The sequence below is a fragment of the Saccostrea echinata genome, unplaced genomic scaffold, assembly GCF_033153115.1.
Source record: "Saccostrea echinata isolate AGI-Se365-2 ecotype Australia unplaced genomic scaffold, CSIRO_AGI_Sech_v1 ptg000011l, whole genome shotgun sequence".
NCBI lineage: Eukaryota > Metazoa > Mollusca > Bivalvia > Ostreida > Ostreidae > Saccostrea > Saccostrea echinata.
Window position 1 is genome coordinate 2,631,745 of NW_026889760.1, and position 113,072 is coordinate 2,744,816.

The 113,072-nt window shown below is 31.7% G+C and overlaps 3 protein-coding genes and 1 long non-coding RNA gene across 6 annotated transcripts; 2 read left to right on the forward strand and 2 right to left on the reverse strand.

Moving 5' to 3' along the window:
* Positions 1–919: 919 nt before the first annotated feature.
* Positions 920–14,138, reverse strand: LOC133184811 (mesoderm-specific transcript homolog protein-like). 2 transcript variants are annotated; one of them, XM_061319888.1, is made up of 12 exons: positions 14,122–14,138; positions 12,885–13,052; positions 12,479–12,558; positions 11,770–11,847; positions 11,196–11,326; positions 9,126–9,181; positions 7,283–7,323; positions 6,923–6,990; positions 3,085–3,186; positions 2,895–2,971; positions 2,501–2,561; positions 920–1,336 (listed from the first exon to the last, which is right to left on the reverse strand). In XM_061319888.1, the coding sequence occupies exons 2-12, from the start codon at positions 13,027–13,029 to the stop codon at positions 1,204–1,206; spliced, it is 972 nt and encodes a 323-aa protein (XP_061175872.1). In that variant the 5' UTR covers positions 13,030–13,052; positions 14,122–14,138; the 3' UTR covers positions 920–1,203. The 2 variants fall into 2 exon arrangements, with proteins under 2 accessions (XP_061175872.1, XP_061175871.1); XM_061319887.1 differs by having other exon boundaries at positions 14,003–14,136.
* A 109-nt stretch (positions 14,139–14,247) lies between these two features.
* LOC133184924 (centrosomal protein of 41 kDa-like) lies at positions 14,248–64,525 on the forward strand. 2 transcript variants are annotated; one of them, XM_061319991.1, is made up of 12 exons: positions 14,248–14,339; positions 14,468–14,531; positions 17,301–17,348; positions 56,885–56,946; positions 57,144–57,195; positions 58,710–58,854; positions 59,855–59,991; positions 61,006–61,073; positions 61,380–61,494; positions 61,943–62,128; positions 63,281–63,432; positions 63,769–64,525. In XM_061319991.1, the coding sequence occupies exons 1-11, from the start codon at positions 14,301–14,303 to the stop codon at positions 63,394–63,396; spliced, it is 1,032 nt and encodes a 343-aa protein (XP_061175975.1). In that variant the 5' UTR covers positions 14,248–14,300; the 3' UTR covers positions 63,397–63,432; positions 63,769–64,525. The 2 variants fall into 2 exon arrangements, with proteins under 2 accessions (XP_061175975.1, XP_061175977.1); XM_061319993.1 differs by lacking the exons at positions 14,248–14,339; positions 14,468–14,531; positions 17,301–17,348 and adding an exon at positions 53,611–54,093.
* On the forward strand, positions 27,733–40,576 carry LOC133184923 (uncharacterized). The gene is made up of 3 exons (XR_009720869.1): positions 27,733–27,821; positions 28,041–28,137; positions 40,246–40,576. It is a non-coding gene; the product is annotated as an uncharacterized LOC133184923 (long non-coding RNA).
* A 27,308-nt stretch (positions 64,526–91,833) lies between the features above and the next one.
* On the reverse strand, positions 91,834–108,528 carry LOC133184925 (uncharacterized). The gene is made up of 16 exons (XM_061319994.1): positions 108,040–108,528; positions 101,720–101,799; positions 100,815–100,929; positions 100,475–100,549; positions 100,217–100,305; positions 100,007–100,080; positions 97,286–97,362; positions 96,449–96,603; positions 95,819–95,896; positions 95,389–95,449; positions 95,033–95,093; positions 94,411–94,869; positions 94,165–94,262; positions 92,723–92,800; positions 92,476–92,610; positions 91,834–91,977 (listed from the first exon to the last, which is right to left on the reverse strand). Exons 1-16 carry the CDS (start codon positions 108,526–108,528, stop codon positions 91,834–91,836), a joined length of 2,268 nt encoding a protein of 755 aa, XP_061175978.1.
* Between the last annotated feature and the right edge of the window lie 4,544 nt (positions 108,529–113,072).

The window sequence follows — 113,072 nt, forward strand, 5'->3', positions numbered from 1 at the left end:
GAATGGAAACTGTTGGTGGATCAATCTTCTTCAAAGCGGGGCATAATAAAATCTTAATATGATTAATAGCTTATTGTATACATAGAAAAAATGATGCTAACAAAATGAGTAAAAATTCATTGATGTATCTCAAGTGGTTTTCAGTTTATGTCGATAGTCCATGAACTTTCTGATAACCCTTGTACATTTGTATGTCAAAGATCAAGCTGTTAAAAAGTTGGTTTATTTAAATCAATTTTTGAAAAAGGTTTACGGGCCACAATGCCCACCTGAGTCACCTTGGTCCTGCTTTTCTTCAGCAGCAGATTTTTTTTTAAAGATATTTGACCACAGTCTAGCCCATATTGTTATGATTTAACCAGACTTGAATCCACAAAACACTGGGAGGCTTCAATATCAATGAATTGCATGGTCCTACTGTTCTGGAAAAATACATTCAAAATTTGGTTCCCAATTTCAACCCCAACCTAACCTCCGTGTCCATGATTTGAACAAAATTTGACCCACTCAAGAATGTCAGTATAAACATGTACATGTGATTTGATAGGAAAAGGAATTAGCTTTTCATTTGAACAATCACCCAGAGCTACTTTATGCCAAGTTTGATTGAACTTGGGCTGGTGGTTCTGGAGAAAAAGATAAAAATGTGAATTTTTATGTGGACAATAAAACCAAAACTGAGAACAGACAAATTTTGATCAGAATAGCTCACCAGGTTGAACATTTTGCTCAGGAGAGCTAAAAAGCAAACACCATGACATCTCATACATATTTATCAAAACTATTAATGGAGGAATGGCACTCTGTTGGGAAATATAGCTCTGAAAGCTTAATTGATTTATCATTAATACATGTGCATCCTCTTTGTTAAATTTTCATTTACGTGTACTACAATGGTTTTTCTAAAATTACAATGTACTACAATAAACTTACTTTAATTATAATTTTACATGTATCTCTATTTTGTTTACAAAAATTATCATTATGGAGAAAATAGAGAGCAAAGAGTTGTCCTTCTTTACAGGAGCTTGGTATGTATTGCTGATTCATACATGTAACAATATACAAGCAAACCCTGTCTGTCAGTGAGTCCTTTATGAATTACATACAAACACAATAATTAACATTTTTTTATCATCTTATCATGTATTTTTGTTGATTTTTGTGAAATAATAAAACCTTCTATATTTATATTGCCTAGTTTCATTTTCCCTTTCCTGACAGTCTTTGATGGAATTCCCTGTATGCCTTAGCAAACTGCTCTGGTGCCTCCCACTGGGGGTAGTGTGAGATGTCAGAGGGCAGCACTGTAATACTGTGTCTGGAGACAGTCTTCCTACAAGGGAAGTTAGGAGAATGAAAGTCAGTTTCAGCCCTAATACACATACTAAATTAATATATAACAATAAATGTGATAAGTCATATTCTTCAACTATGATGGAGAAACAGTCTTCATATTAATCAATAGCATAACGAGCTTGGTGTTACCGTTCATGCAGAAAAGTTCTTGAAGAACCATGGTCATTCTAAAGGAACTTCAAAATTTTCTGGACCACCATGACAATTTAAGTTTCACTGACTCATTAACTTACATCATCTTCACTAGCCAAGTGTCTCTAATCTATTCAACTCCTTACAAACCCTTGGCCTATCAAGCTTTCAATAGTTGGGATAGTTTATATTACATGATCTCAAATCTTACCTTCATTGTCATGCACATAAATGTAGGTTATGTTACAAAAATAAGTAAAAGACAGTTTCCATACTGAACTCTGAGAACTAATTTAAAAGTCTATTAACAGGATATTCACCAATGAAGGATTGACTTAGTTAAAACTATACATCAGTAAAACAAGTTAAACGATGCCACTGTTATTAATAGAATCACCCATCCAGTTATCTTATGGATCATTTTTTATATGCGTATAGAAATCCCCTTAAGCATACAGTAAAACTTGTTTAGTAAAAACACTGATATAGCAGATTTACAGATATGGCGAAGTTTTTCCTGATTTCTGGCAAAATTCTTAATAATTATTTGTAAAAATGTACAGTTAAAATGAACTCCGATATAACGAATTTGCAGATATAGTAATCTTTAACTTTGATTCCCATAGAGTTGAAATAACATATTTTATATGTTATATGTTATATACGGTATTTAATACTTCCCGGAACATACTGAAGGAAAATATGTATATTACGAATTTGTAAATCTCCAGGACTTTGCTATAACTGAGTTTTACTGTTATGTCAAAAACATCCTGTAGGGATATATTGCCAATGACTTCAACTTTGCAAAACATTAATATTCTGCTGAGTTGAACTGCAGCAAGAAAGCCCAATCAAACCCTTTCGGAAAAAAAATGCTGACTTTTGATAGCATGATAGGCCAAGGGTTTGTAAGGAATGAAGTGTATCAGAAACACTAAGCCAGTTTAGGTGAAATTACATGAACATCAAAAGTAATCTGAGAGAAGGAAAGATACTAATTACTTACTTGTAGTGGTCAATAAAAACAGGGGGATTTACTGGATCTGAAGGACCATAAATCATATGGACTGAAAGATGATATATACTAAAACATAACATTATAGAACTGCTGCCATACATAAAAATTGATTTTCATCAGTTATTACTATGTATGTCCAAAGCTGTCTGTGTTTTGTAGTGTATATTTTACAAAGCATAGATCAAGGCAAACGCATATAATTTATGAAATACATGTATTGCCTGTTTTAATGAGTTTTACCTCATTTCTATCTTTTCTTCTTACCAATATTTTATTTAAAGGGAAATAACTCTAAACTTACAGGTACATGTATTAGATATTTATACGGTAGTCAATGTTATTTTTTCATATTGAACAATTCATTAAAAACAACTGCTTTTACCAGGAATAGTTGCTTCCTGTAGACCTCCTACCCATCTGTTTTTGTGTTGGCTTCTCTCTGCAATGTATCCTAAAAGTCTGTATAGAAAACATAAATAAAAACAGCTTTTTTATTTCACAGGGATAAGGAAGGAAAAAAATCACCAAGAAATCTTTCATTGAGAAAAAAATGAAAGTAGGAAAATACTTACTTATAATTTATTCTGTAACCATGGTTATTAGCAATAGCTGCATAAAAATCTCTGAACTCAGATTCTGTGGGTTGTGTATTGACTCCAAATACCTCTCCAAACCTACAAAAGCCATCTTCTTGAAGAAGAATCTTGACAGAATGCAATGTTATATCAACAAAATTATAAAATGTTCTCTCATTTCTCCCTCTCATAACAACCAAATACTCGACCCCGAGATGCATGTAATAAGCAGTCTTAAAATTTCAGTCATTCATAAAATGAATACAGTCAAACCTCTTTATCCAAAACTGGGGCAGAGAAAAAAAAACCTTTGCCATATCCAAAGACTCTAGATAAAGAAAAATAGTTTGGAATTCCAATTCACTTAGACATATCCATCATATTTGTGATATCAATGTTCAAGGTACTGAAGTTCAACTGTATACAGTATGTACTATGACCACTTGAATATTAAAATTAAGAACATGAAAAGGAAAGAAATTTTAATGGCATTTCAAATTCTATGTGTTTTATATATAAATATTCAGAAAACTTTTAGCCAGTGTATAAACTCTGGCCTTTATCAAAAACTGCTTCATGATCCTAGGGCCTAGTGATACATGGTGTGTAAAGGCAACTTCTATAAGCTGATCTTCAAAAAGGAGTGGCCAAATTCCATGTACAAGTAATATACAGCTGAACTTCATATCTCAAACACGGATACCTTGAATACCATGGATTTGTCAAAGTGATTTTGAATTCCGAAGCACTTTTTCCTTACGTACATGTATTTTACCCTCAATATCTCTAACCCTTATATATCTCAAAGTTCCATCAAGTTTCAGATAACATGACTGTACATGTAAAACAATTCAATAAGATACAAAGCTCATCTATTAAGTCACCTTTCAATTTTTTGACAAATGAATTTATGCTATTTAAAGGAAACTAGAAATCTGACCTGTCAGCAAGGGCCCAGCCGAGGGTTAGAAATATAAGGGTGCAGATTAGGGGATGAGAATTTTACTTGATTCCAAAAAATTTCAAAATATATAAAGAATAAGCAACAGCAACTGCTAAATATCCAACAATCTGTAAATAGTATCCTTGTATTTACATAAGGCAGTAAAAAACATCATATCTATAATAACTCAATTAAATGTATATTTAAAGAAGAATGAAGCATGTGTTTTCTAAAATGCCAGCCTTCAGTGAATGCAAATATCACCCAGGCTTGACCTTAACTCCAAAACAAATATCAGTTGCAGACAAACGTGTTAATTAATCTTAAAGTGACAGAAAGATAACCCTCTAAAATATTCTGCAAACCAGCAAGATAATCAAACCCATGGGATTAATTATACTGCTCTCTCAACCTTTTCTTCTTACAATAAGAACTTTTTCAGCAATGATAGAATGAGGTTATTATCTGGATACCTGTTAAAATAATTAGAATTCTTGAATTTACATAAGGCAGAAAAAAAGAAAAAAAAAAGAAAAAAGAAAATAATAATAAAAATGTTATCTTTATCTATATCTTGTTTTTAGAATTCAATGAAATCATAACTCATTGTTAATTTTACCAAAATAAAATATGAACATTATTTAAATCCACATTTCAGAGAATGTAAACATCATTCAGAATTGACCTTAACTTCAAAACAAACTTCATTTGCAGACAGAGGTGTTAATTAATCTCAATGTGGCAGATAAAGATAAATGCTTTGGATTTTCTTCAAGAGGAAAGTTAATTAATCCCAAGAGACTCATTGCAGCCTTTCATAGTTTACAATAGGAACATTCTCAGCAGTTATCTCTCTTTGCCCATTCACTCTTATATAGAGTTAAGGAATACACCCCACCACCCCAGCTCCAAACCGGATGACATAGAAAACCAAACTTAGCATCAAAATATGTCTTACTGCCATTCAACCAACATACCAAATTTGAACTTAATTGGTCAACCCTAAAAAAAGTTATTAGAAAAAAACAGAAAATTTGTGGACGGAAGAATGACAGACGGACAGACAGACAGACAGACAGACAGAGTGATTACTATAGGGCACCCGCATATCCTTGTGGGGCCCTAATTAATTTCAATTCATATTTACTTTTATGCCTCTTTCCCCTCTCTCCCCTTGTTGTTAGTGGATGAATTCAACATGGGGTAAATTGAGCACAGACAAAGTTATCTCCCTTTTAACACACCCTGTGTCTGAGCATCGTCTCAAACCACGGTCCGGAGTCCGCATATAGCTCTCTCCTACCTGTGGCTGCTTGATCACAAAAAGAGTCGTATTCTTGAATATTTATGCCTCTATATTGTGACGTCATGTTCAGCCAATGACAGATTTGTTTCCATCGCAATTGAAATCAACAATTGACATCAACAGTATACAAGAAATGTTTCGTATACTGTGATTGGGTATTGAAAGGTCGCATCAAAGTTCATTATCCGACTATGCTTTACTCACATTGGTCAATATTTTAATGAGCTACAAAATACATGTATTCTCTTCTCATTCAACAACGGCCAGAATGGGAGAGGGTCGTACATTTTGGCCGTGGTTTGCGGCGATGGTGTCTGAGCAGATTTAAAATTGCTTGCAAGTGTGATATATATAAAAAAAAAAACTGAGACCCATATTGTAATGATCAGCTTAAGGAGGTTGGATCCTGCCATCAAAAGTAATGAGAATTTTTTATCAAGTATATTTTTAGAATTTATACACATAGTTGAATTAAAAATCAAAACAAAAAATGGAGGTCAATGCACTTCTTTTGGCGCTACAGAGCATTTAGTTTGACCTTTTTGCACTGTAAAAACGTCTTACACATAATTAAATTCTTAAAGTTTTTCCTCCAATAAATTTATTTAATTCAAACAAATTATGGGAACAAACACCGTCTTTTTTCATCTTGAATAGACACATTAAAATTTATGACAGCGAAAAATTTTTTCAAATTATTCCGCATGTTCAACCTTTTTGCACTCAAAAAATTCATTTTTCTGGCATTAAAAATTTAACAAGCAAAATATTCATTTGAAAGTAATGACATTTTACTGAATTTAAGAAGAATGGTTAAAAGTATCTTATATATTCGGAAGGTAAATTAAAAGTGGGGGTCTGTGATGTTAATTTTTAGATATTACTAAAACAGTGCCAATTTTAAGCTTAAATTAGGACTATTTTTTTTTCTTGATTTTCACAATATATTTGCTATATTTATCAAATATTCTGATAGAATTCATGGCAGTTTATTTAATATATAATTTAGGACCAGTATAAAACAGTTCACTGCACAAAATAACTCTGTGTGCAGACTGCATGTAAAAATAGGAATCCAAACTTATCATGCTTTAAATACTTATAAAGAGAAAAAATGATCATTTTCTTCTAAAAAAAAACCTTCCGCCACAAAATATAGTTCCTCAGGTAATGCTTTTGGTATGGATTTAATCATGGAGTTTTAACTGAATATAGTTGAATTGGCCTTGTAGAATCCAAAATTATTGCAAGAATTAAAACATTAATATGCAGAATTTTTGAAATATAGGTTAAGATAGAAATCTGCTCAAAAGCTCAGGAGTGAACCTCGTTAATTTATATGCTTTCAAGAATATGGGGTTAGAAACTATTGATGTTGCATTTTTTCAGTACCATGGACTTGTTCCTACATGTATTTCTGGATAAAACTTTATTCCCTTCTTGTGGACCCCCAGCCTATGAGTAGTTGCCACATACTGGGTGAAATTAGTTCAATGGCTCAAGAGAAGTCATAAATGTTTACAGATAAGGTAACAGTCAAGCTTTGATCAGGAAAGTTTACTTGAGCTTTAAACAATATATTTTACCCTTTTCTGAAAATTCCATAGAAGGACAGTCTACTTAAGATAGCCCCAAGGTAAGGAACTGTTAGCAACTGAAATGAAATAAAACTACATTTATATGTACTAAGTAAAAATAAGAAAATCTTTTTTATAGATTTAAAAGGACAAGAGCACATGAATAAAATGGTACAGAAAACTCCACAAGAATACAAAACTAAAACAATTTTCTATCACTTGATCATTTAACATTTAACCCATTTTTTCATGTTCTTTACATAATCAGATACACATGTACCTGTTTAATGGGGAATTTAATTGAATCATATTCACTACATGTACAATTCTGCAGCTGATTACATATTTTTTACTGTAAAAAAAACTCACTTTTTGTAAAGGTCTTGGAAAATTTGTTTCTGGGAAAACGCCTAAAATTTGAATTACAATGTAATTTAAATATTAAATAAAACTATGTGGTCTTACAAATTTAAACACATATGAGGGCTGATCAAAAAGTTCGCAAACTAATCTCTATATTTACTAAACCACAATTCAGATCAGAATGAAATTTGGCACACATATACCGTAAATCTGGAAATTTTTACTGTAGATAAATTTTTAGCAAATTTGTGTGTGCATTGCATTCGCAAAAATATTTTTCTTAAAAATAAATCAACAACAATAAATGTAAACAAAAAGTTTGCTGGTATCTTTTAAATTATTTCTCCAAGAAAGAGAGGCCACTTTTATATATATTACATAATTCAATATTAATTAGACGTTTTTCTCTTCTTATACCCGGTAGAGAATGTTTTTATTTGAAGGTTAGTTAAAGCTGACATCGTTTTATGTACATGCGTGATTTAATAAAATGTTATGACAACTTTAAACAGTTTAGATGTTTTATTGCTTTTAATACTTTTATCTGATTATTGAACGTTGCAATCGTTTAATATTGTATGTACATGCGTAATTTATTGTATGGATATATGCGTAATTTATAATCTGATTATTAAACGTTGGCATCGCTTATTATTGTATACGTACGAGTACATGCGTGATTTATTGTATGTACCTGCATTACATATAGACTGTTTTGAAAATTTTAAGCACTTTTCAATTGAACACCAATGGCAATTCGCAAAATTTTGAAACGTAAAAATTAATCAACAGCTTTTTGACCCAGATTCACAAAAATAAATTGACATAAAAATTTCCAGATTTACGGTAGTCATTCACATGTTCTAAAAATAGCAGATGTTATATAATGTTTTGCTTCATTTTTGTGACGTCACAATGTGAAATTGACCTCAATATGTAGGTGACTTGTGACAAAAAATGGTTGACTCAGTCGTACTCGAGCAACGAAAGGCTGTAAAGTTTAATGTATATCTCGGAATTTTCTTTGCAGTAGAATATGATAATTTTTACAAGGTTTATGAAGACAAAAGACTTACCAGAAGTTCAATCATTGACTGGATTGATTGTTTTAGTGAAGGCAGGAAGATGGTTAGAAATGATGTTTGTTCTGTTGCCCAATGAAAGCAAGCCAGTAAAAAGATGTGTCCTTAGTTGAGTAACTTGTTTTGAAAGATCGCCAAGTTACAATTAGAAAAATAGTGAAATATCTGAACAATAATATAATTATTAAATCCCTAAGATATTGTTTACTTTAGACTTTAAACATATGAGACAGGGAAAAAAGAAGGCGCCTATACTTTTTCCACATTGGATAAATGATGCTCCCAAGACAGAGGACTCACGTTGTGATGGTCACCATGCTAATTCTGGGAAAGGATATCCATATCCACCCATCCTGTTGCCGAGATTTGGCCATTTCTGACAGATGTTCTGTTCTTGTTATAAAGAATAACTTGCATGGTAAGAAATATAAGACTCGGAAAAAACTTTTAGCTTCTGTGAACAGACCACTAGGGAGAATGTCATGTGACCGCCTGGATCACGTGATTCGTACATGGGCAGAACAATGGCAGATGTGCATTAAAATCGGAGAGGACTACTTTAAAAAATAATGAACACTGAAACCTCATTTTATTTCTTTTAAGGAAGCAATTCAATTAATTTGCGAACTTTTTGATTACCCCTTGTAGTTTTAAAATCTTTTTCTTTTGAGAAAAAAGACAAATGAATGTGCACAAACATTATCTTGAAATATAGAAGTAAATTACCATTTAATTTTTGACAATTCATCTTTAACCTTCAATCTTACCTCCATTACTTAAACAAAGGGAGAGAACTTTCAAATCAGTCTTTTTCATATTAAATCTGCAAAGAAGGAACATTAAATTAAGTCATTACATGTAAGTAATTACTTTTACTTTTCTCTGATTTATTTTGTATCTTAGAAACATTAATAATGAATAATCCTCATTAAAAATAACAAGAGGCCCAAGGGCCTTATCGGTCACCTGAGTATAATACAACAATTTAGAAGTTAAATACACTGATAGATGAAGCTTTGTTGCCCTAAAGCAAGAGAAGTAGGAAGATCAGGATCAACAAAATAATTAGTCTAGTATTCAGTATCAAGTCATAAATTAAGTTCTAATCTGTCCCCCACTTAACACTATCACCATGCAGACTATTAAAAAACTATTAGTAAGACCTCTAGCATTGACCTCTCTTATGGTCTTTGAGGAACTTTTAATAAGATAAGTTATTTTTGTCTCATTTTTATTTATCTATTACTTACAGGTCTACCTGATTATTAAAACTAAGAAAGTACTTTTTGAATTATACGATAAACATTCTTGCATAATTATCTTATTCTATTAACCTTTCAAATACATTATTTACAGTGATTAATTATCAAAGGTGAATGGAAAGGGGGGGATAACTTCTCTCAATAGAATACAAATTAATAGAGCCCTGCCCAGGACCAGAATGCTTAGACAAATGGTCCAGATGTTCAAAAATCTGGTAGAAATAAGCTTACTTATATCATTTAAACTATTACTCAGTTTGCTTCTGATATGCCTAGAAGCAGAGAAGAATTTCACAGGTACAATGCATTTTCACTACAGATTCAACAAAGCCTTACCCTAACACCAGAACCCATGACCAAGGGTCAAGAAATTTACAAATTTGGAAGAGTTACCCGCATCATCATAACTATGGACTTCAAAGAATTAACACTTTTCCACTATATTATCAAAAGCCCCCCCCCCCCTTCTCGTTATGCCAGAACCCCTGACCCTAGGACCACAAGATTTAAAAATTCTGTTCAAAGCTCCCATTTTCATCATAGCTAGGCAATTTATTTATCAGCTCAACACTAAGGAGCAGACAGGATTAATTAATGATTAATTAATAGAATTAATGCTTTTCACTACATAATCAATAGAGCCCCCCCCCCCCCCCCTTCCTCAAGAACCCCAAAAACTGAGGCCATATGTTTAAAAATTTTGGAAGAGGCATCCTTGCCTATCATAATCATGCACTTAGTTTGTTTAAATAATCTCCAGTAGCAGACAAGAAGATTTTCAAAGAATCAATGCATTTTCACTATATAATCAATAGAGCCCCGTCCTAACACCAGAACCCCTGACCCTGGGGCCATGAAATTCACAATTTTGGAAGAGGTACTCTTGCTCATCACAACTATGTACTTAGTTACTTTATTAAATATCCAGGAGCAGAGAAGAAGATTTTCAAAGAATTAATGCATTTTCACTATATAATCAATAGAGCCCCGTCCTAACACCAGAACCCCTGACCCTTGGGCCATGAATTTCACAATTTTGGAAGAGGCACTCTTGCTCTTCATAACTATGTACTTAGTTACTTTATTTAATACCCAGGAGCAGAGAAGAAGATTTTCAAAGAAATAATGCACTTTCACTATATGATCTATATAGCCCCACCCTGGGGCCAGAACCCCTGACCCTGGGGCCATGAATTTCACAATTTTGGTAGAGGGCTCAATGCTTATTACAATCATGCCAACAGTTTGACTGCTTGATGTCCAGGAGTAAAGAAGAAGATTTTTAAAGATTGCATTATTTTTGGTGGTTTTAGCCCCACCCCTCAGGCCCCAGGGGGGCAGGGACCATGAAATTCAAAATGTTTGTTCCCCTTCACCCATAGATGCTATATGCCAAATTTGGTTGAAATTGGTTAAGCGGTTTCAGAGAAGAAGCTAAAAATGTTCAAATGTTAATGCACGACGCACGCTGACGGACAAGAACGGATAGCAATAGGTCACCTGAGTGACTCAGGTGACCTAAAAATAGATGATCACAAAAGCTTTTATGATAGCAAATTTAGAAATAAATAGGACCTTGCTAGCAACTCCAAGGCCACTGTGTCCCCATAGTCATGTGACAAAAGATGAATCTGTGTTATTTTCAGCTTTTTCAGTAAAGCCTCTGCAATATCAGCTTGTTCCATGATAGAGTAGTCATGATCTGACTGCAAAATAAAGAAAACTGAGTACATACCAACAAAAAACGCACAGGCATGAACTTTGTTTACTAGTTTGTTCTTTTTCTGAAAAGTTATTTTTCCAGCACCACTATTTATTGAGGATCACTGGATGCTGTTTTGATGGCTTTTATCATATTTTGTTCAACTTGACTGTGTGTCAGAAGGATTGGACACACATTTCATTAAGTAGTTCTGTTGCATGGGAAGTGTGGACAAATAGTATAGAGAGGCGAATGTCACCCGCCTTACAAGCAGTAGTAAATCCAAGGTTCTGTACATGTACAAGTATTCTTTGTAATTATGGTCTAGACTAATATGTATCTATAATCAGAAACCAAATCAATCATCTTACTTTACTATATTACTCCTAGCTATGTAAAATGACATTTTTTTCACCTATTGGTAATTTTTCTATAGGTAGACTTTACCGGTTTATCACTGAGTCCAAATCCAATCATATCAAACAGAATCACTTCACTGTGTTGTTTCTTTAAGTCTGGAAGCACCTGCAAAATGTAAAAACTCTTCTTGTACATTTAAATATTGAAAAAGAATTGTGATTGAATTGTAATTCAGCTTCTCTACAATATTGTAGCAGGATATTGTAAAGCAGGAGAATAACTGGTCTTATTTTAATTTTATAGACATGTGTACACATCAACAAACGTTAGACAGTAACGAATAGTCAATGGATGTTATGTTATATTCGGAGTGAAATAATATGCCTCCTTCAGGATATGTATCATATAGTTTTGTAATGATATGGATATTTTTGATATGAATGTAAGAAATCCATGGATTGTCATATGTTATGGAAAAACATGAATGTACAAAATGTATCATTACATGTAATTTACATGTACCTTATTTAATGACAAAGACCAACCTTAATCCAGTTGGGAATGTAAGTAGGAAATCCATGTGATGTCACACTGATGTAATAGTTAATTAAATTGACAGACAAACCTTGATCAAGGTGTGACTGTACGTATGAAATCCATGTGATATATCATACTGATATAATAGTTAAAGTGACAGACAAATCTTGATCCAGTCATGACTGGATGTAGATAATCCATGGATTGTCATGTAATGGAAGTACATTTATTACCTTAGCTCACAGACAGACAGACAAACCTTGATCCAGTCATGACTGGATGTAGGAAATCCATGGATTGTCAGAAGCACTCTGCCATCTTTATTACTCCCTTTTTCCACTGAAATGAAAACAATAAAAAACAATAATTTAATTTGCATGTTTTATAAACTCTAACAGTGTTCTGTCCTGGTCTCTGTCAGACCTACTAAAGAAAAATGTCATGTTAACATTAAGGTAATCTGTTTCAAACAATTAATTGTAGGTCTTCCTTTACTAAAAAGAGAGAGACAGTATTTATAATACTGTTACATCCTTGATATCATACCAATGCACACAACCTTGTTTAAGCAATTAACCTAAAAATGTTTCAGGAGTATAATCTCAGTAGTGACCAGTAAAGTTATGATTTATTTTATATATTGCTATGTAAAAATCAAGACAAACCCCTGTAGAAGATTTTGAATGTCCGGAATTTGAAGAAGTTGCCTCCATTTTTCCAGGATGTCAGGGCTGGGGTAAGAGGAGGGATAGGATAATTTACATACACAACAGCCAAGATACACACACCAACAGCTATGTACACCCACATACCTCCGGTCTATATATAACCACCTACAATTTCAAAACTAAAATTTTTCATTAACATTTTAAAGTGAATTTCTCAAAGAAATAGGCAGGTCACTTTATATAAGAGTATATGTAATCTAACTGTTGAGATTTTCTCATTGTTTCACATCTTTTACTCAAGCATTGCATTTCTTTATGTTGATTCATTTGAACTACAGCATCATATGCCATGGAATTAGTTTATAAATAGATTTCAAATGCTGAAAAGGGGAAAACATCATGTACTGCTTAATTAAAGTCTGCTGGGTAATAATTAATTAACAGCTTCACCTGGATGACACCACCATCATCTCAAAGCTATAATGGTGAAAACAAAAGACTGTACATTTCCTGATACATGTAGCTGCCGTACCGTATGATGTTAAAGCAATTTTCATTTAATTATCTGTCAACAAAAGCTTTGCCAAACGTTATTAATTTGCCCTGCAAAAGATAGTACCACAGTTATCGTGAAAGGGCTAAATGCAGGATATAAAGGGAGAAGAATACATTCAACTTTCAATAAGGGCCTACGTACTGATAATTATTATGTTACTAATAGCATATACTTTGTTAATTATTATGATCATGAACACAAATAAAATATCTTGTAAAGTCTTCTAAAACTTCTATATAAAAGCTAAAACTTAATTTAATGTTAACATTAACATTATTAATTTTCATTTTAGAATTACATGATTGTATCGAATAACAGCTACTCACCCAGGTTACCATTTTATCATGCTCTGTGCAATAGACTTTTTAATTTAACAAAATTGAAAGACCCCTCCCCCTTTTAAAAAACAACAACAGAACCCCCTGTGAAAATAATTGCATTAACGTTCTGCATCTGAAAAATACCGTTATTCTTTAAGACAATTTTAAGTAAAATATATTACAATATTTAGGCCTATACAGAGCTATATACACAAAAATTTTACATTTGTAAGTTTTACCTCAAACCTTTCAAATCTGCATCAATATTCATGCAATGTATTTGGGAAATCAACACGTCGTTCATAGACGCATGACATATATGCATCTACTATGATGTAATAGAATGTATAGGCTCTACCCTTGATGATCATTCTAGTTCTTCACCCAATCTTGGCCAATGATCAGCCTAGTTTGTCACACCTCCAAAATGTAAACAAATCCCATACTGCAATTCACCGGATTTAAAGATCCCGCGAACCTGTTGACGCAAGCTCAAACAGCAATCTCGCGGGGTGACGGAAGCAAACAATTTTCAAGATGTCAGCCGTCAGCACAGCGAAGCCGAAGAAAGCTGATGTTTGTATTATAATCTTCTTTGCCAAAAACTCTTTCTCGTATTTGGAAAATTGGCGTTGAAGGAGCATAAAAACAGAATATATTTTGCCCGTATTTATGTCTAAAAACTGTTTTCTATTGTATTTCAGCCACTTTCAAAGAAAACACCAGAAAACCCAAAATATGCCCACATTAGGCATACAATCGACACAGGTCAGAATCTATTTTTAAAAATCACGCAGAAGTTTAAGATTTTTGCTTGAAATTGCTGTTAACACGTCTGAAAGAAAGGAAATTGTTATTGGTAAATAATGGACTTCCGAATTTCCTCAGCTAATTCAAGCTATATAGCTGAATCAATAGATCGTGCTGGACCTGAATAATATGAATGTGAATACCTTAATGTTCCCTGGCCAGTGTTGCATAATATACTTTCTGATCTTTTGATTGCTTCAGTTATGAGTATTAAGTTAAACATTAAAAACAATAAAAGGAAAAGCTAAGATATGCGTATGAACTTAAATTCTCTGGTGTTATATCAGTTGTTATGCTCATAAAGACAGGACTGTCAAATGTCATTGCTACTCCTACAAGTAAGAGCCTCGGTTAACGTCCCTACGCTCCTTATATACCTCATACTCTTATATCCGAAGGCCATTTTCTAACGAGCTCGTTCCCCCTGAGATTTTGGGTGGAACATATTATGTGTGAAATAAACTGTAAATAAGTAATTCTCAGGAACCTACATGTTTGCATGAGGTATAAGAGTCACAAGAAATCTTAAAATCCACATTATTCAGTATGCATCATTGTTCCTTAATCAAAATTGTCAATATTTCAATTTGTCACCAGAATTACTTTCGATTTGACTTCATGTTAATTTTGTGGATTGCTAGACAGAAAACAAAAATTTCAGTTATGTCATAGCGGAAAACTAATTTCATTTCGTCAGATTTTCTGCATTATTTCCTTTCCCGAATTTCAAACAGATGACTTGTTTTAATTTCTGCCTTGATTTTAAAAATAATGGATTTAACGCTAATATGAGAGATAAACATTGTTTTATGTGTAAGTTTCAATCGCAAATAGTGAATATTTTATTGTTTGTGTCATTCTTTAATGTTTAAAGCCTGAATTTTTAATTAAACAATATATTTCCACTTGGAAAGAATTTTTACAATGGATGCTAGAGGTTACGCGGCGCCAAGTCAAAAGTATCTCGCTATGAACCTCTAGCATGCTGGAGTAATGTCTTTGCCTAAGTTACATGTAATCATGCCTCCAGTGAAAATAACAATGACTTTGATTTCATTCAGCAGGGAACTACCTAAGGAGTTGACAACTAAAATCTCTAATCATACATAAACTAAACAAAATGATAAATGATCGTAGGGAAGATAGGGTTTTATGGCTTAATAATTGTATAGTGAATAAAATGTATGTCTGACATGTCAACTAAAACTTCTTGAGAAAGGAGCAGTGATACAATAAACCACATTATTTATCGCAATATGCCATTAAATATTGCATGTATCCCAATATAATTTTTTGGGTGATATTCACCCATATTATTTTATAATTTTAACCCAAATCTTAAGTTAAACAAAGAAAAAATAAGTCCTTTTTTTTTTGCTGTACTTGTTTTAATATTACTACACATGTGTCAATTTGCATATTGTCATCACATAAAATTGATATTTTTGATATTTCAATATATCGTCCCAGCCCTATCAAATACGTTGAATCAGAAGGATTCTTTCAAATTGTTATTTTGCTATATGTTTAAAAAAACATATATCACTATGTTTCTTAGCAATTAAATTGTTGCTGTTAGGTATGTATATGTGCATGTGGGATATCTAAAATGTACAGTATTATAGACCTGCTTGACATTGTATAAATCCTGCTCTAATGAGATTAGTTTTGATTATCACTGTTAAAAAAAAAATATATATATATATATATATTAATTATAATAACAAATGTTTTTTAATTTATATTACTAAACATTTAAGGGGTAAGTGTATGTCTGGAACTGATATTATGGCCTGAACCAAACTATTTACCGGTACATAGGCCAGAACCTTAAGTTTATTATAGTCTGAAACCAATATTTTTAGCATTCAGACCAGACATTAAATTACTCAGATACAAAATTATGCAACACTGGCACATTAGCTCAGTCAGTACAGCACTTGCTCTGTAGTCAGAAGGTTTGTGGTTCAGGACCAGACTGCAACACACCTAAGGTGAGAAAAGATTGGTAGTAACTGTTTTTTTTTCCCCCAAGTGCTTGGCATTATTGAAGTGAAAGTTCGGGTCTTTTGTTTAGGATGAGACCTTTTAAAAAAAACTGAGACCCCATGACGGGACAGGTGTAATTGGCATGCTAAATTTCCTCCACTGTTCAATGCAACTGTGTGCCAAGAAAAATTTCTTGATTTGAAGCCATGCATTTTCAACATGAGGAAGAATTTTTTTTCATTGACATTTTAAGTTTCCTCACCATGCCACACTTTATGCCATATGTGCAGTAATTTGTAGATTTCTTACAAGAAATTATGTTTTACAGATTTTTTTTTTTTTTTGGAGGGGGGTGGGGGTGGGATGGGGGTCAGAAAATACCAATGAAACGTTTTCCTGTAGCTGCTACTAAAAGTAAGATATATATTTTTGAAGGAAAGTTGGTGCGCTGACTAGCTTTCAAGAAAGAATTGCCATATACTGTATATTTGTTGTAGAAACACTGACATGTAAGGTACCCGAGACAGGAAGATAAAAATAAATTGAAGAGAAGGAAGTCATATTTTTAGTCATCAAATCAAATGTCTGAATAATTTTATTTTCAACCATGACTGTAAAACTTTAACATAAGCAAGGCTTCCAAGCCTTTCATTTACATCTTAAAGAAGGAGAAATAATGTGTCTTTCAAGTGGATATTAGTTCATTATGACAGTTCAAGTATTGTTTTTGTTTTACAGGTTCAAGTGTCACAAGGTATATGGAGAAAATAGAAGATATTAGAAAAAGTAAGTAAACTGAATAAGCAGGGGGTGTAGTATTTTCATATTCTGGAAGGTGCTTCATTTTAATCATGTCTTGTAATAAAATTAGCATTTTAATAAACCATGCCCCTGCATGGTTATATGTTACCACATTCTGTGATAGCAAGATGTGCAAGAGAGACAATTTATGTCACAACATATTAATTACCGTATACGCAATCAAAATTATACAGGCACATCCATCATGTCCATATTTATAAAGATAATGTTAAGCAATTAAAATTACATAAATGCTTACATGGGTAAATATACATGTATGAAGAAAAACAGAAAGAATTAACAAGAGGTGGTGCTAAAGGGCATTAATTAATTGTTCCACTTTTCTTGTAATGTAGCAATATTCCAATGTTACATACCAGCATATATATGTATATATATATATATATATATCAGGGATGGGGTAATCGTAATCGAGTAATCGTAATCGATTGTAATCATTACTTTTTTTCAAGTAATCGACAGTAATCTGTAATTGAAGAGATTTTCGATTACTTGTAATCGTAATATAATCAATCACAGCTAAAATATTCAATGTAATTATGATTACTTTTTCAGTTACTTTCGATTATTTTATACATAAATGGATGTTATTTTGGCGAATTATTTCCATTCAGTCACACATAAATATCAAATATAAACCACCTAGTGTAATGTTTGGATTTCCTAACTTTTATTATAACCATAAGTTTAAAAATGTTCTCAATAAAATTTGCATTATAGACCTATTGGTCTAGTATTAAATAATTCAGAAGTGTATTTCAACAAAATTATTAATAAAATACACAGATTTTTCGTGTGCATTTTACATTTGACCCACTGTCCTCTTGCTGCATGTCCTTTTTCATATTTCAGATGTTGAAAAAAATTGGTCTTGTAATAGAAAATTATAAATAGCAAAAACAGATTTAAGTGCTGTATTAAATATAAATAATTTGGTAAATAAAATACATTTTCTTGAAAAAAAAAAAAATGGAAATACTTATTCATATCTGAAAATGTTTAAATAACTTCAAACTTGTGTTTTAGTAACTTTAAAATTTGCAAAATCATTCTCATGTTTTCAATCAAAATTGTAAGGTTGCTTTCATATCAGTGAGAGGTTATAAGTGTCTGTAAGAGAGGGAGTAAGTGTCACTGTGTTTGCTTATCTTGATTGGCTAATTAATTAACCAAGACATCCCTGATTTGCAGATAATGAGTTGTGAACTGTGAACTATCTTTAAACAATTTTAAATAGCTATCAAAACACTTATTTCAATACAGAATAATATGTGCTATTAGTTAAATTACTTAAAGACACATTTAATTTACATTTTTATTACTAAGAGATCTAATTTACTTATTTTTTTGGAAAAAGACACGTACAGGAATGTTTAATGTGTACTGTCAACATACAGGCAGCCAAAATACTTCTAATGAAGTAAATCACAATAAATATCAAATAATTTTTGCAACAAGTCAATAAATATGGAGGACTGGTTCAGATCCAAGGTTGAAAGGAATAATCAATTCCTTGGCATATTTTATTGTAGGAATCACATCTCCACTTCCCATGGTAGAGAGAATCCCTCATTTGGGCATTTAGTGAGAATGTTACTTATGTTAGCCAGAATAAAACCTTAAAAGAATCTGCACTGAAACTGCAGGAACACATTCAAACTTCAGTAGATAAAATCAACATTTACCATTTAAATATTGCTTGATATTTGAAGGGATAAAAAGTTGAAAGTAATCGATTATTAATTGATTACATCTTCCAAAGTAATCGATTACAGGACAAAAATTAGTGTAATCGATTACTAATCGATTACACAAAATTCCTCTAAGTAATCGATTATTAATCGATTACATTTTTCAGTAATCATGCCCATCCCTGATATATATATATATATATATATATATATATATATATATATATATATATATATATGACATATGGCTTTAGGAGACCAAGGAGGATATATTTTCTGGCTTAGGGAGACCACTGGATTAAGGCGACCTTTTTCGGTCTCCCTATTATTTTGACCTCATCAGTATTGCAAATTTCTTTTTATAGATAAATAAACAGTCTGCCATTAAATATTATTAATCTTTAACTCTGTTATTTAACATTCAAAAGTTGTCTAATTTCTATCATCTTCCCTAAAAAAGAAAAGAATTTATAACCTACGTATAATTTCAAAGGATAATTTTTCTGCATTTTGGAGACCATGAAAAACATGCAATTAAACAAAAAATCTAGCATATATATTTTTTCCGCTTTTGATTTGTTCAAATGAGTGTTTCTTTAACTTAGTTTTCCATGTTTTATGTTAAAAACCTAAAAAGGAAAAATATTGTAAATTTATGAACCATGTTTTGAATTCTTAGCAAGTGCTTTCCGTCATTTGTTCCGAATGCCATCGGAATGCCCCTTCAGTTTTCAGAAAATGACCTCTGAACACCATGGATGTTGAGAAATTTGGGTAAGTAACTAAAATGATACAGTAATAAGTTGTAATTAAGAATACACAAGACAAACATTCGTTTGGTTTTTTTGTTGTTTTTTTTTTTTTTTTTTGCCTAGTAATTTAGCTTTCAAGAGAAAAAGTATGATTTTAAATAATCGTTAGACTATAGTTCGGTATATAAAATCCTGAAGGAAATTCGAAATAAAGTTAAATGATAGGCCCCTATATTTTTTTAATTCTTTTATGCAAGTCCACAAACAAATTAAATATTTAAAGATTAGGCCGAACGTTGAAAAAATAGTCTCGCAAGTTGACGCAGCTATTTCGAGCTTAAAAATTTAAATTAAACTTTCTGTAAACATCATGCAGGACATGTTCATCATGATATAGTATAAATGAAACAGACCCTGTAAGAAAAAAATAGCTGTAATTTAATAATTGTTTATTAATATAATGTGGTCCTCTGCTAATAGAATATATATGCTGTAAAAAAAATCTGAATCAGGGTGAAGCAGATTTGATACAATACATGGCTGAAGGAAGGGGGGGGGGCAGGCCCCCTGTAATTTTGCTGAAATTTAGGTATACTATAGAAAACATTGCTCCTTTATGCTTGGGCCCCCTCAATAATAACCTCTGATGATCTATTTTTCTTTTGCTTTTGGGCCCCCTCAATAATAACCTCTGATAATGTATTTTTCTTTTGCTTATTAAAATTTTTTTTGGTTTGTAGCCTCCCCCAACCTGAAACTGAAAAATGTTGTTTGGTTGTGCTCACCCCCCCCCCCTCCAACTAAATTACGTACGGGCCTATTCTCCATCCCTGAGGTTTTCTTTCACCAAAGAAAGATGAATTGGTAACAGTTCAGATATATATAGCAATATTTACGGAAGGGAATATTCTCGTTTAATTATGAAGATGTGACAGTAACTCAGTCAAAGCCACAGTGAGTGTAACATTTATTTAATATTATTGTTAATGTTTACAAATAGTGAAATACTGATACTGTGAAATTTTAATGGATATATAGAAAATATAAAAGTACAAACATTTATTGTAAATCACATACATGAAAAGCTTCTTTTTTTAAGCAATTGGAAATTCTTCATTTTTTCATGAAATTATTTTATTTCGTATGTATGATAATTTATTTCGTATTTTAATTCTGTCAACAAATCATTGTCGCAGCCTAGTTCCCTTCATTATTTTCAGCAGTTCAGTGACAGAGATAAAATAATCATTTGAGGTTTATATCCCCCCCCCCCTCCCCACCAAATGAAACTGAAAAATGTTTGGTTTTGGTCCCCTTCAACTGAAATTGATTCCTACTTACCATGCTTACAGGCTTAACTATGAAGATGTGACAGGGAGTGTAATAACAATAATTTTTCAGACGGATACATATTAAGCTGATATACGTATCAAATTTTAATGGATAGATAGAAATTAATAAACAATTACAACCATTTATTATAAACTACATAAAGATAATTTTTCAAGCAATTTGAAATTCTTCATTTTTTATGATAATATTTTATTTCGTATATATGTTTATAGGTTTATTCGTATCAACAAATCTGTGTACGAGTTAATAACGCAGCCTGGTTCCCTGCATTTTCAGTGAACCACAGAGAACCAGAATAAGATTGTAGGGAAACAAGCCTTGTTGTTACAAGGTTTGAGGTTTGTTTATTTTATATTTTAATTTACACTTTTAAAAATTATTATTATTATGCAAAAATCTGTGTGCAGATGAATATTTACATTTTAATGTTATAAGTCGTTTTGTGGTTCATATTTGCGGTGACTGTCCCACGTGTGTTTACCTGTTTACATTCACCTACTGACCTAGAGTCTTCAAAATATACCTTCTGTAATCATGACTGTTGTAATCTTGTTTTTATGTTAGTTTACCATATGTAACTTGACTGTTGTATAGATTTATAGCGATCACAGCAAGCTTTTAATATTTAGGTGAAGAGAAATTTCAGACTATCAATCACAGGCACTTGTTTCATATACGGTGCACCCCTACTTATTTTTACCACAAGGTATCTAACTCAATTTCAGGCACCCCCGCTTCAAGCTCGTATTTTGTTCATGTATCATTATCAATCATTAACCTACTTTAAAATGACATCGTTCGCTTCAAGAGACTTTTTTCTTGTCAAATAAATCGTTTCAGACATCTCTGGTCGAGTCTCTTTATTGTAAAGCACTCATTTATTCCACGAAAATTACCTCGATACATTTTAAGACTTTAGATTGGATACAACTTCCAGTTGGGGGTAGAATAAAACCAGAGACTTCAGAGTATTCCATTCCGAGGTCTCTGGTTTTATCCTTCATTTATAACCCCAACCGCATTTTTGTATCGAAAATTACCTTGATACATTTTAAGACTTTAGATGGGATACAAATTTCATTTTTTTTCACAGGTCACGAGGTTTCAACTTAAAAAATAAAAATTCTCACCGTTAAGATATGTTGGAAATTTTAGCTTGATGTGTTGATAATTTGCCAAATTATTATGTAATATAGGGGACTTTATATGATCACCCGGCGCTGTCGCTTTAGTTCAGTCTTCACAACAATTCTTTTTCAGCACATGCCCTTCGGGCATGTAGACCTATCATTTTTACCCAGCCCATTCAAATTTGTACATGTCCTACTCAAAATTCTTACATTTACCAGTATTGTGCAACAAAAAAAACCCATTAGGTATAAAGGTTTTATATTAATTTTTTCAGCGTCGTAAACCAACCATGGCCTGTGATTGCCATTTTCTAAAGCGTTTTTGTTCATAAATAACTTTTGAGTTGCATGCTGGTCATTTGTTGGCCGGTTTAGCTGAACTGAATTTCAGAAATGGGATCATGACTGTAGTGCCACAGTATGTGGCATGGATGAACATCTCGTAATTTAGCAAGCAACTTCGAGAAAACAAATAGGTTAAACTAAACACTTCAATGATTAGATTGACAATCATTTGACAGGTCGTATCGAGAATGTAGACAGGCAATCCATCGACATTACATATAGCAACGTTTAAGCGAATAATGGGGGTAGGACAGAGTAAATGGCAAGTAAAGATCGTACAATGAAAGAAGATTCACATATGCCCTCTTCGGACATGTAATTTGGCAATTTTTACATGCCCGGCTGCAAATTTAACAGGTCCCTGGCATTGGACTCCCGGGTTATTTGGAAGACTGTTAGTTTAGTTTCATGAGGTCCGACAACATTGATTCTCAATGTCTGCTCCCTCTACCCCATACACTTATCTTGATAAAATTACATAAATTATATTATTAATTATATAAATTGATATAAATTATATAAACAGGTCTTGTTTATATAATTTTACAATGTCATAAACAGCTGCTTAAGTGCATATAATATTGTACTAAATGGATTTATATATAGGATTAGGGAAAGATCCTCACTTGATTATGGCAGCATATTTAGCCCGTAGGAGTTTATTATCTACCACACATGATCAATGTCACTTTTGGATGTGAATGACTTTTGACACCCTAACTTCAGTTCAAATCAACGTTAACTTTATGTGACGTCTCTCTGAATCTTTTTTGGCATGTAACTTGGGTAAAAACAATTAAGTACTCTTGATGCATTTGATTTCTCTTAGCCCGTTTAAACATATCCAAGGTCTATACCAGTTTTTGCAGGGGCGAAACTATGTAGGAGTTGGAGAAACCCATCCCCTTTTTGACGTATTTGGTTTTCGAGGGGTGAAAATTTTCAATATTACACTCAACTACATGCAATATTGATTATATTATACTGAATGTTTTATACAAATACAAATAATAGTGAACCTTGAGCGCATAAATCTGCGCAGTCACTATTTTTTGGAATATCACCCGTCGTCAAGCAATGTTGACTGTTGTGACACTGGGCGTGGCTTCATTATTCAGCGGATAATAGTGCTTTTTAACAAATGTTTCTTGACGAATCAGATTAATTCATCTAATATACCTGAAAGTACAATATTAATTAATTGTCATCATTTTCCTATATTAGCATTTTTACTGGTAATGGTTTTGAAATGATAGGAACATGCACTGTTCAAAAAGTCTTAAAATGTTGTTTTGGATCAATTTCTTTGTTAAATTACTGTGTTGAACTAAGGCAGGTCAATTAAAGTAACATGATCCTATAGATTCCATGTACATTTAGTACTGTAAAGTAGACAAATTTATTGTTCTCACAAGTAGTTCTCAAACATTGATTTAAGTTGGTCTCCTGAAGGATGTAATAATGCAATTGGTCTGCTTAAGGTATAGTGTATAATATAGACATGCATATTTTATTTTGAATTTGTATTATGTCAATCATTAGAAATATATGGATCTTAATTAAAAAACATTGTTTTCATTAGAATTTAAGATATGTATAATAGGCATATATTCTTCATGCTTTTCCATAGTTAAGTCCTTTTTTACAGGGTCTCTGCTAGTATCATGTGGACCCCAGTGTAACAAATCTATGGAAAGAGAGAAAATCTCAGCTCATTAGGGTCAACATGTCTTTATTCCAAGAAAGGTAAATTGATAATTTTTTCTGCTAAAATACTCTTTTATGAAATTATAATATCAATGCAAAAGAGTGAACAAACAATGTACCTAACAACATTTTGAAAATGAAAGTGCAATAACAGTTAATAATCATGATAATTATGATCAATCGAATGAATGTTAATAATCCAATCAAAGTCCTTGTTGTATATCATTTTTGCTAGGGCTGTGTATTGAGCAAAAAAAAAAAAAAAAAAAAAAAAAAAAAGAAAGACATTTTTTAATGCGATATGCAATATATTGAATTCTTTAACAATTCTATCAAAAAAGTCTTATAAATCATTATGCATGAATTTTATAAAAATAATAATTGTTTTTTTCTCATTTTTAATTTTTTGTCTCACCGTCTTTAAAAATTACACTTCAAATTCAAACTTTTCTTGACTGTAAAATCAACATGTTAAGTAAAGTTGTCTATGTATTTTTATGATTTTGTAATAATCATTTAAGATGTGCTACCTCCTTAATGATTATATCATTTTTGATCAGTTTTAATTCAAAACAATTACCGGTAAATATAATCTTTGGTGATTGAAATTCCCAAGTTTTTCACAGAATTACATAAAAAAAACTGCCTGCCCAAAATGTATTGGAATTAAGTTATTTTTAGCTCACCTGAGCCAAAGGCTCAAGTGAGCTTTTCTGATCAAAATTTGTCCGTTGTCTGTCGTCGTTGTCGTAAACTTTTCACATTTTCATCTTCTTCTCAAGAACCACTGGGCCAATTTCAACCAAACTTGTCACAAAGCATCCTTGGGTAAAGGGGATTCAAGTTTGTTCAAATGAAGGGCCACACCCTCTTTCAAGGGGAGATAATTAAGAATTAGTGAAAATTTAGTGGTATCTTTTAAAAATCTTCTTCTCAAGAACCACTGGGCTGTAAAGTTGAAACTTAGGTGAGACCTTCATTACATAGTGTAGATTCAAATTTGTTCAAATCATGACCCCCTGGGGTAGGGTGGAGCCACAATGGGGGATCAAAGTTTTACATAGGAATATATAGGAATAAATCTTTAAAAATCTTCTTCTCAAGAACAACAAAGCCACGATTAGTCATATTGATATGGAATCATCCTCAGGTAGTGCAGATTCAAGTTTGTTCAAATCATGACCCCTCGGGGTAGGGTGGGGCCACAAGGGGCGATCAAAGTTTTACATAGGAATATACAGAAAAAAAAATTGAAAAATCTTCTTCTCAAGAACAGCAAAGCCTTGTTAAGTCATATTGATATGGAAGCATTCTCAGATAGTGTAGATTTAACTTTGTTCAAATCATGACCCCCAGGGTTAGGGTGGTGCCACAATTGAGGATCAAAAACTTCAAATATCTTCTTCTCAAGAACAGCAAAGTCATGTTTTGTCATACTGATATGGAAGCTTCCTCAGGTAATGTAGATTCAAGTTTTTTCAAATCATGACCCCTGGGGGGTAGGGTGGGGCCACAATGGGGGATCATAGTTTTACATAAGAATATATAGGGAAAAAAAACTTGAAAAATCTTCTTCTCAGGAACAGCAAAGCCATGTTTTGTCATATTGATATGGAAGCTTCCTCAGGTAGTGTAGATTCAAGTTTGTTCAAATCATGACCCCTGGGGGTAGGGTGGGACCACAATGGGGGATCATAGTTTTCCATAGGAATACATAGGAAAAAACTTCAAAAATCTTCTTCTCAAGAACAGCAAAGTCATGTTTTGTCATACTGATATGGAAGCATCTTCAGGTAGTGTAGATTCAAGTTTGTTCAAATCATAAACCCCAGGGGTAGGGTGGGGCCACAATGTGGGATCAAATTTTTACCTAGGAATATATAGGAAAAAATCTTTTCATCAACAGAAAAGCCATGTTTAGTCATATTGATATGGAAGCATCCTCAGGTAGTGTAGATTCAATTTAATCTAGATACGTATCAATATACAGGTAAACTTCGGTATCTCGAACACCGGTATGTCGAATACCACGGATATCTTGAAGTGAATCAACGGTCCCAGCCGTTTTTATTATATTTATGATTTTAAAAAACCCCGGTATCTCGAACATGGAAATCTCGAATACCTCGCTTATCTTGAAGTAGATTTACGGTCCCAAGTGCTATAAACACATGCGTTATCTCGAAGTCCAACAAATTCTCGCTCCACTGAATTCACACCTTAGTACACAATAATCCCATTATGCTAATTTTACGGTCTGTTGAACGTTTCCGTTAGGTCTAGCACAGGCTTCATGGGACCATTGCTGATAATCACACCTTATTAGTCCCAAGCTGTTGTTTTTGGTAGTTAAATTTAATTACGCAGGCCAGGTGATTTGGAGGTGTTAATAAAATGCACTCTCAGAGATACTATGACACGATAATGAAACAGCAGCTTGGGGACGATTACTGTACTAGAAATTTAAATTATCGAAAATACACGCTTATACACATCATTACATATCAAAGTAAACACTGAACACATCAAAGTGATATTGACCTCAAGAAATTAAACAATTAAAGACATTATTTTGAGTATAAAAGTCAGTACCAAAAATCAAATCTTCAGTAAATATCATGTCCGATAAGGCAGTCTAACGAAGGACCCGGTAGCCAACCAGGGGGGATAGTTAGATTATCTGACCGTAGTGGAAAAAGAAAACTTAAAGTTCATACAATCGAAACAAAGTTTGCTTTTGTTTATTCATATTGGCAATTTCAATAAATTATTGTAGAACGATAATTCCTGTTGTTACATTTAGGCATGTGGGTATATGTACATATCCTGTTAAAGTCTTTGTGTATCACATTATATCATGATATACTTCAGACAAATTAGTACACCCGTAGTTTTGAATACAATTCATACATTGATTTCATTTGCCATAATGGTCTCTTTAATATTGCAATAATGCATTTGGTCTTCCTAATGCATGTATAATGCAGGTACTGTATATATTCTATGTCCGGCTTATAGGTGAGTCATAAAAAGATTAGTATTTTGAAACCAGGTTAAAACATCAGAGCATTGATTTGAAATTGTCAATTGATTCTGGCAAAAAGTTGTACCAATTTATAAGCGGGTCAATAGCAAATCCCTCCAAAATAACCTCAAAAAATACAACTGACTTATAGGTGGACCACCTTATAGGCAAGTATATATACGGTATAGTTTTTGTTGAATTTTGCTAACAGCAAAACACTATGAATAATGAATTTTGGAAAAAAAAGATTATTAAGTTTAATGATGCATGTATGTAGTATAGAAATATTGTTCATATGCCTGTACATGGTACAAATATGCATTTTACAGAGTGTACTTATGCCAGAATCATATGGACCGCAGACTGGCCCTGGTGATTCCATTAAAAAAAAAGAGGAAAAATCAGTGCTTGTGCTCATTGGTCATTGGACAAAGGTAACTAGATTTATTTCATGAAACTAAACATGTAAATTACTAGGATATTAAAATATCACAATTAAAATACATGTACTGATTTATATATATATATATATGGATATCAGTTGGTCTCCTTGATGGAGTTAAATGCATTTGTTATCCCTTTTAAGTGGATCATTTAAATATTATGCAGTTTATTTAGAAGCTCTTTATTATCTGCACTCTTCACTTTTACAGGGTGAATGCCAGAATTTTTTCAAGAACAGTCTGAATCTGACATGGAAAAATGAAGAAAAACAGCCTTCCTGTTTATAAATATACATTCTGACAAAGGGTAATTTTGTTTAGTTCAATCAGAAGTGCACATTTAATTTCAGTTGCTTTCCTTAATGATATATTATAGCATTTTTATTCCCTTATGAACAATATGTATACTTGTAAAGCATGTATCACAAAATCTTCTGCAAACAAAGTTTTGGGTGTAGAGTGTTTGTTGTTTAACGTCCCTCTTGAGAATTTTTCACTCATATGGAGACGCCACCACTTGTCAGTGGAGAGCTGCAAATTTTTGTCCTATACTCAGCACTTACGGCCATTGAGCATTGAGGGATCTTTATCGAGCCAGCACCTACTGTGACATGGGACCTCGGTTAATACCTCTGTCTCATCTGAAGAACGGGTCTCCACGTCCCACAGTGGGATTCAAACTCGCGATGTAAGGATCAGCTTCTTTCTCCGCAACTCTAGAGTAGACGCTCTAACCACTGCATCTGCTCTACTTTGGCAACTTTGGGAGTATATAAGCATAGGAATCATCATGTCCATCTGTCTGTTCATGTGTTTGGCCACTTTTATGATTAGTTTTTTTGTTCCAATTCTGGCTGAGATAAATTGATTTAAGTCATCTAAATACAAACAAATTAAGGGAAATTACTATGGTATTGGAATGAACTTTTTGGAATACTGTCTAATTGTTCCATTGTAGTTGGTTTCTTTAATGTTGAAGTAATGCATCTGGTCTTCCTAATGCATGGCATACACTGTATGCATGTGTAATGTTAAAGTTGGCTGAATGTAAAACAGTTCTTGCGTTATGACAAAGGTAAATAGATTTAGTTCATGTAACTAAACATGTAAATTATTAGGGTATTAAAATCTCAAGTTTTGAATACTGATTTACATGTGGAGAGTAGTTGGTCTCCTTAATGCAGTAATAATACATTTGGTCTCCCTTATGCATACTTTATATTATATAAAGGGGGAGTTTCGATAAGGTCGCTCAGCGGCCCACTTTTTTTCATAAAAATAAATTTCAATTTATTTTTTCAAAACTAGTTTAGAATTCAAGAAAAATATATTAACTTTTGTTATTTACATTTCAGAGGTTAATATGAGATGAATTCACAACGTAGCTGATACATACTTAGATGTACCCTCAGATCCGTTAACATTAGGCTTATGGGAAAATATAAGAGGGTGGCATTTAAAAATCGATGTTTAGAATATGAAGTGCATGAGGGACACTCACCTAATTTTTTTCAGTAATTAGATATACTCTGCACACTAATTTCTTGAAATATGATGAGTGTCGCGTGTGCACTTCATATCCAAAAAAATGAAAATTGCATAAAATTTGCATATCTAAAATTAGAAGCTCCTGGTTTCTTGATCTGACTCTGTGTTAAAATACTAGGCCAAAAGTAGCATTTTTTTTTTAAATCAAAGAAGATTCTCGATTATATTAACAGTAGAAAACATTATCGTATCCTATCTTCATTTCGACAGTTTTTTTTTGTTGCCAACATATAACGTTAACGTCACATTTTTAGCTCACCTCCTTGAAGTTGGGGGAGCTTTCGTAATACCGTCGGCATCGGTGTTTCAGGTAAAAGTTTTTGAAGCAGATTTTTTTTTCAAGTATATCTATGCCCTATATTAATCAGAGTCACATGATCCAGCGTGTTTCCTTGTCACCAGTCAGGTTTCAGATGCTGGATTTTTAGTCAAAGAATGTCCAAGTAAATGTTTTAAAAGCAGGTTTAAGTTTTTGGAGCAGAGCAGCTGAAAGCACTTGTTGACCAGACTTGCTTTATGATGCACACTACTATATTGCTTCAGATGCTGGATATGACCTACATTTCATTAATAAGTGAGCAGGTTAAAGATTTTGAAGCTGGTCTCATTTTTATATAACTATAAGCCCCATCGTGACCAAACTTGCATTGATGATGCATCTAGGATTGCACATTACCAGACATGGTTCAGATGCTGCATCTTTCTTACATTTTCCTACTGACTGAACAAAAAATAAGTTTTCGAGCAAGTCCATTCCTTAACGTTATTCATCATGCATAGTTATATTTTTGACTTTCTTGTAAATAGAAATCCACGCTCCGACATGCTAGAGAGGCTCCCATGTATTTATGTGTGGTTGATATAGGAAACGTGGCTTGTTTTAAGTCTGGATGTCTAGGGGCATATGTCTGCTTGATTACGGATTAAACACATATCTTTGGCGTTTTCACATGTATTTCGAACTGCGCTCTGTTCTAGCAAATCATATATAATGAATTCTAGAACTCTCTAAATGAGAAGTGACTAGAAATGGTGTAAAAACTTAAGTATCTCTGGAGATTTGAGAAGCAAGAGGAAATAAGTCCTGGCTGGGATTCTCTCAGTTACGCTGAAAACATAATGCAGATCTATGTGGGCAAATACTTATAAGTTTCATAATGAGAAGGAAAATTTAATGCATTATAGATTTTTCCATCATATTACATATCATGATAAAATACTTTTGACTGTAATCAATATCATTCATATTATCAAATACATTGCAATATACAGAAGCCAGTAGGTGCAAGGTAAAAAAATATGTTATCTGTCAGCCGCCAGATAAGTTTCTGCCATTGAAATATCTGGCGGCCGCCAGATAAAATTGTAGTGTTTTTGCCAATCAAATTGTAGCACCCAATGATATACCTCAATGCACTTGATTGACAGAGGTACACAGACCAGGTATTTTCGAAGGCGGTGCTTAAAATCTCTGCCTTTAAGGAGGCTGGGAGGTCAACAAATTAACCATCAGATATAACTTAATTTTTTAGATATGATATCTTAAGCTGTCAACTATTATTTGGCAAAGAAAAATTTCATACATTTTTGTTTTAAAATTTGATCATTTTTGTATATCTTTATATGGAGCTCTTCTTCTGAAGGAGATCAATATAGTCTGAAAATGGCCACAACCCCCCAGCCATCTTAACGACATCTACAACTTCTCTTTGAAGTCAAATCTTGGAGTTTCATGCCTTATTAGCAAAGATAAAATCTACACTTCATACAAAAATTCACTTCATAAGGTTTTCACCTCATAACTTTAGATTTATGTTTTATTAGATTACATGTCTACACCGCAAGGAACTTATTTGTCGGATTCTAGTTATTTATGTTGCGGCCAACAGATAAGTTTCTGGTCGCCGCCAGTCATTTATGTGGTGGCCGCAGGAAAACTATTTAGCCGCCGCCAATTTTTCTAGCGGCCGCCGAATAATTATGTGGCGAACGCCAGATAAAATATTTTTCTTACCTTGCACCTACAATGTACTGGCTTACCTAGCAATATGATGCTTTTAAGTAAACTTTTTATTCATGTATGTATTTAAAATATTTTTTAATCTTTTTATTTCAAAACATGTTATTTAATTTCAATTTTATGATACTAAGGTATATTTTTATAAAACATGTAGTTGTATAACCTTATTGATGAAAATGTAGTGCATATACCTGTATATGACGTTTTTACATTCACCTATCTCATGTCTACATATCTTTTCATTTGCATTTTTCGTATGGGAAAATGTTAAATATTGATTATATAGTTTATGTATAAATTGTCGATTAATTATGATGTTAAATCTTTCTATATATTTTATGTTTCATAAGTTAAATCCATCTTCTTTTAAAGAAAAGTAACATTTGACACACCAGAAAAATATCGCACCTTAAAAAAACATTCGCATAAGATAAACACCATTTTCCGTAAAAAATTGTTGAGATTGGTTAATTTATGTCTTTATTCATATTTATCCTATTTGATTTACGATTTTGACGGTTAAAAAATCCACTTTCCCCCTATGAAAATGTCTACTCCCAAAATATACGAAATGGGGGTATACTTAAATTTTCAATTATCACGTGACCGGAAAATGCGTAACATAAATTATTTTCATATTTTTAGGAAGTTTAGTAGTTTTTCTACAAAATATCAAAATTTCATAAAATTTCGTGAGGGGCCGAAAAACGGCCTTATCGAAACTCCCCCTTTAATGACTGACATGTACGAGGGTTGATCCAAAAGTTCATGGAATTTCTTCATATTTTATTTATTTATTAGTGAAAGTGGTTGAATACTGATTTACATGTGGATAGTAGTTGGTCTCTTTAATGCAGTAATAATACATTTGGTCTCCCTTATGCATACTGTATATTATATAAATTTAATGACTGACATGTACGAGGGTTGATCCAAAAGTTCGTGGAATTTCTTCTAGTGTTGTACCGATAATCAGAATACATCGATTGTCGACAAAAAAAATGCTACTGATTCCGATGATCGATTATAGTTTTTCATAATCGATCATCGGAAACATACTTCTAATACAATACATTCCGGAATTATCCATTTCTGGTTTAAAATTTATTTCTTCTTAATGAAAGAAAATGGCATCTGCATCTGATACTAGCCAACTAGCACGAAGCAGAGGTGATTAAGAACCGAAGATGCATATATAGGGCCTAAAAAAAATTATTTTTGTTTCCTGTAATAACCCGACCGACCCATTCAATTTACCCCGGGTGAATTTTTTTTCTGCCAAATCTGTGTTTGCTCTTTGGTTTGATCAATCAGCTGATTCTTTTTATTCAAAAAATATTAATTGTATCTTTTATTTGAGATATAAAATATGCAACTTAGTCAACATTTACCTTAAATATAGAGTGATCAATTCCCCCCACAGCTTTTTGAAGTTCGTTTTCTGCCGCTAGGCAGCCATGTTGGGTGTCCACTGTAAATATTTTTAGGTCTAGAAAGTGTAAAAGAAGCAAAACAACAAAGAAAATAATATATTATGTATTTTATATATTCATGTTAAAGAAATAAATGAAATTATTGTAATAGTCTGCTTTTTGTATACAAAACTATGAAGAAATCCGATTATAATCGGTGAAATCGCATCAGAAGCAGTATACAAATCCAACCGATGATCGATTATGAAAATTAACCGATGTCTCATCACTAATTTCTTCATATTTTTTTTTATTTATTAGTGAAAGCGGTTGAATACTGATTTACATGTGGAGAGTAGTTGGTCACCTTAATGCAGTAATAATACATTTGGTCTCCCTTATGCGTACTGTATATTATATAAATTTAATGACTGACATGTACGAGGGTTGATCCAAATGCTGATGGAATTTCTTCATATTTTATTTTTTTATTAAGTGAAAGTGGTTGAATACTGATTTACATATGGATAGTGGTTGGTCTCCTTAATGCAGTAATAATACATTTGGTCTCCCTTATGCATACTGTATATTATATAAATTTAATGACTGACATGTACGAGGATTGATCCGAAAGTTCATGGAATTTCTTCTTATTTTATTTATTTATTAGTGAAAGTGGTTGAAAATTACAAATAAAAATATAGACACTTGTTGAATTTTTTTAATAAAAAAATATTTTAAATATTAATGATAGTAACTCTATGGCAGTTGCCATAGCAAAGGATGTTTTAAAATGCAGGGGAGACATTTACTCGTTCATTATCATTTTAATTCTTAATACGTGATATAAGAAAAAACCTGCGCTAAGTGGCAAATAAAATGAGAATTTTGTCATTATTACGATTGCTTGACCACTAATATATCTGTCTGTGAGAGTTTTACTGATTTAACTTGATATTTAGATTATTAGTTGATGATTTCTTGTTCATCTTTTAATTGTTAGAGAACGTCACATTTCAGTCAAGGTATAAGTTTTGTTAAAATCTTAGGAACACTCTGACTTAAAGGGGTATACTACTGATACAGGCTGGAGAAAAATGCATTTAGCAACTGATTTTCCAGTGGCGTGAGAAATTTAAGAACAATAGAACTTCCATGGAGGTTGATTAAAGGTGTGGCTGCTTTTGGAGGGTCTGTTTTTCTCGTAGACAAATTAAGCGTTGATGGATGTTGACCACTGACGTACTGTGCTTGACTTTGCTACTGAAATTGGAACATCATATGGAAAGATGGGGAGTATTTTTGAAATATGAGTGTAATATAAAGATAAGTCGATTGGTGGATACCCAGGCTTTTCTTGAGAGAAAAAAAGAGAAAAAGGCAGAATATTCTGTAGAATTACTTAGTTGAATTGAACATGAGGGTGAGATGCTCCTATAACATGACATGACATACTTAACTTGACGTTACGTCGAAGTCTCCCCCGGATTTTACAACTATCAGTGTTCAGAAAGCTCATGTGACCTTATTGGTAATTGGAACGTGGTGAAATTTTCCAGTATTGTTGCATAATGACTCTATATTATAAATATGCCTATTGTTTGCTTTCATCAAATCACAATAAAATTTTAGAAATAATTAAATCCCATGAACTTTTGGATCAACCCTCGTATTAGAAAAAAGATGGATCTAAGATTGAACAGGTTATAATTCACCTGAGTCATTCAAATTACTTATTGCTATCTGTTCTTGTTCAGTCATCATGTGTCAAGTATTGTCTGTAAACTATTGAACATTTTCAGCTTCTTTTCTGGAACCAGTTTCAACTAATTTCTCGGTTGAAGTACTGTATAGGGGATTAATTTCAGGGGTTGTAATTTTCATGTTTTTCTCTCCTCTGACACGATCGCGGTTGTTGAATTCGCAGAATCGGTATATAACTAAGGTTACATGTACCTCCCTTCAATGTCTATATCTGTTTAATCCATAGCATAGCTAGAAGGCATTAATCAGCGTTATGTATTCACTTCACGAACAACAGGGTAGATTTATATATACATCAGCAAGTTCAATAGTTATTTGAATGATTTTTTAAAACCAAAATGTCGATAAAAACATGATAATGCAGGTATCAAATACACATCGTAACATAGTTACGTACGGGTATTCAAAACCCATGACCCTAGTGTTTTGATTGATGAAACATGTAGCGTTGGCTATTAAAACAGTTTTTTTTTTAAACAAATACAGGTTATTATCTGCTGGGTTATCTAAATTAATGTCAAGCATTTTAATTAAAATAATTGAATGACAAGTACGATTCGTAATTACTGAAATGACCATGCACTGCACATATATTTACCTATGATATCGTAGTCTATTCTCAAATTTCCAAATATAACATGTAGGTTATTGAAAACTTATTCACTGTTTCTTGAATTCACAGATTTATTCACACCATGAATATAGCGAATATTAACACCGCGAGTTATTTTCCCCCTATACAGTATACAGACTTAATATAGAAATGATTTTATCGACTTTCTCAATCTATCATGAATTTAAAAATGTAAATATAAGCATTTAATTGTAAATATTAAACATTTAGCATCTCATAACCAGAGTTGGAAATTACTGACTGCCCGAGGCAGTCCGTTTTTCAGGTAGGCAGGGACAAACTTTAGATTAACCTCGGTGGTCGGGGTCATTTAAACAGGTAGTTCCTGTTTTCCTCCTTTTTTTTTCAGGGTATAGTAAGTCTATAGAAATTAAGTAAAATATAGTATATCAAAGGAACACTTCTAGTTAAAAATATGAGATGACCTATAGGACCAATATTGGTTTCTGTCTTTAGAAAAAGCTTACCGATATATGTTCCGGTCACTGACTTTAGGCCACATGTGTGTAGTTTCTTGTTTCTCATGTATTGCTTTAGTTCTACATTAATGGTAATCTAACAACCAAGCTTTAAGATAAACGTGATGACTTTAACTTTTCAATCGTCAACTTCCATTACTTATTCAGCAATATACCTTCATCACCTGCATACGGGGTTTATATCTCTCAGTTGATTCGATACACAAGAGCATCCACTTTTGCCGAATGATACTTCTTGTGCTATTTTACCCGAGAAAAAAATCGAATGAAGTTGTATAGATACCTATATCCATAGTGATCAAACTAAGAAATTTGCATGCTTGCGTTTGAAATAATACAATAACTATTAACATTAGTTCCTTTAAATTTTAAAATGAAAAAAAGTGTATTTAGGTGGCTTTCAATACCAGTACCATTGTCTTGCATGAATGTTAAAAGTGTTTGACACTTTTATTTATGATGACATTTTAACGACACTAAACTCTCCTAACCATCCTGTGTTCCTAAAACCAAATACATACAAACTTCTCTATGTGGCTTGACTTCGATATAATGATACAAAACGTGGTTATGTTTTACAGTGAACATCTTTGAGGAATGTTTACCTGGTTAGAACTCACGTGACTACCAGTATTTTAAATAATTTATTCCACGGGTGGGTTCAACATAGGTCATACAGGTAAATAGCTCTTGCTTGTTATAGGAAAAACATTGAACTTTTCATACATTTTTAATATTTTAAGTACAAGCCTAATCATGTACAAATTTCCTACTTTCACACAAGTTTTATAAATGTATAATGCATTTTTTGTCAATCGCACAAGTTTGTACAATGTTAGGCCGACAATAAACAAAAGCTTTGAAATGAATGACCGTCCTCGATTTACTATAAAAAATCACGAATGTCGGCTGACCCCTACCACATTGTATGGCTTTGCTCTTTGTATATTCATGAATTTCAGTGATAAAATTTGTTGAATCTTATGGTTTAGATATCAATTAATGATCTGAGATGGAAAATTATGCTTAATTTAATTCTTCATTTTGTCACATTTTACCGGGGCCCATAAGTGCACTCGTTCTTTAGTGTTTATACAGGTAAAAAGTTTGAAAAAATAAAAATGTGCCAACAAATGGTTTCGAACCAGGACACTAAAAATGTTCATGGTGAGAGTCTGCGGTCTATCGTTCTGGGCTATGCTGACTATGAGGACATTTGTAATAAATATAAACCAGTATGATTGAAATAGGTTTTCACGTTTTTTGTAGTTTTTTTTTCTATGAATTTCGACCCTAGGCACCTCTAAAAGAACCTTGTTTTAAATAATTGCTTACTAGATCAAAATCTATCAAAATTTCATAATTTAATTTAGGGGCAGGCAAAGGGTGATTATATTGCATCCATCGGGTATTATTTTCTTATCAGAAAATTGTAGAGATATGCAAGGTTAATTAATGACAACATTTATTTTTCCTTTTTGCCTAATACTTTTATGATTTTCACTAATAAATTGATTATTGAAAAAAAGCCTTTAATATGACTGCTGATTTTATCTCCATCTGTTAATTTTCAACACCTTTTCTCATGATTATAGTAGATAGAGAACAGATTACGATTTCTAACATTTACTAGCTTTTACAGATCATTTCCTTGAGATAGGTGGAACCAACAGTCAAATACAGACACTTTTTAGAAAAGTAAAAATCTGGCTCAGGTTAAAAAAAAAATCATTTACAGTTTTAACAATTAGTAATTTTACCTTAATTAACTGGAAAAATCTTATTTGACGAAATACAGGTCAAGAATGAAGAGTTTAAAGCCTAGTAGGGATTTTGGTCACGCAGGTAGGTTAGGCTTCCCGTAGAATATCACAGTGCACTCTGTGCCTTCACATCTCGGAACTACCAAAATATGACGTCATAATGGAAAATGACGTCAAGTCACTGAAATCTTGAGGTGTTATGACGGGGAGAGTGTCATGAACTTTACACTTTATTTGAAACTGCATGTAAAATGCTAGGTAGCTATTGCAAAATTCACGGGTCGTTAAAGGTTTTTTTAAGTCGTATATGTCAGAATATTTTAAAAATACACCGCTTACCTACCCTTGATTGAAATTCAGCATGTTCAAAATGCTTATGAAAAATATACTTTTGAAATGTACTCTGTTTTATACCCGTGGTTGGAGGTAGAATTTATTTAGTGTGTATAAAAGAGTCTGGCGCAGGTGAAGAATGAGGATTAATCTGAGAATTTTTGTTGAAATCTGTAAGAAGAGGTTGTTCTCTAACTGAATCTTGCTTGGGAAAAATGTGTGTTGGCTTTGTTTTAATACAGATTACGATATTGTGTGGAAAATACCCTCAAATTTGTAGGTAAGTTGAATTTCTCTGGAAATATTTTGTATCTAAGTAATACTATGACTTTTCCCAAGCACATTTCGGATACACAAGGATACGATGAGCTTATTTTTATAACAAAATGTTAATAATTATTGTGTAAATCAACTGCGCCGAAGCGATTTATATGAAACACTTCAAAAAATTATAAATAACCGTCACGTGATCAGCAAAGTCATGTGATATCATAACAAATATGTTAATACATAGCCGAGGAAATCCTCTATATAAATTGGAAGTACTTAAGTTCAATACTTTTAAATTAAAACTAAAACCAACCTCGCAATGACATATTATGTTTTGAGCCCATTTTAAAGCTTCGGGAAGCCTAAACATAGCTGCGCAATCATTACAGGTAATCTGCAGGCCCTCTCGAGAATTTTACACTCATATGGAGACGCCACCACTTGCCAACGGAAAGCTGCAAATTCTGTCCTATACTCTGCACTCATGGCCATTGAGCAGTGAGGGGTCTTTTCATGCCAGCACCTACTGTGACACGGGACCTTGGTTTATAAGGTCTCATCCAAAGGACTGGTCTCCATGTCTCACAGTGGGATTCAAACCTGCGACATAAGGATCAACTCCTTACTTCGCGACTCTAGAGCAGACGCTCTAACCATGGCGCCACGCTTGTGACTAGCTCAGTTTTAAAGAAATCATTCAAGATATTTTTTATCAAACTTAATATGCTGATACATATATAATTAGTAAGACCTATTCAACTTTTTCAAAAACTTTTGACCTTTCCTGTGACCTTGACCTCACTTTCCTTCAATTTGCATTTTGCATGGTTTTAAAACCATTTAAAATATTGATATCTAAGGCTATGCATCTATACATAATTTGGTGAGAATTTATCATCTATATCCATTTTTTTTAGATTTCAATTTCAATTTTAAAGAAACTTTTCAAGATATTCTCATCAAACTTCATACACTAACACAAAATTTCATGTTGCATTACTATACACTCGGCAGGCATACATGTCCTATGGACATATTTCTAGTGTATTGCTATTTCTGTTGTTTGTTTACTTCCGGTCAGTAAGTGCCCTCTAGGGGCAAGCCCCAGTCCTGTTTTCTTTTCCAGAGTTGCAACAGCGCCCCCTAGAAAAACAAGTTGCACCATCCAATCAAATCGTGTTTTGTGCTGCTTTATGCCAATGAAATTAAGGCTGGACAGCATATGTATTATATTCTGACCAATGGGGTTGCCGTATTTTCAAATAATTAGGATAGACTTACCACTTCAGCATTCCTTTCATCACTGAAGTGATATACATGGTCAAAAATTGACTAACTTTCATTTTTGTGTCAACTGCAGAGCAGAACGACACTTAGAGATCACTTTACCTGGTGTCTGTCTGTCCGTCTGTCACACCTTATATCTCCAAAATTTTGAGAGGCAGGGTTTTGATAATTAGCATTTATATATGTTTTTGAGCTCATGATACTATACTTTGAAACTGTATGAAATTCAGTTACCACACAAACTTATATTTAAATACTATGAAAATACATTGGGATCAGTATTCCACAATGAATCGTGTTGACTGACAAAGTGACAATTAAAGTAAAGACAGTCTGAAATTCCTTTCCTCCGAGGATTGTTGGAAGCACCTACATGTGTATTAATAAAATGATAAATAGTTATTCATCATAATTTCAATTAAATTATTCATTTGAGGACTGGGGAACCATATTTTCTTTGATTGCCAGATTCTATCCCAGTCTTTTACTTGTGGATCCTTTTTTTTCCTTGCAGGCAAATGCATGAACCTCCATGCTAATATTAAATTAATAGCTGACCACTCTTAGATTTATTTACCTCTTTAATGACGATACCTAGCAGGTGACATATACATTCCTTGAAACACTCTAGTTCCTATTTGATTTTCACTAATATAAAGATTATTGAAAATTAAGACTAAGGTGCTCTATAGTGATCAGTCTATTCATTCATCTGTCTGTCAAATACATATATCCCATGTTCAGAGTACAGGTGACTCTAAATACTTCAAACTTTATATTTTTTAATTAGATACATGTAGCTGCTTTGGAACATCTGAAAGGTCTACTACATTATCACTAGTTTTACTAGTTTTCTTCATGTAAGTTGAATATATTTTAAACTTTTAAATTTTTATTTTTTCCAGGTAAGAAAGAAATTCAGGAGTTCTTAAATTGCCCTTGGAGTTCTTGGATTGCATCAGACTGCTAAAAGACCTCAACAAAAACAGCGTCTTGAAAATAAAAATGAAAATATTCAGTGAAAAAAAAATGATGAAAGAGCCACTAAAAATCTTCAAGCCTTTGAGCTGAAATCTGGAAGTCAATCTGTGGACTTCACTAGTATGTCATAATTACTAAGTCATCATTTGTGTATAATAAATACACTAAACTGTAAACACTTGTTAAAATGTGTATAATTTTTAGATATAATTTGTAGCTCACAGACTTCAATAGTTTCATGTAATGTAAGTAATAATGAAAATGTCCTGTTGTCTAGCTAGATTAGAAACTATTATTGTCCAATTTTGGATATTGTGAAATAATTCATCTAGTATGCATACATGTGTGTACACTTACGTGTAAATTAATTGTTATAGCAAATTCAATCGATCATTAAGTTGAATGTTGACTAATGTTTTTCATCAAAATTGTTTACACTGAATTGTTTGTGGATTTTTCCATTTGCCCAGTCATGTCAAGGAGCACATGGCAGGAAATGCTTTCTCCTCCATTGCACCTGGTGTTTTTAGAGGTCTGTGTTTGCTCTGCTCTAATTATGTATTGTTTCAATGGACTTTAAAGCTTGATCACTGTTGGTAATCTTCATATTTCATATACTATTAGAGTACTTGAAGAAAACTGTAAAGATTTAACATACAGTATAATGCATGTATATTGCACTTTAAGTACAGTGTATGTGGTTAAGAAATGTTAAATCGTCTCATAGTGCATTGAATTTGTTGAAAATTAGAAAATGTGTTGAATTTTTTTTTAAATAATGTTAGATTGCAGATTTTTTTAAATCATGCAAGTAAGAAATTGCTAAATATTTATTAGCTTTTCTGGACAGTCTAGATGAGTTCTTATGATATACCTAGCATTGTCATCCCAGTTAAAATTTAAGGAGCAAGGTTCATTCCTAAGCTCTACCTGGACAAACTTGCATGGATTAAAGCACATTAACAGATTTACTTCAGATGCTTGACCTGATCTACATTTTCCTCATGTGTTTTTTTTTGTTTTTGTTTGTTTGTTGTTTAACATCCCTCTCAAGAATTTTTCATCCATATGGAGATGCCACTACTTGCTGGTGGAGAGCTGCAAAATTTGACCTATACTTTGCACTCAGGGCCTTGAGCAGTAAGGGATCTTTTTTGTGCCCACATCAACTGCTAGGCGGGACCTCAGTTTATATGGTCTAATCTGGTCCCCACAACCCCAGTGGATTTGAACCTGAGACTTAAGGATTAAATCCTTACTCGCAACTCTAGATTACAAACTCTCTCCTTTGCGCCACATGGGGGACTCCACAAGATTAAGTGTTTTGAGCAGTCCTATTCTCATGTAATTATAAACTCTATGTTGAACAAACCTGCAAAGATGATGTATGTACATGTAAATGTTTCAGAGTACCAATCCTTGATTTGACTTAGATTTTCTGGATTAATGACCAGTTTTTTAGAGAAGGTTCATTCAATGTAACAATATACTCTTTGGTGATCAGTAAACATAGATGATGTATCCTGCTTCTGATGCTGGATGTAACATACATTTTCAGGGTTATTGAGCAGTTAAATCTAACCCAGACCAACTTGCATAGATTTTGGATCCAGGTGATATACATTACCAGAGTGTTTGTTGAGTGAGACTTTGCCTTACTAGTAGATAACATTTATAGAAGTGAGCTTTGTATTCTTTGATTAGGTATGTTTTTTCTTTGCTCAGGATATATATACCATCAGTGCCAACTACCATACATTTTATATAATAGATGTAGCTGTTGTTCAACTGAATATGATAAAACTGTGGATGAAAATAATTTGATTTTTGTACCTTTGAATGTATTGAATTCATTTGTAAAAGCTGTTATGATACAATGTTTGATATTTTATAAAAGTTTTTAGCATATGCAATCAATAAATGTATCAACATTTTTATTTTATTATACTTTTTACCCTGCAAACTTCTTAAAAACAGAATAGTAATGATCCATTTAGCTGATACTAGGTTAGTGTCACATTGTACTGGTATAACATGTATACTGAACTGTAAATAAGAAACATCTAAATAGGTAAAATCACAGCATGAATCATTGGATTATGTAAGAAGTGCACTATCTTGTGCTTTGGTATGGTATTAATAATAAATGTTAAACTATCATTTTTTTTTTCAAATTAACAAAGGATATGCTTGAGTGACTGTATTTTGACTAGCAGTAAAAATAAAATGATTTTTAAGCATTTGAATTATTTTGATTCATGGTCTCTGCAAGTTTAATGATAGCAAATATGTATATTGAACATGGCATCCACATATTGCTATACTGGATGGGGCATAACTTTTACTGAATCTTAATCACAACCTTGAAATTTTATGTAGTACATGTACTCTTGGTTTCAACTGGTCAAATGTATTCTTAAATCAGAAAGAATTTAAACAAATATAGGCATAGGTCAGAACTTCATCAATTAGTTGGAAAGCGAATGCACTCAGTGACTATATGGTTTAAAAGAAGCTTGGTATAAATAGCAGGAAAAACTACTTGAAGTCCACTGTGAACTTTGTGTCCTCAACAAAACAATATGGAGTACACTATACTTGGTTTAAAGAATAATCTATGTCTGCATTCACTTTTAGGTTAAACTGTTTTGGGCATTGAGAGTTTGTTTGTTGTTTAACGTCCCTCTGGAGAATTTTTCACTCATATGGAGATGCCAACACTTGCTGATGGAGAGCTGCAAATGAGCTATGCTCGGCACTCAGGGCCAATGGGCAGTGAGGGATCTTTTTCATGCCAGCATCTACTGCGACACTGGACCTCTGTTTGTACGAAGGACCGGTCTCTACATCCCAAAGTGGGATTCAAACATGTGAGAAAAGGATCAACTAACTCCACGACTCTAGAACATTGGCTCTTTCCACTGCACCACGTGGGCGACAGCATTGAGAGTTAAATGTGGATATCAGAACAAGCTACTCTGGGCTTATACTCTCTATATATTGATTGATTGTATGTTGTTTAACATTCCTCTCAAGATTTTTTCACTCAAATGGAGACACCACCACATGCCGGTGGAGATCTGCAAATTTTGTCCTATATCGGCACTTACGGACATTGAGCATCGAGGGATTTTTTTCGTGCCAGCACCTACTGCGACACAGGACCTCGATTTATACGGTCTCATCTGAAGGACCGGTCTCCCCATCCCACAGTGGGATTTGAACCTGCGACGTAAGGATCAACTCCTTACTTCGCTACTCTAGAGCAGACGCTCTAACCACTGCGCCACTGGGGCAACTACTCTCTATTTAAGTCACTTGTGCAACGATAAACTTTAGTTTAATTCAACGTTTTGTACTGATCATGTTGAGTCACATTAGCACAAATATCTTTCTGCTGACCTTGACTAATGACCATCCGCAACTATTCTGGTTGGAAACAATATGTTAATTAATGCATAATAAGTGAAATTTCTATGAAAGAAAAATGGTCTACTTAAACCACAAGTTATATTTATAAAAAATATACACTGGTCTCCTTAAGTCATATGAGAGAAACATAAAATATTAAGGAGACCATTTTTTTCATATATTTTTAGGAGGCATTTATTATGAAAAAATAAAGCAAGAGTCGACTAAATGGTGTTCTAAAGATCTTTGATCTGGTATTTCTTTTTAGAAAAAAGCAAATTTAAAAAATTTGTATATTGTCTCCTTAAGCCATATATAATGGTCTGGTCTCCCTAGTCCTTAAATCAGAGTTATATATATATATATATATATATATATATATATATATATATATATATATATATATATATATATGTTGTTAGTTCTATTTTGTAATACATGTGATGAAAATCATACCCTTGTTAAGAAATAACAAGATATTACAGGAGTTCATGTTTTGAGTAAGATATTCCACAGATCAGCACATAAATGTATAAATCCTATAAGATTATAGTATGATAACTTTAATTCTATATATGCACACTCTACATGACAAATCTATTTTGAGTCACTTAATTCTTATATTTGATCAATCTTATTATCATGATTATACAATTCAGTCCAATAATGCAAGGGCATGCTTTAGTTTATCAGTATCTCCATACAATTTTTCATTTATTAAGTAGATTGTTTAAATGCATGCAGGTTTTCAATTTGCTGAATTTGAAATACTTAATTTCTTACCTCTCAGACCACCATTTTAAGTGATTTTTTTTTGACAGTTGATTAAAATCAGATTCTCAATCCACCCTATATTTTTTTATGTGTAGGGACAATAAAAAAAAAAAAAGGAGCAGATTGAGGATCTGATTTTAATCAGATTGTTTTGTTTGACGTCTTTGTTTGAATCAGTTGATGCTCTTGATCAGGGAGTTAGCACCTGTTACATGTACTCTGCAAGCTAAATATTAGATTATCAATTTGTTTTTAAATAACTTTGTTGTGAGAAGCTTACAATATTTTCAAAGTTCTTTCTTCAGTGTTTCTGGTGGGGAAATTTGAATTAAAGTACATGTAATCAATTGAATTATGAAACTTGAGAGAAATTTTAAGAGTTGTCCTTCTTCGTAAAATCTCCTAGATAATTGTTTTAATGCAGGAGTTTACCAAGTTTTAGTACATACATGTACAGACATTAATTATCATTTTGATTTGAAAGTCAATTAGTTATTGCCCCATAGAGGAAATTTTGCAAATTTTCAAAATTTTAGGAAATTGTGGAAACAGGACATTGTTGTGTCTCTAACTTTGAAGGTAATGTTTACAATGTATGTATATTTATATTATGTTTATATACTAATAGTATATATATTTTGGTTGCATTTACATTCCAGCACATTACATGCTGCTTAGTGTGTTACTGTTTCATGAATACTACTTATTGATAATTAAAAATATGATTATGCTCCCCTTCGAAGAAGGGAGGGCATATTGCTTTGCTGCTGTCGGTCCACCAACAGTTTCGGTTCGTTTTCTTTGCAGAGGTTGCACATACTGAAATGAAATTTGATATACAGATTTATCATAAAAATATCTAGGTTGAGTTCTGTTTTGGTTACAATTGAGCAATTTTTGACAGAGTTATGCCCCTTGGACTTAGAAAAATTCCAATTATTTGCAGTTTCTGTTCATTTTCTTTGCAGAGGTTGCACATACTGAAATGAAATTTGGTATACAAATTTATCATAAGAATATCTAGGTCAAGTTCTGTTTTGGGTACGATTGAGCAATTTTTTGACAGAGTTATGTCCCTTGGACTTAGAAAAATTCTAATTATTTGCACTTTCCGTTCATTTTCTTTGCAGAGGTTGCACATACTGAAATGAAATTTGATATACAGATTTATCATAAAAATATCTAGGTTAAGTTGTGAAACTTTGAAACTGTTATTTTCACTTAAGCCCCAACATGGGGTATGTTAGTACAATAAGTTTAACAATTGAACAAATCAACATGTGAACAGTTAACATAATGAACTACAAAAAGATCTTTGAAATGGACAGTACTAATGGTTGTATAAAAAAAAATTGTTTAATGTTTACATTGTAGGAAGTTCAGGCATGAAATAATTTAAGAACAGTTTTTCAAAACTTAGCTGTGTTTTGGGTACAATCGAGCAATTTTTGACAGAGTTATGCCCCTTGGACTTAGGAAAATTCCAATTATTTGCAGTTTCTGTTCATTTTCTTTGCAGAGGCTGCACATTCTGAAATGAAATTTGGTATACAGATTTATCATAAGAATATCTAGGTCAGTTAACTTCTGTTTTGGGTATGATCTAACAATTTTTGACATAGTTATGCCCCTTGGACTTAGAAAATTTCAAATTATTTGGGGGGGGGGGGGGGGAGGAGGATGGCATAACCCATACCGAAATAAGTTATAACTAAGTTATAACTTTTCTGTAACTTTTTTGTACCTCAAGAAAAAGTTACATTTTAGTTATAACTTTTCTGTACCTAAAATGGACTTAGCCATTTTTAGATGTAACTAAAATATAACTTTTCTGGACTTTGTCATTTTACTGTATAACTTTTTTGTACCTTTTTGAACTTAGCCATTTTCTGGTGTAACTAAAAGATAACTTTTCTGGACTTTGTCATTTTACTGTATAACTTTTTTGTACCTTTTTGGACTTAGCCATTTTCAGACGTAACTAAAACATAACTTTTCAGGACTTTGTCATTTTTCTGTGTAACTTTTTTGTACCTAATTTGGACTTAGTCATTTTGCAGAATGGCTACTTAGTTAAACTGAATATTTTTTTTTTTTTTTTTTTTTTTTTTTTTACCATACACCTAAATTAAATTTTTTTTATATAACTGTTGAAATTTAATCATATAAAATAATAAATAAGCATAATTATATTAGTATAGTAATACAGTTTTACATACCTGTAATATCTACAGAGGATATGAATAAAAAGATGGGGATGATTAAGGGCTACATAAAGGTACCACTGTTTATATGCAGAATTTTCTTTATCTAAAAATTATTCATATAATGAATTGCATTATATACTGCTATTACTTACACAGACATTTATTTTTCTGTTTTGTTGTGAGTTGAGATTTTTTTTTTTTTTTAAAGAAAAAGGGGGGCTTCTTAGACATCTTTACTACCAATGTTTTTCTCATCCATTACAGTCCACAGCCACATCCACTGTTAAGTTCAACAGAAGAGATGTGAAGTTGAGACTTGTAGTAAATTACATCTGAAGTTGGGAATAAATCTCTCTCTAATTAATCTCTCTCTCTCTCTCTCATTAATAAATGTTGTTTAATTAGTATTTGTCTCGTAAGTACTAGTTTCATCTAAAGTTGGGAATAATCTCTCTCTCTCTCTCTTTCTCTCTCTCTCTCAGAAAATACGTATTATATAGATTTCATGTTTTGTAAATTATATGCATGTACATCTTAAGGTGGAATAATTTCCCTAATTCTGGAGAAATATAAATGTTCAAGAGATATAAACAGTGGTCAAATGTTATAATCTCATGAAGTCATTTAATATTTTGCACAGATTTTTCTTCGTGTGCAAAACAGTGTTAATTTCCCCATTGTTTTCTCGTGACACAGGTGTTTGTACTAGATGACCTTTTTGGCCTACACTTCGTAAATTTCAGCTTGTGTATTACGCAATGGTACAATTTTACAAGGGTTGTTTGAAATCTAAAGTAAATCAATCATAATAAGGGTGGCTAGAAAGATAAACAACAACATACAGTGTGTGTATGTTCATTTATTAACAGATATTACGATGTTGGGAATAAAGACTGCCAGTTATATTAAGATTTTAGCAGAAGACTAGGACATGTGGATTTTATTATTTGCCTGATTAAATAACCCAGTTTTACTAGTTATTTTCATAAATAAATAAAACATTAAATTCAAAATGGCGGCAACGACACAAATATGGCGGCCCCGACGTCCGTTTTGTCCGTTTTGTTGGAACTCTGTTTCAAAATTTTAACACCAACTGGCTTTTTAATATTTAAGATAAGTTTCAAAATACACAATTATGTTTATTTGGATTTAAAATAAATTAATTATGAATTATTTATTTATTTATTTTCAATCACGTGACTTATTCTAAGTCTCTGATTGGTCAACAACAGAGCGCGGATTTTTTCATGGACGATTTGAATGTTGGTGTGTTGAAAGTGTTGATAGAAAAACGATGACAAAATCATTCGGTAAGGCAATATTTATGTTAATATTTTGATGTTTTTGGTAGGAAATGTTTATTACCTCTAGATGGGCATTCAAAAAAGAAGAAATATGTAGAATGAACAAAATTCTAGGCATGTGAATCTCAGATTTCTTGTTTGTTTTGATTGGTATGTCAATGACAAAGACTGAAGTGAAGAAATTGAAAAAAAATATATTTTTTCAGCATTTAGTATAGGAACAAAAAATGTTATTCTTTGTCATATTTAATTCTTTAAATATTCCTATAGATCAGTTTAATTATTAAATGACCTATATTGTGTAATTGTTTAACAGATTCTCTGAACTGTTTTAATATTGTACATATTGTAGCCTTTAAACACCACATGATCATAACATGATATAGTGTACTGAAATGAGTAAAATAAAATTTCTAATTTTTATTTAATTTCAGCAGTATACTGGTACATTATTTCTTTCCATGAGCATCTCATGTCTGTGCCAAGCTGGAGTGAAATCCTTCAAAAATATCACCTGTTTTAGGTAAGTAAATAATCAAATCTTATTTTTATTTCAAATTCGATAAATCTAAAGCTAATTCCTATAAAGCTGTCAGGTTCTATATTGTTCTTTATGTTTAAAATTAATGCATGTTTATGTGATGAGCCTTGAGGTTGAATTTTCTCAATTACACAACACTCTAATTTTTGTTTTCCAAGTTATAGATGCATATGCCTTGAATTTGAATGAATTGATATTAAAGAGTGGTTCCAATCTGATATGCTTTGAGTGCAGAAAACACTTCAACTTTTTTTTAAAAGAAAAAATTAAAATATTTAAAGTTTGAACCTTTTTAATTTTTGCAGAATTGAAGAAAAATGAAGAGAAGGTTGAAATTGCAAGCATATTTCAAATGAAGACTCGGACGACTACCAGTGCAGGCCATTGAGGGGCGCAGACTGTCTGCCGTCCGGCCAAGTCCCTCGACCAGCTCGGCCAAATACCAGTGCAGCCTGTTGAGGGGGACATACTGCTGGCCGGCCAAGTCCCATGACCACTTCAGCCTACTACCAGTACAACCTGTCAAGGGGCGCAGACCGCTGGCCGGATGGCCAAGTCCCTCGACCAGCTCGGCCAACTACTGGTGCAGCCCGTCTTTAAATAATCCAGATAAAAATCACAACTGTACATCCACAAGGATACCTGTGCAAGGACTTGGGTGGTATGCAGCTTAGAACTGTGACCGAAATCACTGCTTAGAACCTTCTTTTTTTTTTTTTGAAGTACAGCTAGATCATGGCGCTTACATGAAAAACTAGAGAGTTAAAATCTAGGCAGTGATTCCTATTTATAAAAGTTCACAAGAGTAGAATGCAGTTTACTAGGTAATTTTACAAAAACTCTTATGACTATATGCTAAAAAAAATGTATTTTAAGAAAACAACCATTCTGAGAAATTTCAATCTGTTATGATGGCTTGATGAAAAATAAGGTAGACTTTAAAACATGAATGTGCATTCATTCAGTTGTATTTGACAATGAACCAAGCTCTCTTAATCATGTTTATAAAATAAAATTGTAAGTGCTTTAATTTTTTTTAAATAATCTTTTTTGTAAAAATTTTAATAATCTTTTTGTAAAAATTTTAATGAGTAGCTTTTTTAAAGCCTATAATTGAGTAATTCCACCACAGGTTAACATGAAGTGTATAATTTTATTGTAACTTTTATTAGGTATAACTTTTTGTAGTTATAACTTTTTTTTAGGTATAACTTTTCTGTAACTTTTTCATAACTTTTTCATAGTTATAACTTTTCTGTAACTTTTTCATAATCTTTTAAGTTATAACTTTTCATGGGTATAACTTTTTTTAGTTATAACTTTTTCATAACTTTTTATTAAGTATAACTTTTTTATAACTTTTTAAATAACTTTTTCCGGGTATAACTTTTTTGTAACTTTTTCCACCGTTTATTTGGGTATAACTAAAGTATAACTTTGTAACTTTTTTATAACTTTTTGTGTAACTTTTAATAATTATAACTTTTTGTAGTTATAACTTTTTTGTAACTTTTTGCACTTGCTGTATTTATGTTGAAATAAAAAATGAAAACTTATACAAAAGTTATAACTTTTTTGTAACTAAGTTATAACTAAATTATACCTCACTTAAAACAGGCGGTTCCAAACTCCGATAACTTAGTTATAACTTTTTTGTACCTTTTTTTAGTTACAAAAGTTATAACTAAGTTATAATTTATTTCGGTATGGGAAATGTTTTACAAATATCTCTTGTTTCATTTAAGTGTGATGAATAACAAACTTCAGATAATTAAAAAAAATGTTGCTGTGCTTATTAGATTATTACAAATAGATGTGGCGCTGAATTTTGAATACACCAAAAATTAAGTATGCACATTATATAATATTCCTTGTCATACTCACTGATATTTGATTTTCCCTTAGAAGACTGAAATTTATTTTATAATAATGAAGAGTAATTTTTATGATTTCATTTTGTAAGATGTGCGTATGACTGGATAATACATAAATACTGAACATAGAAAAACTTGAAATGTAAGTTACTTTAATTGTTTCAATATATTTTCACAATACATAATAATTTATGAACAGGACAATAAATATCTTTGATTTTTATGTTAAACTTTGTAGAGATTTGACTCATGAAATATATTAAATTACTGACAAATCATAGCTCATCTGAAAGCTCAAATGTTTTTTTCTGATCACATTTTCTGTGGCATTTCTCTGTCCATGACCTGTCTGTAAACTTTTAACAATTTTGTCTTCTTCTCCAGAAACACTAACACCAATTTCAACACAAAACGTGACACGTTAAAGGCATTCTTGAACGAAGGAGATTCAAGTTTATTCTAATGAAGAGCTATGTCCTCTTTCAAGGGGAGATAATTAAGAAATAAACAAGCTATGGTGGGGTGATTTAAAAATCTTTTTGCAAAGAACCCATGGGAATATATAGGGAAAAATCTTTAAAAATGTATTTTCTTGAGAACAGCAAGGCAATAGTTACATTGATATGCATGGGTGGCTAACGCCTTCACATAGTGCAGATTCAATTTTTTTTCAAATCATGGCCCCTTGGGGTTGGCTGGAGTCATTGTAAGGGATCAAAGTTTAATATGCAAATATAAAAGAAAAAAGTCTTGAAAAATGTTCTTCTCAAGAATAGCAGGGCCATGATCAGCCATACCCAGTATTCATGTGCAAACATCCTCAGATAGAAAAAATTAAAGTTTGTACAAAACATAACCCTAAGGGGTAGGGTTGGGATACAAGAGAAGAATGAGTCTAACAAGCATCCTTAAGTAGTATAGATTCAAATTTGTTCAAATCCTGGCCTCTAGGCATATAGGGTAGGGCCACAATGGGGGATCAAAGTTTAATGTGGGCATATATGTAGGTACAGTAATGGTCTTTAAAAATCATCTTCTCAGGAACAGTAGGGCAATTTAAGTTATATTCTGACATATACAAGCATACTTAGATTTTCCAGATACAATTTTGTACAAATCAATTGTCTCCAGGAATAGGGTGAGGTCACAATAAGGGATTAAAGCTTTGAATAGAAATTTATAGGAAATAAGGGACACATAAAAACATATTACCGGTATTATGCAAACATTCCTAAGATATGTGGATTAAAGTTTTTGTTGTTGTTGTTTTATAGATTCAAAGGTTAGTGTGAGGCTCTATGTAAATACTGGATACATGCAGGGTTATTTTTGCCCCAATTATTTTCGCACTTGCGAAAAATATTGCCGTTTTAAATTCGCCCAGTCACAGTTTTGTGTAAGAAATTATGCTGTGTTCTTTGAATTCCCCCATTTTAAATTCGTCCACCTGTGATTAGGGCGAAAGGGGCGAAAATTTTCCTGTATACAGTATTGTTAATGATCAAATTTAACCTATTGCAACAACAAGGCAATATTATTAAAGCACCTCTTTGGATTTAAGTTCAGTATAAATGTCATGATTGCTGCTAAGGTGGAGCTGCACTGTGGGGTCAAACTTTTTTTTCATGTGTCTGAATAATGAGGGGAAAAAATCTTTTAAAAATCTGATGAAAAGAGCCAATCTGCAACTCGTGTGAGCATTCACAGTGGTCCATATGGGCCTCTTGTTTTGTGAGTATATGTATGAGGATGATTAGGGAATGGAAGTGTTTTTTAATTATCCCCTAGAAACAAAGTTTGAGGGGATATAGTAACATGATTGTAGTGTATGAGTGGGTTAATTTGTGTGTGTTTTCATGGTTAACAGAAAAAATAATTAATACAAATTGGGATTGATGTCATTTGCTTGGTTGTTCATAACAGGAATGTGCTGCCTTGTTAGGGGATGCTCAGTTTTTCTATGTCACTTTGGGCCGCCAGAGAAACCCAAAAACTTTCAAAACTGGTAATAGAACATTTAATTTTTATAGAGCCGAAAAATGGTTGAAATATTGCAGACTCAACTTAAAACAACATCAATCAATTGTTTTCCTTGTTCTCTTTTTTAAATGCCATTGGCCATGATGCCTTTGAGGCCTTCATTTCTTTTTAGGAATTGATAGATGCTAGGATACTAACCCATACATTAAGATTTTTGAAACATATTTGATGCATGTAGTCATTCCCATGGCTTCATTGACTCTTTTTAGTACAGGATCCTGTAACAGCCCTATCAATTGGGAATTTTGAATTGAAAAAGTGGCAAATTTGGAAGTATTGATGACTTTTATTTTACTGTAGCATAAAGACAATAAGAATGTATGCTTATCCTCTATTCATATGACTGTTTAATTATGAACCATTTTAATCTCAGAATTCAAGATCTAGCTTCTATAAAAAACACTGAAAAATTTAATTTGCTTGTCATTTGGGAATTCTTATACCTAAGAGTAATTTCAATTGGGACAGGGTCCTTTACCAGACCTGCATGCAATGGATATTAAGTCATGATTCCATTACCTGGAAAGAATTTAAATTTACAGATATTTTGATATGCTGACTCGTTTTATGATTAGTAATATTAGATCTAATGAATAATTGTGTGAGAAGCATTAATTATTAATTATAAGTTTTTAATTTGTAACTTGTCAAACTTTTAATAATGATTTTTAAAAATTAATTGTTCATCATATACACTATATTGGAACATTTGAAATTGTAATGTATGCATGTTTTAGAACAGTAAGAATTTAAAGTCAGACTCTAACTTTTGAGTGCTGTCTTTTGTTCAAGCTAAGTAAAAGTGAAACCCTCTATTGTTGGAACTGTCACAGTGAAAACCCTGCTCTAATGGACTGGCTTTGAAAATCTATTCTTTCTGTATTAAATTTTTTTAATCCGAATAATCTTGGCTGTATGTGATTAAAATAAATATCTTCTTAACACCATTGAGATCTGATTAAAGGCCTTGAATATATGTAGCGGTTATGTAAAATATCTACCCACTTAATCAAATGTTTCAGTGGCGTTCAGTGTTTGAGTCGCTAGAATTAACTTGAATGTAAAGCTGAATTTTATTTGATAATACCAAACAGTAGATTAAGAGCTTTATATCTTAACATTACGCTGTGTATTTGAATGTCTTTTGAATGTTTATTCTGGAGAAAATCTTTTATACAGTGGGTAATGAATGTGTCGCCTTCAACTATTGGTTAAAAACTCCACCCTGGTAACTATATTGACATCTGGAAATTGACGTCTGCATGTAGCAATTAAATTTCAATGGAGAGTTGTGGCTAATAGGTTACCTAAATAAATTATTTATAGACATATTGATGTTTTACAACTGAATTTTAGATCACTAGCTAACCAAATGAAAATGGAGATAGACATTTTATGATGCTGTGTTTCGGTAATTAATCTGGGATTAATTACGAACAATAATTAGGTGATCCTCACATTGTTCTAATTGGGAGACTTTGTATCAAAATGCCGAAAAAAGGAAATCCACGTGATTATAATTCCAGCATATTCTCTCCTCGATTGCCACCTCTGAGGCCAAAACTTTTCAAGGAAAATCGTTTACAGTTGTATGAGATTGTAAGGCAGGCTGAGAAAGGTAGGTATGGTGACGATCTGTATTATGCGGAATATGTTTGATTAAACACAAAATTCTGTAGTCAGCTCTGAAACATTTTATTTGTCCTGAAACTACTATGAAGTAGATGTAATGCATTTATACATTATACATTTTTTTTACATAGGTAATGGTTGATTATATCCATATAAATTACCTTTAGTTCTGAGCATTAAAAGTGAAATTCTTGCAGAAACTTTAAATTTTCAGTATATAAGCTGAGAAAGTTAAATGCATTGACTCAATTTAAAAATGATTTTAAATCGGTTACACTCTAATTGTATTTATGCTAAAAAGAAATGTATTGCAGGTGAATTGAAAATCAGACAACAGAAAAACTTCAATTTTTTAATAGAATAAAGAATTTTGAAAAAAAGATTTACTATAAAAAAACTGAAGATGTATTTTAATTTGAAGAGAGAAAAAAACATAAAACAATTTTGTATTGCTAGGTGTTCTTAATTTGTATAAAATTACAAATAAAAATGGTATAACTTTCATATTTTTCCCTTCAGTTATCTGGAAGATGTGAGAAAACAATCAAAACATGTTCATTGATTGCAGTGCTATATTAGGAATTCATATCGGTTAATAAAGTTCTAGCAAATATTTATTGGCTCCAAGAAAAGTTTATTGACTTAAACTTCTCCGTATGTGACAAAGACTTCTCTCTTGATGTAAAGTTTGAACACATAATAGAAACTCATAAAAGTTTAAGACCTTGGGATTAAGGAATTGTTCTCATTGCTGACTGTCTTGTGTCTTTTTTTCTTGATGAACCAGTTATATTTATCTACAGGCATAATATATAAGTAAAGAACAATCTTTCAATACCTTCTTTGAACAATGGGGGATTTTATTGATTGCTTAATTCTTTTGTTACATCTTCATTTTCCTGGTATGAATTCAAAGCATTGATTTAGAATAAAAAGAAATCACAAAGAGATATTGAATTATTCACTTTTCAAATATCTAACATTAAAAAAAATATTTTTTTTTTCTTTTTTATTTTTTTGCAAGCTCAAACCAATTGTTACAATTTTAAACATTGTAAGTTCTGAGGGCTGAAAAATTGTATTGTTCCTGATAAGAGAAGCCTCTGCGCTGATATTTTTCTTCTATAAGTGGCAGAAGTGAAGTACGGTGTACAACTAAGAAATTTGCCCCAGTAAAAGGACAGAGTACTTAGAACAATGAAGAAAGGGGAGTAACTGTGATCTATCAATTGAAATCAAATATTTACAAGTTATATACATTTGAAAGAAAAGCCCTCCTCCCCTCCTTTCATTAATATGTACATTTTTTCCCTCAAGTGGATTAAATTTAATTTATTATATATATTAAACTATTATGAAATGTGATTGTTTTTAAGGATAGGAAGAGGGGTGGGGGGGGGGGGGGGGGGGGAGGGAGTATATAACGAGTAAAGATGCTAATACATGTAGTGCTAAGTGCTTATTGGGATAATTGCAGTCAGAGCTTCCAGAACAATATAAGGGTGAAGTTCATTATAAGTTGTTTGAAAAATATTGAATATTTAGAGAAAAAGTCCTGTGGTGTGTTCTCCACTGGTAACTGAATACACAGAGTAATTGTTTATTTTCTATGTATTTACTAAGCACAGAATCTCTTCTTGTTGCCATATTTTTAGTTTGTCAGGAGATTTAAAACAAAATTCCTTCTATTGTTCCTAAGTCTGAAATTAGAAATGGTGCAAGCAGGTTACGGGTTTCAAGTCGCAGTTTATTTAATATTGCCTTTATCATTAATCTCTCTGTGCAAATTGTGTTTTAAAAGCATGTTTAAGATTTTAATTTATAGGCTTTCTTGTTAATGGATTGTAAATTTACATATCAAAAATACATTTTTTTTCTCTCTGGACTGAATAAATCAATATTACTTAAGTTGTCTTTTATTGAGAGAAATATGGGCTAGAAAATGCAAAAAGAGGAAGTGTAATCTAAACCTATACTTTCCTACAAAAGTTCTTTCTCAATTAAGCTTTATTGAACATTACACAGAATGGTGAGTATTCACATTTTCTCCACCTTAATTTTTCTTTTCTTTCAAAGTACTACTACTTAAGCGGTCATGGCAAAATGCTTAAGAGATATCCCTGTCCTTGAAAACAAGTTGTTTAAGTTATACAGCCCTCAAGAGGACTTGACAGGAATAGGCAGACTTCTTAAAGAATAGCAAGATTATATAATTTGTGAAATTTAAACAGATATGCAATCAGTTATGCAATCATTAATACAAAGAGCCTTTGATTTGGTCCAGGCCACAGGAGGTAATTTAAGAGGAAGAGATAGAGGGAGAGCAACATGAGTATCAGGTGAACTTTATGGCCCATGGGCCTCTTGTCAGAAAAGCATTTTAGTAATCATGGTTATCCAAACATTGCGGTTACCGTAATTGATCAATTCAAGATAAAACTAAATGGATTGAATGAGGATGAATTACTGCACATGATTTTGTGTATGACTGTAATTGGTCAAATTGAGTGGATACTAGAAGTCACATAAATGTGTGCACTGAATATGCATTTTCTTGTGACTCTCTCATATGAAAAAATTTCCCATCAGTGAAAATGGGAGATAACTCTAAATTATTATTAATTGCATGGGATACACACACCCACAAAGAAAAGAAAAGGGGGAAAAAATGCAGTGTTCCTATCTCTGCAAAAATATAAAGTTACACAAAATATAAATGATCCAGGTTTAGTTGTTTAAAAAAAAAACAATAAAGATTTTTTATTTTTATTTTTCAGATTACAAATTTAAGAAAGATGAAGTGTTCAAACGAATGAAAGTCACAACATTTGTACAACTTGTAAGTCTCAATGAAATATCTCTTGCTAAAAACATAATAAATGTTGAATTATATGTAAGCTTAAATTTCATATGCTTTAAATAGTATCTTGGATTTAATTTGTCCCCCCCCCCCCCCCACCACTACCACCACCCTCAAATGAATTATGAATTTCTTTTTTTTCTATGATTGTCATTATTTTTAATTTTCATTTACAGATTGTACAAGTAGCAGAGTATGAAAACAGGCATAGTACACAGTCAACAATAGGTAAATTGACAAATAAAAAAAAGACTATGTTTATATTGAATAACAGAGCTCAAAAGACATGATATAACCCAGCTGTATTGACATTAGCATCTCACAAATACAACATGTAATATTCTACAGTGAATTAGAACACAGCAGGGATATTGTGATTGAAATCAAAGACTAGTTGAGTATATATACAATGTATATGAGTGTATTGATATACACTTCTTTGTGATATGATACAGGAATTGGGATGTTTTTCAAAGTTGAGATTTATTGCAAGTTTTTTTGTCCTCCATTTGTGCAAAAGTGAGGGGACGTTAAATCTCATATGTCTGTCTGATGTCCTTCTGCCGGTCTGTCACAAAAACTTTAACCTTGGTCATACCTTTTGAAAGAGAAGAGATGGGGCTTTCATATTTTATGTATACATTACTTAGATGAGACCTTTCCAAATATACTATCATTTTTCACCCATTGACCTTGGCATTTGACCTACTTTTTAAAAAATATTAACAGTTGTCATAACTTTTTATTGAGAGAAGATAGGGCTTTCATATTATTTATGTGCATTGCCTATGACAAGACCTTTCCAAGCATACTATGATTTTTGACCCTGTCACCTTGACCTTTGAGTTAGACCTATTTTTAAAACATTCAGAATGATTATAACTTTTGAATGAGAGAAGGTAAGGCTTTCGCATTCTTCAAATACATTACTTTGACAAAAGCTTTGCAAATATACTATGATTTTTGATCCCCTGACCTTGACCTTGGATTTTGACTTGCATGTACTTTTAAAAAAATTACTATGGTCATAACTTTTGAATGAGAGAAGATAGCTAGGGCATTAATATTTCACATGTGCATCACATGACCAGACATTTCCAAGTGTTCTAGAAGAGACAGGACATTTTTTTTTTCAGATGTGCATTACATGTAATAGTAACAAGACCTTCAGAATGTTTCATGATAATGTGTTTGACTTCATGACCTTGCCATTTGATGCAGATGTATTTGTCTTCATGACCTTGACATTTGATGCAGATGTATTTGTCTTCATGACCTTGACATTTGATGCAGATGTATTTGTCTTCATGACCTTGACATTTGATGCAGATGTATTTGACTTCATGACCTTGACATTTGATGCAGATGTATTTGTCTTCATGACCTGGACATTTGATGCAGTTTCCTGAAACATTTATCTTAGTCTTAACATTTATTAATTGAAAAAAAAATTCATGTTTGCCTCAATTGTAACTTACAAATGTTTTAATTATGATACTTGACCTTATGACCTTGACCTTGAAGTTTGATAAAATTGTCTTGGTCCTAACTTTATTCAAAAATTGAATTTTTTTCCGATGAAAAGACAAGACCATACAAACAGACATGATAGCTACAGTTTGCCATAATTGCATCCCAACCAGTAAGACCCCAAAAGCAAAGGACCACAATTCTCTGAATTTGCTTGAGATCTATTTCTAAGTTTTTCATGGTGGAGATTATTATAAACCCTGTCTCTTCAGGTAATGGAAACTACACTGACCGGCCAGACACAGCAGATCTGGAGGTTCAACACATACAGAGGGGCAGCCCCGCCCCCTCACTAGCGGTCACAGAGGGGGACTATGGGGAGGGACCCAGAACAGGAGCCAGGTCAACACTTCAGGGGTAAGAAATACTCCAAAGCAAAATGGATCAATCATTTTATCCTTGTGGACTACAGAAGGATAGTGTGTTAAGGAGGGATTCTTCTCATATTTCTTGTATTTAAAAATTAATGAAATTTTCATGGATTGAAGATGACATTATCATTTAGTGATGGTATCAATTAGATTAAATTTGACCGTTTTATTTTAAAAGCAAGGCCAGGTCAAGGTCATTATTTTTTTCCTTGACCTTAAGAATAAAAAAATTACTGATTCCAATCATTCAATGCCTACTTCTATTTCATAATATTAAATGTTTTTCTTTTGCATAAAAAGATATTACCATAATATAGGGTCTATCAGATGATACTACCAAATTGACATAAATAATTTAACTAAAATAGATATTGGCTAATCCGAATTTCCTCTATTTTTCTTAGATTTATAGGATATATTAGTTTATATGCTTCATATATTTAAATTTTTATTATTTTCACATATGGTAAAGTCTTCATACATGTATAAAGATACAAATTGATAGAAAACCAAAAAGGTTTGAACGTTTACTAAGAGAGAAAAAACACTTTTTTGGTATTTTTTGCTCAAATCTGTACTTAGATTGGAAGCCTTTAAAAGTTAACAAAATTAGAGTTTGTTTAGAAAATCATATCTATTTGATATATTTTATAACTTCAGTCCATTGTTATTAATTTTACTTACATTTGAAATTTTCTTTAATTATCTTTGATTGTTTAAAAATCTGAATTAAATTCTTTGTTCTATTGTAATTTTGAGAAGCAGAATAGGAGATAAAATAGTCCCTGCTAAATTTCAAACGCAGTTAACCATTTCTATTTAAAGTTGTACATTTGTGATGGGGGAAAATGTGATCTTTTAAATCTCTTACATCTAAATATATAAGACATATAAGCAAATATACTTTGAATATTTCATCTAGTCAGAAACCAGACAAGAATCCTTTCTTAAGTAAAATTGATAAAAAATGACTTTCTTATTTCCAGAGTTGTGAGGGGTGTAGGTGAGGTGGATACTGCCAGACCTGCCCAGCCCCCAGCTAAAGTGGAGGATTTCTCCTGTCCCTATCTGCTGCTTGACATCAGAGATTCTGATGCCTTTGAGGAGTGTCATATAATCACAGGTTTGTTTGTGATGAATTATAGAATCACTGTCATTTTTGTTGATTATTTATTTATTTTTTTTTTTTTTTAAGATCAACATGTGACATGGCCAGGACATATTATGCCCCTGTAGGCAGAGATTCAGGACACGTAGTTTTTGATTTGACCATCTGTTTGTCTTCTGTTTTTCTATTAATTATGGTTTGTCTGTCTCCAAAAACTTTAACCTTGCCCATAACTTCTGAACGGTTTGTGCTAGGGCTTTCGAATTTCACATTTGTATTTCTTGTAACAAGATCTTTCTTTGGGTACCAACATTTTTGACCTCATGACCTTGACCTTGGAGTTCGACCTACTTTTGATAAACTCTCACCTTGGCTCTGAGCTGCCATAAGGAAGCATCAGTGTTTCACAAACACACCATGTGTTTCGGCCTCTCTATTTTTTTCCACTTTACTTTTCATCATGGTAGAAACATGCAGGGTTAAATTCAAAGTTTTCTGTCATGTCAAGCTTAAAATCGAACTGCAGGAATGTCACAGGTTTTAACATAAAGTTTGATAACTAAAGTGCATTTCTTAGAAGATTCAAATTTTCCTCCTTTTTTCCACTAGTGAAATGAAAATTTCAAAGTAGAATGATAAATTATTATCATGTCAAATTATTATGATATATCAAATTATATATGTTGATTATCCAGATAGAGATAAATTTAATGACTTACACTCAAGGTTCTCATTTTGCTACTTCTCTATTTCTTATTTCTATGAGCAACTGTAAAATGTCAATTCTTGAAAGTAAAATTGCATCGATTATGCAGTTCTGTAACTTACAGTGTATAAGTGTCATGCAGGGTGTTATGATTGTGTTTTAATGAATTTTTTTAATATTTATTCAAGATATGATGTCTTTGCTATGATATCAAACATCAGGGGGGAAAATGCATAAATTAGAAGATTTTTAGGTTTGAAATTTGGTCATTATATAAAGATGTGTGTACATGCATATTCAATATTGAATGTTTTTATTTACAGCAAAGAATTACCCCAAATCCATGTTATCAAGGGCAACAAACTACGAATCTAAAGACATGTTAGCATTTGTATCCTTTTATCACTATGTCGAACCAACTGCAAAATGAACAGTGTCTATATAAAAGTTGTTAAGGTATATTTCTATTTCACTGTCTCACTGTAATGTCTTCAATTGTTGTACATAAAAGAATTATCATAAAGAAAAAGAGAAACCAATGTTCTTTTTATATACATGTTGGAATTATAAATCTTAATATAAAATTGATAAAAAGTAATGGGAGGTACCTTCCAAATTTACAAATAGTTTCTGTTTTAAGTCTTAAGATAATGGTGATTAATAGTCTGTATGTGAAGTTTCACTTAACACTGATTAGAAAAACCAACCAGGAAAGATCATAGTTATATATGATGAAGACGAGAGGTTAGCGCACGAAGCAGCAACAACATTAGTACAGAGAGGATACGATAACTTGTTCTTATTATCTGGAGGTAAGATAGGTGGATTGTGTGGGTGGGTGGGGGGGATGCTAGCTTTGTAAAATGAAATATAAATTTTTGTTTTGACCATTTAATCAACCCTTTATAATGAAATTAAGATAATCGTTTGAAATTTTCAAAAGAAACATTTTTTTTACAAAACAAAGTTTTGAACTCTATGCTAAATACAAATTGACCATGTAATGATTGAACTACATGTACATAGAGAGATGTAAAACAAGTACTTAATTTAAAATGTTCAGTTCTCAAATAAATGATGGATAAAACAACTTGAGTTGTATCCCTTATGGCAAGCTTACATGTCACCTGAATTAATTTAACTTAATGAAAACCTTAAATGACACTTTTTCACATTTGCTAGACATTATCATGTGGATGATACATTGTATACTAGGCTTTTTATCAGTTACAATACATTGTCACCTTTTGCCAAATGTAGGAATGAGGATAGCCTACCGGTATTTCCCAGAGGGTCTGATGACAGGGACTCCAAACCAAAATATCACAGAAAGTACCAAACCCCCCAAAACCAAGGAAAAGGCCTCCCAAAAAACCTTCACGACCTTTGACCTGGAGAAGCTCCACACCCAGTTAGACAATCAACTGTCAGACAGGAGTGTGGGAAGTAAGTACAGGGTAATCTGCCCTTGATAAGAATTTGCTCTGAGGACATCTTGTGTTATCTTCCCTCAATAAACATGTACATATATATGTGAGCGAGGATTACACTCTCTTGATCAAAAACTTATTCAGCATATTAAAATCAAAAGTTTCAAGTATCTACCCTTATCCATATTCATGGTGCATATAAAGAGAAAAAAAATATTGTGAAATCAGAAATAGATTTGATAATTAACATTTCTTTAATTACATTATTTTAGGCAGGGGTAAGTATATTGTCTTGATGCTTAACATTGCATGTATCTGTATTTATTCCTGAAATTGGATGAAAATAGGGTTTAGTAATGTAACTTTGGGAGACGAAATTGGAATCTATAATGCTATAATAAAACTAATACAAATCTTAACGTGTACAGTCAATCATATTTACATGTAATAACAAAGGGAAGGCTTTTCTCTGTAATCTTTATAATATGTATCTCACAACTGAAGAAAAAATGAAATGGTATCTCAGTAGTTCAAATTAAGTTGTGATTTTGTTGATTATATAAAAGACCATTAATATTATGTTTATGCTTTATGTATATTCATAATATTTTATACCAGTATCAAAAACAACATCACAGGTATAGGAATTTTTCAGAGAATGGCATGTGTGTTTTTTACAAGAAGCATGCTCAAATTTTGAACAAACTATTTTGACTGCAGTTGGAATTTTAGCAAATTGAATGTTTATTTCTAAACCCAGACAATGTTTTGTCTCTTTTGTCAGAATAAAGAAAATTTTAGAATGTGTATATCATTAAAGTCTTGGTTTGTTCCCTTCTCTCTAAATGGAGAAAAACTGCCATTATACATGTAGTTAATAATTTGAATTAAAATATTCTTAATCAAGTAGGTCTGATAAAAAATGGTTTTGGATCCTTTCTGTATTGTTTTCTAATGAACGAAATAGAATTGTCAAGGATAATTTTTACAAAGATGTAGCATAATTACTTAGTCTGTTTTGTCACCATTTCCTAAGTTCAAATATAATTTTCTATGATTAAATATTTAATATACATATTATATACTTTTATTTACATCAATTTACTTAGTAACTTTATATTTTGTCTTGGCTTGTAATGATTTCTTCATATAATTTTCTTTTATTTAGGTCGATTGTCTAATGCCAGTACTATGTCAAGTAGAATGGGTCAGACCAGTACGTCCCGGACCACTAGTAGTGTATCCGGGACAGTAACGGGACGTCCACCCTTCAAACCGTGCTAGTCTCCTCAACCAAATCCCAGACTCTGTGCTTGACATGTAGGTTGATTAATAATATCGTCATCAGAAATGAAAGGATAATTTTGTAAGAAGCAGCTACATGTATTTTAATTCATGTTACTATAATTTAGTGGAAATTTATTTGTTGAATTTTGAGAGGAATCATTAATGATTAGGTTGATTGTTCATTAAGTACATAGGGCCTTATAAATTACTATTTTTTTCGTGTGTTTAGTTTCCACCTTGAATTTATTGATATAGTTTATCCACCAGCAAAAAACATTATGTATGAAAAATAAAGAAATTAAAAACAGAAAACATGAAAATAATTTTTTTTGTAATTTCTTTACATTTTTTCTTTTTTTTCCCTTGCAGATGATTACCAAGTTCTACAACTCCATCTTCAACATTTTCTGAGAGAGAGTTGTCTCTCTTTGATTCACAACTTCGGTGTATGGAGTTCTGCCAGCTTTCTTTAATCAATACTGACATTTAAATCCTTTTTACAATGTGTTACCAAGTTTATGGAACAACTATAGGGGTTTCAAATTTATTAATTGAAATGCCTTCTCTGAAATGTGTTCTGTCCCATGAGTGACTAGTATTCCATTATGTTATATTTAATGCAATTGCACATGGAGTTTTTCTGAAAGGTACACTTTGTCACTGGTGCAATAGTTATACGGAATCACACGGAGCATGTGTCTATAGGAATGAAAGAAATGAATTCATTGATTGATGAATTGAGTTGTGAAACTTCATATTTCATTATCCAGATTAATTTTTAATGATTTTTCTTTTGTCAACAAATTATACCTACAAATGTATATTAATCAAAATGTTCCCTTTTTATATATATTATGTATTGTACTTAACATTTATTCTGTGTGTGAACTTGAAAATCTCATGATGCAAATTCATTATATTTATAGTTTTAACTCAGTAGAACACTTGAATTTGAAGTCCGTCCATGCATGCACACCTATGTTTAGTAAGAAAAATATACCTGGCTCCTGGATTCTTAGTTTTGAGAGAGAGACATTCTGGAATAATGAAGTTGTGAAAGAATTGGATGACTGAATGTCATTATTTATTTTTTTGTGAATAAAACATGATATATCAATGTTCACAAGGGTTCTCGTGTGTTTTTATGTTGAGTTGCAAAATTTATTGATTTAAATAACTTCAGTTCCATATTGAATTCTTTGTTAAACCAGACAACAAAACAGCAAGACTTCATTATGTTTTCAGTTTTGTACAGAACTGTACTGAATAATGAGTTTGTGTTCAAAAGTTTGATTCATACCATTTTACTGAGAGAAAAAAAAAGCTGAAATTAATTCTCCTCATTCCCAACCCCACTCTCAGAAATTTCCAAAACTTAGTGTTGAAGGTAATTTTGTGCAGTTATGATTTTTTTCTTTATAAATTATACATACTGTATCCTATTTTACAGTCTTTTAAAGAACGAAATCAGATAAATCTCCTGTTTTCCTCTCACAAAAGTGGCAATTTGGAATCTTGAAAAGTATGTCATAAATTTTCTGTTGATTTGTGATACATGTATTTGCCAGGTTTTGCTCTTTGAAAACCAGGAGATCCATAGGACAAGGCCGCATCTGGTCTCCGGGACTCTCTGCCTTTTAAACTTAGAGAATGTGCTTCACTGCCTAGTTTTAAAAAGGATCTTAAAACACATCTTTTCAAAATAGCTTTTAATTTGTGATTTCTTAATATAAATATGGTTTTAATTTAGATAGTGACATTATGATTAATTTTATTCAAATGTTTTTTTTTTATGTATTTTAAACATTATCTCTTATGATATATTTTAATTGTAAAGCGCTTTAGAGGACTCAAATTGATAAAGCACTATATAAAATATATACTATTTATATTACTATTAATATAGGAAGCAATTTATATGGGGAAGGGGGGGTACAACCAAACATTTGTATTTTGGGGGCACTTCCAAATAAAAATTCCTTGACAAGCAAAACCAGGTCATCAGACGTAATTCGAGAAGGGGCACATCCAAAAAATAGCATTGTTTTCTACAGTAATACTATATGTACTAGGCAATCTTTTTTTGGGGGGGAGGGGGGTCTCCCCCCTTGGTTCATACGGGTAAAGCTTGTGTCAATTACTAACTATACAAGCACGTTGACGGAACTTGATTTGTATTGGAAAAGAAATACTAGAATAATGCCTTAAAGAAACACTATACATGTACATATATGTACGATTTTATTCTTACGCTTTATATTATAGTAACATGCTAATGGTACTCATTGGTTGTCGTAAATATCTTGAACCCGCAAATGTTTTTCAACCTTCTGAAATATATATGTCAGAAGTCAGAACGGGTTTCAATAACGGTTCAAACGGATAAAGCTTGTGTTGTTGACTCTTAGTTCGCAAAGCAGCCAATTCATATGTTTAGAATGGTAATTGATTCTACAAATGATGTACTGAACACACGTAAGGATTTGTAATGTATACATGTTCGTGTACAGGGTTTGTATTATACATTCGTGTGCTTTGTTTCCTCGTTGTAGAGCTTGGACAGAGATGAGTTATCTTCTTTGAAGAATTTGCTTCCTATGATTTTTGTCTTCATCAAAACAAAACAGGAGGACTAATATATATTGGAGTATATTGAGGTTTAGAAATTATTCGTTGTCCAGTGAAAATATGGTCACGGTAAGAAGCTGCCTCAGAGGGTAGATTTTAGTAGGATATAGGAAAGAAGTACTGAGTAGGGTTATTACAATCACTGAATTCTAAATCTTTCAATCTTATGAAAACCATTTCCCTTAATCAATCCATTAACTCTAAACTAGTTAGAACCGGTTTGAAAAGTCACCTGTAATAAAGATTTTTCAGCAGAGGGCTCTTCGATCAATGAAACAATTACATGTACCATGACCTACAGATCAATAGTACAATATTTTATGTACTTAAAGCTACTTTTTACGATTATAGCGTGTATGTTTTACACATTTTATATATAGACATAAATATTAACAGTTAAATGTCTGTTAATGTAGGACTAACATTTTCAACCATTGCAGAAAAAAATACATCCCGCTTGTAAACGTGGTTTATGTATTTTTGCTTCAGTGGTTATAACCGTTACATCGATCTTGAATTAACAAAGAAATCATTTGATTGGTTGAATATTGGCATTCATTGTAATCAACATAAGAGAATTGAATTAAATATTTTTTTTTCATAAATTACAGGAGGTGTGCATACATTTTTTTTTTTTTGAAGTTCATACAAACAAATGTGCAATCGTAAATGAATGCCAGAATAATGTCCTAAAAAGTGATAAAAAATTGTATAGATTTATAAGGATGATTTCAGAAAGGTAGACTTTTGAACACCAAAGTTTATAATATCTTAATATTTTAGAAATTTGATATTTGCATCACATACAATTTGTACAACCAAAATAAGTCCAAAAATGTGTCCAATCCGGACATCCATTTTTTTGTATCACTTTACACTATTGAAAAAATGTTTTTGGAGTTTGAGAAAATTGAATTTCTATTATATAAAGATATAAAAAATGTTGAGTTTACTGTTTCATTTAATTGCGGCATTGGGTACCTTACTTTACATACATCATATGCAGGGAAAAAACAGTGTAAACGCGAATGAGAAAGTCTTTTATCCAAGGTGCATGTATTTTGTGCCAAATTTATTTGGTATAGAATGGCTATAGAAAGAGATCGTAAATAAAAAAAAAACAGATATAGCTAGATGACGGACAAACATCGAAATATTTTTTATCTTTTTTTTACCACACGACATTGTACATATAATACATAGAGAATAATACATGGCAAAATCTGTATCACACCCCATATCAACCCGAGACTCCAATATCAGCCCGAGGGCCGAAGGCCAGAGGGCTGATATTGGTCGAGGGTTGATATTGGGTGTGATACAGATTTTGTCATGTATTGTTGTTTTTATTATATATTTGAAAATAGTGTCAAAAAAATCATATATAAACCTGTAAATTAATTAATTCTTAATAATTGAATATGTTCTTTTTTTTCGTTGAATTTCCTTTCATTATTTTTTTTCCAAAGGCAATGCATACAGCGATAAGAAATGAAATAATTATTAATTAAACAAATAATTATTTTGAATAGCATAAAATATCTGATGAAAATTTACAATTTAAATAAACTTTATAAACAATTAATAGAAAAAGATCCGAGGTACTCCGAATGAAAAATACAGAGATGTTCCGGAAAGGTGTAATAAAGGGTGTGATAAAGGGTAAAATAAAGGGTGCTGATACAGGGTATGTAATACAGGGCGCGTGCCTGTGTTCATATCAGGGATGCAAAAATCCTGTATTATTGAACAAATATATAATAAATGTATTTATCCCATGTTTACCCCTTTATCCCGTGGATATGACTCATTGGATAATTTTTTCATAATCCACAGTTGTGACGTCACAATGGTTTTTGCGTTAGCGCGATGAAGTAAAATAAAGTGGAGTCCTATATAAAACAGTGTAAAACATTGGTTGTGAAGTATTAAACATGGGATAAAAAGAATCTCCCATGATTTGTAGTTGGATATGACTTTTATCCAACTCGTTGTGTGTTTTTATCCCCTCGCCAAGGCTCGGGGATTAAAAAAACACACAACTCGTTGAATAAAAATCATATCCAACTACAAATCATGGGAGATCCTATATATATACATATGTATGTATGTACATGAATAAGCTTAACACTTAGTACTGAAAATATCAGTGCTTTTAATTTTGTACACGAAACTCTCCATACTAGAGCCACTATGCTGTTGAAAGAAATGGCTAGTTTTAAATCAACATCTTGTTTTCAAGAAACTCTCATTGAAACTGAGTTCACATATCATCATACAGTGTAACTGTGCTTCAGTCATGTGTTGGGTTATTCGGGCACTCGTTCTCTGTCATTATGACGGAAACACAGAGTCCATTACTTCTCGAGGATGACACCACTAACATAATTGTGAAAAGACATATTACGTTATAAATATATAGATTCTAAAAAATAAAAAAAATATTATATCATTCAACAACATGAATATTATGATTTATCTAGGCCTCGAGTCTTGGTCTAGTTCGCGCTTGATCTTATGATCTTGTCATATTTTATTTACACATTCCACATACTGTTCAGACTTTCCAGTCCACATCTCATGAATACAACTCAATTACAGTTTTCTTCATTTTGATGGCGGCCCTTGACTTTTAATGAAATATTTATTCAAAAATTTTATTGATGTGGGTGTAAGAGCTTACGCGATGAAGAGTTTAAATTCTGTTTTTTTAAATCACCCAAATCCGCTAACGCCCGAAGTTCGTTCAAGAAAGTGCGTTGACCACGATCAAATTCTCGACTGTCTTTAGGGTTGCTAAGCCGGCTGCAGTGTTTTACGCATACAACCCCAGATCATTTAAAGCTATTGTAACATTTAATAAATGATAAATGAATCTATGACGTCACGGCTTTGAGATTATGCACAAAAGACTGGTTCAATGTCCCTCGTTTTAGTTTGAGTGAAAGGTCTATATTAAGGTTTGCACAATTTATGAATTTTCAATACGTCTTATGTCAAATGGATTTATTACACTAAACTACAGACTATTTACTTTCGAAATATTGACATTAATATTCAATATCCAGAATGCCTCACTCCATGCTGTTACTGGAATTTGGCGGCAAATATCCGGGGTACTCTGAGGACAGGCCACGTGGTGAGAAAGATGGAGGACCAATAATCTAAAGTAAGTAAAAGTGTTTGAATGAGAGAGAGAGAGAGAGTTTAATGGAACACGTGGCATATGATTACTTTTTGAAATAATGATAACCAGTTGACTATGTTGTGTATAAACCGGTTAATAGTTTAATTTTTGTAGACTAAACCCTATAGGTTGCTATTTTGATAATTAAGTTACTTTACTGTAAGGGAATGGACGTTTTTATTCTGTATCTGTTCGATTAATTTGAATATCTAATACTTTAAAACAAAATTCATATAATTTTACAACAAAATGAAATAAGAAATCAGAACCATTTCCTTATCATGACTATAAAACTGAACATCGTGTTTATTTCATCCTCATCAACTGTTCAAAGAGACAAAAAAAAATCTTCATCTCTTTTGTTAGTAACATATTCCCATGGCAACAGAACACAGCCCCTCCCTGAGTTTGGGACATGCTCATCTTCAAGAAAAAGCTGTCCGAACTTGCTGCAGACATCCACGTTTTTCCCTCCCTAATTTAAAAGTGCATTTGAGACTTCAATGTCACACCCACGCATTCGCGTCGCTGGCTAGAGAGCGCTTTATTGGCCTACTTTAAAATCTTTTATTGACATAAAGAACATTTTTCGTTTCTATCCATCATTTTTAGCCTCCTCACAATATTGAGAGCCCTGCTTTTGTAAAGGTGCTAACGTTCCAAATATTCATTTTAAATTACCCATATTAACGACCAGTATTGTAGGTAAATAATTGTGATCCGTTCGGCCGCTAGTGTAATAATGGAGATTATTTGATCTGTGCAACGGTTTTTGTTGAATTAACAGTCCCATCCATTGAATTTTGGAGGATTCTTTCAAACAATCGATTTAGTAAGAACAGGGAAGATTTTTTTTTAGTTTGCCATAGTGGGTCATGACATACAAACAAATTGGATTGTGTTTTATAATGGTTCTTGTACCCCATCGAACACACCGACAGTTTAATTAAAGTTGAGATATTCCTTACAGGTAAGTAAAAGTTTGTTTTTTTTTAAATCTATAGAGAACATGCCAAACCTATATCTTGTTTGAATTGATCACTTTTTATATTTGAAGCCTAATGGTTCTCAACACCCGCATCTATAGAAAGCTTAAGTCTACTAAAATGAATAAAGTTCGTCTAGAAATTTGGCTAAATTACAAGATTACCTTGTTTAGAAAATGTGATAAATTATTTGACAATGGTCGTAAGATAATTTTATCATGTGTCATATTAATTTTGGTAACATTCTTCCATGCCTCATATTGGTCAAGAGGTTATACAAACATTCTGATACTATTAGGCACACATTGGCAATGACGTTAAAAATTATAGCGAGTTTTAGGCATATACGTGGGATTCAGTTCAAATGAATGTCAGAAGTTTAAAAAAATAGATTTACTTTAATGTCAAAAATTATCAATGAAATTCCTAAAGAGTGAACGTCCCATCAAATGCACCCTATTTGTGTTATGTAAGTCATGGTAACTCAATAGGTGGGGCGATTTTTTTCTTTAAACAATCTAATGACACCCACACGCGTACTCCAGGACCCGACACGAACCAGTTTATCAGGTCTTTTTATTTGTATACCCAGCCAAAAAATGGTATTTATGGAGGAGACAAACACAACCTTGAATCTCAGTCCGCAAATGAATTAAAAAAAAAAGTGCGAGATGTTAACGAGAATTTAGACCATCATTGACGTTGATAACGCGTTTTGTTTGCCCTCTCAATTAAAAGTAGAGGAAATAATTGCGTAATAGTATGAACATTCATCATTATGATAGCATCTTCAATAATTTTATAGACCGAACCTTTTGCAATAAATTGGACTCGATTGTGAACGTGACCTTATTGTCAAAAGCGGAATTTATCAAAAGTTTGCATTGAAGAACCTCATGGCTGTATTCATTCAAGATCATCTAAGCGCTTGGGTTCATATCCATAAAGATAACGTACAAGGTGAAAAATTCACAAAGGCTTATTATTATGTGTGTAATAAATCAAATGTTTTATAACAAATTCATTTTGGGAACTCAAAATCATCTCAATTCTCCTTCTGAATGGTGATATTTTCAAACGAGCGTTGTTTCTTAAAGATCAAATTAATTGAAATTTCATATTAATATGTTTTGCTGAAAAATATTTTTTTTTTATGAAAGAGGTACGGACTGTTTTTTTTTTTCTGGGGAGGAGTGATGGGTTATGGTTTATCATATATAGTACAATGTATACCTACATTGATGCACGTGGTATAATATTAGCGTAAACATGGAATTTTTTTTTTTTTTTTTTTTTTTTTTTTTTTTTTTTTTTTTTAAATAAAATTATGATGAAACTGGCATATCGCGGTAGATGATTACTGAGTATCATTAATTAATAACTTATTTTCGACGAAAGAATTGCAATTGCAATTATAATCATTAACTAAAGTGATATTGTTATTAAGACATCGAAAGATTTACTCTCTTTGTTCGATAAACTACTCAACAATTGATACCTCTCTCTCTCTCTCTCTCTCTCTCTCTATGAAAGCAAACCATAGGATGCCAAAAAAAAAGACAAGGAATGTACAGGTTAAACATGTAGTGTAGTAATACTAGTAAGTAGTAATTGTAATTGACATAAAAACTACATAGGTATCGATATATCTGATCCAAATGATACAGTAATGATTCAAAATGCACTGTGTCAAATTTTGTCGTTATGAATAGCAGTGTAATTTACCAGTGATACAATGTTCCGTCCACTAACGATAAAAATGATATATGTACATACATATATCGTGAACGGAAGCACGTTATTCATTAATGCTGTTATATGATATGCGTAATTAACATCATGAGCGATTACCAGAAAGGAGTTAGGTTTTAAAGTTAACTTGAAATCATTTTAAACTTAAAAAGTGATGGGCATTTTATATTTGTATCTAATATCCTTGCAAAAAAAAACTACAAACATAGTTCGTTAGAGGAGACCTAAAGTAATGGTTTGTGGAGATACAACAATATTATTGGCTATTTGTAATAGCTGTATTTAGAAATGTGTATAGAAAAAGAAATAAATAACACGGGAAACAAGTTTTCTAGGAATTAAAACATATTTGAGAATTTTTAAATTCTGAATGAATATAAAATGTGAACATAACAAACAGTGATCAATCTCATAAATCCAGTAAATAAAAGGAATCGTAAACAGGGTATAAAACACGGACCTCTGGAAACACCAGAGGTGGGATCAGGTGCCTAAGAGAAGTAAGCATCCCCTGTTGTCACTCCTGCCGTGAGCCCTATGTATTGATCAGGTATACGGAGTATCCTTAGTCAAATTTATTATAAAAGCAATGGCCTAACAAATGGCATAAAACGTGTCGGCAAAATATGATCCAACAATAGGTTGTATTACCAAACAAGGTCATTGTAACGACATTAGATTTTACAAAAAGTTACTTTAAACAGGGTTTTTGAAATCCTTATAACACCAACTTATTGGTAGTAGCTTATCTTGGTTTAAAGTTTGATAGTATTTAGAGCATGCTCGTGTGTATCGAATCAGTTGGAATACATAAACAGCATATACAGGTGATGTTAGAATATTGCTACATGAATTAGGAAAGTAGCTGAAGACATCCCGTTTGTCATACAGGTTAGTAATTAGTTGGCCATTATCGTTTATAGTCAGTAAAACTTCCAAATATGAAACAGATGTGACAGACATTGTAGAGTCTTTTATTTCTACTTCACTGGGATATATCGAGTCGACATATGAATGACAGTAGCTATTGTTAATTGATAAAACGTCATCAATATATCATTATGTAAATGTTGAGCTGAAGACCACAACCAGTGTTTTCTTCTTCTCATGACGAAGTTTTTAAATAAATTCTGCTTCATAGAAATATGAAAACGGGTTGGCTCATAAAGGAGTACAATTAATTTTCACAGAGCTAGATTTTGGAAAACCTGTATTCAAAGACAACATAGATTTGTCAGTGATGGTCTCCAACATCTTTTAAATATCAAATTCAGAGTACTTATATTTAGAGTCAGAATGATATTTAACGAACTTTTGTAGAAGACCAATTACAAGATTTGAAATGAATTGCATTTCTTGACCAGGGAGTTGTCAGATTCTACGTATTTCTATATACAGGTGGTACAAATTATCAGGTATTTGACGTACATGTATTTCATGTTTTGGAACTTACAGTAGATCTAATGTTGAATAATTATTCGATGAAAAACATGCATATGTATCAATGGTGAATATTTGTTTATTATAAATTTAATAATGTGTTGCTGACAAAGCAAATGTCATCCTTTCAAAGAGACACTATTTTTCCGAAGTCCATTTTTGGATGTTAAATCTTTGACTTGAAGTATGTCTTAGATTTCCACTTTGGATACACATGAACTTAGTTAGCCCCGTATTCATATTTAAATAAAGATAATTACATACACATAAATCTTTGACGTAACAATGTCTCAATGATAAAGCATGTCTGCTTAAGATTACAAGACTGCATGTGGGTGCAATTTCAAAAGATTAACAGGGCAAGACATTTAATAAGGATTATATCTTTCTGAAACATGACATACCAAGATCTTCAACTTTTTAAACCATTTGAAGAATTTCACTAACAGACAGTCTTGATACTAATTTTATTTAACAGAAACAACCAGAAACAGTTTAAATTACGTTAAATATACTTTAAAAAATATACTACTGATCTTGACATTAACAGTTTTGATACGTAAAGTGTTTCCAAAGATCAAATAACCGATAGCCTACTGAAAAACCAAGTACTTTTGTCCATGTGCATTTACTTTAGACTGCTGGAACTGGTATAGTTTCAAAGTCTTATTAAAAGACGATTTATCAGGAAACATAGACTCCTTAACTACGATGTGCCTGGATTACGTAAGTTTTACTGTACCATATTTACTCGGTAATTATGAGTCAAGATTCGCCATATTAATCGAATACCCACTAGTATTCAACAATTGAAAGTATTTTCTTTGAATGTAACTGAAATTTAACATAATTAAAAAGAAATTATGAGTCAGAACTATTCAGTTTGATTGAATGTTCTAAAGATATTTTTAAATTAAATATTAATACTGAGTATATTAAGGATATTCTACTATTGTTTAAAGCATTCATCTGTATTTCTCTTTTTTGTTTTCTTGAGTGCAGACTTGTACTTTCCTCTAAACAAGACTAAAGATTCTACTGGCTTTATTCGTGCACAACTATACCCTTTTTAAAAAATCCTTTTTAATCTCAACTGTTTTTCATGTTACTTTTTCGCCATACATGTCCAGAATACGTATAATTTCTTTGATCTGTATCTACATGTCTTCCTAGATGTTCTTTATTTTATTCATCAGAAATCAAATTTTCCTTTCTAAACATGTACGATATTCACTCACCTTTGTCATGGTGGCGTATTTCATTTGTACTTTCATTGATGCTTGCACTTCATGTACCATTCTGTAAAAATAAATTCTGTCTGTGTAATAAAATTCTTTTTTATGTAATATTTGTAATTTGTTTTAACATTATATTAAAATAATGTATTGTTTCTTTCGTATATTTATCCGTTCATGTAGTCGAATGATACTGATAAAAAATAATATTCAAAACTTCTGGGGTCTGTGTTTTATACCCTGTTTACAGCTTTGTATTGTTTGTAGATGTTTTATAGATCGATCACTTTTCGTTGTCTTCATTTCTCAACGACACATACACATAAATTCACAAAACAACATAATTTGCCTTCAAAATAAGACAGCCTCGGAATTTTTACAGCTGCAACTACATAGTTATCAAAGGCATTCATAAAAATAATTTTATAATTATCTTAAATTATCTCTATTCGCCTTAAATGACCTGTCTCTTCTCGTAAATAAATAAAAAAGAAATACTCCTGCTCGTTATATTAAGTTCTCTTAGTGACCATTGAAGCATAATCTCTGGAGAATATTTTAATACGTTGACTGTTTGATCCTTCGTTTTTTTTTCGTCAGGTAAGGTTCAGATGTGTATGCCTGAATTAGCAGCAGTGAGGGCCGAAGTGTTGAGACGTATTAATTTCCTATTTTTCCTATTCGCATCAATGCCTTGTACAGGGCAGATTTTTATTGGGTTAGACTTTCACTTTTATGACACCTTCATTGTGTTATTGATTTCTATTTCTTCTGATTACCAGCTACTCCAGTCTAGCATGCTCAATTTTTTTTTAAAATCAATAGCTGATTTTCATCTCTGAAATAAGGGTTAATTTACAGATAAAGTCCGTGTAAAAATTTATCAAAAATAGATTATTCATATAACAAGTTTCATTTCCGAACTCAAACCTCTAGTCTTCTCTAAGAAGCATTATTGCATGATTTTCATTGTTCATCAATTAAAGTGTTTGTTTTTTTTTTTTTTTTTTTTTTTTTTTTTTTTTTAAAAAAACACTATTTACCTACCTTTTAGAAAAAAGGAAAACAGACATTTGTCCTATAGTAGACAGAATTATTGTAAGGATATATCAAGAAATCGAATATTCATTTTTATTATGAAGATATTTCATGCAGTTTTTGATTCCAAATAAATAAAAAATAAATCATGATTAGGTTTCTATAAAGCATTAATGAGATGAAATTTTTTTTTGTTTCTAATATATTTATATACGTGGCACGAATGTTTAATGTTGGAATCAATTTTTCATCTTCGTTATTTAATTAACGGGGTCGTTTTTAAAGATATAATACTAAGGACATCATATTTCTAGACATGATGCACATTCCGAGTGCATAAGAGTGAATGGGGGTAAAATTTCTAAAAGACACAATATTTTCAAGAGGATTTGCATTCTTAAACTTCACAGAAACTTGATCCATTTGTTCCATGCTTGATAAAGAACAACTTTTGCTTGTAAAACTGTAATATGTTAATAAAAAATAAAAGTTATAGTTTTCTTTTTACGATTAGGGAAAAAAAAGATCAGTATGAAGATGTATGAGTTAATACCTTTATTACTTAAGATTGATTAAAATATATTTCGAAGTCTGCATATTTGATAAAATAAATAATGTCAAAACAATCTGTGACTGTCTTTCAGTAAAAAACACAAGAAAGATTTAAATCTCAATGTAAGATAGAAAATTTAAAAAAAATAAATGCTCTTGTTTATTTTCAAAGTTGGAACGTTGCAAACAAAACCCTACAAAATTTAATAATTGTATCAATGTCTCAACTACCACTTTGTTTTCGGATAAACTCTTAATATCACATATCCATCTGTTACTAACATTAAAAAAACTATAATACATTAGATTTTTGAAGAAAGAGAGACATGAGCAGAAGTACAACATCAAAAGAAGCTAAATATTGCATTCCTTTAATGGCAAATCATTTTTATCTTGCAAAGAAATTTATAGTTCAAGTTTTGATTTAAAAAAAACGACTGAAGGAAAATGCTGGGAGCCGTACATAATGAAAGAGGGCAGATTTAAAGGGTACTGGCCTGGCCCAATCTGATATTTTAAGATCCTACATAGCATTTCACGTTTAATTATTTCAACCATATATATTTCCTTCATTATTTAACAATTATTTATGTTCCCCTTTTTGGGGTCAGGTTAAATCAGGAAATGCTAATAAAATGAATAAATAGACTTTTGTACAATTATATTCATGCTGACTAAGATGATGTAATGTAAAGTACCTTGCAACAGCATCTTAAATTTCTTTATTGTTACGTTTTATCCTTTTATGGTTAATCCATATAATTTGAATAATTTTATTTTAAATATCAAGGCAGATGATGCAGATACATCTCTTTCATCATCACCTCTATAAGTTTAATCACTCCCACGAAAAAAATGTTTTGGGTTCTCCATCGTCTTAAACTAAAGATAGGGAGACCTTGATTGGTTGCATGAGGCATGAGGTTATAATGACTATATCAAGTATCTCGTATTATGATGTCATGCATATTGCGCATAAATGTATAGAAGTTTTACGAGTTTTGGGTAAGCAAACGGAGAAAAGGGTTCCATAATGTTTGCTTGTATATATATATATATATATATATATATATATATATATATATATATATATATATATATATATATATATATATATATATATATGAAGAATATATGATATTTGGAAAACGAGGGAAAAGTAAACATTCACTTTCTAGTAAGAATTTTTTCAAATATGTTATGCGCTTTATGTTGCTTTTCATACTTTTTTGCCATTCTAAATTTGTTTTTGTTGTTTATGTTACACGTTTACATGTTCATTTATTTACCATAGTAAATATACAATAGTCAACAGTTACTTTATTTTGCTTTAGTAAACTAGAATTTAGTATAATGTAATTAAAGTAACAAATGTTTTGTAGTTCAGAGTCAAAGTTTAGTAGTATTCACCAAGTAAATCAAAGTATTCTGAGAAGTAGCTTAAATTTATTATTGTTAACTCTATTTTATTATAATAAACTAATCTTTACGTAAACCAACTATGCCAAATCAAAGTTCCAAAGTATTTGTCAAATATATAAAAGTATCAGTGTTTTTACTCTAGTAATTATAATGAAGGCTCCATTGTATCATCTCTGTAAGATTACACCAGGCGATGGGCCAGACATTAAAAAGAAGACCTTGACACTTTGTCAGAATGGATTAAATGTATCGGATGTATGTTAAAATCTCGCATTAGGCGATTGAGTGGCAGTATGAAAACCATCTATCCTTCTGTGTTCAATCATTCAGAAGTGAAAAAAGAATTAGATAGACTACACGATCAGTACGTACTGGTCCAAGCTGACAAAGCAGGTAACAACATTGTCTTTGTTTGTAAGGCTTATTATTTTAATTGTATTTTAGAAGAAGTGAGATTTAATTCTACAAGTGGCAACCCAACTTATACCCTTACCTTCTTTTCTAAGGAGGAAATTCTTCAAAATCATATGTCAGTTTTGAATATTTTGAATATTCCCAACAACCAAAATGAATTTGAATTACCGTATTTATACTGGATTCCGAAACTTCATAAAAATCATTACAAACAAAGATACTTAGCGGGTTCCAGTAAATGTTTACCAAGGCTCTTTCATTACTCCTCACTAAAATATTAACAGCAGTGAAGGACAAACTTCAGGAGTACTGTGCAACAATATATTCGAGAAATGGTGTAAATCAGATCTGGATACTTAAAAATTCCAAGGAACTTTTGGAAAATTTGAAATCACAAAATTTTACCAAAATCAATAACACAAGAACTTACGACTTTTCAATTCTGTATACAACCATGCCCCACGATAGATTAAAGTTCACGCTTTTTGACATCATTGACAGCTGCTTTTTCAATTAAAATGGAACTCGTAAATTTACTTACCTTGTCATTGGTCATTTGCAAAATCATTTTGTTAAAAACATTCTGATTGTACACACAAGTACTCTGAAGTTGATATTAAAAAGATGCTTGAGTTTCTGATTGACAATATCTATGTGGTTTTTGGAGACCAGGTCTTCCAACAATCTGTTGGGATTACCATGGGTACCAATTGCGCCCTGTTGTTAGCAGACTTATTTTGTATTCATATGAAGCAGAATTTATTCAAAATCTTATACACGAGAAAAAGAAATTTCTTGCTGTGGCCTTCAACTCGACATTTAGATATATCGACGACGTATTATCAATTTACAATAGGTATTTCAATTCATATATCAATATATCCCAGTGAGCTTGAAAAAGATACCACAGAGTGTGACACATCTGTTTCATATTTGGATATTATACTAGAAAAAGACGTTAATGGTAATCTAACAACAAAGCTTTATGATAAACGTGATAAACGTGATGACTTTAACTTTTCAATCGTCAGCTTCCCCTATTTATGCAGCAATATACCCTTATCACTTGCATATGGGGTGTATATTTATCAGCAAGCTCTACGTATGAACTATTTCTAAAACGAGGTAAGTTATTGACAAACAAGTTGATGAAACAATAATATCAACAGTCTCGTTTAAAGTCATCATTTCATAAGTTCTATGGTCGATACAATGACCTTGTCAGCAGATACACTCTATTATCAAGTCAAATGCTGACTGACGTTTTTCATACTAATTGTTAGGCCATTGTTTACACACTGAATTGTCGACGGATTTTTCCGTTATTTCTCGATCATGACAAGGAGCACACGGCGGGTGTGACCGGTCGGCAGGGGATGCTCACTCCTCCATGGCACCTGATCCCACCTCTGATGTTTTTGGAGGTCGGTGTTTGCTCTGCTCCCGATTTGTCTTGTTTTAATGGACTTTGAGCTTGAATACTGTTCGTTATCTCCATATTTCATCTCTATTAAATCAAATATTTTACCATAGTAAATCAAAGTATTAAAGTTTTTACTATAGTAAATCAATGTTCCATAGTTCTCTTTATAGTAAATCAAAGTATGTACTTTGACATAATAGTAAGCTATAGTGTATTTTTAGTCTTAGGGTTCCTTGTCACCTTGTTCATATAGACACTGAACTTGCTATCCTATCAATTATGTATCAAACTTTTGTTTATTATAATATACTGCAACTGTTCAAGCATTGTTATTAGCATTAATTGCAAAATAGCATACTAAGCTGAGCACTCGTAGTAGAAGGATAGAGAACCCCTTAATTGCATCATGAAGGTTTCCATTTCCTGTATGTTGTTTGCATGGTCTCTCTGTTGATCTAGGGAATGATTTAGAATGTTTTCGCCTGGTCTTCAGCAGTCAGACTAAAAAGAAATACACATATCTTCCTGAATCTCTTAAACTCTCTTGTCCAATCTATGTGTTAAGAGGAGGTGATTGGTAACTTTCATGGCTCGCTGTGTTTTCAAGACTAGTTTAAAAATTGTATTTACTTCCTAAATTTCTGTTGAATGTATAAATACAGGGAAATCCTTGTTGTGAAAATATTGATTAAAATATTGCTCAAGTTCTCATTTATTCAGGGGTCTCATATAAATTATGCAATTATGTCTTAAGTCAGTTATATTAAAAATAAAGAATAGAGAGTTTCTAAGTTCCATGCTGCAAACCATAGCATTGGCATGTGAAACATTTTGAATACCAAAGGACATGTCATTGATTTGGTGTTCATGCAATAAAGACTGAGAGAAAGCTACCTGAATTTTCAAACGTCCTTATGCAGACAGGGAATCAAGAATATATTTAATAGGAAGGAAACTCTGTCTTTGATATTCAAGTATAATCTTAAATATATATAAACACGCTTCAAAGTTACACCCCCTCCAATGAAAAGAAAGATTAATTACAACATAATCTACATATCTGACAGGGCAAACTGTTCATCCACTTTGAAATTGCATGTACACATATCGATAGAGTTTTGACGTAATTAATTACTACACATTATTTATATTTTTTTTTGATTGAATATCATATTTAAAGTACTAAAATTATCGTTAAACAAATAGGCAGAATTACTTATTTTGCCCAGTTTGCCTTTTCATTTATTATCTAATCTCTGTTCTGAAAGAAAAAGAATTCTTTAGAATAATTGAAAATACTATATCTCTACTTTGTAATTTTGATTGTTTTATTAACCTATAAATCTTATTAATATATTTGTGCATTAATTTTCATAAGATTACAAATAAATTTTTTGTGATAACCTGAATTAGTAATTCACATTTGTTCTGGTGAACATGTGTAAAATATGATATTTTTTATTTTGTTATACCTTAGTTCGTAATTTCCGTATACAATAGTCTATTCCCTTCGGATATCTATCAATTCTTGAACACTTTATAAGTTTCTTTTCATTACGAAATTGTTTACCAAAACATTTGTCATGCTGATATTCATTCTCAATTATAACAACCATTAAATTCTTATGATACGCAATATCAACAAATTCGTTAAAAGAACACAATAAAAAGTGTAAAACAAATGTAATCAGTGTACAGTATTTTTTTTTTTTTTTTTTTTTAAAAATAGTTGTTTGTAAATTACACTAGACTAACGACAGTATAATAAGTAAAGATAAAGCTTAATCCAATCCCACAAGAAAAAAAATTAAAAAAAAAATTAGAAATACATTTATTTCCTTTTTATTAGGCAAGTAAAATCTCAGTCTTTGCATTTCTCCCTGTTCACTTGTATCCGAGTTAATTGTATTTTCAGACACAGCTTTACGGATCAGCGCTAGTTCAATATCTGCTGTGGATCGATTCCCCCATCGTAACCGAGTCTGTATGCTATGCATAGCTTTTCGTATCTTTGAGAAGTTCGTTTGAGGGCAAAAATTAACCCTCTCACACTCCCTGTCAATTTTGTGGTCATTCACAGGGAAACATTTCTCAGCCTTTTTACCACCGATTGTAGAGGGAAGAAGGTAAGATGTCTAAAATGATTTGTATAATTTCAAATGTTTGATTCCTCTTGGTCTTTTTGCATGATTTGCAAACTACTGTCGTAAACACTATCTGTGCTTAGCTTGATTCATCTCTATGATTTGTTGCTTAATTGGTGCAGGCAACTTGTGCATTATAGTTTGAAATCATCAATTTGTTGACGCAGTCTCATGCTGAGTCACTGACTTTCACAAAGCTGTGCATATTGGCTTGATAAAAAAAAATTGTGGAAGAAATGAATGAATGAATTTCTTCTTGTCAGAAAAAAAAACATTTAAAGGCAAAAGGCGGAATATGTTTTTATTCAGCTTGTCATCCTGTAATAACCAAGCATTTCAAGTGAAATTAAATTGTAAACAAATCATTAAAGGTCATAAAATCTGATAAACATCTTCATCGTTAAGAACATGCTGAATGGACTTAAGTAGCGGAAATATTAAGATATATCATGATAAAAATGATATTTACTTAGCCATACCATGATAGAAATGATATTTACTTAGCCTGTTTGTTTAAGCTCCTAATTTATAAACAATGCATCAATGTTCATGTATGTAACCAAGTATGTATGTTTATGCTTATCGATTTATAAAATGTATCTGTTTATCAATTTGTATGTTCGACAGTTTTATTTTTATATATAATATAAACTTTTGACGATGATTTCTATAATAATTATCCATTTTTTTTTGATGAAATGATATAAGTGTAATTTGAAGAAGGAGATTTTTTTAAAAGAAGAATGATGAATTGGCTCTAATAATAATTTTTATTTCATTTCTGGATCTTTATAATGTTTTAAGTTATCATGTAAAAACCACAAGTTTTTAATGATTTTATGACGCAGCGGTTGTTTAAATGAATCATAGTTTTTGTTAATTATTGAGGTAAAAATGACATGATTAGGGATTTTGGTAGACTTCGTTATGACGTATCACCTTGTTGGCGCCAGAGGTAATGAGATGCTTTTTATCCAATAGTGAGGGCAACAGATGGAAAAGCAATAGATGTTGCTAACTCTCTGCTATGCAACATTAATTTTTGCAGGAATTGCATAGAAATGTTTCTTCAAAATTCTTGTGATCTTGCTACTTTGTTATTTTTTTTTTTAAATATTTTGATTGCCTTACAATTATAATCTTTGTTTTGTGGCTTACCCCATTTTGAATATATTGATTGAATGTAATTTATCTTATTGTAATTACAAATAATGTATTTAATCGATCAGTTAAAGCATATTTCATAATTTTTTTTTTTTTTCATTAATTTTATGATTGGTTAATTTATAATTTTTTTTTGTTTTTACTTTCATCGAATATATTTCATTTTTGATTATAAATTTACCTGTCTATATAACTGGGGTAAGATTATATATATATATATATATATATATATATATATATATATATATATATATATATATATATATATATATATATATATATATATATATATATATATATATATATATATATATAATACCTTTACATTTATTTCAATAATTTTCAAGTATTTTGGATGACTATGCAATTTAAATGCACCGAAATGTTATGCAAAGATCTGTTTGCAGAAACCAATTTCATGCTTTCAAAGCATTTTAAGTTTTTCTAGGGAGAAATCGAAGACATGTTTTATAATAACGATTGAATTGAACCTCACACCGTTGCTTAAATTTTCAGTCTGAAGTGAATTTTTTTCTATAACGTATTCATTATTAAAGATAATACATTCACGAAAAAAGGCATTGTATTTTAATTATTTGTCTCAATAAAAATTGGTCAACATTCAAATATTATTAAATATTCAATAATCACCTTACAAAATATAAATTACTTCAATACATGATATTCTAGAGGTACATTCTGTTGAAACAAACAGTGAGCTCATGAAAACACATTAAATTATGTAAGTAAGTAAGTAAGTTTATATTTAGATAGTACTAAATGATATCTTCAATGCTAGATACAAAGTTTCTTCTCTTATCTGTGTAATATTAAACCAGCTAAATGCATCCTGTTTGCATTATGTGTAAGACGTGTAATCAAAGACATGGTGTGCAATTATACATGTTTGTTATCATACGTTCTGGTTATTTGTGCCAAACACATTGAACAACTTTTCTTTTTTTAAATCGTTATTAGATTTTTCTACAGTAGAACCCAGATGCCACACGGGTTTGTGAATATTAAGGGATGATCAGATTGTATGCTCTTGTATTCTTTACTTGTTGTCGTCTTTTAAAAACCAAACTATTCATTTGATTTGTTGGTAACATTGTTGATATTGTATTCATGGATTAACACAAACATGGTATGTGCTAAAGTTTTATTTCAACAAATAATTTATGTGGAAAAAGTACAGTAATATCAGAGGACAGTATAGAAATGTGTGACGCAGAGAAGACAACTGAAATTTCTTAATAACAATAATACAGGAAAAACTGTATAATCCGACACCTATGCAATCCTTTTCGACCTTTATTTTCATCATCTCTTTACAATTTTCCATGTTCTTTGCACTGAACAATTCGACACCCTGTCTATTCCGACACAAAGTTTGTCTGTCAGTGCATGTCAAGTTTGACAAGTTTCAGTGTAAATATAAATTTCAGTCTAATGAAAAAAAAAATCTAATGACTAACAAGATTTAACTTATATTGTATATCAGTATCTAGAAACAACCTGCATTATCTATCTTTAACCTTTTAGAACATTTTCCTATCCATATCATTAACTTTTTATATGGCATTCAATACACAGAAAAGGATATTTTTACATTGACCCGGTGACTTGGGGACATATTATAACTGAACCCGAGTACAAATCCGGGGAGCGGAGGGTCTGGATGGCTTGTCGATTACGGAACAACAATAGACGTACGAAGTAATTCCCCAAGGAAGCTAACGTTCGCCGGAATAAACGACAAAAATAATTGGAAATGTTGGACTAAGAGAAAATAAAGCTGGCCACGTCTTTTCTGTGTTTGGAACAGATGAACAAATGCACTGAGCCATGTTTGATCGAACTAATCTCCCTCGGACAAATGCTTAATAGAATCACCGGGGTCTTTACAGGACTTTGCACCGGTGATGGGAACTTTTTTGTATTAATGTATATATCTATCAATAAATTGAGAAACCATACGGCACAATAGTATTCCAAATTAAAGATACCCACTATTAGATATGGTTGTTGATTAAACATAATATTCAAGAAACGGGTTTTTAGTAAGAATTTACTACATAATATGTTATGGATTGTTATTCATTTTTTTTTCCTTCTGCTTTGTAACGTAAGTTTACAATCATTTTTTTTTACATATGTAACATTTGACAAAACTGAGAGGAAAAGATTCTATCGAGTGCCATCCAATCGTGGTTCTTAAAAAAGTTTTAAAAAGTTTAAGGTTCAAGGTAATACCCTTACAAAAGAAAAATTGCTATATGATTAAACCTATGATTTTTATAGTTGTTTCGTAATGTATGCAATGGAATGTCTTTTTTGACAATGCTTTATCAGAACAGTTATTTATTAGGATGACCATCATACAGTGTACGAAAAAAGGATTTATTTATTTGTAGATTCGAGAGATTGATTTTATTAATGCATCAAGAGGTTTATATCTTAATCAATATGGGAATTGACCTCGGAGAAGCAACATTCAAGGGTCCCTACAGGTAGCAGAAGTTCACAAAAGGACAACGATTTTAGAGGATATTGTAACAGTCGAAGCAAGAAAGTATGGTGGATTAAAGAAAATGAATATTCTCCAACTGAAAAGACGTAATCGATCCATATTTTATTCATATGGAAAAAGGCAGCAGGAGAAAATAAGAAAAGGAGGGCCGTAGAAATAAATCTTATTATTGATATACAAAATTCCAGTTGCGACATGTGGCCGTGTCACAAGGCGGGGAGGGAGGACTGCGACCATTGGTTGGACCATAGATTAAGTGGAGGTCTAAGGGAGAAGCTGGAAATGCAGACGTCAGCCAAAGTTCTTTATCAAACACGCACCTGCTTAAAAAGGAACCATCCAGTTCTGCAATGGCTTATGTTAGTATGGGAGTTGATACTCTGATCTGGGGTCCAGAAATTGAATAAGAGGATGCTGCTGTGTGTGAGATGCTAATGAGATTAAGTTTTTATTTTACAATAGTTATCCTATGCTGCACAAACGGTAAGCAAGGACACGGATGGATAACCAGGAGTGCGTAAAGAGTAGTAGTGGGTAGGAGGAAGTGTATGGCGGACATCTAGTTTAAGGAAATTTTCTTTTATATTTACAGTCTTTTTTATCGTAATAATTCAAATTGTATTTATTTAGAAATTTCCTTCTAATCTTACAGTCAAGATACCACAATTTTTTTCACTGTGAGTAATTGTTTGAGCTATGTTTGATCACCACGGAAGTCATTGGATTTTGTCCTTTAAAAAAATTGAAAGCAATAAGCTGAATATAATTCTGATTCTCACAAATGTTTTATCCAGGTGCCCAGGATCACATATTGAACATGTTTCACAAAGAGGATGACAGGATTTTCTTTCAGTTTTTATGGAGCATGGCGTCTGTATGTAAATGAAGATGGCGCGGTTAACAAGCTGTTGCAGGAAAGTTATTGATAGATTAGCTTTCACTGAGAAAATTATTCATATGAGAAAATTAAGTCTTTTGACATTTTTTGAATTCTACTTTTTCAAATTTAATTGGCATATTTCATTTTTTTTCAAATAGCAGAAATTTATGTAAAAAGTTTCATCATTAGCACAAATATTCCTTTCTTTCAGTGAAAACATGTAGAACCAGAATGGTATTGTTTTTAGTCAAGTACCTGACAGAGGAAACAACATCACATAAACATACCTTAGCAGAAAATAATATGTCTCCTCACCTTTTGATTGTTGCTCAGAAAGCCATTGCGTAATAATGTGGCTATCGAGCAACAATCAAAGATTGAAGGAGACTTGTTAACAGCAATGACAGTTATCACATACGACAACTCAGAAATACCGATCCACAAATCTTCGAGAAGAAAGATTCCAGAATTGAAACGAGCATAAAAGGTATGAGTTAATATGTTACCAAAAGAGATAAAATGATATTCTGCTTATTCATTGCACTTTAATTTTTAGTTTTGCAAAGAGTTTAAAAACATGAATTATCCTTATAAGAAATGAGACACGATGGACTGAAAAAATTTAGGCTGATTTGATGTCACAGGATTTAACATATACGCCAAATATATCAAATATATTTTTTTGGAAGGGACGGGATCCTTGATTTCAAGGAATTAATTCCAGATTTCCATTGCCAAACGAGATTATCGTGTTTTGCCGGATGGCATCGTATGGTCGTTATGACAACGCGGTTTATTGAGTGCGGGAAATTTTCAGCCTTACTGATTTTATAGAATGCCTTATTAGATTGCTGCTTTCCTACCAAAAAGAGTTTATTTGAAAGACTTGGCAATGTCATGTAGAGATTTTCATTAGTGTTTGGGCCTCGACAGGTCATTAACTGAGCTAGACCATTAAGAACTTCATTGCCTTGTGTGAAAATTAGTTAATGTTTTGGTCTTTCACACTATGGGGAATTAAGCATGCTTTGCGGGTGTCAATGTGAAAAACGTGAAGTGATTTTTGCAATTAATTTGTAGAATTAGAACTTAATTACAGAGGTAATAAAATTCTAATAAGAAATACAAAAAAGGAAATTTCATACCATTTGATGAACCAAATTTTGATGTTCTCTAAAGAATAAGGGCTTTTTCTCTTTTCATTTTATATATATATATATATATATATATATATATATATATATATATATATATATATATATATATATATATATATATATATATATATATATATATATGACATTATTTGACCTGTGTTTACTGTGTCTGATATTGTTTCACCGCATTCAATATATTTACACTTGCAAATGTTCGCTCCTATATAACATTATTTGAGCAAGGCATATTTAAGGCTCTGTATATACAGGTTCGTAACTTGACCATAAATTCATTGTTTAGTCATAAACGATCGACGTAATTTCATAGTATCGTCATAAGTTGTCGACGTGTTCAAAACATTTAATTTATACCGTTGAGGTTTGAAAAAAAGTATTTCATGGTTATAAAACTAGAGTACACAAATATTTGTTTAAATTCAGCCACAAATTAAAAATAAGTAATAAGGTATCATTTTAAACTTTTATCGGGATGTAAATAGGGTTGGTACATGATCAAAGCTACGATAAAGCCCTTCGGGCTTTGTAGGATTTGATAATATGACCAACCCGTATTTCACTCACTCACTCAATCCTCTATGTGCCATCAGGTGTTTAAGGTGGCTACAAGGGATTTTCATCTGGCTTGGTCTGCAGCTACTCGAGGTGCTGGCTCTTTAGGTCTTTTAGGACAGTTCGTCTCCATGTCTCCTTTGGTCGGCCTCTGTTCCTTTTTTCTTGGGGTGTCCATCTAAGGGCAGCCCTGGGCAGTGAGTTGGGGGCATGAATAGGACATGACCAAGCCATCGCCAGCGTCTTGCTTGGATGGTCTGTGATATTTTTGGCATCCCAGTTCTTTTCAATAGTTCTTCTTTTGAGATGGTTTTCGGCAAATAGATCTTGAGAATACGTCTTAGGGATTTGGTTTGGAAAACTTCGAGTTTTCTTTGAATCGCCAAAGAGGTTTTCCAGCACTCTGATCCATACAGGAAGACATGGAGTACATTGCTGTTTAAGATTTCATAGAGACATCATTAGTTGTCGACGTGTTTAAAACATTTAATTTATACAGTTCAGGTTTGAAAAAATAAATAATTCCATTGTTTTAAAAAATATAGTACCCAAATATTTGTATCAAATCAGTGACAAATCAAAAATAAGTTATAAGTATCATTTTAAAACTTTTATCGGAAGTTAATATGATTTGGTACATGATCAAATCTACGATAAAGCCCTTCGGGCTTTATGAGATTTGAACATATGACCAACCTGTATTTTCATCCCGATAAAAGTTTAAAAATGATGCCTTATTTCTTAAATTAATCAAAATTAAAAACAAAATCACAGCCTTATTATTATTATTATTATTATTATTATTATTATTATTATTAAACATAAAACCACGAAGATTAAGATAATGCAATTGTCATGAAAACTATTTTACAATATTTTTTTTCAGAGTGAAATGTTACATTGGCTTGAAATTTATTTTGGTTAGGAAAAAGGTTTTGAACTGTCTGTTTCATATCCGGATTTGAAAGAAATTAAGTACTTTTTCAGGAATTTATTTAACTATATGCAGTGTCCTTTACCTAAGAACACTAGTGTGACATTTGGAAAAATCATTACATGCATGTATATCTAATTATGTTGTTTGTCAGGAGGGAATGATTTTTTTTCAATTTCATTTGATAAATTTGTAGAGCACTTTCCGTTGAGACATTTCAGATATATGCAGAATCACACATTTAAGACATGTCCGTTGTGCATTCTACAAGTTAATGAAAAGTCCACAAAGAATATTTAGTCATTATGATTTGATAAGATTTAACATTAATTTTAACAATTTTGAGGATGATATTTTTAATGGAAAATGAATCAAATGCATAGAAACTACGATAAATAAAAAACAAAGCAATCAATTCTTTTCTCAGTGTTAAGAAGTAAACGGATTTATAAGGGTTCAAAAATGTTAATTCTAAAACTTTAAGCTTGTAAAACAAGCTTTGCATTTAAGAGTTCAGTTATCGAGAATAAAATTTTACTGAGAACACAAAGAGTAAATTTTCGGTTGTTTTAATCATAGTTTGTTATTTCAATGGTAACTCACAAGGTTCATAATTAATATTTATTAAAATGTAACCGAGGTTTCAACTATCGATGTTCCATAAAGGGTTATCAACCTTTAATTGGTTTTAGTTGCTAAATTAGAAAAAATAATCAGCAATTGTTCAAACCCCCTTTTACATCCGTTTTTTTTAATTTAAAGCATGGGGAATTTCAATTGAAAGGAATACATACCTTGGCTAGGAATCAATATCACCGTACCGAATTACTGCTTCATTCATTTGCATTGCAAGCTTTTGATTTTACAGAATTTCAATCAGAAAATTAACATTCTAGCGTAAATGAAATGAATTTTCCGTTGAACTGGAATGACTAGAGTCTTCGTTCTTAAGAGACTAAGCTCTTTGAAATCTAGGAAAGATAAAAGACTTTGCTGATGAAGGATATATTCGGAGTCAGTTATTATGCTTCACGAATATTCCACTACCCGCTTTTAATCCTTTTCAATATGAAGATCAATATTATGAAAATATATTCAAAGATTTAATAATAAAAAAAAGCCATTGAAATCCATCTCCAGTGATCAGGTATATCCAAATTATACCCATGGTATTTTAGCATTGATTGGTATGGCGAACTTTATTTTACAATTTAGTTTAGAGAGAGAGAAAAAAGATTTTGTTACGTAAACCCAAGAGAAATATGTGTTAAACGATGAACTTTGATTTGACTGGTATTTTGTTACATATGTTCTCATGTGTGAAAAGCTGCAACTATTTTTGTCAATTTCATTTTTCATTATTAATAAATTGTTCCTGTACCAAAATGTGCGATGAAGTGGAAAGTGCCTGAGATTAATGTTGTTTAAACAGACGCATTGGCATAATCAGAATGTACCATGATAAAGTTCATTTTATTAAAATGTGTCTAATTAAATGCGTTACATTAATAACATTTTCCAAGTTATTTATATATCAAATTACTTTGCAGTCCTTCAGAAAAAGCAAATTATAGCATGAAATTATTCTTCTACTAAATAAAAAGCTTTTTCTTTTAACAATAATTATTTGTTCAAATTCTTTACACGAACAGAGTGGCATCAAGAGCGATAACTCAAGTTAAAATAACATGACCATAAATGGTAAGTTGTCATTGGGAAACATTCCGGAGTCTTCTGAGATTTAAATCTACTCCAAGCCTGTTGGTACTTTTTTGCAGTGATATTATAAAATTACACACATAAAACGCGAATTCCTGCTCACAAACATACAAACAAATGAACAACCTGCACGGTGAGGTAATTAATAATTAAGCTCATGTACTGCTCACTAGCATTTGTAAACATTATTTGGATATTAGATTATATCACAGCGTTTTGCAAAATAGATGTCGATTACCTCATCGATATCAATATCTTAACTTTTATTTTTCCAATCTGAGAGATAAAAAAAAATAAATTTTATTCAGGAACAGGCAATGTACATGAGCATTGTGGTATGATTGATATACATATAAAAGTATGGACATAATTTAAGAAATGAATTTTAAAGCATTAATTTCATAAGAAATAATTATTATGTTGTAATTATAAATCAAATCAATAAATATAAATTAATATATATTGTATATGCCTAAACCCAAGGATGGCCCATGAAAGCCAATTTGGCTTATTCCCAATGGAGTCATCTACATTAACATTTTAGTAGGAAAATTCACAATCACAGCTTAATTTGTTTGGCACATGTTGTTATCAAAGACATTAAACTAAAATTTCAGAGAAAATTTATACATTCAGATCATGTAAATAATCTATGAGAATGTTTAAACATTACTATGTCTATGATCTTTGAAAATTTGACATATAAAATCAAGAATTGCATAAAAGAAGGTAGAGAAAAAATAAACCTTAGTTTACTTTTTGAAATGTAAACTCATTAAAGCATCCTCAACAGATAGTAATATTTGTGTGACGCATTTTTCCTCTGAGTTATCCCCTATGTCCACCATGTTGGAAACCAAACTGGTGTAGTTTCTTCTTTGATTAACAAAATTCAAACATAATATGTGCATGGGAAGCAACTTAACAATGAGAACATTATGAATTAAATGAGTCTTTAACAAGAATATGTTCTTCAGAAATTTCTTTTACACCTATAACCAGTATGATAGTTTAAATTTTGTTAAAAAATGAAGGAATCCAAGCTTATAGAATTCCAATATGGCGACCAACGAGAAATAACTCTTGCACAATTCAAGTATATAGAAAATTATCAAAACTTTTTCTTTACGCCATGATTAACATTTGATATCCATGTCATTGTGAGAATGTGATAAATTTCTTGCTTCCATTTTCAAATGTGATGGGCGTAATGTTGCTGCAAGACGTTGGATTATTTTTATATACAACGTCCATCGCTAAACTTTGAGTGAGTGACGTAATTGTCTTCTAGTTTCGAGGTATTTTAAAGTATTAGACATGGTGTCTGTTCTGTACGCGTCCCAGTCAACACTCTGTTGTAGGCGAGTCTGTAGATCTTCATCTGTCGGGTACGGGCATAGCTAGAGAAAGGAAAGGGACAGTAACATTGCAGCAATTTTAAGTGATAATCACCGAATCAGAAGAAATGAATTATTCTACAAGTGAAGCACTTTTAATGATATTCACCCAATCAGTAGAAATAACAACTTATTTCACTATATCCTCAATCATTATATTAAGAATGATGTAGGTGTGTTTGTGGTTCTGGTAAATAGCAGTGAAACACTCTGACTACTGTAAGTGATAACATATCAATCAGTAAAAATTATGTCTTCCTTAAATTTCAAATAGGGCTTTAGCATTAATCATTGCAAACTTTTTTTTACTTCAAGAATACAACTTTTGTTCTTATTTCTATAGTTATAGTCCACACTTTTGTAATATTTATTGAAGGCGAAGGAGATTGATGCCCAGATACGTAAAAAATATTTGTCTTTTGTACAATATCTTTTAGATATAAAATGCTGGGGCTCCTGAGAAGTTCTTTTTTCATTTCAGTGCATAAAAAAAATACTGACCTCTTGCCTCATTTTGGAAAGAAGCTTTTCCGGTGCATGTTTGAGATAAAACTGTTGGTCTATGAGTATGACGTCAGCACCGTTACTAACTATACTAAAATTTGTCTTCTGTTCCAATATAAGATCCGATAACCCCTACACGATTAAAAAAGATCAATTAATATTTACTAATTAACGTTGTTTGTGAACGTTACAATGATTACATATATATAAGAAAGCAGTCTAAAGCAGAGAATATCAAACTTACAAAAACCTGGCCTTTTATTAATGTCTGTACTCGAACAAATTCTGGATTCAAATCTGCTAAAGTTAATTCATCTGGGTCCTTGAAAAATAATTAATGATACATTTATAAGAAATAACTGGATCAAACGGATTCTGAAATTAACAAATTCAAAATTTATAACTACAGTTAAATACGAGGGTCGTTAAAAAAATCTTGTCTTTGGTGCCATAAAAAAATAAGGACATGGTTTTTGTGTATATTTCATTCCTTCGAACTACTCCCGTATAACACTTATATACTCTTTCAGTGTGAAAGCCAATCCTGCAATGTTTTTTCTGTATTTTTGTTTAGGTGCAGCCTTTCTAAACTGATAAATTGCAGATACAACTAAGGTTCTAGAGGTGTAGTGTCATTCACATAACTGTCAAATAAGTTTTGAGGGACAAAAAAGCACAGGGGAAGGATCAAGAGAGTAAGCAAGGTGAGGGATGACAATAACCTTCTTTACTGAGAAAATGGGTACTTGTTTTGACTTGTGGGATAGGGCATTGCTATGGAGTAAAAGATCCATGATTTGAGGGTCTAATTTTATAGTGCTGTTCAAGTTTTAGTTAAATGTTTCATTTGTACATTGTCCAGTCATGCTCTTCTCCTTGTGAACAAAACACCCTCCCTATCAGAGAAAATAGCCCAGAGAATATTTTTTTTCTGCCCTGCAAGCGTTTGGCAATCACTTGACCTTTTCACTGTTTTGTCATCCATTCTTTATAATTAAACTTTCTTTGCGGCTGAAAGTGATGCACCTACGGTTCATATCCTGTTGCAATGTCTGAAAATAATCGATTTTCCTTTTTTTAAAGTAGTTTTTCGCACATGAAACACGATTAGCTTTCTCATTCCGTAAATGGGATATCCAACTTGCGGAAAACTTTCTGTATCCAAGGCATCTTTTAAGAATTTTATGAATTTCTCCCATTGATATCACTACTCCACTTTTAGTCTTTTACAGTGTACCTTCCCTCTTTTTCTACACAATCCTTTACTTCAGCTTGATTGGCACTGCTAACGATTTTCTATATCCCAGATCTTGCATCATTTTAAAAACGTTTTGTGCAATCTTGGAAATTTTGTTTAACCGTTGTTAGTTTCCATATACATTGGGTATTTCTTTAAAAAAAATTCTTTCGCTGATTTTGAGTTTAGCACAGTCTTTTTGTATGTTCTTATTTCAACAGCTGACTTACTTTAATTCTTCCCATGATAAAACAGCCAAGTATTGCGAGTAAGGTATTTTCAAAAATTCATAAAATTTCAGAAGCTGAAACGACTCTTTACGATGCAGTAATTAAAGAATTCTTTTCACCATTACAAGTGTGCTTGAAGTGATCTACAGTTAATATTTAATGGTTGACTGGAGAGGACGTTTTGAATAAATACAAACAAAAAATATTCAAAAATATTACCTTAACAACATTATCAAGGTCATCTTGAACAGTGCGAGTTTTCTCCTCGAATCCCATCATTTCCCTTTCTTTCTCTAATATACTTTCTCTCCGATTTGCTGTAAAACGATTTATAAAAGCCATATTTGGATCAAACTGTGTTGAAAGTAGCAATTTCCATGTAACATTTCAAATACAAATTTGAATTCAAATGAAGTATGACAAAGAACAGAATAAAACATAGTTTGCAAGAAAAAAATTTCTTACATTGTCTTTCTTGCAATTTCTTTTTTGATGGCAGTGGTGCTAAAATATCAAAAGAGGTCTCTTCCCTTTGTATTCCAAACACGGGATGTCTTTCTGATTTATTCATATTAGAAAACAAAGGATTGTCTTCCTCATTCTCCTCCCTAGAAGTCTCTGATAATTTTGGTAGAAGTCTTCTCTGAATATTTTGAAAAGATGATTTCTTTGAGTTATTTTCTTTGATATCTGGCAAACCATCAACAAGTGGTGTTGTTGTCTCAGAACTCTCAACATTTGGCCCCTCTCCTGGGTGGATAAATATTTTGTATTTTCCAGGAAAGTCTTCAAACTGATTATCTTCATCATCCACCGAGTTTCCTTTGAGGGGGATTTTCAATTCCGAGAGGATATGACGTCTGAGCACGAGACGCTTGGCGTAGTTATCCCGCTTTTCTTTCTCCGTCACAAACTTGATCTCTTCTGTTTGATAAATGGATTGATATATGAACATTTAAGAAGACTTTTCTTGAATGTTCAAGTATGCTTTTGTTTGTCGATTTCCATTTATAGAGAAATACAATAGTAATCAAAAGGGAAAAAGTAATTTACTTTTAACAAATTTTTAATGTCAGAAATTACTTACTCTTTTGTTTCCATTCAAATGGCACCACTCTTTTTAATCTCTTGAGTATACTAATGCTTCCCTAATTAGTAATGAACAAGAACTTAAATCAGTCTATTAATGATATTATTTTACAAATGACACATAAAGGCCAAGTCAATCTTATTCGGAAATTATTTTTTTTTAAATTCTTCTTGAAATAAATGCTACTAATACTATTTCAACTTTCCAAGGGTATACATTGCAATAATATAATGATCTTTAAATGTATTCAACAAACCCCTCAGGTAAGAGAATTTTATGTAGCCCATTGTTAACACAAACACACACACACCCTCCCCCATACAAAAATATATATCAAATCTTAAGATAAATACCGATTTAACGATGACAATCCATTGTGAGAGGTTTGTTTCCTTTACAATTGTGGCACCACGTCTGAAGCAAGAGAAAAAAGTGTTATATCAATTACATGAAGAAAAAAAATTGTTTCATTCTAGATTTTGCAATTTATTTTCCTAATCTTGCATATAAAATTAGAAATGTCTAATTTATTGGGATTGAATTTCATTAAAAGAAAGAATAAAATTTGACACAAATTTTCTTCAATTATGAATTCATTGTCCTTTAACCTCGTTTATCAGAATATCTCGGGGAAGAAAGGGGGTAAATTACTTGCTATATTTTTGTTCTTAAAACTATGCGAATTTCAAAAAAAAAATTGCGTAATCTAAAAAGCGGCCACCTCGTACCGGCATAGTACAATATTTGTTTTATATTTATGTAGCATTTAAGTAGTAACTTTACTTGAAAAACAGAAAATGTGTTTTGTCTCCTGCATCTGGTAACAAGTGTATTGGCCAGTTATGGAGGAATGGTAAATGTCTGAAACAGAATATGATAGAACATCTAACATAATTAATATATCAATAAAACGGTATGATTTACAAGAAAAATACATGTACTTCCTTAATTCCAAGCTTTTAAAAAATAAAATTTAGATTATGTGGAACAATTCACTTATGTTTAACAAAGTAAATCTTTTTATAGTATAATTATGTAATTATTTTCTAACCAATGTTTGAAGCATTTTGAAGGCAAATGTTACCTTTAAAGTTTATAACGCAAGCAAACTACTTGAGTATAATTTTCTTTATAACTCCATCAATAAAGAAAAAGGAGTTTAAACACATTGAAAAATTACGGCCATATAAGAAACATTATTAAACCCTTTTCTCTTTAATACCATTGGACAAAAAGCAAACGTACTTAAATAAACTTCACCGTATCAAAACTAAGTATTTTGATACCCCAGATACTCAAAGGAAACGCTGTAAATTGCACACACTCTTATTTAAATATCTCCGTGTATTTTTAGATCCCCTTGAAGGTACATCTAATGCGGGTCAAATTTAATCCCAAGTGTCAACACTGTACCTTAGGAATTTCTCCTGGTCGGGATCTTGAATACTGCGAACACCTCCCGCCATGAATATCCGCTGATAGTCTCTCCTGCCTATGCTCATCAGTTCACAGGGCTCTTTTGTAATGATAGTCCCCTGTCGCCTGATGTTTAAGGTCAAGGCAATTTCCTATACAAAAGGGGAATATTGAAGATAGATTATTGTCATCATTATCATAGTTAAATCTTTAAAAATAGAATGATTAAATTAATACTAAAAATAGTTACGAGTCATATGAGAAGGAACAGGAATAAGTTATTGGAAATAACATTTGAGGATTTTTGTAAATGAGAAAGAATTGTGGTATTTTATTGAAATCTCTTCATCATTATAATAACAAAATTACGGTTTCATTTCTCATTTCATAATTCCTCTTAATCATATATTAGTATATGTCCTAATTGTAGAGTTTTAGTCATATATATATATATATATATATATATATATATATATATATATATATATATATATATATATATATATATATATATATATATATATATATGACATAAATTATTTCATCAAAATAATTCTTTATAACAATATTATAGTATCCATGTTCTGAAAATATATAAAATGTGAAAATAACAAACAGTGATCAATCTCATAAATCCAGGAATCAAAATGAATCGTGAACAGAGATGGGATTAGGTGCGTACGACGGTGGAATATTCACACATTATAGCATATGATTTACAATTTTTCTTTCTTAAACTATTGTAAGTAGCACACGTGTGTAGAAAGGTTAATCTTAAAATGCATAGCTAAATATATCGCCGATGATATTCCAATTTGAGCTGGGACTACTTACACCAAAGTCCATTCCTTTCTCTAGATGCTTGATGGGACGGGCGTATGAATTTGGATCTTCCATTACCATGACAACAGCTGAAAAAATGCAATTATTTCAGCCTTTTTCTGCATGCCTTTCTATGACACCAAAGAATAGTTTAAAAATATCACATTGTTTACAATAAATTCAGTGCTTATTTACATCTTTTGATGCATTTTAATAATACTGGACATTTGAAAGTTTTCTCACAATAAAAAGATGAAAAAATTAAGTCTCATTGAAACATATTATTGTTGAAAGTATATATTCCGTAGGAATTTTACAATATACGAGGGTTGTCTATAATGTTCCTGGTCATTGACTTCTTTGTCAAACCGAATGGTCATAGATATAATACTTACTGTATACCAAACTATTTGTTATAAAAATTAAAATGGTTTGGTTTTGATTTGATTGTTTGAACTTAATATTTTTTTTTGTAAAAAACACAGCCTTTAAAAGTTGCAAATTTTAGCACAGCCTTGGGATAAAATCCAATAATCTTTGAAATAAAGTTTTCGGATTATGATTATTTTCTTTCTAAACAAATCAAAGCTTAATTAAAAAAAATAAATAAAAGTGTCGCATATAAAGCGGCAATCATCATTTTCTGATATGTTAAGTATCGCTCACTGGACAAATAGTGAAAATAAAAATAAAAAAAAAAACAACAAAAAACAAAAAAAAGCACGATTTTTTTTCTTCAAAAATTGACTGAAAATTTGATTTGGCAATCCGAATGGAACAGGTCCAATCATAAAACTAAGTTTTAATATGCTTGAAACGACACCAGAGACAAAATGATTATTCAAACAACTGAAGATTATTGGAATATATTTAGTTCATCGATTTGGTATATAGGATTTTTCAACGGTTTGCATAATTTGGGAGACACAGCAATAAGTAGAAAATCACTGTTATTTGATGGAAATGGGATATCCCTATTCACGACGTTGTTATAAATCTAGCGCACCGTCGGACTAGGCTAAGCATTCAGTGTACACAAAGTGTTTATATACTGATGATGCTAGTAAATTAACATATATTATTTTGAATTTTTAAATTTTTACTCAGTTATGCTCTGTTTATACGAGGGCTGTTCAATAAATTATGTCCTGAACTCTATAACGTACAACATAGAAAATATTTTACATTATCCTTGGCTTTCTCTCATGATTGAATCTTTAATAAATTGATAACCGTTTATGTGACCACATTTCATCATATAGTTTCATTGTGAAAGGAAGAGCTATTCGAGACACTCCATTAAAAATGAATGATAAAGAATCAGTTAACGAGAGTGAAGTTATACGCTTCATGTAAAGCTGTTGTAAACTTGTTAAGAATGCGAAAGAAATATTAACTGAAATACATGATGTTTACAGCAACCAATATTTGTTTTATAGACACTTGAGTGGGTAGATTTCAATAATCAAAAATGATAAAAATGGGCATACAAAATGGGTACCATCCTTGGCGACAAGGACTAACAAAACCAATGTAATATTTGCCAAAATTCAACAAATTATCATTGATGATGTTTCAATTTACTTCAAGACGCATAGCAAATTTAGTAGGCATAATTTTGGGGGTAGTTCACACTGTTTTAAAGAAAAACATTTGACAGTAAAAAAGCTTTGTACTCAATGGTCACCCTATGTTTTGACAAATGAGTGAAATCGACAGCGTGTCACAAAATCCAAACAATTATTTTTAAAAATCAGAAATTGTAATTATCCACGTTTGTCTGAAATTCTAACAGAGAATGAAACCTGAATCCATTGTTTTGAACCCCAAAGGAAAATTTACAACAAGATGCACATGACCAAATTAGCAAAGGTCTGCAAAGAGCAAAGAATTGCAAGAGCAAGAAGAAAGTTTTATTGCCATTTTCTTTAATAGTAGTGGTCTTGTTCAGATTCTTATTTGGGGAGGCCGTTTAATTTCTGTACGAGTCTAGAAAGCAAAATTTTTGCCAAAAAAATTCGAAAGGTTTATGATAAGAAGGAACCAGAATCAGGAATCTACTACATTAATTTTCTTCATGACAGCGTCCAAACCCACACGTCTTGAACAGTAAAGGAGCTTTTGGGATAAACAGAAAGTTAATATTTTGTCACACCAACAATATTCGCCAGATCTTTCACCCTACGACTTGTTTCATTTTCCAAACTTGAACTAACACAATTAGGAATTGGATAAAAATGTTACAGACAAGTGTTTTTAATTAAAGGAGCATATTTAAGGGAAATCATTAAGACAAAATCATTGAAAAGCGTTTTTTGTTTCTTTCCGAGCACCGAGGACATAATTTATTGAACAGCCCTCGTAAATATTACCACATGCACTTCGCAGTGTGGAATAACATAGAAAAAAAAGTAGCGTGTCTCCATCAACATAGTCAATTCAAAATCCATGTTTTTTACGTTCTCATCATAAAACTAGCTTTACGTCATACTGGGCTGTGTGGCTTGCATACATAGAGTATTTACGCCTATAAAGTTCATAAAATATTGTGTATTGTTTTAATTTTCAAATATTTACTAAATCATTGTCTATATTAAAATATGATCGTACACGTTTGGCAGTGAGGTCATCGTTAAGAAAATTAAAGCAATCGTCTACGAACTTAATGGACAATCCTTATACTTGTAGATTTCCATTTACTGAAACTATGATTAAGTAAGATATATTCTTTACCAGCACCAGAGAGCATGAAATAATACGAAGAACCCGGATGACCCTGTCTTACAACAATCCGCTTGGCTTCAAACCTGAGTTGAAAAATGTAAAAAATGTAATAAAAATATGTATAAAATATATGTATCATTTTTATGAACATTGAAGAAGGTTTAAACGAGCAAAACCAACAGAGAAGGGAGGAGGGGAACATAAACCCCTAAAACTCACCTCTCATACTGTCCAACTTCAACAATCATTTTTTGCATTCTGTTTGGATATGCAGCAAAAGCTTCTATGTTGCGTAATGTCAAAAGAGCCTAAAAGGTTATTTGACATTGAATTCTCACGCCTTTTTTTGACAAATATAGTATATCATTTTTTCGGTTTGAACATTGCAACAAATTAAAATTACACTGAAAATGTTTCAAGGTTATAAATTTTATAAGGTGTATTTTCAATAGAATAATGAGACCAATTTTTATTTACCGAGTAGAGCTCTTGTTCAGTGCGCTGTGAGGGAGGCTTAGATAAAATTCTCTTGGTCTCTTCTGGCACTCGAATCTATAAGAAGTATCTAAAGTCTGTCAATATATGTATTCACTAAAAAGAGGTGCATATGATGATCTGTGGATTTTAAGAGGACACTGTTTCTTGTTAATTCTTTCTACAAACAAAGTAACTAAAACTGTAAATTTACTTAAGTTAAAAAACTGACACTTATTATTATGTATTATGAATTACAAAATATTATTCTTGAACTTTTAGAACTTTCTGCATTTATGGACTTAAAAAATATTGCCGTGACCCGTGACCTACATGTACTTACAGACTTTTTGGCTTTGTACTGCGACTTGTCAAACATGAGATCTGGTTGGTTATCATAATCATGGAATGTAAGTCCCTTAATGTATGGCGAGATATCGTCATCATCCTCTCGAAATCTAATATACGAGAAAAGGTCTCTTCTATTATTCAAATTGTAAATCCATAATGCAGGAGAGTGTAATATTTCTTTCTTTCTCACATATTATTAATTATCAATTTAAAAAAATCTGCATTGTGGCTATCTTAGTAGCCATAATGCACATTTCTATTGATAAATTGAAAAAATAAAACAATGTCAGAAAACAACCTGATAATATTAAAATGTTACTTGTTTTGTAATTTTCAAAAATAAACTATACAACAAAACATTAGATAATCTGATATTTCCCCCTATAAATCGTATTTTCAATAAGTTTGGCAAAATACATGTATGTTCAGTTAAGCAGTTAAGAAAAAAAATGTGGAACGACATTTGATAATACAGTGCAGCTTTACTTTCTGTTAAAGTTTTAATTTGCATCCTACCACTCTCTCTATTTCAACAATGTTAAAGGTATCAGATATTTTTAGCAATAACACATTTATCTTTTTGATATAATACTAAATCACAAAGATAAAATAGATATATTTTAATGACAAGGAAGTGTGGATCAAATAGATGATAGTGTAAAAAAGAAACTGTAACTGACTGGAAATACATTATAAAAATATCTTATATGGAAACATACACAAACTGCATAAATATTTTAAAAAAAAATCAGTTAAAAAAGTTAAGTTTCACTGTTTTATCCCAAACTTCTTAAACGTAATATTTTGTTTTAAAAGGTCTATTTGTCGTTTACCATATTGAAAAAATATAAACTCCCAGTGTAAAAAAAAAATATTATGAATATATACTGTACCTACCTTAGACTGTGGGTTTTGGCCAAACGGGAACAAAGTATTGTTAGTCTACCAGCAAATCGAAACAAGGAATAAAGCTTTCTCTGAAATTAACAATATTACGAGTATAAATCTTACCTGAAGTTATGTAGCCGATACCACCTTAGAGTTATATACACAGTTCTAGCAAGTTTTTTTAATGAAATAATTTTTCTCGTGAGCGCCTCTCTTTCGCGGTAACTATGGCTGTGATAAAGTTTTGGGTATGTATGTCTCTTTTCGATTCTTTTTGAAATGAGCCTCTTAAAGGTTGATGCAGCAACTTTTACTGTCGCTGCTGATTGTATATTCTTTCTATCAGGTGAAGTACCACGTGACATGTTTGCGGCAGACGACTGAGAACGAGACATTTCGCGCTCTTCTGTAACACTCTCCAAGGCGAGAAAATAACTATTGGTTGAAAGTGTTGGCAATTTTCTACGTCTTGTCCGTAATTCCTGCTTTTGTTTGTCAATTAATTCCTTTTTATATTTGTCATAGATCTCCTTTTCTTTTCTTTCTTTAGAGCTGTCCAAACTTAATCTTCGTTTAATGTCAGCATACTCTGCATAATATGAGTGCCGCTTGTTGAAATTTCTTGAAAAGTCCAAGGAAGAGAACACTTTATTGTGCTCCATATTCTAATATAAATCTGATTACCTTTTATTGTCTTTTAAACATACATAAAACACATGGTTTGTTTAATCAGCACAAGGAAACGTCCAATATATATCTCTTTCTCCTTTTGACAACTTAAAACGTTTACAGTATATATTAGAAACGTAAATCCCTTAAAATGAAGTAGTTCCCTGTGTATTACACGATAAAAAACATTGGACCACCTATAATCTTTGACAGGTGAAAAAATAAAACAGGACCAGTATTTCATAAGGAAGGGTCCTCATTACTTTTTGTGTGTTCATATGAAGATGATACTTTTAACAAATCTTGATGGCTTGTGTCGATACTATAGAAATCAATGTTGTGCATTGTTCTAAATGGCATGCTCTTATGTTCTTTTTCAAGGCTCAAACGAGAGCTTTACAAAAGCATTAAAGGGAAAACCGGCACCAGACGTCAACGAATCTGTCAGAATACATCTAGTAATGAGATAATTTTGACGTGTGTATTTGAAAAAGGGTTTTGAATTTTCGATCTAATGAGAGTCTTTATCATCTGTGAATTAGCTTATTGTGCGTACGAATACACTTGTCTTGGTAAAGGTTACGCATTTCTTTCTATTTCTACATACATTTTCAGAATATGAAAGGTAATTAAGTATATGTTTAAATAGCCTTCGTACAATGGAAAATTGCAAACTAATGATAACATTTGCAATATTAACCATAACAGATATTTAAAAAGTAATCAATACTTGTATCAAGTTCGCACTTCATCTACCAAGATAAAAAAATTAAATGAAATAAGCATTTTAATTTAAAAGTCATGTAATTTGCAATCAATCATGATCTTAAATTTGTCAAGAAATTATCTTGTAGGAGAGTTGAAAAAAAAAATAAGTATATCATTAAGATTTTGATGTACCAAACTCCTAACAATGATAGCAGTACCTGAATATATTTTCAATTTTAAGTGCATAAAAATCCGCAGATCCTTTCTATCTGAATGTTCCTATTTGTACATTTCTTTAAGAAAGTACGATCTAACTGATTTATATCAAAAATATTGGAATTTGTAAACTTTAGTCTACTTAAAACCGTATAAATAAGAATTTACCATTTTTATTTAAAGAAATTAAGATTATGTATAATTATTTTCATCAAATTTTACTTTTTGACACAACTAATTTGTATTTGCAGTAAATCATACAAGAGCAATTAAATTATGTTAATTTTACAAATTTCTGTATAAGTAGAGGACTTTGTAAGTTTCTGAACTTGTGTCTAATCCTTTTGACCTTTACTTGTCAATTAGATATGTTTAATTCATTCATAGGAAACTTATGAACATGCATATACATGTGTATCGCATAACAAATTACCGTTCAATTTAACAAGATGGACATCGAACAAAATATATTTCCACTCAATATATTGTTGTCTTTCTGTTGAATAACAACTCAAAGGGGAACAATAACAAATTTCGTTTATTGACCTTACTTCATCAGATATAAAGGTATGTTTGTAGTTAGAGAGAGAGAGCTAACAACTGGCCCTCGTTAATTAGTGTTATCAAACTAACAACAAGCTATCTCTTCTATCATTGAAGAGCACAAACTGACGATTTCTCACGTTTGACAAACAGAGAGTATAAATATCGTCATTAAATAACACATCCAACCAGGGTTACCTCACGGCTCTGAGACAATGTCCAGAAATGTCATGATTAATCCAAAGAGTAAAAATAAAATTTTACAGAGCATATTGAGTATATGTATGTTGTTATTCAACTACATTCACATCTTCACATAGTATGTGGTAATGTCGTCACAGCAAATAAATTCATTTAATACCACCATGTGTTTACCACGTGACCTTATTTGGAACGCCGATACAGATGAATAATAAGGCACTAAATGAAAACACGTTTTTGATAATTTTATACTTGAATGTTTCATAAATACTTTATTCTTTTTATGTTTTCTCCGTGATCCTTAAAGTATATGTTTTTTACTGATGTATGTGTATTACAACAAATGACATTTGTTCTTATATTCTTAAACTTTTTGTTTTGTAGTATTGAATTTAACAGCAATCAAAAATAATAATAATGAGATGCGCCTTTTATTGACTCGTAACAAGTTGATTTGTGAGGGTCATTAAAAAATACGCAGACTTTTATCATATCTTTTTTATTGGACGTCATAACAAAACCAAATTTGGTAGACTTACTTTAACAATGATTTTTTTAAACATAAAAATCAAGTATATAGCAATAAATAAATAAATGAATAAAAATTAAAAAAGAAAAAGAAATTTAAAAAAAATCAGAATTATTTGAATATTAGAACTCCGAAAATGAGGTCACGGAGAGCGTCAAAATTTAGTAATTTACTAACGATTCCTTAAATAATTTTTATTATCGTATCTATTTAAAACGAAGCATTTTCATGGAATGTAATTTTCAAATTATGTGAAAAGTAATCCCATACCTTTTATAATATAAAATTTAATATTATTTTAATGAAGAGGTTAAGAACATATAAATTACACTTTTCTGAGAAGCTGTAGGCAATCTTAATACATGTCATGTCTGATGTGGAAGAAAACCACTTCCAAATTCATATAGAATATCATATGCAGACTTCAAAACATTAAACATTTTCATCCAATACGACGCCATAAGGCATACTTTGGAGGGCAACAAAATTCTATGTTGAAATACTATGAAATATAAGTTTACTTTCATGACCAATGCCATTCTATTCCACTGTTTATGTTGTAAGATATATAAGCACGACACGACTGTGCGAAATATGGTTATGATGACCGCGCTTTAGTTTTTGCATTCAGGGATATTTATTTAACGTATTGTTAATGTGAAGATTCTTCGTTTGAATTTTTCTTATCCCTATGTAGTACGGAAATTGAGATATCTATTACCACCATCCATCCTGTGTAAGACATGAAGATAACAAGTCATTATTAATGTCTGCTTATCCGTACCCAGACACGGTTTTAAAATTTCAGTTTAAATCGTTTACTACTTCTAGACAAAGAGCATATTATTTTAAATAAGACGTCGCTGTCCAATGGTCTCTGTGTTTTGTTTGTTGAGGATCAAGGAAGATTTTGACAGGATTTTAGTGTCAAGAAAAACAACACAAACCGACGGATCGATTGCATCAGGTCATCGATTGAATTTCTTTGAAGATTCACGTTTACATGTTACATGTAAGGGGAAGTATTAAAACATAGATTTCATGGTAACAGTTTTGAAAAAGGCATTGAAATAAAAATAATTGTTTGCATCATTATACTGTATTCTTTCTTACATTTTTAAAAAAAAATAAAAAGGGATTAGCATTAAAAATATTTGCCTATTTGTATGACAATTGCTGTACATTTGTTATATTTGTAAAAATAGTTTTGCTGATGAAACTGAAAAACTTACAAAATTACACAGGCCTCGTAGAATGCTTATTATGCTTATTATACTTATATTAACATGCTTAACATATTTAACATGCTTATTAGAATGCAGCATGCTCTACGTATGTACAATTTCTAAAACGAGGTAAATTATTGACAAACAAGTTGATGAAACAAGAATATCAGCTGTCTCGTTTAAAGTCATCATTTCGTAAGTTCTATGGTCGATACAATGACCTTGAAAGCAAACACAATTTATCATTAAGTCAAATGCTGACTGACGTTTTTCATACAAATTGTTAGGCCATTATTTACACACTGAATTGTCGACGGATTTTTCCGTTATTTCCCGATCATGACAAGGAGCACAGGGCGGGTGTGACCGGTCGGCAGGGGATGCTCACTCCTCCATGGCACCTGATCCCACCTCTGATGTTTGGAGGTCCGTGTTTGCTCTGCTCCTATTTTGTATTTTTTGATGGACTTTTGAGCCTGAATACTGTTCGTTATCTGCATATATTTCATTATTACAACGACGTTGACTTTTGACCCTGATGTTGAACAAGTGGCATCAGAAAATTTATGGGTATCATAATAATTTTGAAGAAACTTATTTTTTGTACCATATGATTAAAAGAATGACTTGAACTTTGAATGAAGATCTATAGATGTCATTCTCGTACTAGTATTCACATATGTATATAAATGTCCGTTTTAGTTTTAAACATACTGAAATACTGAATTTTGTTAAAGCCATATGAATATTATCACAACTACCAAAATAAAATTGAGCTTTGGTCTTGACCTTTGAACAAGTAACCCTAAAACTAAACGTGTCTAATCTTAGTCAAACCATTCTCTTTCTAAAAAGTAAGTAAAAGGCTCTGTAAAATTACATATTCACCTATGTGGCACCTATGTAAATCAAAATTTCTAATTAATTTTGGTGAATTTTTTTTTTTTTTTTTTTTTTTTTTTTGCTAAATTTCCTCCTTTTCTTTAATTTTCACTTATGTCTCCTCAAGCAAAATAAATCAATTAAATCATTCATCCAATAAATTGATTAATTATTTGATTGACTGAAGTTTGGAGTAAAACGTCCGTATAAATAGATTAAAACAATCACTTTCAAAACTTTAAAAATCATTTAGTCTGACTCGGCATCGAATCAAATGATAGAACAAAGGGTACTAGTATTTGATAAGTTCAGAGAGAAGCTTTTGTAATATACATTTGTGAATACAAAACCTTGCAATGGACATCAAAAAATATTAGATGAAACAGTAAAATTTTCACTCCTATAAAAATTCTCCAACTCTGGTTGAAGTGCAAAATTTCCTTTAATTCAAACATATGCATTGAAAGCTTCTTCATCATCATCACGGCTTTTTAAGCTCTTCTCTAAAACATGTATGACATCAACATCTTATGTCAAGCTTTTGGCGATGGAACGGTCAATTCGAAATTCGGCAGCGAATCGAAGGATAAAACAAAAGATTTTAGATATGTTCGGAGAGGAGCCTTTGTATTACACCATTGTGCACACAAAACCTTGCAATGGACATCAAATAATTTTACACAAAGCAGTATTTACTTTAGTGGCTTCCATATCTCAATATGAAAAATCAATGTAAACATAAATCAGGTTTTGGGGATGATTTCTTTAGCATATGACAACTAAAAAGGGAGAAAAATCGAGTATTTATAAGTAGTGGGTTTTATAAGTGTTGCTTCGTTAAAAAAAATAAATGCTCTACAAGTCGAATTAATTAAACTACGTTTTATATCTATTAATATTCCGTTAATTTTGATTAGAAATTTGGGTGTATTATAAGTTATCTAACCAGAAAAATAACACATATGCAAACAAAACTTGTATAAAGAATTTGAATTTCTTTACGTTGTTCGGACAATAAAAGAAATAACATATAGTAAATATTTAAAATATAACTGAGATTCGTGAAATTAAAAATCTTTTTTATTCCTGTAAGAAGAAGTTCAAAGATATTTTTTCAATGAGAGTTAGATTTTTGACAGGTTCTATCTGATTTTATATATATATATATATATATATATATATATATATATATATATATATATATATATAGATATAGATATAGATATATATATATATATATATATATATTTTAACTTAAAATAACAATTACTGATTCACTTATAATTTCCAAACCTATACAAAATACCTTCGTTGTATGGATATTCCAAACAAATACTGTACAGAAACTGACTTACCTTTTTGATTTCGTGTCTAAGTTTGAATGGATTGATGATTTTCTTTTTGTCCTTACTTTCGCCAAATGCTCTAGAAATTACGGTCCCTAAGGAAACCGTTGATTTTATCTTAGACCAACGTTCCATCTGACCCTCATCTGCCCGGTTTTCGTCCACAATCTTATTCCAAAACTTCTTTGAGATATTGTAAGATGTGCTAAACTTTCGCAGAATCCTGCGTTTTCTTGCTATAGCATCTTCACTCCCTGGTCTTAGGAAAGGAAGTCGTGGAAGATTTTCATCTGAAGACACTTTAAGAAATTTTCCTATGTCGCCGTCGGACGGGTATCGAAGCTGGTTTTTGACCCTAACATGGGGGTGACTTTTACTTCTCCTATCTTTTCTGTGATCTCCTGATCGTTGTCTGTTGTGATTAAGACTTAAACTACTCAAAACCTCTATATTCCTTGTTCTCCCGTCTTTATCTCCGACATGCTGTTTGTGCACCATTGTGCAAAAACCACTGTCGCATGTAAATGTTTCACTTATGAAATGAAAAGGGTTTATGAATCTTTTCCCCCATTTAATACTTATAGTCAAACAATCCCCGCAGGCCACTGCTTGTAAATCGAATCCATTAAGTTTAATTAAGCTGCCTCTGAATAACTGTTCCTATTGACCAATTATAACATGAATCCATATGAAAATATACATGGCCATCCCCAGCCTTCTCCCGCTCAGTTCATGTCAATAATTACATTTCTTTAAAAATCACTGAATTGTGTATTTGAAACTTTTCAAGCTAATCCCCTCTCGTTTGTTTAAACACTTGGAGACTTAGGTTAAATGTAACGGTTTCAACTGTATGTTTGAACAACCGTTACTTCGCAGTTTTGCGGAAGCTCCAAATTAGATGTTAGTTTAATGACACGAGGTCATTGTCTTCTGTAAGACCTCTCAAACTATCGTCTGTAACAAGTTCTACATCTCCTCTCGATCTTCTCGAGGACCAGGTGTCTTTGGCATGGACGACATTACCAGTTTATTTAATGTATCAAATTCATTGAAGAAAGCCCGACTTATGGAAGATTTTCCGTAAACCAAAGTCAATATTAAAACACAGGATTTTTGCTCAATAGGAAGACTTCTTTAGGTAAATGAAATTGCGTTCTTTCCAGTAGTTTGGTTTGATAACAAGGTCAAAATCGCCATATCTTGTCATTTATTAAATCTTACCAAATAAAGTAAGCAAGATATAGATAAAGAAAAGAAGATGGTGAAGACGTACGAGGCTTGATATGGACTTCATTTTGATTTTGTGTTTCTATGATTCGAAATTTATTAAATCGATTATCATTATTTAAATTGCTTTTTATATAAAGCAAATAAAAAGGAAATTTTAATAATGGGGTACTTTTTCACAAGTTCATTTGTATGTTTGCGTGTAAATGCATATTAATACATTAAATATTAAATGGATACTTAAGTTGTTTTATTAAAAGGTGAAGTTATGCATTGTTATAGATATACACGTGTATGCTTATTTGATGAAAATTTATTTCCTTTGAAATGTTTTTATAGACTCAATGAAATTAAACAAGTCCTAGAAAGTTAACAATAATTTGAGAGACGTTTTTCAATTATCAAACAACATACCATTTTCGATATTTGATTTGAAGACATAACATACACTGTGCGAGGGTTGTCCCAGAAAAAAGCAAACTTTTTAAATATTTCATAAAATACCTTACCAAAATTATTCATTTTGGCACAATGTTAGGAAATGATATTTTCGTCATTTTGACCAAATACTGTAAGGTTGGAATGCCATATGCATTTAGAAACAGCATTTAAAGGGTGTTAAATATCGGTGGTCGGCGCACGGCAATTTCTTGACTTTCAAAACAGCATTGCCATCTACGTTTTCTTTATTACAAAGCTATACGGAAATATAATGTGACAAAAATTACATTAATAGAAACTGTGTAAAAAATTAATACTTTGACATCATAAATAACAAAAATATGACGTTATATGACCAAATACTATTAGTTAGATATTGTCAAAAACGGCGACGTTGGGCGATAATACGGAGCACCAAATTATCACTCAGTACTGTGTGGAGCAGGGTATGACACCTGTTAATACGGGAAAAGAGCTGGAACGAAGAAACGACACAAATACATCTATCGAACACTGGTTTATACATAGTAAAAGAGGTTCAAAGATGGATGGACTGGTTATCCGATAGAAGAAGCGTTTGGTAGACCAACAAAAATGACGTCAAACTGAAAAGTTTAGAGCTGGACGTCATTCGTGGGGACTGCCGTTAACTATGCGAGCAGTTAAGTTTATGATCGGGGTTGAGAAATTGTCTATTAAAAGAATTAATTCCTTGATTTATTCTTAACTGTAGTACATGTGAAATAACTTGGCAACTAAAAAAAATCAAATGCAGGTTTTGACGTCGTCCATGTTGCACCGGAGCTATTTTGAATGATTCGTTTATCAGAGATAAAATGTTTTAATAGAGATATTTTATTGAAATTTCAGTGAATTATGAAAAAAATGTTGATTATGCCAATTTTTAACTTTAAAATATTTGCAAAACGAAAAATATTGAAAAAGTTCGCGATTTTCTGGGACAACCCTCGTATATAGTCTCATTCCACTGTTTTTTGTTTTTGTTTTTGTTTTTTTTTTCTTTTTTACATGTCAAATGTAATTTCGGAGACGCTACATCTTTATGCCAGCCTTCCGTATGTAATTTGCTCTTTAAATCAATTTGAGTTTAATCGTGACAACATTTGTTCCTATACATGACTTGCAGAAGTTGTTTTTATGCATTTGCCAAACAGCATTATTCGTAAAATGATTAAATAAATCTTCTTTCACTACTCGAATCTCCAGAAAGCTCGCCCTGAATATTCTAGAATTTATCATATATAAGACAGAATTCTGCAAGAAACGACTTTTTTCTCAGAGGGAAACTCGTTCTTCTTGATGTGGTTTAGAAACACAGTGGTTGTGTTGTGGTCTGCAGACAAGAGGATCATTATCACTGAGCTAACAGTACCGGGGAAGAAGATTGCGACTTAGCTCATGAGAGGAAGAGTGCCAAGTATTGTGAACTCAAAGAACAATGTGATCCTAAAGGATGGAAGACATGGCCATTCCCAGTAGAAGTTCGATGTCGTTGATTCCCTGTGCAATCTGTCTGGAGAATGACGAAAGCATTTATTTTGTTTGTTTATTTGTTGTTTAACTTCCCTCTCGAGAATTTTTCACTTATATTGAGACGCCACTACTTGCCGGTGGAGGGCTGCAAAGTTTGACCTATGCTCGGCACTTAATTAGGGCCATTGAGCAGTGAGGGATCTTTTTGTGCCAGCACCTACTGCGACACGGGACCTCGGTTTATAATCAGTGGTAGAGATAGAAGCAGAGATGTAACACAAATTAGATGAAGAGGCAGAGAAGGGTTTGTGCTGGATTTGGAACCTAAGGGAGACCAAGGAATGGAAGCCACATGACACGCAGTGAGAAGATCACCGCTGTTGACCGACCAACTAGTGGATGTCATATTTGTAAAGAGTCGAAGCATCCAGTGACAGTTGGAAACCATCTGATGATTTCAATGGCTAACTTAACAACCCAGCAGTAGCCAGATAGCAGCAAAGTGACAAGCAGAGTCCAGTTCAGGGGCCTCAAACTAGATGTCAGAAGCAGATAGCCTGACTAGTATGAAGCAGAATAGCATCACCTGTAAGTTATCTACGTGATAATTGTTTTCAGTGATTAAAAACAATAATAAATTTTAAAACTCATATTCATTTTTGTTTTAATTTGTGTATTTTTTTTCAAAAGGTTATTGCGTATTTGCACATAAATGCATACCAATGCACAATAAAGAGATACCTTTATGTTATTTCATAAAGTTGTAATAACAAGATATTTGTGCATTTTTATAGAGTATATGTACATATGTATATGTTAATATGACGAAAATCATTTTTTCATTCTTGTATCTTTATAATCTCAATGAAATTGAAACACTTATAAAATTTTCAATATTTTAAGAGTTTTTTTAAATAATAAAACAAAAAATCAATTTCAAAATACAAATTGTGTGCATTTACTTCCCACAATTTGGAAGAAAAACAATGTAGTCTCATTTCACAGCATGCCACGTGTTTCGGAGACTTTATATCTTTGCGTCAGCCCTCTGTATAATTTTCATATCTTAATCGATCTTTCTATACATGACGTTTTGCAGATGTAGAGTATCAAGATCTTTATTTGTTTTCTGTGTACATTGTATTGGCAAAAGAGCTTAATACTGTATCTGTAAAATTCTCTCATTACTAACTAACTACAAAAATCTTCGATCTACACTACTTGAATCTCTCAAAAGCAAACACCGAGTTTATAATAGAAAAGGTCCTGTAAAAAAGACACTTTTTCTCTAAAAAAAAATTAAAGATAAATCTGAAAAATAATACATCACTAATGATACTTGATTTTGTATTTAAAACTAATCAACGATTGTAGGATTTTCATACAATCCCCCTTTTCACTCTAATTCTGTAATCCACTATATTGGTTTGTCATTATTTCCTTGTCCTATATTTGGTTCAGTCTCGTGCTTTTATTTTAATTATTGCCGGAATATTCATGGAAATATGCATGGACTTAGACCTTTGTTTCTCGAGCTGCTAATGTCTTTAATGAACTGATTGTCCATTGTTATCTTTTTCATCAATATTATCAGCAGAGTCTCATATTTTCTTTATTCTTCGACTTTTCTTATCTTCTTTGTTGACAATTCATACAACACGTGAATCTTACATTGTTTACCTTTGGAACATTTTCATATTTTTATATACATGACCTGTCCTCTGGTGTTTCCATGAGTCCGTGTTTTTGTCCCTTTCATGATTCTTGTTATTTATTAGAGCGATCACTATTTATTATCTTCACCTTTTTCATACAATCATACAACTTTACTTATTTAAATTAATCAAAACAACTTATTCAAGCTGCTTTACAAAGAT

Bases quoted from the DNA above. Each gene is read 5' to 3' on its own strand.
- LOC133184811 (XM_061319888.1), bottom strand. From the start codon at position 13,029: ATGTGGGTGTACATAGCTGTTGGTGTGTGTATCTTGGCTGTTGTGTAT. The intron at 6,991-7,282 runs GTGAGTTTTTTT...ATTTCATTTCAG, and splicing joins TTCCAAGACCTTTACAAAAA to TTGCTAACAGTTCCTTACCT. The intron at 2,562-2,894 runs GTAAAAGCAGTT...ATCATCTTTCAG, and splicing joins ACAGGAAGCAACTATTCCTG to TCCATATGATTTATGGTCCT.
- LOC133184924 (XM_061319991.1), top strand. From the start codon at position 14,301: ATGTCAGCCGTCAGCACAGCGAAGCCGAAGAAAGCTGAT. The intron at 56,947-57,143 runs GTAAGTCTCAAT...TTTCATTTACAG, and splicing joins TCACAACATTTGTACAACTT to ATTGTACAAGTAGCAGAGTA. The intron at 61,495-61,942 runs GTAAGATAGGTG...TGCCAAATGTAG, and splicing joins CTTGTTCTTATTATCTGGAG to GAATGAGGATAGCCTACCGG.
- LOC133184925 (XM_061319994.1), bottom strand. From the start codon at position 108,528: ATGGTGCACAAACAGCATGTCGGAGATAAAGACGGGAGAACAAGGAAT. The intron at 100,081-100,216 runs GTGAGTTTTAGG...TTTTCAACTCAG, and splicing joins GAAGTTGGACAGTATGAGAG to GTTTGAAGCCAAGCGGATTG. The intron at 92,611-92,722 runs GTAAGTTTGATA...TTAATCGTGTAG, and splicing joins TAATAAAAGGCCAGGTTTTT to GGGTTATCGGATCTTATATT.